Below are 144179 nucleotides of genomic sequence, written 5' to 3'. Positions count from 1 at the left end.
ACAACGGTGAGACTGCCATTCCCAAGCGTGAGGACAGTTTCTGGTAACAGCTTTGGTGTCTGCATTGATTACGGCGTAATTAGAAAATTAAATATTTCTATTTGGCTCCGTGGTAGTGGAGTGTTAATATCATTAACTCACCTTACGTAAGCAACGAGGGGCCACATTTACACATCTGTTTTACGCATCGGTGTGTCTACTGTGGAATTCTAGAATAGTAATTTTTGTCATGTTGCCTTTATTTGACTTACGGGTCATTCAATACTTATACAATCTGTATTAGTTGGGAAAAGTTCACAATTATGTAACGTGTCATTTACTTTTTAAGCAACCGTTTGGAATCCTTTTCGTTTTATGATTTTAAGAATTAACTTGTAATAGATAATATTTAAAATCCTTTTTTTTTTTTTTTTTTTTTTTTTTTTTTTTTTGCATTTTTATATTTGCAGAGTCTTGGAGCCACCGGCAGATACGAAACCCATAAAAGTAAGTGCTTTATTTTACATACATTTACCTTTTAAAACTCCATGCATTTGCCAGAAATGAAAAGGGAACAGATGAAGACAGTGAGCAGATGTTGAACTAATGATCGACTATCAAATGTCATATTGTTCACAAACCTGGCACACTTGAGGAAACTCAGCAATATGATTTAACTACAGTTGCCTATTGAGCTTGAATAAACTCCTAATTTACTTATTCATTCATTAAAGCAAGGCATTCCAGTTCTCTGTGTCTGTTTTAAACATATTCTGACTTCAAATCCAAGATATCAGAAGGTCTTGTTATCAAATAGTCTATATCCGTATATGTTGTTCTTCTTATCATTGCTATCAGTTGTGTTTCAGTAGTGCAATTTTTTTCTAATCAAAATGCAAAACAAGGCATGTTTCTAAGCTATTGGTTTTATCAATATGAATCCGTAGGGGTTTATTAAGGCATAGCAGCCAATATCCAAGAGTGTTATATGCGCTATTTTTAGAATATAATTGGCTTTTCTGGTCACCTGCTCAGATTGAGCTTCATGAAGGTTTGCTTTGTGACATGTCAACTTGACTGAACTATCTGCATAATTTACTGATTGATAGTGCATTCATTGATTTATTTGCAGTTTATTCATGAACAAAAACAATGCATTTGTTGACGAAAGCATCGACATTTATAGATCAGCAAACTGAAAGGCACCGTATTCTCAGCCTTTAATCCGTTTTGTTGCCGTGAAAGGGAATTATTCTAAATACAACATCTGGGTTCTGTGGCAATTGCCAGTGTGTAACAGCTCTACAGGTGTTTGTCATTCTTTTGATGCGTTTTATTTTTACAGTCAAGCATTGTATTCAGCTCAACACAATAATGCATTTTCTACAACCAGAAGAGCCTCTTATGAGGTTTTAAAACCCCTAACCTGTCAGTTTGTTTGGATAATAGTGTGTTTGCATGCACACGTCTAATAGCTGCAGAGGGAAACTGTTTTGAATGCTTCCCTCTTGGTGAGAAACCGTGCTGCCTGCAGTCTGAATCAGTGGAGCCCATGGTATCCATTAAGAAATATGGCACTAGTAGTGTTGCCATGGAGATCAATTCAATGGAAACCACGTTTAAGCCTCAGGAAGACATAATCAAGTCCTTTTGGCTTTCGTTCCAGAGATATGTGCTGCAACAATGTGGTGGTGATACACTGTATTGTTTTGCAATTTAATGATTCAGATTATTTCATCTTTGTTATAAGGTAACACTTTGGTACAGGGACCAATTCTCACTTTGACTTGTTGCTTATACGCATGCCTATTAATTGGAAGCTGTTAGCACTAATATAGCAAAAAAATAATAAATGAGCAGCAAATTATGAGTTTACTGAAACAAAAGTTAATGGTCTGTTGCTAGCAAGAATATGACCTTAAAATAAAGATGACTGATATCATTTTAGTTTGTTGTCTGATGCTGCTGTATTATATCTCGCACACATCAGGTTTGTAGCAGTGCAATCATGTGAAGTTTTGTCATTGAAGTGATACTCAACCATAAATGAAAATCTGTAATCATGTACTCATTCTCATGTCTTTCCAAACCCCTATCATTTTTTCTTCTTTAGATCATAAAAGTAAATATTTCTTTACATCAACATATTTTTTACAACTTTTTGAACTGTTTTGACTTGATTTGTTCCTATTTCTCTCCTCGTTTGGATGAGATGACTTTCTTAAGGAATATCATGATTAGAGGACTCTTACTAAGAACGAGATTCTTCTGGTCTACTCAGATTCACTGATCTATGCTAAGCTATGCCAAACGTGCTATAGACTGACCTCAAGATTAGCTGAATGGATTCAAAAATGGTAAAACTCAATTTTCTAACTCTGGGGGATTTGGTTAATGAGTCTATTTTCAAATAATGTGAGTCTTCCTTTAATGATACATTTGTTTTTTTGTTTTTTGTTTTTGGAAAAAAGCAGCTTTTCACATCACAAGATCTAAATTGATGGACTATAATTTTGTGAATTACTTGTTACTCAGTAATTTTATCAGCTGTTTGGACTCTCATGTTGACGGCACCCATTCACTGCAGAGCAGTAATATAATATTGCATTTCTCCAAATCTGTTCCGATGAATAATCAAACTCATTTACGTATTGGGTGGCCTGAAGGTGTGAATATTTTCAGCAAATTTTCATTTTCAATTGAGCTATTTCTTTTAGTTATTCACCAAAAATCCAGTTTGACGGATGTGGTCACCATTCAATTTCATTGTATAGAGGGGAACAGCATGAACTCCTTTTTGTGTTCCACAAAGAAAAGTAATACCGCTTTTGAAAGACATAAAAGCGACTTCAAGTGAAATACTGACAGGATTTAATACTAATACTAGAATGTTGTACAAATTACAAATTAAGACTTTATCTATAAAACACCAGATGGCTTCACAGACAAAAATTGAAAGTTTGAACGTCACAATCATCTATTTGCTTCCTGTGAACAATGATAACATCAGGACCAGTTGTCAGCTGCTTGATTTATGTTCGGTCGGTCGAGACAGTCTCTGGCTCACTATTCACTGATGGATGTACCCGCTCGTGACACTGGAGACTAAAGTGACGCTACCAGTCGAAACATTGTTTTTGATGTCTGAATTTTGAGCCAAAAAAGAAGAGTCCAGGTTGTTCTCAGGATGAGTTATACTCTCACCAACACAAATTGTTTTGAATTATAGTTTCGGTATATAGCCAAATTGAGGCTGACTCACACTAGCCTGGGACACAGAAATCCATGTTGCCCACACATAGAGGTAACACTCGAGTTTGTTAAGGAGGGTTACGTAAAGATCTCTTTAATGTTTATATAAGCTTTATACGACACTTGACTTTTATATGCTGAAGGATTGAATCACAGAGTCCTTAATCGTGTGCCAATAGTTTAGCTGAACAAATTTAGTCATTAAAACACAGTCACAGTATAATAAACTAAAGTATTATTACATTTTGTTGCCTGCAGTGGGCACCTTCAGATTGAAGTTAATTCACCCAAAATGAATATTCTGTCATCATTTACTCACCCTCAAGTAGTTCCAAACCTGTATGAATTTTTTTTGTTCTGCTGAACACAAAGGAAGATATTTAAAAATAAATTTGTAACCAGGTTGTTTTGGGACACCACTGACTTGCATAGTATTTTTTGTTTTTCATACTATGGAAGTCAATGGATGACCAAAACAGACAGGTTACAATCTTTCTTCAAAATATCTTCTTTTATGTCCGCCAGAAAAAAGAAACGCATACAGGTTTGGAACTACACAGAGATGAGTAAGAGATGACAGAACGCTCATTTTGGGTGAACTATTCCTTTAAGCTACGCAAACATCAACATTTTCATTTATAAAATCTTGCAGACAGTTGATAATTCACTCTCTAAGTTCTTGGAACATGATTTTGGCTCTAGTTTCCACTTCCCACTTTTTCTGTTTGTTGCAGTAGCTGTTTCAAGACTAATCGCCATCCTACATATGGTTTTCTCTTAGCCTGAGGAGTCGGCACATGATATCGTGGATTCGACTGCCAGTAAACAGTATTTTTAGTTTTTGAACAAAATGCTAATAGAAACCAAGCCTCCAAGCCCATACCCCCGATGAGATGTGCGTCTCAGAGCTGTTGTCGTGGCCTTTGTTTTGCCTGCCATGCAAATGGAACACTTAGCCTTGAGCTGCGTAGAAGGAACCGCGTACAAAAGCCTGCTGAGAAGAGAGCGCTTGCTCTTTCACGCCGTCGTGACTTGGTATACTGCCTTCTGATTGGCTATGCGCTCGCTCCTCTCATAGCCCCCACTTCTGCAGGTTTCTTGTCTTTCCATGAGTCAAGAAATATCTGGAAGCAGCTGCAATGCGAGACAACCGGATCAGGTTGGAGATGACATGAGTTTAGAAGTGGTTTTGTGATAGCTACAACTTCACATGAAGCTCCATGAGCAGTCATAAAGCCGTTTCATGCTTCAAGCAATAGGAACGAGGTAGAAAGGGTATCTTTTTTTATCTCTTTCCATTTGCATCACTGGTTCTACCTGTTTTCACACCTTCCTTTTGTGCTTTTAGTCATCTTACACCTGTGCTTATGTACGGTTACTTGCTGGCCTGGTTTCCTTATTGTTTCCTTGTAGTATCACTTTTAACTTCCTCTTGACGTTAGAAAGAAACTAAGCCCTTTTTAACGGAGCCACTACATACTGACAGAGTTATTTGTCTTGCTTTTGTATATTTGTTTCTATGTCCCTGTGCTGCCATACATGAGAAATCGAGTTTATAAAGCGTAATGTTGCACTAAGGTATTCCTGTAGGCCATGGGATGCATTGGCGCTGTGCAAAATAGCAGTAAACAATCAAGAAATCCTAATTAATTCATTTATTTACTTCTTATCAAAGATTGCTTCGGGCTGAGTGCTGCACAATGATGCTGCATTTTATTTATTTATTTTTTTCTAATACCCTTTCAAGGATTTCCACTGATAGGAACCGATGACACGGGTATCTCTCTGTACCATTAGTGTCAGTTTTCATTAAGCTTGTGTCCCCTGAATGCTCACATGCAAGACGATGAGAGCTTTGTTTTTAAGCTGCAGCTATGGAAACAGCTTTGTTCTGCCCTCATGGAAAATGTTCTTCTAAATTTTTGCCATTATATTTGAACTGTTTCGACGCAGCTCCCTCTTAAAGAGGCTTATGCATTCATTTAAGCATACATGCGTTGAGTATTTCATGTAAAATGGTTTTAGTCCTGAAAGCATATTTTGAGAAATAGTTTTAGTATATGAATAGATTTTTTTTTTTTATTATTCAAGCTTAGCTGTGTCTAAACTGCTGTTTTCTACAGTACAAGTGTACAGCATATTAGGTACTGTGTGTATGTATATAAAACTTGCATGTATAATATTTAAAAATACATTATATCATGTTATATTATGAAGAAATATACAATGAAAGCAATTTCTGTAGGATTTACAATTTCATGCATCATCTTTCTTTTACTAATTGCTAATACATTTCACAAATAATTCTTGAGAAATTGCAAGTAACACATTGAATTAAAAGTTTTTCATTACATTTTATTTTAACTGAATATTTTTAGATGAGTAAAAAAGTGCAGTAATAATTTTTTTACTCTACATGATACTGTTTAATTTGTTCTTATATAATCGTACCATTCGCAAAACAACAAGGCAAATAAGAAATTGTATTTGGCGAAGCTTTCTTAAAACTATAAAGTAATTATAGTTACATCAGTAAATTTGATTATTAATTTTGGTTATTCATTTGTTCTTCAGAACTTGTCATTCTATGTACAGTGAATACTGAACCAGTGAGCAATTTTGGACAACATTTAATTAATATTTAAAATAATTTCTAAGTGAGTATAAAATATTAACATAGGTTTTGTTTGCCAATTAACAAACCCTAAAAAAATGAGGAACCCAGTAAATTGCAGCGTCTGTGGCTACATGTCACATGTTTTATATTACATAAGGAACAATTGAAGCTGTCTTTCACGTTGGCATATATTCATTGGCTTTAATAAAGAACACATCCCTAAATCTTTTAGCTGAATGCTGTTGTCAAATTGCAGCCATTTCCATTCACCTTTTTGCACCACCTTATTGTTTTCTTCTCTGTATCTCCTCTTTTCTTTGAGGTGTCTTTCTGTTCTTAGAAGTCTTCGGTTGAATTAACACAGGATGGCATTTATGTGGTTGCGCTAGAGAAGGTGGGTGAGGGTGTAGTAGGAAAATGTGTCTTGTCTGTCACTTAGCTTGTCAGTCCATGTGGTCGTGTGAATCATCCCCTTTTCTTCCCTCAAACTTGTCTTTATCTCCAGCTGGAATGGTTGGGTAACTTCACCCCGGCTGCACAGAGGGGATTTGTCATCAGCGGATCTACAACTCTGTTGAAGGACTGCCATTAGCACTTCTGTGTTCAGTGACCATTTTGCATGAGAAACAAATGGCTTGAGCTATTCTCTGAGAAATTAAAGCATTCGCTAATATGCAAGTAGGTGGAGAGATAATAAGCCATATTAGTATAATATTCCTTTTTTCCCCCGGGGACCCATTTCACACCATGTCACGACTATAGACGGGGTAGAATTACAATGAATCTGAACACATCCTCCCACAGTACAACATGTTTTTTTGTTTGCTGTGTATGTGTGTGTTTTGTAGTCCAATTCAGATTTCATCTTTAAAAGCTAGCATTACTTCTAAAAAGTCTTCGAAATCTCCTCTGCTAGTTAATGGAACTGTAATTTTCCATTGGCCGTTGGAGACAATAAAAATCAGGGCATGCTTTTGTGCACTAGGGCACTAAACACACAGTCAAGCATTCCAGCTATTAAGTCAGTATTAATGGATTAAAAGCATTACATGCAGTGATTGAGCACTCATTCTCAATATTGCTTTAAAACCTAAGGGTCTTCACAAATACAAAGACACAAACAACCTTTTTTCCATAATGTTCTGATCATTATTATAACAACATCAACAACGAGGGGAAATTAGGACATGTTCTAGTTCGAATATGCCTCAATTAAGTTGGAGCATTATGCATTTTGCCCTCTGGCCACATTTTATATTGAGGAGTTCAACTAGCCACAATTGAGTTTTCAACAGATTGCTTTTGTGATTCATGTTTACTGGCTCTTTCCAAAACCCAGTGAACTGCTTTACTGCATACTGCCTACATAGGCAGCTGCCTCTATAAGGACACTCAAAAGTAACTCATTTGGGTAAAATGGGTAATAAGAAAAACAACATTTTATTATTCAAATTAGAAGTGTGTGGTATGTACTTTTTAGATAAAATGTAAATGTATGTGCAGTGTGTACACTTCGTAGAAAAGTGGCCTCTACACAACTACATAACTTCCTGAGGATTAATTTTACTTTTAATGCATTTCAGTCAGGCTTCAGGGTCCTGCATAGTACAGAAACGGCTCTTCTTAAATTGCTAAATGATATCTATCTATTGGTTGTTTCTGGCGATTCTGCGTTTGGCACTATTAATCACTCACTATTCTTCATTCTCAATCCTTTTCAGTTAATATCGCTTCACTTCACTTTTTCCACGGTGCATCTTGCTTGCAGGGTCCTCAAGGATGTATTTTAGTTCTAACCTTATTCCCTTTATATATGCTCCTTTATATGATATCCTGGAGAAACATGGGATATCGTTCCATTGTTACACTGGCGACACAATCAAAAAGGAAGTGCAAAGGCACTAGAAAACCCTAACAGCCTGCCTTTGAGATCTTACAAACTGGATGCCCTTACATTTTCTCCATTTGAATGAATCCAAGACAGAAATCATTCAATTTGGGGCAGCATTCAACGACGATTCTTAAAACACAATGAAATAAGTTGAACAGAATATGAGATTGTGTGTCAAAAATCTGGACATTAGATTTAACAATAAGCTTACAACTGACAAACAAGTTAACTTTGTGGTTCCGCTTTACTTTTTTTTTCATTTATGCCAAATTGCAAAAAATTCTTACATTTCTCAGATACTCAGAAAATCATCCACATGCTGGGATTCTCCCATTATTAATTATTAAATTATATTATATATAATTTAATAAATATTACATTATCTATACAAAGTATTATTCTTATAATTTATAAAATAGTAAAATAATTGCTAGAATATTTAAATTTAATTCAAAATTTTTTAATGATGGAGTATATCTATATATTTTAATAAAGAACACAGCCCTAAATCTGCTGTTTACCATTTACACATCTGTTCACTGTTTTCCATCACCATATTGTTCTCTTTTACTGACAATTAAGAGTAAAAGTGTATTTATAGTTGTGTGCATATATATATATATATATATATATATATATATATATATATATATATATATATATATATATATGTAAATGTTTATTTTGTATTATGTCTATAACTTTCTTTAAATAATATTTTTAAACATCAGGTCACCAGAGTGTGTTTGTCGTCGGAGGCTATGACCTATGGATTCCTATGTTTTCCAAGAATCCAAGATAAACTCTCAGTTGTGGCTGGTTGAGCTCCTTAGTATAAAATGCACCCAGAGGGGGGAAACATAATCTCAATAATTACACTGCCTACCTTTTTGGAACAGCCCTCCTGTGATGTCTTAAAATACAGTGTAGCTAGACAGCTCACTAGGGTTTGAAGCATGGGAGGCGAATCACCTGTGGATCCAGCTCAGGTCCACTCATGACAGTCAGGATGCCAGATTCTTGTTGTGTTGGGGATTAGATGCCTGTTTCTGCAGATAAGACAGAGAATGAGACAACTGGAGTGATTATGAGAAAAGAACAACAGGTTCTCCTCCACTCCCCCCCCCTCCATATCGCTTGCACAGCGTGCTCTGGGCATGCTCAGTGGAATCTCGCCTTAAACGCCTGTGTGCTTTTGTTGTCTGTGTCGCTCATCCTAGTGCCTGCAGAATGCCCCTCTCTCCCCCTCCCTCTCTTTTTCTCTCTTTTTCCCTCCCCCCCTCCATCTCCTCTCTTCTCTCCTCTCACCGCACATTAGCCAGCCAACACCGCGGCGAGATGCGTGTGAAGGGAGAGCTCCGTGAACACCTGGCACTCCGGGCGACTCCAGAGCAGGGGCGTCTGTTTTGACCCTTTCCCTCTTCCAGTGCCCTGAATCAAACACTGTCCCACATCTCACCGGACTTTCTCTCATCAGATCTGAGAGCAGGATCTCCCGACTGGCTCAGAGACTCAACCACAGGCAGAGCGATGCTGCGCTGATTAAGGATTGCAGACCCCTCTTTCTTCTTTCTGGCTCTCCGGGAAGCTCTCAGAGCTTGGACAGGTGAGTTGAGCATCTCTTTCGCTCTCGCCCATCCGCAGTCACTCACTTGAAGCGTACTTTTCCGACAGCATTATTCTTCCGTTAAGTGTTGCTAAAATTACCCATCACCCCCTGCTGTGTCCCACAGGTGCTACTCATTCATCCTGGCAGCTGCCTTTTCTTTTTTTGATTGGCTTAATTGGATTTAATGCATAACCTTAGAGCGCCGCTCCGATTCGACCTCTCACTTCGCTCGCTCGATTGCTCACTGGTGTCAGAGGCTTCACACAGGCACTGCAGAGTGCATTATTATTAGTGCTCTGAGTGGGTGTTTGCACACTCAAAACTGCCACACGAGGAAAGAAAAAAAACAGGACACTGCCTTAATGTCATGTCTCATAGGATTATAGACTGCTGGGATGAGAAATACCACATAGACCCCCTACAGTTCCAGAGCTTTTAAGGGAAATGTCAATTAAGGACAAATTTGATTTCATTGCAAGATTTGTATTTTTTATTGTTTTGGAATAAAAGTGTTGAAAGGGCAAATGAGGGCTTTCAGTTGTCATATTTAATTTTTGCTTTGTTCAGACAGTGTGCATTCACGCCAGATGTTTTGACAAATGGAGCAGATCTTGTCTTTTTTATATTAATTGTTTTGACACGTCATGGAGAGATTGATGTTTGATATAGAGATGCTATTCATCTTTGGTTACATAAACTGCAGACAACTTACAAGGCGATCAGAACAGTTTTCAAAATGTTCTTTATAAATGTATACATTTTTAGGATGCAGCAAAACATTTTTTAAATAGTATTCTCTCAAAAGCTGCTTAAATTCCCTGTCCGGGTTTACTGTTATTCTTAGCTCAGAATTATTTGATTTTCTGGAGGATTTCATTATAGTATAAGAGCATTGAGGAGATCCTTGACAACCAGACTATGTTGACCTGCAGTGAGAGTCACGGTCTGGCTGCCATTGTTAATAAAATTGTCTGCTATGGTTCGTTGAGTGATATCAATTTTGACGTTGACTAGTAATGCCATGAAATTAATCTGCCAAGTTTTTTTTTTTTTATTAAATTCTTTTTAAAGGAATGCTGTTTATGCCTATGAAATCTCTTATGCTTATTATAGTTTTATATATTAAAATTCAGTATGAAAATAACTAAAATAACTGTTTTTATATATTGTTATATACTGTTTTAATATATTCTAAAGTGTAATTTATTCATGTTAGGCAAAGCTGAACTAATATATTATTCAGAAAGAGTTGATTTGCTGCTTAAGAAACATTTATTATCTTAGTTTAAAGTAGCTGTGCTGCTTAATATTTTTGTAGAAAATCCCCAAAAAATCTTCAGGATTTAAAAAAAAAAATCTTGTAAAAAACGCTATAAATGTCTTCACTTTTAATACATTTAATGCATTATGGCTGAATAAATTTAATAACAATATTTTTGCATTTTTCTGCATTTTTAAATTAATTTAGGTCTTTTGTAACACTGTAATTGTCTTTACTTTTAATGAATTGAATGCATTATTGTTGAATAAAGGTATTTCTTACTTTAAAAATAATTTCAGACAATAGTGTGTGGATATCAAAAAGCTTTCTTTAGGTGTCACATATTTGCCTTTTCTTTTCAAATAAAATACCTGCGCATTAGTGTACAGTTCTTTTGCAGGTAGCTTTTTGCTTGCGCTTAAGCATTAATGACTATCCAGTGGCCATCTGTCAACAAGACACTGCTGACTCAGATATTAGTCATAAATAACATACCGGAACACATGCTGAAAATGTATTTCGAGTGCAGACCCCGATGTAACAGGCATCACACCTAAATGTGTTTTGTCTGTTCTCTTTCCCTTCTCGACTCCACAGGAACTTCTCCATTAGCATGACCCAACAGATGCAGAACCTGCAGCTGACGCAGAGTAAGAAGGGGGCGGGGCCCGCCTCCCCCAGCGCTGCTAAGCGTCTCTACCGAAACCTCTCTGAGAAGCTCAAGGGGAGCCACTCCTCCTTTGAAGATGCCTACTTTTTTGGCCGATCCGACCGTATCCGCAAAGTATCTGTGAGTAAAATAAACGGTTATCATTAATTCACAGTTTTTCTTGTAATAAAAAGCTGATATTAGTCGACATTTACATTTATATTCTGTAGAATCAGTTGATGTTAACATTCACTTGACCTTACACATGACATGTTTTAAGCTGGGATGACATTTCGGGTGCTCATGAGACCGCCAGCGCCTTTCCATGCTCTCAGAACTCCCTCAAATGTCACTGATTATATAGAGCTAGATCTAGCAATCATCTTGTTGACACAAGTGCCCGAATACAGCCTTCACCCTTGCTGCCAACGTATGCTTTCATACGTGGATTTAACTCACAATTAAAAAGGTGAAACTTAGATTAGATACATCAATTCGCATTTACATTTTTAAATAATTATTGCATTGGTTGATTGGGCTACTAGTACTTTCTGGTGCATTCCCTGGTTAGCGTGCATCTGTGATGGTAATTGTAAGGTTTTATAGGTCAAACCCATGAGTAATCATCCATGGGCAATCTGTGCTCTTTTTTTTATGTTGTTCGTGCTGATTGTTGATGACAATCTGTGAATGTGTTTTTTTTAAGTAATTGAGAGTATTTTCTCTGATCCTATGCAGCTTAGTTAACTTATCCAGTAACATCTATAAGGAAGCCATTAACAGCTTGACTTTTGCTGAGGATCATAAACATGTCTGTGCAGTTTACATTGGGTAAACAGATTGCATAAGACTGTTTACTTAACTAATGATGAACAGGGGAGAGTTTGAAATCTGTTTGAAAGCAGTCGATAATTAATCAATATAGAGTAGAATTTTATATATTTTCTATATATATTTTTACATGATTGTAATGATTAAAAAAATAAATATTTGCACTACTATTCCAGACTTCATTGTCATATTGGTGCCAGCATTATTTTGACTTGGTGCCTAAGAAAGATTTCTTATTATTATCAATATTATTATCAGTGATGCACTTCAGTGGAAATGAAAGTGTGATGTATTTGTTTTCATTCTTTGAGGAATAGAAAGTCTAAAAGAACAGCAATTAAAAAGTCTTACCTGTCATTTCTAATCAATTTAACGTGTCCTTGGTGAATAAAAGTAATTTATTTAATAATAAAATATTACTGATCACAAATTAGATTTAATATGTGACTGCGGACCACAAAACCTGTCATAAGCGTACATTTTTTAAAATTCAGATTACTACATGAATACATATGCTTGTTATTGATGTATTTTAATTAAGATAGAACAATATTTGAGATACAACTACTTAAAAATCTTTCATCTAAATATCGAGAAAATTGTCCAGATGAAGTCTTTAGCAATGCAGTTTGATATATTTACGGTAGGACATTTACAAAATGCCTTCACAGAACATGACCTTTACTTAATATCCTTATGATTTTTGACATGAACAAATCAATCATTTTGATCCATACAGTGTATTCTTGGCTATTGCTGTGAATATACCCTTGCGACTGATTTTGTGGTCCAAAGTCACATATATCATACAAATATAAAAATATGAACGTGCAACAGGTGAGAATTTTTTTGCCCATTCAGATTGCTAAGGAAATCTGCAGTGTAATATGCGTTAAAAGTGTCCGCTAAATGATACTCGTAGTATTATGAGTGCCGCTGCTCACCTTCAATTGTTTCTTCTCCTCACAGAACATTCAGAGCAGTGAGGCTCTGTTCGAGGCTGTTGAACAGCAGGACCTGGATGCCGTACAGATCCTGCTGTTCCAGTACACAGCTGATGAACTGGACCTCAACACCCCCAACAGTGAAGGCCTGACCCCTCTGGACATCTCCATCATGACCAACAACGTCCCCATAGCCAAACTGCTGCTCAAAGCAGGAGGAAAGGAGAGCCCTCACTGTGAGTATGCATATTTAACAGCGACAAGCTTTAAACAATCAATTCCCTCAGTGTGTTTAAAGGGTTTCTCGTGTCTAAAGTGTTTCCTTATTAAAGAGCCACTAAACCATCCTTGAAATTTACAATGTAATTTGACTGGAGTGAATCAATTAATTAATCTAGCTCTTTATGAAATCTTTATGATTTGGCATATGGTACTTTTCACCAAAATGCCATAGTATAGGGTTTTTTTTTCCTCAAGGTTTTCCTTTTTCCTTTTACATAGTTTATTGCTATATAAAATAGATTATATATGACAGTACTGTATACTAGTACTATTATAGAATAGTAGTGTATATATATATATATATATATATATATATATATATATATATATATAGACATGCACATATAGCATACACACACACACACACACACACACACACACACATATACATATATATATATATATATATATATATATATATATATATATATATATATATATATATATATATATGATCTACATTTATAAATGCTATAAAATTTAGTTCAGTTTATTAACATTAGAATATTTAATTTTCTCTCATAGTAATGCAAAACTAAAAACTTTTGCAGTAGCTATAATTTAATTGAGTTTTTTTTGGATGAAAGGTTACATTTTAAAAATGTGTTCGCGATGCTTAGGTTCTTATCACTTTTATCACCGATTACTTTTGTATGTTTGTTTTGTCTTGTGTTGTTTGTCTTCCTAAGCAATAGAAGTGATGTGGTTTCGCCATCAAAAGGTTTTTCTTGCGTCACACGCTCCTGTTTAGCTTTGGCAACCAAAAGCAGATGCTCTGTAATTGGACAAGCTGTTTAGAATGAAGCTGACGATAAACAGACGGAGCCGAAGTGAGTGTTTGGCACTTTGCTTTAGGGGCTCCTGTAATAATCGCCTCCAAGTAGGAATACCAGAATAAAGTTTTCCATGACAGCTGCCATAAGCACTCATAATTCTGCTTTAAACATGTAATGACATCTGTGGTGACCACTAATAAGTTAATGAATTACGTTCGTTATTTAATTATTTGGAAATAACATTGTGCAGTGTCACAGAATAAAACAAAGCATTTTGCATTTTACCAAACTATTTTTGTGACCACCTGAGTGGGCTCATCGGGTGTTAACGCATCAAGTGCAGATCTGTTAAAAATATCTGCACTCGTTGCCCTTGGATTAATCAATAGCATATTCAGGTCTTGAATCTTTGGCAACACTGGAACAGGTGTTTCTTACCTTGAAAGACGTGGAAAAAAAAAAAAGTCCTCCAGTCTCGAGCGCTCGGTGCAATCATGAAAAAGCCGAATGTTGTCTGAGACCAAACAGGGAGCACTGTACTGCAGCCGGAGCGGGGCCGGGGTGGGGTAGACAGCACACGGCATCCCTCAGAAAAATCTTAACAAGGTTTGTCGTTTAATGGTTTAACTTTTCCAATGATGCATGTAACGGGGGGCAATTATACTAAGTGATTTATTGTACCCAGGCTGCAGTTAAATTTCAAAACATTTCATCGTGGCACAATCCAATCCTTGTAAACAAACAGAAAATAAACATTGCCGTATTTTCCCCTCCTGGGCTTTCGGCATTATATTTATGTCAGGCCCGAAGTGCCAAATAAATCAATCAGCCAGACGCCTGACAGTTTGGAGGTCCGACCGAAGGCTGAAGTTAAAGCATGTTTATGGGCAGGACTGGGGCCCATAATACCTATATTTAGGGTCCCGACAATGCCAACTGTGTGTGACAGCGCAATATCGGCCGACTCGCCCATTAATTTATAGTTTGTACAATTAACCGCACGTAGTAGCCAGATGTCAATCTTCAGAGCGCAGGAAATTGCACCTCAGGACTGCTAATATGGCTGCCTTTTCCACTGCGCTGTGGACCCCCGTGTAAGACCTAGGCTAGGTTAGACCCTGTTTTTTTTCGAGTTGACAACACGCACTTTATCATCTCCCCCGGAGAGCTCTCGTCTCCCGGGGTTCGGGCTGGGCCAGTGAAAGAGGGTTTCTTCAGCCATGTATTTATTTGTTTATTTTGCTGTCATGGTCTATGACTAAGGCTCTGAAAGAAAATGCAGTAGTATTCACGGCCTATGAGGAGGACTGGTCAGGCGGTATTCATTTTACCATGACAAATCTATATGGCCAAACACAGTCCTGTGTGTTCCAGACGACCGTCGACTGCATTCATCCACACCTCTCCCCTTCACCCCACACGGCTGACTTCATCTGCCACTGTGCTGACACGAGTAGTGTGAGCTTGGAGAATTAATGGTAGTGTAATGCGCTTCCTGTCGTTTCAATCAGGACTTTTATTTTTGGTTTATGTGAGTTTGAGATGTATTCGATAAGTCTGATAATGTCTTTTTTCACTTGTTTTGACAAGTTGACGAATTTGCAAAAGCAAGGCAAAAACTATCATGCCCTGCCTAGACTGAAATCAAATTAGTGAAGAAACTGTTTTACTTAGACCTCAGATATTGCTTTTTGAAAATGGCAAATCGCATTGAAATTTTGAAGTAGAAGACTAAAATAGTATTCTCTAAAAATTCATTTTTACAGTGTACGTGTTAAAGATATTTGACTATATTATTTAATGTATTCAATATGTACATGATGTTTTTTTTAACTGCAGAAGGTTTCTGGAAGTAAAAATCCTGGTCATTATCTCCATAGAGAAATTGATTTTCAGCAGTAACACATAAACCCTTCAGGACAGAGGTACCGTGAGCTCAGAGGCTGTTAAATTATGATATATGCTTCTGTAGAAGCCACAAGTGTGAATTTAACTTAAAATAGCTGTGCTTTTGGTGAAGAACCACAAAGCTAGTTTATCTATTCTTCTTTGTATCTTGTCTGTGTTTGCTTTTCCTTTCTTTTAAATTCTGGTTGTTTTTCTATTGGTTGATTGGTTGTCTTGTTTTTGGTTACTGGTTTATGTTTACCTGTGTTGAATATTGTGTGTTTTCTAGGGTTACGTTGGCCTTCTTACTGAGTTTTTATGAGTGCATGTTCTGTGCAAACCATCTTCTGTTTATTTGGTTACGCTTTGTTTGATTTTTGTTGATTTACTTTTTTTTTTTAATGAGTTTAAAACTTAAAAGTCTTTGTTACACCACCCATATTACTAAAAAAGATAAACCAATTAAAAACCGCTGTTACTACATAAAAGCAAATAGCTGCTCCCTACTATCTCAAAATACATATATGTTTTGCAATAAAGTCAAAATATATTTTTTATATGACTTAAAGTCATTCATTACATATTGTACTGTAGTTTTTGTATTTCGTTTAGACAATCTCAATGCTTCATGGAATGAAGACTTAATTTCCTTATAAATTAAAGTATGTAATTGGTATCTGCTTTGAAATATTTTTTCTTCCAAACCAAGTTTATAATGTTGTATTCATCTCAGAGCTGGTTGGTTTGCTTCAAGGCCAATTAAACACTTTACTGAAAAAAATTTTTACTGCCCACAGCGGAAATGATTCGAAAAAAAATTCCAGTTCCAAGGCCACTGAAAAAATGGATGACCAGTGTTGTGCTCCAATGTACAAAACCTCAAATGTGTCATTCATTTTTGTTTTCGTAGCAGAGGTCACATAATACAGGTTTGAAGTAAGACATTGCGACTTTACACCTCACCTTAAGACTGAAATGCAAATATGCCGAAGCTACAAAAATCCTATTGATTAAAATCAATGAAAAGTCTCATTTCCAGACCTCTGTGTTGTGTTTCAGTTGTCAGTTTAGAGAGCAGAGATGCCCATCTCTCAACGCTGGTGCAGGAAGCCCAAAGGAGAGCCAGCGAGCTGTCCACCCAGGTGATGAGAGAAAGTCTCAGCCTGGAAACATCTGACAAGGAAAAACAGCTCAAAGCTTGGGAATGGAGATGCAAACTTTACAAGCGAATGCGCACGGGATTCGAGCATGCACGTAAGTCTGCTTCCGATGCCTAACCTTTCAGGGAGAAAGTTATTCATATGCTATGCTACAATACAATACAATACACATTAAACTAGCCTTATTTACTATCAGTCATTTATAATCTATCGGGATCTGTGCGGAAAGGTCATCTGGTCCTATATTGGCCCCACCTGTTTATTTTATCGGAGTGGGAAGACTCTGCAAACAAGCCACTGTGATGATTTTCCCCACAGATATTAATATCAGGTTGATTGGCCTGAAATGACTCTTGAGCTGTGAACACGCACAATAGTGTCCCTCTCACCCTCCTGTCATATTGATTACTCGTTATATCAGACGAGTTTCGTTGGCTTCTGTTTGTAAACAACCTCAAGTGAAGGCAGCCGTGATAAATCAGCAACTCTTTGCATAGACACTCTCAAGAATAAGATTGCCGAGAAATGCTCAGAGGTATCTGTGAAAAGGGTTTCAGGAAACACAAGGGCACCATTAGCTGGACTGTGTGCTTCAGGCTATAAGTATAAAATGATGGAACTGCATAAAACGTGCATGTACATATAAAGAGACATAAAAAGGACAGCATTCAGCCAAGCAAACTACAGCTGGATTTACTATTTGCATTTTTAAATGTGACCATGGAGCACACAACCAGTCATAAGGGTAATTTTTTTTTAACTTTTTTTTTTAGGTATTACATCATCTAAAAGCTGAATAATTTTGATTTATTAGGATAGGACAATATTTGACTTTTAAAGTAGTCTAAATGAGGTTCTTAACAATGCATATTACTAATCAAAAAATAAATTCTGATATGTTTACATTAGGATTACAAAATATCTTATTACCTTAATGAATTTTGGCATAAAAGAAAACGCAACATTTTTACCCATGCAATGTATTTTGGGCTTTTGCTACAAATATAACTGTGCTGCTTCTAAAACATTCATCATTTATTAATCTTTAAACTAGAAAAAAATTATTCAATGGCGTTAGAAATAAAGTGCATTAACTTTTTTTTTTTTTTTTTTTTTTTTTTTTTTACCTTTTAACATATTTAGATACCATTACTGGAAAACATCCCAAAAATACAAGCAGATGTTTCAAGTAAATATTAAACCAAAATAGAGCAAAGTTGCTCACATACAGATGAAATGTTTTTAAATGGTTATTACACTATTGTGAATAATGTAGCAATATATAAGCAATATATAACACGCAGTTTACACAGTCACTTCCAAAACAAGCATTTCAGTGAATTTGCATGTCCAACCTAAATCCGATGTGAAATCTGCATTTAAAAATTGTTTATTTAAAATGGATTTTTATTAGAATGAGTGGATTTCACCTCAAAAAGTTGACTGAGCCCTGGTAAATGTGACCGCACCTTCAGAAAATACATTTTGCAGTGTTTTCCACTGCTGTTGGATTCTCCTTAGGCATACAGCGGCTTCATTTAAACTGACAGCAGGTCAACAGAGAAGTAATAAACGGATATTACATTCCACCTGTGAAGGACAATAGGATGTCTATTTAAAGGTGTAAGCAATTTCAGACTTTATTTTTATTAATTGTGAAAATATATGGTTGGTCAAGCCACTTTTTTATTAAACACTTCATCCTCTCTTCCATTAGTCTGCCCCAAAAATATAATGTTGACAAATCGGGCTGGTTGAGATGTTCAGGCAGAGCAAAAAGTTTTGATGTTGGTATACTGTTAATACTTAAGGGAAATCAACCTGAAAATGGACGAATTATGTCTTTGCGTATTAAGTTGTTTGTAGTAATTGTATTATCATCAAAAGCACAATGCAAGCAAGCTATAACATGTATACTGTATGTGACCTTTGAACTGGCTCTTTCAGGACCACCGGAGGCTCCGTTAATGGTGCGTCTGAGTGTGACCGGCAGCACGTCTCTCACTGTTAGCTTTCAGGAACCTGCCAGCATGAATTCGGCCGTAGTGACCAAATACAAAGGTCAGTGCAGCCTTAATGCGCTTTGTCTGTATTACAAATGCATATACCAGACCTTTTTTTGTGTAGTTTTTACTTATTAAATTTTACCATGCAAAATACAGAAAAATATATCATTTTTACACCAACATATTAATTGAATTTAATTGAGAATTAAGTAACTTAATTAAATTGATTAATTACAGTATCATTGTTACAGTATTAGCATCTGTTTTTTAACGGATGAGGCATTTGTTCATATTGTTCATCATTTAATATTCTACATTACTTAACTAACAATTAGTTTGAAAGGGGTGGAATAGATATGTTTTTTTACTTTTATTATCAGTTACAAATATTTTCAACTGATGAAAAACAAGCAAACAAACCTTTTTACTTAAAGTCATATCTAGGCATCTGAATATTATGGAGATTTGCAGATGAGATCTTTTATTCATATTATTTGTCCACTCACTTATCACATAAGATAATGTAAATCATCTTTTGTAATATACTTATATAGATATTCAAGCTATGATGTTGTTTTAGCTGTAATTTGATGTTATACTGGTCCAGTTTCTTTCTGCTCTATTTAGTTTCTTCAGAGTACTCATTTATTGATGTTCTCAGCTTTTAACTCTATTTAATGTGCGATGACGTCTGTTGCAGTGGAATGGAGCTGTTTGAAGGACTTCTCTTTATTAGCCGGAGAGATGATCCTCGAGAATCTGCAGTCCCTGAAATGCACAATAGCAGGTCTTACCACGGTAAGATAGATTTACTGCACAGTCTTTGCTGTGAACCAGAGAAAGATGCTTCGAATCACATAGTCACGAACAGAGAGAAATCCTTTTTCAAAATGTAGTCTCTTGTTTACCGACACAAAGATTATTATTATGTTCATTCACTGTACAGAAAAAAACTTCTCTGAAGCTTTTTGCAAGGTAAAAAGTAAATAATAAATACATTTTAGTAAATAATGCCCGTAATTTTATCCTTTAAATGCATACTTCAGGTCTTTAGTAACCCTTGACTTCATTCGCTAGCCTCTCTCTTTTTCATTTTTGAACTTTTTAGTATTTCTCAATCTATTCATTATTATAAACAATATAACATGGAATAACAATTTAAAGTAAAATGTTTTCAGATTAATTTAGAAACATGAGGTTTATAGTAGTGTCTTTTTTTCTCAATAACGGTTACACATGGCCTCACGCAACTTTCGTCTGGCATAAAAAAAAAAAAAACATCAGGTTCCGTCTTTTGTGTTTTCTCACATGTAACAAACATTTTGATACGACAGATGAATAATATGAAAAAACACTTATGAAGAGTTCTGATACAGTGCGCAATGACCTTATATTTTCCGTGCACAATAATTAAATATCTGATAACTCCTTTATTCTTTAGGTGGCACTGTTTGATAGACGATGATTTGATGTTTCACTCATAATTACCACGGTCATTAAACTGGCTTGAATGATTTTACTAAAGAGCAATTAATGTATACAATGAAATATAAATTTTACTGTCATTTGATGGTGAATGTAGGGAATATGCTGCCAGCAATCAAAATAATTTTGAAGTCTTTGAAAATTATAGAGAATATGGTTGATATTGCGAATATGAGCCAGATACTGAACGTATTGGGAATGATGGCAGTGATGGAAAAATCATCTGCTCGAAATCGAATCTTCCAAGTTTCAAAATGTAACGAAATATGCTTTGTCATTCTTTTGTAAACATTATTAAAATATCAAGAGAGTTTTGCTATTGCAGCTAATCCATCCATGTTGAATATATAGGTCCGGGTTGCTAAAGACCCAAATATGTAAAAATGATTGACGAAACATTCATGCATGTAAGGGTTAAATGTAAATGGTAATAAATGAGGAACTACATTACTTTATTATTTATATAAACGTGTTTCTATTTATATAAAACATACATTATTTTAGATAAATATGTGTAATTATTTTAAAAAACTAAATACTAAAACTGTTAAATAAGAGCCTTGAAGTACAGTTGTGGATCATAGAATCTCATTTTGCATAGTTCTGCACTTTTCTGTGCCTTTTTATAGTGTATATAGTATAGTATCGTTGAGCAAGTCTGCAGTAAATTATTATGTGAACTGCACTGAAATGCTTGTTTGTTGTGTAGTAAGTGATTTCTGAGATATTTTTCTGTTTTTAACAGGGTAGACAATACTACGTTCAAGTCTCCGCCTACAATATGAAAGGCTGGGGTCCGGCACAACCCTCTCAACCTCCCTCTGCTGTTCCTCCAGTAAGTTCTGCAAAGCAGCCACAGTTTCCCAAGCCCCGCATCAAAGGATAATTTATAAAACGCACACTACAGCTCCAAACATCATAATTCTCGAACCTTTAAACATTGCGTCAGCATAGCTTTTTTCTTCTAATTCAAATGTCAGGTCTGTAAAAGGAGAAAAATTGTATTGATTGTAGCCAACATCCTTGGATGTAGGACCGCGCTATTATTTAACCATCACGACATCTACTCACCCAGCCGCATTTATACTCTCTGGATCTGGCCTTGAGGTTCATTTTTCAAATAAACGCTGCAAAGAAAAACCAACTGTCACAGGGTGACAAGTTTTGCGTCAGGAACCAAGAATTATAAAACTGCATGTATGCAATGCAAGCACGGAGAATTGTTGAAATGACTATTTATAATAAAATAGATTTGAAATGTAATTTAATTTGACATCTAGAACACGTCACAAAACTCAGTTCAGTGTAACATCTCTGTCTTTTAGACTGGAAGGACTGCGATGGGAGAGAGAGCCGGAGGAGAGGTCACATTGAGGCTATGGAGAGGCTTTTACAGCAGGTTCGAGCCACACACCAGCACTACTGCTGTGGAGGTACACACTCAGAGTCATTCGCATACACATACACAACCAACTCTAAGTGCAAGCACACTATCTGTACACAAAACTGGGATCAAGAAATTATGAGATGTAACAAGACAAATGCTGTTCAGACTTTCTATTTATCCAACAATCCGAATTAGAAAATATGGTTTCCATAAAAATATTTTTTTAACATTGATAAAACAAAAGGTTAGCAACAATTCAAGAACATACCAGAAAGCTTTCTGAAGGATCCTTCTGACTCTGAAGACTGGGGCAATGGTCACTCAAAATTCAGCTTTTCCATCACAGGAAGGAATTAAAAAATATATTAAAATAGAACACAGTTATTTAAACTGTAATAGTATTTCGCTATTTGTACTTTTTGTAAGCACAAGAGATTTTAAAAATAAAAAAAAACTATTGCCTTGGTGTGCATCAAACATATTTCAGTTTTATGAGCTTGGATTGATTAAACAATCGTACTGAGAATGGTCAGCATCCCCATTTGTCTTAAAGCACCATGCTTATGATTTCTGATGTCAAACTGGTCCACCTACCTTCCTTCAGAGCATAATAAATCGCCAAAGTAGCGTAGGTGTATGTAATCATGTTTTGAAAGTTTCTGTAATATCTCTGCTCTCCCATGAGCCTGAAAACCTATTACACTGTAAATGGTTCCAAATATTGGGAATCTCAACCACGCTGCATTGTCATCAGTGGAGCGGGGACAAATTTTAGACCAGATTAATTCTAAGAGATTAAGTGATTCTACACAGTCAGTCATGAACCAAACCTTCTCCATGGTACTTTTACCAAGTATATATATACTTGTATGTGTATATATATATATATGTGTGTGTGTGTGTGTGTGTGTGTGTAACAAAGTTAGACAGAGATTGCTTGATTTTGAATATATATGCATATGTATCTATCTAAAAGTAGACTGAATATCCTCTGAATCACAGCAGGAAGTTCCATTGTGAAATTCTCCAGATGACTTCATCCTCATCATCTCTGTTTTTTTGCTCAGCTGGTGCTCTTTTATTTGCTTTCTTTATTGTGTTCGGTCTTTCCCTCGTCTGTGTCTCATAATGCTCTCACTTTTCTCATCTCTCTCTACCCATCTCTCTCTACTTCCACCCATCTGCCCACTCACCAGAAATTCCTCCCTCCCATCATCCTCTCGTCTTCTAAGTCCGCACTTCTTCCACTAGATTAACTTTGTATTAAAGTGACGAAATGAAGCATGGTCGAAGTGTTTTGACTCAAGTACGGCCATCCAGAGCAGTATGAATACACTCTCACAGCATTCCTGCTGCCTGCCCTCCTACGCTCTTCACGCGAGTAGCCAGGCACGGGAGGGGGACGTGTAAATAAATAATGTTTTAATACATTTATCCATTTTAGATTTTAACATCTATGTGTCAAACATGTCATCCGTATAGTGCAGCACTGTAAATCACAGGCCTCAAGCACAGACACCTTTAAAACGAGGCAGGCTGGACGTAGCGTGAAGCGTAGACAGTCTGCTTTGGCCTCAAGCCCACTCTCTAACCCAGAGGCCGGCCGCCGAGGTATAGAAGAACGCTGTTCCTGGTGCTGACAGTACAGCGCTGCTCACAAACAGCAACTTCATTAGCCAGCTATGTAGCCGGCCGCAAGCAGGGGTGAGCAAAAACGGCATCACTCATCTGTTTAGAAGTCAACACTAATGATGTCAGAGCGATGGCTGCCAGCGTCGCAAATTAATTTTTTGAATTGATTCTATGAGAAAACACTGTATGGGAGTTTTTATCGATGTGGAAAGCTGGAAAACAGTAGAAAACTATGCAAAAATAACACATCTGTCTTTCTCTGTTTTGATTTAGAGAGAATAAAAAAATTACGTTTTCTGTTTCTGTAAAACATCATACCACATAAATTTATAAAAATAAAAATATAATGTATGATCAGACCATAATTTTTTTATAATAAATAAAAATAAATAAATATTTTTAATATATAAATATTTTTAAAACCCGCATAAATGCAACTTTTAAAAACTCTGTTGAATAATATTAATGGTAAATATGTGCAGAGTTTTTGTCTTGTGTAGTTCTGGTGTAGATAATAAAACTTGTTTGCATGGATTTATTGAATAGTAAAAAAAGTCTAAAAATACCAAAATAAATAAATAAATAATGTAATACATTTTTAGTTTTTCGTACCATACATACTGTCAAATATTTGTATTTTATTTAAAAAAAAAAATCTGATATAATGTAATGTGTTTTATAATTTTGTGTGTGTGTGTGTATACAGTACACACATGCACATACACACACACCACACACAGTATATAATCTTTGAAAAAGTCTTTGTCTTATTCAGGTTTGCTTCTACATATATACTGTTCATTCATATACATATATATACTTTATAATGTTCAGTGCTTTGATACAACCTGTGTTGTTAAAAGCGCTATATAAATAAAAATTATTGATTGATTGATTGATAGTGTACAATGTCACACGTTTTAAATGTAAGCTAGTATTGTGTGAAATGCAAAAATAACAGAATTAGCAAACTAGAATAAATATCTTAAGAATTTAATCTTGTTTTAATCTAAGAAATTTTGAGAAATTTACTGAAACAAGATAAAATAAATACTGATTATGAAATTTATTTGCAATATGTGTGCATTATATGTCACTATAATCCTGCATGTTGGCAGAGTCCAAGTATGTAGCCAAGTTATTTTTGGAGCGACAGTGTTCGAAAATAAATCTGCAAAAATTAATCAGCATCGGTACAATGACACCACTATAAAAACCGCTGTGAAAAAAATGCAGCTCGTTTAAGCAGAGGTTATCTTAATTTATGATGTGTATATGTGGAGTTGAGAGGTTGCTCTCAAGCCGAGGGGTGTGTGTGTTTGTGTGTGTGTGTCGTGCACACAGCTCCCAGTGTTCCTGCATGAGACACAGCAACACCCACACGCACAACGCGATCGCTCACACGCACACCTCCGCGCTCTCCGCCGCGGCTATGTAAGCGCTTTCAGTCAGCGAAGGCCTGGAAAGTCTGGCCACGATCGTTATGGATGATCTCGCTTGCTCTCGTATGTTGAAAAGGGTCCGTTGACCCCCGCTAAATTAGTTAGAAAATGAAGAATGCTACCAGAGCTCGTTCACTCACCTCATTTCATGGTTGCACTCACTGTGCGGTAGACAGATGGATTGCCAAGTCATTAATCAAAGGCGATCCGTTTTTTTTTTTTTTCCTTTTGCTTTCATAAATGAAAAGGCATTTCTTTATTTATTTAGTGTGACAGTTTGGCGGCACGGGAGGCCAATGCACTCATGTCTTATAATCTGCTTGTCAAAGCCAGTTAACCTTCTGAGGGAGAAATAAATACAAATTCTGCACTCAGCTTATCAACACGTGCAATGGCTCTATTTGTGCAGACTACTGCTGAACTTAAAAAAAAAACATTAAAAATGTTAAAACGGATTTAATGCGTTTCCAAAGTGGATAATTACGTTCTCACTTCTACTTGTTGTGATATAAAAATTGCAGTTGACATCCCAACCTTAAAATCTGGTTGCGATATTCCAGTGTATGTAATCAAACTTGACTTTTATTTTCAGTAGGGACCTAATTGTCTTGAGATTCCAGTAAGATTCGGTGTTGCGGTTTTGAAGTTACGTTATGCCGATATCTAGCCAAGCAGGAAACAATCACTGTGCGCATTTAATCACGTACTGTTAACAGTCGCCACTGTAGGGTCAAAGGGGCCAAGGGTTAATCTTCTTAAGGGACTTTTAAGACGCATTATTCCTTGAGGGGTTTGATAGTGGAAAATCTGCCTTCCTACCTCCCTTTCAAGCCCCTCCGGTGGAGACACGGAGACTAGGGTTAGCGTGATTGCTCTCACGGTGACTCGCTCGCTCTGACGGCCACTTTCACGCTGTAAACAGCTTCTCAGCCAAATGGATTGTTCCGTCTGCCCTGCTGTTTACACGGGGGGCAATTACGTGACGCTTAATTTCATGAAAACAGGGACGTCTGAAGATTGGCATCGCTGAAATGTGGGCTGATATGGCTGCGCTTGAAGCGGGAGATACGCAGCTGAAATGTTCCAGATAACCGGTTTGTCGGTGGCCTGACTCCCCCAAAACCCCTCTCTTACACCTGAGGCTCTTTCACTCTGTCTGTCTTCAAAGTTCCACACGTTTATTCCTTCATTCACCATGCTGTTTGGACCGTTTTGCTCTTTACAACGATGTTTTTGTGTCTTGAAGAGTGTTTTCAAGCAATTCAAATGTTAATCTCCAGAGGAGGACCAAAGCTACATGTTAATCCTTGGGTTCTCTGAACAACTAGTCAATCTTAAAGGGTTAGTTAACTCTAAAATGAAAGTTGTGTTATTAATTACTCACCATCATGTTGGCGAGCATGTTACAGGTTGGGAGTTATTCATGACAGAATTTTCATTTTGAGGTGAACTAACCCTTTAAGGAAACCAAAATTAATCCCAAGTATGATTAAGACCAACTAAAGTATGATTTTTCCACTCTAGGTCTCTCACACTATCTTCACTCTCCCACATGAGTTTATATATTTTATTGTTTTCAGCTCTTTGTTCATCTTGACTCCATTTCTTGCCTCTTTTTTTTCCCCCCAGACACATCAAAGTTGCAGAATCCAAGTCGTAAACAGTCAGTGTCCCGAAGCCTGAAACACCTTTTTCATTCCTCTACTAAATTTGTCAAGAGTCTCAAAAGGTGGTATGAGCCTATTACAAAAATAGATGGCACTTTCCACAGACAGATTAATTGGTTTCACATTAGTTTTATTAAAGCATTAGAAGCATATTATTGTATTGTTGTACATTTAGAAGTGCATGAAAGTAGTTTCAATGCATGTAATGTTTTTATCAGCCTTAAAATGGTAATTTGGCCTTTTCCACCTTTTTTTTTTTGATCTTTTCAACTGAATACAGCAATTAGAATCAAACAACAATCATGATTTTTAAAGAATCTTTCGAATTAATGGTTAAAGGCCAGATTTACTAACAGCTTGCACCAACTCAAACTGTCTTTTGGTGTTAAAATAGTACGGTTTAGTACGGATTTACTAAAGAATTAGCGCTGAAAAGGCGTGAGCACAGTTTTTTGCCCCTGTTCTTATTAAATATGCATTTGTAAGAGATTCCTTTTCAGAAGCAAAATTTATGGGAAATTTTATTACTCACGTTTGCGTTCATGAAATGATTGATATTTGCACCTTTATTTAACGGCATAAAAGCATGTTTTAAAGCAGGTGTTGCTATTGTGCTGCTATTGGTAGGTTGTATATTATGGAAATATTATGGAAAAGTGTTCTTAATGTGTGGCATGCAAATAAATCATGCACAGAATTTCCCCTCCCAGTGTTTTTTTAATGTAGTTGCACTCCTACTCTAATTTACACTTTTGAGTAAATCTGGCCTAAATAACTACATTTTGCCTCTATAATGCCTTTATTGATAATTGTCATTCATTTATAATTAATTGTGATTTTAAATTCTTAGTAAAAACTTTTGACTTTTGTCTATTATTTATTTATTATTTATTATTTATTGTATAATTATAATTTTTTTGTAATTGCTAGAAAATGTCAAACTTTTTAATAAACTTTTTCTAATGAATAGAAAATAAAACCATTACAACGTATTATTACAATTCACCATAATATTGCTTTATTTTACTGTTCACTTTTAAGTTTTGGTATTTCTGCTAATGAATATATGTAAAATATAAATGTAATATTTCCTTTTTTATATCAACTTTCAAAAACTCTATCACTAAATATTTGCTGAAGTACAACAAAAGAGCCCTTTTAGGAATCTCAGAGCCTGTTTTGTACTCTATTCTTGGAAAGTGCCAAGCCTTATAGAATTAACATTATAGCTGAATATGCTGAATTCACCTTTTTCTGAATAGGTTCTCTTGGCTGTTTTTTTTTTCAGGGGAGTTTATATAGCATCAGTATTTTACCATAAGGACAGTCTGCTAGTGACTAATGAGGATCAGATCCCCATAGTGGAGGTGGACGACTCATACAGCAGCTCCCTCATGCAGGACTTTCTGTGGTTCACCAAGGTATGCAAAAACATACAGTCAACCGCGACATTAAGCAGCGGAGAGGTCAGCGCGGAGATACTGCACTAAAGTAACATGCGTTTTGTTAACGCTGAACTGAAACATACATTTTCAATGTTTTCCTTACACATCTCTTTGACAAGCGTCAATATTTTTGTTGGTTTCTTCTAAATGCAGCCTGCGGTCAGCTTAGCGTCCTAAATATATTCTGTCAAAGTGAACAGTCACCACACTTTTGACGTTAGACCGCGCGTTTGTAATTAGCCCATCATTACAAGGCTAAAGTGGTGTGATGCAAGAAGCAGAGAGAGTCTTTGCAGAATATAGCTCTTTGTTTGATGGCCAAATACTTCTAGATTTTATGGTGAGATTGGAGGTAAAGTTATACTCACGGAACGAGTCTTGCAGCATTTTAAGCGCTCATGTCTGAATCCAAATGTTTATTTTACAACATGTCTCCTAATGTGCAACTAAAAAAATGAAAGTTCATCAAGGTAGATTTTGATGTTGGCTTGATAAACCTTGTGTCCGTGTTTAAATAGTTTGAAGGTTAAACAGTCACATAAACAGGCAGGCACAGATGGTTTCGCCTCCAAGAATAATGTGCTTTTCCATCTAAAGAACCTTATAGCAGGGATGTTGCCTCACTGAAGATAAAGCACTCTGGCATTCATGCTCGGACTTTGAATGATGTCGAGGAATTAGGTAAATAGCTTCCTCCAACTTCACAAGTGTGCTTGTGTGTTTATTTTGCAGCTGTCCTGTATGTGGGAAGACGTCCGGTGGCTGAGACAGAGCCTGGCAGTCTCCACCTCTTCCTCTTCTACTCTGCAGTCCAGACAGAAGATGCTGGCGGCAGACTAACTGCAGGTTTGCCAGCCCGCGATGAGCCTTGCTAACAATTTATCACTATAATGGGATTTGATCTCAGTACAAATTGAAATTGAGTGGGATAATCTCTTCTGTGGGATTCTGAGAGGAGTGTGTGCCTGTGTTTGCGTTTGAGCATATTTCATATTGCATAACAATTATTTCGGCCAGCATGCACTACTCAACTGGTTTTTAGTAAAATAATGCAACTGAATTAAAATAGTATTCATTTTTACTTCTGTCCAATACTTATACAATAAAATTCTTATCTATGTAATTATAATATTATAATATAATTTTATTTGTTTTATTTTTTTATTTTGAGATAATTACACAACATTAGTCCAGTCCAACATTCTAGAAATACTTTGCGATTTGTATTTCTTTTGTCATAAATAAAAATCCCAATGATATATTAAAGAAGGCCATATACTATATTATATATTATCGTTCCATGGTGGTGTTAATGTCACAGCTGAAATAAAATATGTAAACTGGGACCACAAAATCTGTGTACATTTTTTCAAAATTTTCAAGATTTAATAAATAAGCTTTCTGTTGATATATGGTTAGGATAGAACGATAGGTCGCAAAAAAAAAATCTAAATACTGTCAAAATTGCCTTTTAAAGTTGTCCAAATTAAGTTCTTAACAATGCATATTACTAAAAAAATTTAGTTTTTATATATTTATGTTCAAAAATTTACAAAATATCTTAATGAAACATGTTATTTACTTAATATCCTAATGATTTTTACCATAAAAGAAAAATCTAATTTTGACGTTTAACATCTAATTTTGACCCATACTACGTATTTTTGGCTATTGCTAAAAATATACCCTAGGGCCTTAAAGGCTGGTTTCGTGGTCCAGAGTTGCATATAAAAAAGATAACAATTGTTTTATAATGGATATTTGACAAGCAGTGGGTTAAAATATTTTCTATTTCTCCAAATAGAATCTTTTGGGCACTCACAATTTGGGCCGAGTCCACTATGAGCCCATTAAGGATCGTCATGGGAATGTGCTGCTTGTGACTGTGAGGGAGATGGATAGCCTCTATTCCTTTTTCAATGGGAAATGGATGCAGGTATCCAAATTGCAGAGTCAGAGAAAGTCTCTGTCCACTCCTGAGGAACCATATGCCCTGGACATCCTCCTCATAACCATACAGGTAATTATAGCTGTGTCCTGACTCAAATGTCAACTTTTGCACCATTAGTCTACAGACATTAATGATACCTCAAATAGTAAACCGTAAATTTTTATATTCAGAAAAAGAATGCAATTTAAACTGTCATTTTGATTGTAGGACATTCTGGCCTATCAGAGACGAAGTCAGCACCGGCTGTCCTCAGGGCTTTATCTTGGTTACTTGAAGCTCAGCAGCTCTGTGGACCAGATCAAAGTTCTGGTTCCTCAACGTATGCCCAACATGCTCTGCCACACCAAGATACGAGACAACTGGAATGTGTCAAGGTTAGCATTGTTCTGAATTCTGAATGTGTCTCACAATTTGGAATTATTTTTTTGAATTCTGAGAAAAGAAGTCAAACTTACTGTACCTTTTATTTTGTGGTGGAAAAAAGAACTGAACTGCGAGATGTACCTTTTTAGTTACCTTTTTTACCTAAACTTCCATAGCTAGTCCTACAAACTTGAAGAAAACTGACCTGGGATGTTTAAATGAAAATGCTAATAATGTAAAAAGTAATACAACAAAGAGAATTTGTTGGGCCTGCTTTAGGCAAAATGTAATATTCTGAATATATAAAACTAATTAAACAAGCACACGAGTGAGAATGTGTTCTCCGCATACTTTTTTCCTCGAATCGTCCTGCATTTTTCAGTTCACAAAGCAGTTCTCAGAAGCCCTTTTTTCATGTCGAAACCTATTGAAGAAAAAAGACCCTGGCAATAAAAGCAATGGACAAAAAGACAATTAAAGCTTGTATTCAAAGCCTGTAATAAAAGCACAGGATTATATCTGTGTTTCTGTAATTTTTTAAATTAATAAATATATCACTTTTAACAAAGCATCCGCAAAGGCATGACTCTTCAGGTAAACTTTCATGCAATCTAATGAATATTATTGATATGGACGTTCAGTTTTAAACCTTTTATAATGCAGAAGCAAATTAATATTTCTTACTGGTGAAGCGAATACGAGCTTTCCAGAGTGAGTGTACCTGAGCAGATTGAAATATGCCTGAACTCTGTGTCGGGCTCCCCCTCACCACAGGCTTACATAGTTTCTTGACACCACCATTTTTTACAGTCAAAACAAAACTGCTATTTGTTTTTGTTCGGTAAAGGAGCTATTTATTTATTTTCATCTCGGGTCATGGTGTTGACCTTGGTAGGTAGCTAGAGACAGGAGAGTATTATCCTGCAGCTCTGTGTGGTAGTAAAACTAAATTTACTACGGGGCCGGACTGTGGAAGTCAGTGGGAGGTTCACACAGGATGATGCCCACTCACGGCTCGAGGAAAACCTCTGGAGCAAAGAAATTCTCTTTTTTTTTTCCACCAACCTACCCCCTAGACTCTAGCCTTGAGGGTGTCCTTGAGCCTAAGACCAAATTACTATATTTTGCCCTGTCATCTTAACCACATACTGTGAGCTGATTCTTTTCATCCTATTAGTTTTTATGAAATTTATAGTTAAATTAACTTTAAATCATTTTACCTCACTGTAAAAATCTGGTTTTCTCTATAATTTGCCAACATGATTTATGAATATTTTTACTAATTCTCTCTGCAATAATTTACAAATACTTAAGGGTTGTCACTTTTAAACTAGTACTTTTCTTAGTGCAGCATGTTCTTATTAAAAGGAAAAGTTTTTGAGTGGTTGGTCACAAGCGTCACACCAGACCTTACTCTCAAAATCAGACCTAACATGCCATTCCACTTGCCTTTGGAAACCACTCTGTCTCGAGGGCTCTTCTGGAAAGAGTAATATAGAGCTGTGTGTATGTTGACTAAACGCTGTCTCTTCCCACCCAGGGATGAGTGGGAATGGCTTCAGTCACTGTCTGGCCCTGTGGAGGTGGGAAACAGCAGATCAGGCTACAGACTGCCTCCTCTTCTCTGAGCTCCAGACGGCCATTAAGGGTCTGCTGCACCAGATCAATCTACCTCTCCACCAGGTACTGCAAGTCTGGTAACTTGGTGCAAAGTGCCACATTCATCAAAAGTATATATATATATATATATATATATATATATATATATATATATATATATATATATATATATATATATAAAAATTACAAGTTATTTGAAAAGAGAGATTTAAGTTTAAAGCTTAAAAATAGTAGCGAGAATTGTTTGAGGTGTATATGGATGGATAGGTAAATGGAAGGATGGATGGATAGGCAAGGACATATGGATTGACAAAGGGGATGGATGGATGGATACCTAAACAGATTGATGGATGGATGGATAGATAGACAAACACATAGATAGAGGAGATGGATGAACGATAAACAGAATGATGGATAGATGGGTAGGCAGATGATAGGCACATTTTGACTGATAGAGGAGATGGATGGTTGGATAGATGTATAAACGGATGGATGGATGTATAGGCAAATGACAGACAAAGACAGATGTAAAGATAGAGGGGATGGATGAATGGATGGTTAGAAAAAGGGGACAGGTGAATGGATGGATAGATAAATGGATGGATGGATGAAATTCACAATATTCTAATCTGTCATTGAAGTAAAACAATTGAAAGTGGGGGGAAAATCTCATTATGAAATAAATGCTTTCTCTAGTTCATATTGGCTACAATGATTGCCACCTAATTATTACAACGTCCTTTCTCAAGATAAAAACTCTGAGTTTTACACCTAATAAGAGACCTTCAGAATACCAGCCCCATGTGCTTCTTCTCTTTAGTTCACTCATTTTCAGCTCAGAGGACTGAGAGAGCCATGGCAAAAGCTTCATTTTGTGCTCAGTGATCAATTTTTCTGTTGATTTTGATGTTTGTTTTGGATTATTGTCCCAATGGAAGATCCAAACACTGCCCATTATAAGATTTCTAACAGAGTCAGTTACTTATGGATTTTTTTATCTGTTGGTATAGAATCCATGATGTGTCTAAACATAAAAAGGTCCAGCATAAATATTGGTCCACAACATCAGAAATACAGCAGTATATTTCAATGCATACATGGGGTACTTATTATCCCTGTGTTCTTAAGTATTTACTGCTAAAAAGCTCATTTTTGTAGTTTTATCTGACTAGAAGCCAGTGCCATTTGAAGTTCCAGTCGTGTCTAATAACTGAATATGCTGGAGTTTGTTTTGGATGAGCGAGAAAAATTTTCTTGAAAGCCTCCCAAACAATATGTGGTGATGTAGGTGTAGTTTGACAATTTTTTAAGGTTTTCTGACCCCAGAATTAGGATAACTATTTTCTGTAATTCTCCAGTTGTGATCCTTGGTGAGTCTTTAATCAATCAAATTCTCCTTCTCACCGCGCAGTAGAACGATATATCCTTTTCCAGGCAGGGATTTTCATAACATGTTATGTTAATTGGACCCTCTTTATTATTGCCCTGAATACGAATGTGTATCATTGTGGATCAAATTTGGATTTACATTGCTTTAGCTTTTGTTTTACTTCCACTTTCTATTTTGTAAAGTTTCAACAGTTTTGTTCTGCACTTCAGAACTCTATATTGTTTGGTTTTACTCTTTGTGATGCATGATTAAAGAATTTTGGCCTTCTGGTTTGGATAAAAACATTTATTTCATCATGAGAATTTCTTCCCATTTTCAGTTGTTTTACTTCAATGATTGGTTAGATTTTTATGATTTTTTTTTTTTTTTACAAAATATCAAAAGGATAAACTACGCAGATTTATTTTCACAGATACCATTCCTCATATTAGGCACCACATCAGAGTGCCGATATTAGTGGAAGTCACTATAGAGGGGATGGATGGATCCATAAACAGATTGATGGATGGATTGGTGAATGAATGAATGGATAGGAAGATGGATAGACAAAGACCTATGAATAGATAGATGGGATGGATGGATGGATAATAAGATGGATGGCAGATAGGTAGACAAAGACAAATGGTTAGATAAAGGGGATAAATGAGTGGATGTTAGATGGAGTGGACAGAAGAATGGATGGATAGATGGGTAGATAGATAGGTTGTGCTATACTATACTATAGATACTTCAGTTAAATTGTTTTTACCATAGTTTTGTAAGAGTCTGAGACCAAGTCTGTTTTAGGAATTTATGCTCGCTACTTAGTTACGGCATAACATTGTTACCCTTCGACCCCCGTGGGTTAAAGTCCGTGTGTGTGTCTCTGTGTGTCCCGCACAGGCCAAGCACTTCCGTCTCTACACACACGAGGTGCTGGAGCTGGGTCACAATGTGTCCTTTCTTCTGCTGCTGCCCGCCTCAGACGACGTTTGCTCTGCCCCGGGACAGACCAACCCCTACACACCACACTCGGGGTTCCTCAACCTCCCTCTTCAAATGTTTGAGCTCGGTACACTGGCTTCTGTTTCAACCCCTACAATATTAGCTCAGTTGGCCTTATAAAAATCCACAGATTCCTCCCCCCTCTGCCCCCAGTCACACTCCCTTAGGACCTCTAGTAAATCAAGCAGACACACACACATGCAGACACCAGCGGGGGCGGCGGTGCGCACCACAGCTAGCCAAACAGCCACCCACCCCCCTCGCTGGGCCCAGACTGTGTAAAATAAGGAAAGGTTAAACAAGTAATCAATATTGTAATTCAATAAAATGTGTTTTAAAGAACGGCAGATCATTTTCATTCAAATAGCAAGGTTTGTTTTCAGTGCGCTTGTATGCTTAGCAGCGGTGCCAGTTAGAACACTTAGTAGCTTATTCAGCTGCTGTTGTGGGGAGAGTTTCAAACAACTTTTTAAACATTACACTGTGAGGTAGTTTCAACCCAAACACCATACACTTGTAAACCACCCACAGATTTCCATTACAAAAACGTCTTTTAAAAAGATTTGTCAGTGTTTTTTCGGACGTTAATGATAACCTTTGTAGGGTCTCGATTTTAATGCGCACGCCACCCAGTGAAGTCAATTTGAAAAATGCAATAACATCTGACTAGTGTTGTTCATTACTAAGTGTGGCATTATGTATTTTGTCTCCCGTGTGCAGTTCACTTCTGCTCATATAAGGAGAAATTCATCAGCCTTTACTGCCGGCTGTCCTCAGTGCTGGACCTGGACGCTCTAATTACCCAGCAGGCTTTTAGAGAGGCCATCACTGACTCAGAGGTGTCCACAGCCAAACAGAGACACCAGCACATATTGGACTACATTCAGGTATGATCTATGAAGGGTATACATGTGCTTGTAATTTTTTCCTTCTCCCTTGTTCCTAATTATATGATAAACAAAAAAGATTTCTCTTTTTGAATTGCATTTTACATACTGCATAATATAATACAGTATTTCATTGAAAACTGATGGCTCAGAACTTTTTTTCTCATAGATATAATATACAATAAGAATTTGTCACCATATGCAAACGCTTTTGCTGTAGCAATATCTTTATGGGTGATTGTTCAAGCTAAATATCTGATCTGAATACCTGTTCTTAAATAGATGCTTCATAAGATTTGTGTTATTTTCTGTTTAGTACGGTTTGTTGTACGTCTTGGAACTATGTTAGTTTAGGGAGCATTTGCGAATGAATATCCTTTTTGATCGGAGCTGTCAGTGTGAGCCCACTTTGCACATCCATCTCAAAAAATCCATTTCCTCCCAATTTAAGTAATTTGTTGCACTGCAGGCATTTTGCATCTTCGTCCTTAGCCAAGGGTAGCTGTGTTTTTGGTCTACAATAGGGAATTTTCACTAAATAATATGCTTTTGCATTTTCGGCGGTCACTGAAAACTACTGATTAATCACCATGAAATTAATCTTAAGTTTATGTTGACCAAGACACCATTTATTTGTCGAAACATATGATAAAACAGCATTATTTTGTAATCGGTAATACTTTATATTCATTTATTTAACTAGTTGCTCATTAGCATGCATGTTACTAGAATATTAGCTATTTATTAGTAGTAATTAAACACATATTAAAGCCTTACTCTAAATGACCTTATTCTACATCCCAATACTGAAAATTCTTATTATCAAATTCGAAAGCAGTTGTGCTGCTCAGTGTTTTTTGTATGAACTGATAAACTTTCAGTCTTACGTCAATGCAATGACTTCATAGGTCAAGAACATACGAGTAACTTAACATATAGCAACAAACAGGTGTTTAGGCTAGCGGTATGGTGTTTTTTTTATTGCTATTTGGTATATGAAAATTGTTTGTACACTATCTGAAATGATGCTTTACTGCTTCATTCCCTTTTATTAGCCACATTCGTGTTGTTTCAATTACAACTTTTAGCAATACGTCATTAATATGTAAGTCCTGAGGATCACATGTTTATTCCCAGCCGCTTGGGAGTGTTGGAAACATCAAACTACAAAAACAATTTAAACTAATAATCCAATTAGGATAGTTTATTGATGTCATAAAGCATAACTACTAGACGTATAAACTGTAAAACAAGTTGTTTTTCTTGTGTCGAAATTTCAATAACAGCTCAGCAGACTCTCTCACAATTCGACTTGAAAGAGAGGCGTGTGTTAAGTGTGCCGGTCTGAAATAATCCCTCTCCGCCACCCCGGTCTGGGCGATTACTGAGATTGACCACAAAACCACAAGAGTGTTTGTGTGATGTCAGGTCCAAGAGGCGCTGGAAAAAGCAGCACACTGACCACAGATTACACAGCGCCTAAGAGCGACGAGGGGAAAAAATAATACCGATCAATGAGTGTGACTGCATAAATGTGTGTGTGCGGGGCTGAGCAATGTGGCATCAATTAGCATGAAAACCTTAATGTTCCAGGAGGCGGCGAACCAGAAAGAGCCACGTCTGTCAGAGTGGCAAGGTGGTGGAAAGAGCTTTGCGCTCCGCTCTCGTGCGAGAGGGCAGGTTTATATCGCTGTGAGGTCTTCGCAAAGATCTGACGGCTGACCGCAAAATGCGTGTTTCAGATGCATGTGGTGAGATTGAGACGGAGCTACCACGACACTCAAATGCAACTTTTTGGCTTTAAGTTGGCAGATTTACAAGTTTGCTGCTGGATAATACGAGTGAAATAAGCTACCAGAGTGATATCCAATATATATAGTTAGTTCAGGGTCCAGATTTTTAAAGCAGTGAACCAAAAGGATACCAAAGTTGTGTATGATACAGGCATATGTACAAAAATGTCCTTAAATCGAACACTAAAATTGTTCACTGCAGGCTGAGAAGGAACTTTCAGAAATGTCTCTTGAATTAGTTTTCACTGACAGCCAATAACTCTCTACACAAAACAAATTATGCTTGACACAAACCAATTATTATTCTCTTTGGAACTGAACCTTATTTTAAATAGAAGTCATGATTTTTCTGCTTCGTGTTGTTTTTTATAGCTTCAGAATAAAGCAGCCCATCTCTCTCTGTGTTGCATTGGTCTAATATTTGAACATTTTTTCCAAACATTTTGCTTCAAAATTCTGGTTAGTTTGGTTTCACAGCCTTTGATGCATATAAAAACAAGAAGCCTTTTCTCATCCCTGTTAATGGCCTGGCCTATTCATTTTGCTCTCCTAAATATACATGATTATATGGTCAGCTGCATTTTATTATTACCGTTTAACATTATTTCTCCATGCAGTCCATGGCCCTGTTGAAATGGCTGGCAAGCAGCCTGTCCATGGTAGATTTTTATTATCATTTTATTTTATATTTTATATTTTGCATTTGCATTTGTATTTTGTACTGTAGAGTTTGACTGCACTACCTTTGACGCAAATAAAAGGGAAAACATTTTCTCATCCCTTTAATAACGGTCAGGAATATTCATTCTGCTATCCTAAATATGCACAATTATACGGTCAGTTACATTTTATTATTTCCATTTAACATGATTTTTCCCTGCTGTCCACGACCCTATCAGAACAGACCCGTGATTCATTTTTGGGGTGAGAGCCGCTATATTGGAGCACTGGGTATGATATAAGCCACCCTGCCTATTTATTCTTATTTTCCCCTAATTTGTTGCAATATTTCCCAGCCAGCAGCATCGGCCAAACATTTATTAGTTGAAGTAGTCTATTTCGCAACTTAAAAAAAACTCACATTATTGCCCTTGTCATACTGGAGTCCCCTCTTTGTCGTTAGAAGCCCAGCATATTTTCCAAAGGAGTCATCCTGTGGTGTCAAAGCTCATTCCCATAAGCTGGATCTCACATGGCATTTGCTAGAAAAAGCTCAAATTGCAGAGTGTGTGTTTTTTTTTTTTTTTTTCGTCTACCCCGCTTCATTTTTGTATAGCCTTTTTTCCTTTCGATTCGAAATAAGCTCCTTATAAATACAATTGCTATAGTACGGCCCGAGGATGGAAAATATGAAAGCGGTAGTTGTGAAGATTCACTGCATGGAGGTTAACAGCTCTGATTGAAAACACATTTTACCTCTCATTTCGCTTCTGCACACTAAATAGGAGCAATATGTACAATTCGGCTCTGACGTGCCGCGATTGGCGAACAGAGGAAGATGACACAAAATAAATTATGATATTAGTCACGGTCATGCCCCTTCAGACTTCACAGCAAGTTTGCCGTGGCCTCCTTTTGAAGCTTTTGTGCGATGCGCTTTAATGGTTTGAAAAGCTTTGTGATGTTTGTGGGGAAAACGCTAGCGAGGTTTGCGCGGGGGAAATACCGCATTTCTCACACTGAAAGCTTCTTGCGATTTGCATTTTTATCGAATCAACATTTAAACAGCACCCTTTAGTTTTCAAGCTAACCTTATTTTCGCCGCCGAAATGAAATAACAGCGCGTGTTGTTGTTTTTTTTTTTTTCCTTTGTGTGTCTGAAGCAATTGGACGAGATGTGGCGAGACGTCCGCTGGATCACCAATGCCCTGCAGTACGCCCGTTATAAACAGCCTCTCGGTTGGGTGCCAATCACCTGGCTAGTAGATGTCAGCGTGGAGCCTCCTGTCCAGAAGAATGACTCCACGTCCTCTAACACAGACTACGTGCCCACTCCCTCGCCCTCTCCAGAAATGAGGAGACGAAAGCCAACAATCGGTAAACGCTGTTTTTCGATAGCTGCTGTTCGTCCACGCGTAAAAATATGTGTTGTGCTTGCTGCGTGTCTGTGTTGCGTATAAATATGTAGTGGGAAGGTGGCATTTGTTGGCAGCACAAAAGAAGGTTTCTGCTGGAAATAAATCGGTGTATCGACTTAATTATAATTTGACACACTTATTCTTATGATAAAACATTCTGTATTGAAGCTTTGAGGTGCCATGTGTTTTGCAGAGCGTCACAGGATGTTAGCTGGCACAAAAGGAGGAAGGGTTATCTAAAATTATGGCAATAAGAAAGCAAAAGGCGACAGTTTTCAAGAAACAGATGAAAATGACAGATTAAGCACACTTCTGTAAATTTTGGCTTCTTAAGATTTCCTTCTTTTTCACTAAGGATTGGCAAATTCACAGACATCGGTTGTCATTGCTGTGTCTGTTCTAGTAAGCACTGGGTCTTGATTTGATAGATCTGCATTTGACTTAGATGTTGCATAAATCTTGAAGTGGCAAATTTCTTATTTTACCTTTTAAAACGAATTGTTGATGATTTAATAATACCCAGACTGGCCAGTGTCTTCCTAAGTGCATTTTTTAAAAATAAAACCATGCATGTTTTGATCAAATACGCCTTTACATTTGTTTTTAATGTATTAAGAAAATGAAAAAACATTAATTAAAAACAGATTTTATTAAGTCCACTTAAATATTATTACTTATGTGGTTCACTGTGTGCAATAAATTGCATATTGCCTGTCTGCTGGGTGTTTTTACTTTTATTTTCAGTCTTTTATATTCCACATTTCTCAGGATTTATAATTATTCCATTATGTGTATGTGTATTCACATTAAAATACAGAATAAATGTTTTTGTTAAAATTTCAGAAAGAACCTTTACTATAAAACTATTTTATATAAACTTTTAATAAATGTATAATTACATTATTTAAAGCTTAGTATGTGCAAAGTCACAGTAAATTGATCTATATTATAAATATGCATTACCATTCAGAAGTTTGGGTTGGTAAGTATTTATTTATTTGATTCAGTTTTTTTAAATAAATTAATATGATTATTTAACAAAGATGTGTTAAACTAATGTGAAAATGTAGCTTTGCAATCAGCGGAATAAATTTTACATTATAAAATATATCGAAATAGATAAAAACTGTATTTTAAATTGAAATAAAATTTCACAATATTACTATTTTTTTACTGTATTTTTAATCAAATAAATGCAGTCTTGACTCATTCTAACCGTCAGTTCTCATTGGCTATTACACCCGTAATTTTGCACATTGTTCATCCAATTAGAATTTAGGGGCAGAACTGTCCTTTTATAACGTTTCATTATTTCATTATTGAAACGGATAAGCAATGTTATGCTTATTAATTCCAGTGGACTTCTTATAACGTTCCATATATCTTTCAGAGTCCCAACCAGGTTCAGATGAAGAGGGCTGTTCGGAGGTCTTTCTCCCAACAGACAGTGACTACGACTCCAGCGACGCTCTGAGCCCTCGTGACCTGGACTTAGTTTACTCCTCAGCCCAGGATCTCTCCCATCAGGCCGTGCACGTCCTCAGCGGTAGCGCTCCTGACGTTCTCCAGATGCACGATCTCAAATACAGCGCGTGCTCCAAATCCATTCTGGAAACCGAATCGTGCACCAAGGACATGGAGGACCTGTCGCTGTCCTCTTACTCTGTGAAGACCACAGACAAGCCGTCCCGCTGCAAGTTCCTGGCCGATCCACCAACGAAACGTAAGCTGCTGTCCAAAAGCCATCCCCAGAGGAGTTACTTTGGCGGGCCGCACCGCTGGCTGCGTGTGCAGAGCGAGAGTCACACTCCCTCGCTCTCCGAAGGCATCTACACCCGACAGAGCGACATCGACCTGCCGCTGGAGACGCCACTCTCCCTACCGCACTCGCCCACTACCTCCTACAGTTTGGATGAGTACAGACCGCCCTACAGGGAGTCTAAGCCCAACGTTCGCAGGATCTTTGTGGAGTCGTGCAGCAAGACGTCACCCTGCAGAGATGCCCCGCACTGGGAGGAGGAGGAGACGGGATTGAGAGGAGCTACGGCTAGAGAGGCTGGATTGGGATACGGCACTACAGCAGAAGCTCAGGATGTGGATTCGGACGAGCAAACGAACGAACAAGTGTCAGAGATCCTCAGCAGCACTCTTTAGGATGGTGTGAGCGTTCCATCATGCTGACGTGTGGTTTATCATCGCTTGAATGGCCTCTAAGCTCCAGAACTACCTTTTCCTCTCCGAACGCACACTTTACAGCTCACGGTTGTAATGAGTGAACACTTAGCCTAATCAATTCTTGCATCCTCGCTGCAGAGGATGAAGTTGCTGGTCAACTCTGCGGGACTCATAAATCATGGCTCTGACTGTTACAATGTTAAATATCAATGCAACGTGAAACAAAGCACTGCTTTTCCTCAGAACTTGAAATTGCCTCAGCCAATAGAGCCCAACAGTGAGCGCCCATTTTTTCAGCTGCCTTTGTTCTGAATGTATTTTTCCCATTTATTATCACCATAGGGGTTTCGTAAATGTCGTCAGACTGAAAGACTTTAAAGACATGAACAAAACCCAAACCAGCTCTATATTTGATCTATTTGTCTATTTATCTATTTTATCTAAATGCACAACCTTGTAACATTTTTTTTTTAATATTTGTATTATTCATACACACACACACACACACACACACACACATATATATATATATATATATATATATATATATATATATATATATATATATATATCTCACGGGTGTAACGATTCACCTATCATGTATCGTAGGATTCATGGTCATTTTCCATTTCCTTGTTAGTGGAGACTTGAATGAACAGAGCACCTGCATGTCATTATTTAGTCGTTTTGAATGCACTTTTCAAAGGGAGCGATGTCATTTCCTCATTATCTTCAGCTGGGATGTTCCCATGACAATGAACGCAGTACTATGCGCATCAGCAGATGTCGCTGTTTTGAGGTCATAAATGTCTTTTAATTGTTGTTGCCATAACCGTTACAAATAAAATATAAATATATGCTAATATATGGAAACTAATATGTATAAAAAACATGATCACTAACAAGGGGATTAGGATGATCACTTTGATGATTTAGAAGATGACCATGAATCGTACAATACGCAAATCGTTACACCCCTTTTATATATATATATATATATATATATATATATATATATATATATATATATATATATTATATATATATATATAAATAGATTTATTTTAATCATTGAATAAATCATGATAAATCACATCCAAATTAAAAGTTTCCTTCACATAATATGTGTGTGTGCTTTTCATAATTATTATTATGTATAGCTATAAATACACATGCAGTATATATTTTTAAAATATTTTTTATTTTAATTAATATAATGTATTTATATTAATATAATTTAGATTATATATAAATATGTTCAATAAATAAGCATAAAAAAATTCTTAAATATATACATACATATGTGTGTATTTTCATATACATAATAAATACAAATAGTACGCTCACATTTGTTATTTAAATACAAATTTTTATGCTGAATGTGCGTTAATGTGTGTGTGTGTGTATAATATATTTTTAAAAATCTATCTCTGGTTAGTCTTGAGTTTTGAAAGATTTAATGGTTATTAGTTAAAAAAAAAATCAAGCTCTCTGGAGAAAATAAATGGGATTTTTACATCTGGAAACATGCTGTTGGGCTCTGTTGTAGTGTTTTTAGGTGAAGAGTGGATATTTAGGTGATTTGAGGGTCGGTTGAAATTCAGTTTATGTGTTTACTTGCTATGAAAGATCGATGTATCTGCTAATTTCACTGCCCATTTAGTATTGTTTGCTCTTACTATTGATGTATGAAGTGGCATCATCCACTTTACGCTACATCTGTTTCTAATAGATTGCGTTTCAGTGTTCAGAAACTCTGGATGAATGAAAAATGGTCCCATTACTACAGACTCTGTTACCAAACACGAGCCCTTTTCAAATGAAAAAGCTGGTAAGTAGTTCTAAGGAAAGAGTGCGTGACATTTGTTCCACAGAATGTGTTTCATTGAAAAATACCTTGAGTTTTGCAATGTTTACCATATGATGGTGGTTTGTGGCGTGTGATTGTTCACATTCGAAGATTTGCTGTAATTTGTTTGTTTTTGTTCCTATTTATGCTGGGTAACCCACTGTTATGAAATGGCAATGAAAACCACTTATGTTTTACAGGTTGAAGGAATGATTAAAAACTGCACTTTTGATATATACAGTATATTTGCATCCCACAACTTTTACTGTAATAAGAGTTAGACCTCGTTTGACCAGAGGAAGGAATTTTATTTGCTTGTACCGCAAATTTGTGCCACTTATATAAATATACATTTGAATGATTTGGAAGTGGATTATTCGTCTCGCATAATTATTATCATCACAGCACTCGTTTTGTCAATAAAGCCATAGATATTTGAAATGAAATGCAAGTTATGGTCTAAGGGCATAACCAAAAAGGTAGTATGTTTAGTTAACGCATTATTAATTCTGTAAAACTATACCACATTCATTTTTGCAATGATTATTACGTAACAGATTCATTGTGAATATAGTATATATTTATTCACATTATCCATGTGTATGCCCTAAAATTAAGTGAAATATTTTTTTCTCCCGATTGAAAAGGGCAGCTTTCGCGAGCAACCTTGTGAATGTGTCTGTTGCAATGTTTCAACAATTTATTAATGTTTGTAGTGTTTTTTATGAAAAAAAGAAAGAAAAATGGTATTTGCACAAAATGTTGGATTTCCAAATATATATATATGTGTGTGTGTGTGTGTGTGTGTGTGTATATATATATATATATATATATATATATATATATATATATATATATATATATATATATATATATGCACACATGCAACTGGATTTCTCCTGTGAAGGATTATAAAAAAAAATGAATTCATCTTCCGGTTAATGTACAGAGATGTCAGCTGGTGCTCCAGATCCTGTGGGTAAATGCACTGTTCTGACACACCGGTGTGCTCAGTATGCATTCAACACAAGCCCACAAACATGAGGCATTATTTATCATATTTCATCTTACCTGTATTCCAGTTAAATAATTGAACTCTCTGCAACTGGCGTTCCAGTTAGAGTATTATTGTTAAATTATATGGTATATTTGTCTTGATACCTTTATACTGTGCACAATGCAAGCCAAAACAATTAAGAAGCATCATATCTGTATATTTTTGCATTATGCATTTATTGATCCAAATAATATATTTCAGTATTGTATTTTTGATGGTTGGTCCCATGTCATAGTTTCTGATGTAATTTGTTTGCTTTTTGTGATGCATCTTGAATATGACGTTGTGACAGATGTATTTAAGTCATAAAAAATAAACATTCCAGTGTAAATATTTTAGATGTTATTTGTTTCTTTCATTTCAGACCGATTCAAGTCATTTTAATTGTTTGTGTGTGTGTTGACTTAAACATTTAAGGCTGATTTTTGAGTTTTCGTATAAAATCTCTACAAAAATAAGTTGCATGAAGCTGTTTGCCTTAAAATTTTAAGTTGGCTTTTTTTTCAGTGTGTGTGTAATAATACTGAAATAATGCAAATATAAAATCTGTATTCATACAATGTAAGATTAATGTTATCCAACAACATGCTTATATATATATAGAATGTTGTTGGATAATGTTAATCTTACATTATTTCTGATACGTGTTTAAAAACTGATATTAAACTTATGAAAGTATAATTATGAAATGTTAATTCTTCAAAGGTTGCCTACAGAGTTAAAAAAATAAAATAAAATTACAGTAAAACAAAGCTAAAATATTTTTCTAAACATTGAAAAAAAATAATAATTATTATAGTTTTCATTTTTTATACATTTATATGAAGCTTGGTGTACAGTGTAACCATTTTAAACAGGTCAATACACTAAATTATTTAATGTGGATATTATTTTATTTTATTTTAATATATTCACAATTTTATTTGTGCGTATTTAATATTTTGTTTAATATTTTGTAGAAATTGACAGGAAGCTCGGTTTACAATGTTAACAATTTAAACAAACAGATCCGAACAGAGACTTTTTGTGTTTTTGTGTGTATGTTTGTATTTAAACCTGAACTGACCGCATGTTAGAAACCGTAACTTTCAAATAGAGCGTTCAAATTGCTCCCTTGTTAGATCATCAAAGGTCTTCACAGGGAACTAAACAAAAACAAATGACATTTTTATCTAGCTGGGTCATGAAAGAATCGGGAATATTTTGACCTCGAGCTGGGAGGCCTTCTGATCTGTCATTAAGATTAAGTGAACTTCAGAGTCGGATCAGACATTGATGGTCATGGAGGCGCGACTGGCCTTTGCCCAGATATTCCGCGAAAATCAAAGGACAAATATACCTCCAGATGATTTGAAACACGTGGATCTGGCCGTCAGTTCAGGGGAAGAAAATGAAAATGTATGTGTATGTTGGAAGCGAACTCAAACCGTGGCGAATATTGCTATCGAGGAGATGATCTGATGATTAGGTCTGGAATGACGCAATGTCCTAAAATTGATAGGAGTCTGTTTGAATATGGCCTCTATGTGTCCAAACGCACACTTCCATGGAAACCACTCTAACACAGTTAAACAGTCATTCGTACAAATTACAAGACAGAACGAAGGAGTGCAACAGTTCACAGGTTAAGACACTTATTATGAGTGACATTTAATACTAAGACAGTATGGCGTCTGTTCATCACAGATGCATCAATCAGTTTTATTTTCACATGGAGGACTCTGGAAAACAGCGTAGCTCTTTATTTGGCTCTCAGAAATGTCTTTGTTCGCCCCGGTCCTGCGTTCTGTAATTCTAGCCGGAGGATAGGCCATTTTCAAGGGCCACGGATTCCTTCGTCACTACAGTCGGTTGGCAAGCTTATCTCAAAAACATAATTTCAGCCCACTTCCTTTCTTTTAAATAAGAAGTCGCATTCTACTGGCGCCGGACACTCGCTGACACAGGAGCAATCCAGAAAATTGCTCTAAGGTCAATTTAAAGACTAAAGAGGAGCAGAGGAATATCATAGGATGTCTGAATGCCACCTCGTCATCGCGAGAAAAGCCAAAGAAGCCATTTCATGGGAACAGTGGCACCCGTTGATTTTAGAGTAAGATGATATCAATTGGGAATGATTTAAACAGAACAACTTGAATTGCTTGAAAGCACATCATCGTTAATGAAAATATTTTTGAACTGAAAGCCATTTTTGTTTTGTTTTTGGTGAGCCTTATACATCCTTTTAATCTCTTATTAGTATTTATTTTAAACGATGAAGGGGCGAAGCAGTTTGTTTTAAATTATTACTGATATTTTACACAAATTTGCTGGCGTGTGATGTGACCATTACACTTTTAGAAAAGGCTGCGTTCATTCAGGCCTAATGTTATAACCTTGTCGATATTTGACTCAATAAGAAAAAAAGTTACTGTATTTCTTTAAAAACATGTCCGTAAACTCTCTCTCTAACCTAACAGAAGACTGCGTCCGAGATGAAGCCAGTGCATCAATTTCAGGTAGGTTCAGAATCCTGTACATGAAACTGTCGACATATATTGTCACGTCTTTGGATCATTTGTTGTTGTTTCCGGTCTCTGTACCATGTGCTCTGTGTTCCCTACCTTTCTTCGTGTTAATTGTGTCATTGCCTTCACCTGTGTCTAGTTAATTTGGTGATTTCCTTGTGTATTTAAGTCCTGTGTGTTTGCATTCAGTTTGTCCGATCACGCGAGGTTCATACGTGTGGTTTATGTTCTGCCAGCCTGTTTGTATATTATTATTTTGTCCGTTTGAAGAGGATTAAAACTATTTAAAGTTTATTTATTCTAGTCGAGTGCTCCTTCACGCTAAACCACACCGTGACATATATAGGCTAATGTGTTTTTTTATCTGAAAAATGTCACCCCTAACAACAACGCAACTGACTTAATATTCCAGTTTCCGTAACGTGGTATATGGTGTAATTATTGCTTCACTGATTAACACTGTTAAAATACACAATGTTTATACAAAATAAACTATTTACATTATTACAAATGCCTGCAAAGGGCTGTTAATTGTTACACTTACAGGACGATCAAATATTGACCAAACATTTCATTCAAATATCCAGTTTGGTCACCTTTTTCTGAGAGAAATGCTACAGCATTTTACATTTCATTTCTTCAACAAAAACGTGGACATCACAACCCATACCAAAATTAACCATGGTTTAATTGAAGTAAAAAAAATCTGCTTTTAATTTGTGTAGCTAGTTTCTGAATGCTTGAGACCATAAAATAAATCACACTGTTAATAACATTACAGCCAGGTTGGTAGTTGTCTAGAGCTACAACTGTATTTTTATAAATGATACAATTTATTTAGTTACTAATATATTTTTTCTTAAAGTTCTATTTTAACCTCCATAGCAATTTATATATATATATATATATATATATATATATATATATATATATATATATATATATATATATATATATATATATATATATATATATTTTTTTTTTTTTGAGGATGAGGGCACAATGACACTATTATGTTTAGGCACCCATTAGGGCACTTAAAAAAATTAGGGGGTAAAAAAATTATAGATTATAAGACATAGCCTAGTTTGTTGCAAGTAGCCTACTACATGCTTGTTCTTCTACGTTTTACATTAGAACAATTATGAACAAATGTGTCCAATTTATGTTTCAGCCAAGTTTACACAGATCCTAAAGAGCCGTTTCTGGTCCTCGCCGCTGTCATTGATCTTTTGACATGTCGCTCGTGCGCGCAAGCATCCGGCAGAGGGCGACCGACTGTAGGCATCCCTCCAAACGGACCCCCTCTACCCCACCCACCCCCATACCCCACTCCAGGTCCATCCCACCCCTCCTCCCTAAATAGAAGGAGGTGTCGTGGAGCTCTCTGGCAACAGACCCACAATTGAGAATGGGTCTTTGGGTTCTATCGCGACCCGCGAGGATAAATCAGACGAGCCAGGTGATTCTCAGTTCGGCGCCCGTCACCAGAAACCATGCGGATCCTCAGACACCAGGACTCCGGATTCAGACGCGAGGAGCCCGCGAGCTCAAAAAGGAGACCGGGTCCGGCTGAAAACGCCTGATGCTGTCATGAGCCCTTCTGCTGATGGGAACCTGTGCGTAAAAGCGGAACGAGACGCGCGGAATGACCACAAAGTAAACACTGACACAGCGTTCTTGGATCCCCGATCGCATTTACGCGCGAAGTGACACCGAGGACAGTGCAGTTTGAATTGAACGAACACTTTCTGAGGAGAACGCTCGTGGGTAGACACCGCGCGCGCTGGAGACTGCGCTCTCACGGCTCGCCAAAAACTCAAGCGAACACTCAAGCGCGAGGATTAATCAGCCGAAAAGATGGATAACGTGCCGTATTTTCTGGCTACATACGTGCTCATTTTCTCCCTCGGATTCAGGATAGAAGAAGGGATGTGCCAACATTACTACCTCCTCCGTCCCATTCCCAGTGACACTCTGCCTATAGTGGAACTCAAGGAGGACCCGGATCCCATACTGGACCCTAAGGAGCGGGATCTGAACGAGACCGAACTCCGAGCCATGCTAGGCAGTCAATTCGACCAGAACTTCATGTCCATCAGCCCACCAGAGGACAAATACGCAGGACAGGACGACCTGAACGAGTCTGAACTCTTCAAGCGTCCCACCGGCACCATGCCCAAAGAAATCAAAGCCATGGAGTTTGAGATCCAGCATGGGAAAAAACACAAGCCCAGTAAGAAACTCAGAAGGAGGCTTCAGCTGTGGCTGTGGTCCTACGCCTTCTGCCCGGTGGTGCACACATGGCAGGACCTGGGGAACAGATTCTGGCCCCGCTATGTGAAGGTGGGCAGCTGCTACAATAAAAGGTCTTGTTCGGTTCCAGAAGGGATGGTTTGCAAACCAGCCAAATCCAGCCATTTTACGGTTTTGCGATGGAGGTGCCTGCAGAGAAAGGGTGGGCTCAAATGTGCCTGGATACTAGTTCAGTACCCCATTATATCAGAGTGCAAATGCTCCTGCCCGAACTGAAATAAGCTCCAGGCTCATTCTCACATGCACTGTCCAGTGTAGGAATGTATATTTGATGTATATGTTGTGCCATTCTAGGTTACACTTTACATTGGTGTTCATGTTACTGTGTAATTTCATACAGAAGTACTGACGAGTGATGCTGACAAAACTTTGTGTACTTAACATGTGATTCTTTTGTGGAGCTGCTTGGTATTATAGTCATTATAGTAAATAATTATAGTAATATGTCTAACATGGACACTGTAATGTAAAGTGGTGCCTGATTCATTTATATAAAAAAGAAAAAAAGGTCAGTATTTGCCTATAATATCCAGTGTCTACTGTAACTTTGGTTGTAATGTAACTTTATACATATTTATGTCAAAGAACATTTCGCATTCAAAGTGCGTTTATTGAAGGAATTCCAAGCTTTTTCCATTATTCGGAAAAAAAATACTTTATCTTTATACACCTCAGACGGGAGATTATAGATTACAGTCTCGGTGTGCTGTAAATATAAGGGGAATGGAAAATAACTGCTCATGTAAATTAAAAGAAACTATTTATTCTTTATGTCCATGTAGTCGAAATGCATTTAAAATAAAACCACTAAAAATGGCATGAACTGTTTTTTTTTTGCTTATTTCACACACGCAATCCGCTTAACATGCGCTGCATGCAGCAAAAGCCGCCAGCTGCTATTTATAAAGCCCTCCGCGCTGATGTGACGCTAATTGAGGTGATATTATTTTAATTTGACTTATGAAGTCAAGTCTGGATCGTAATGGACAATTGGTGATTCGTATTCCTCGGAGGGAGTGGATCAGTTACTTTGTTTTTTTTCCTCCGAGACGCCATTCCGTCCTCAGACAGTCTGAAGGGTCTTTGTAAAAGGATTAAAAGTTAAAGACCTTCATTTTCAGATTCTTTCATTTAATCTGTGTGGCGCCTGAAACACATGCTGGATGGATGATCACATGTAAAAACATTCTCTGCTCTGTCTGCTGCCTAAAGTCTGCTGGCATGAACAGAACAACTTGACCTCGCAAAGGAATGAAGATACTGAAGTTCCGCTCTGTATCGATTAGGTTTAAGCTCCTTTTTTTCGACGAACGTCGTGCGCGAATGGCTTTTTTTTGTTTCGCTATATTCAGGCATTTATCCATCCCGCTGCAGCATTTCAAAGAGTCAAAAAGCAAAACCGGTCAGCGTATTAACAGTTAATACATAGTTTTAAAACCAAAATGAAACTTTCCCTCGTGGCAAAAAGCGAATCCTGCTTTTGTTGCGTAGATTTTGACTTAATCCACCAGTACATTGTCCAGCATCACTTGGTTTTGCACACTAAGGAGGGTTTACGTAAAGGAACATTACGTCTTTATATTACTTTTTCAGCTATAGCTGCAGAATAAAAACGCTGCCTGTTCCTCCAGTTTTCCAATAAGCTAAGATTATGGACCTGTCACCCACTCTACTTAACAAGAAATGCTGTGTGCCAGTGTCTTTCTTTCTTTCTCTCTCTCCATGAGGCGTATTTTCACACTGTGATAACTGGGCAGCACCATGCGTGATTTTCAACGCCGCTTAATGTACCTCAATCGACGACCCTCAAACCCAAACACCCATAGATGCTCTGAATGATCCCGTTTCATCGCTCTAAGGGCATCGCATCCCGGGAGACATAACTGGAAACTTCATCTCGCATAGTAACATGCCACCCAAGTTCTGGAGTCCATCCAGTATCACTAACAATCAGGTGTGAGGAACAGTTGCCCTTTACACACTGCACCCATCCCGTGATGAAAGCCGGTCTGGCCACCCAGGCGCTCTCTAACCATGACAGAGCGGAAAAACCACCAGTCATTAAACGTTCAGATTGTTTTTTTGCACAGACACTCCCTTAAAGAGAAAAGCTTCTCATTGGTCTGAACCTCATGAGTGTTTCCTGGCGACTGCACTGAATAGTTGGAGGATGGAGGAAACCCAAACCGAAGGAACATGGGGACGTGAGTAGGTTTGTGGGCAATACCAATGGGCTGGAAACTCCTTACTAAAAAAGAGCTCCAATATCATTCACAAATATATTTACATAATCATTTAATGGTTCAGGGTTTAAAGTTCATACAATGTCCATCCTTAAAGGTTACTGGTGTGCAGTGTTTTGGCTCATGAGTATGAGCGGCAGTCATCATGGGAAAAAAGGTTTGAATAAAAGAATGTATAATATATTAAAGAATAAAAACACTTATAATATTATATATATATATATATATATATATATATATATATATATATATATATATATATATATATATATATATATATATATATATATATGCTAAATGTGAAATTTTAGATGGCTTAAAGTTAATTAATTGGAGATATATATATATATATAAAACATATACATCCACTTTTCACTTTGTATGTAAAATATGGTATATGAATTTTCAGTATTAGTCCCAGGCCTTTGGATACTACTATATAATAATATAATATATAATATATAATATATACATATTTGACCCTGGACCACAGTCATAAGTCATAAGTGTCAACAGATCAAAACTGAAAAAGGACTATATTATAGGACTATATTATTAGTATCTAAATACTAAGAAAATCCCCTTTAAAGTTGTCCAAATGAAGCTCTTAGCAATGCATATTATTAATAAATTTTTTTATGAATTTAGGAAATGTACTAAATATCTTCATGGAATTTTATATGTATATGTATATATATATATATATATATATATATATATATATATATATATATATATATATATATATATATAATTTTTATCCATACAATGTATTTTTTAAATATTGTTACAAATATACTCCAGCTTAAAACCGCTTTGTGGTAAAGGGTCACATATACGTTTTTGTTTTTGTAGCCTATGCTGCGAGGTTCCATTAGCTTTTTGTTTGTTTTTGCTGTTCTACTTTTAAAGCTGGACCAAATGAGCCTCCAAAAAACAGAATCAGCCTCCAACTGTGAAAGCATATCTGTAGAACTGACAAATGATGTTGTTTTCAACATTGGCAGTGAAATGTGTCACTTTACAGCCTTGACTTGTCAACGTTTCTCATATTTTATGAGAGTGTGACATTCAAAAACAACATGTGGTAAAACTCTTTATTATAGCTTACATTTACAGTTATGCGAATGATGTCAGGAAGAGACATGTATCAAAATAAGCCTCAGGCTGATGTCTGTCACTACTCCGCTTCAAGAAAATTTACTTCATTTTATGCTTTTTCTCTCTCTCTTAAAATCTCAATAGCATTACATTCTTTCTGTGTGTGCCTTAGACTTCGTTAAAATGCTGTTGTTAGGCACCTTTGAAAATGCCCAGGTGTTATCAGGTTATCTGAGTGTGCTCTTGAGGATGATATCGCGCGAAAAAGGTCAAGCGTGATCTCAGGTTCGTACCAGCGATCATAGCGATGGGGTCATGGGTATGATTGCATGTCAGAAGATCAGAGCTATATTTGCAGGCGTGCAGGCACAAACCGACTTTGAAGTCTAGGAGAGTCTGTCCCAGATTTGATTAAAGAACATCTCCATATTAATGAAAGAGGAACATCAATGCATCTGGACCAAAAATGGATCCGAACCCAAAAAAGACCAAAATGCATGCAATATTATTATTTTTCTTTTACATTTAATAAAATAACAGATTTGTATCGTTTTTATGATGGTTTTTATTATGCTTTGCAACCTAATTCTGGTTTCTCGCTGAAGAAGAAAAAGAAAACAACAATTTGAATCTGAAAGCAAATCTTGAGCACTTTACTTCAAGGTTGACAGATAGAAATGCCTAAAACCCCTTCAGCCTTCAATTTGAGCTCAAGTTCTCATCATTTATTCCTCCAAAAACACTACACAAACATGAGGGATGGCAAATACTTGACTCAACCGAGGTTTAATCAAACCACCAAGCTTCATCTCCCTTTTGTTCCTCCTTGCTTTTTTCCCCTTAAGAAATTGGCAGCGGAGCCTATAATTTTCCCCAATCGCCAGGCCAATGTGGGCTCTGTGCCATCGTTCCACCCTTCGCTGTCTATATTGTAAAGAACGGACTCGTTCCCGTAGCACAGGAAGGATCTCTTCTTCTGTATTCTACAACGCTTGAACAAACATTTTAATCCTTTACTGAAAGACAAATCTCTGTATGCGCAGTTGCCACCCGTATGCTTCGTTCTCGATATTTTCAAGTCCAGATCGGGTTCCTCTGTTTGAAATTTCACAGCGCTGTCGTCATGCTCGCTGCTGCAATAGATATTTACAGGAGATTAGATGAATGTATGGAGGTTTCATTTGTAATGAGGTGGAACAGATCACCTTCGGTCCGTGTGGAAACCGTTATTTTGTTTGCGTTCAAGCTAATTAACATCATGGAAGCTCATCAAGAGCTCAACAGCTGAGCCGCCAGAAATCTGTGGCAAACTGAACCAGCAAGGCCCAAAATCTCGGCCTTTCGCCGTCCAGATCAATTACTCATATAATTTAGGAGTTGGACTGAGAGGTGTTTTGGATGGCGGCACTGACACGGGCCAAAGCAGGAACTATTTGCCCTGCATTGATTCTCTCACGCAAAAAGCAGGAACCATCACGTATCGGCCTGTGGCTGTTTGAAGGAGGTTGGACCGGTGTTGAAAGTATTGGCAAAGCTGATCCATAATAAATGCACCCAGCAGACTGTGGCGCCACTCGCGCGTGTGCCTCCGCATACAGCGTTGCTTTTGTGTGTGTTGGGTGAGTTTAAGGGAGACAGCATGTGAGCGCATGTTTTTGTGTCCGTATATGTAATGGAATCAAAATTTGTAATTCCTCTTGAACGATAGCCTCCACTATTTATTTCCAAATGCACGCTCAGGACTGAAAGGTTATGGATCGCAGCCTTTCTTAACATGAAAAAGCGCGTAACAGAAGATGTGAACAGTCGTAAAAGAACACTGGCGTTAAATGTCTCGGCTGCGTTTTCCAAAGTAAACGAGTGGTGTTTTTGATGGATTGAGGCGGAAGGAGAATCGCTAATCCAATTTTCTAAATTAATTCATCTTTGATTCTTTTTCTACTGTTTCACTGCCAAACAAAACAAACACGTAGCTATGTTTAATCTAATTGTTTTAGGATCCGTCGGTCTAAACTATCATGTCTGACTCAGGGCTGACTCTTATTTAATGAATGTGCTGACTTCATCCACTAATACGTGAATGTATTTGTACAATATTATTATAAGCATGAAGAATTAGTAGGTATATTAAAACAAGACGTGCAGAGGAACTTGTTCATGGCTTTCATGTCACATTTCAACCACGATTTAGGTAACCAAACCTCTTTTAGCATCCCTTTAGTCGCTTAAGTCGTCATAATTTATTGTTAAATGATCAGTGCCATCGTACCTTGAGGCATGTGGACGTTTCCAGCATCCTTCTCTGTACTGTGCGTACGCCATGCACGATGCGCCCCTAGTGGTCCGCATAAGGACAAGAATTAACTAAATAAATCCAAAGACAGGTCGGACCCTTTACATTGTCATTGTGTTTTTTGTATCTAGCAAATATATCATGACTTTATAAAACGTAGAAATGAGAGGCAACTCACATCCACAAATTATTAAAATAATTCATTATTACATTTATATCACTATATTTTAATATATTGAAGAAAAATACAACTCCACGTAAACAACAAAACATGTAGCCCTGTCTCAAGAAACTGCGTACGCCAAATAAAAAACACACCGAGCTCTATGTTTTTCGTATCTATACCTCAAGTTTTTATTTGGCAAAATTATCTTCAAACTGTTGCAACGCGATATAGCCTACGTTAAACCGGAAGAAAGAAGACATTTGTCACCAAAAACGCCTTTATGCGAGAAGGCTGCTTGCATTGCATATGCAGTTTCCCGAAAAGGCACGAAATCCAGCTCGCCGACAGAAAAAAAACAAACCAATATGAAGCAGTGGCCCAAAATATAAATTTGACATGGGAAGTCGTTCTTAGGAACAGTGATTGCTCTAAACTGTGTCTGATAGTTCTCCTTTATGATCACGGTCTGAAGGTCCTGATTAGAACTCTTCATGCTTATTAGCTTCATGTCCAATTCCCTAAAAGTTACTCATTGTACATTAAGTCTGGCTTCTTTTATGGTGCTCAAGCTTATGGTCATTGGGCATAGGGCCAGTTGCCCTTTTAGTTAATCGGTTCTTTAGATATTCACAGTCAGAAAGGTTTGGCCTCATTTAGCACATGACTCACTGTACAACCAGATTTTGATTAAACCTTTGTGTAGAAGGACGTCGTTTGCTTTTACATTGCAAAAGCATCTTGCGTATTAGTGCCACGTTGTGCACCTCACCGCTGCACAAATACATAAAACTAAACCATATATGACACAGACGAATGGCGCTTTTGTCTTTCGCCGCTTTGTGAAAACGATTCTGAAGCATCTATCCATCAAAGCACGAATGACAGATTTATGGCTTTACTGTTGAGACCATTTCCCTCTTTACATAGATATTACCTCCTAAATCTTGCAGCTACATTAGAGTTATTCAACCTGGCAGGCATGAAAGCATGAGGCAAGCACTGAAGGAGAGACCTGCACCCACATGCTGGCACGAGGAGAAGATATCATGGATTAACGCCTTGTTTCAGCTCAAAGGAATGCCTCATCAGAACCGCTTGGGCGGGGAGCCGCGGGACTGCAGGAGCGAGCGAGTGAGGATATGGAGGTGTTGAGTCAGTGTTTCCATGGTGGCGTTGGAGAAGAAAGCATGGCGCGCTTTCCGTGCAGTGACACCTCATTGACAGGTATGTCGGAGAGGTGTGCTGGTGTCCGAGCCAGGCGGCCGTATCACAGAGCTTGTCAGAAATCTGTCGCCGCTAACCCCTAAGAGGTCTCACCAGCGCATGCGCGACACGGTTCTTGTACGCCCCCTCGAGACAAGGCCGCGGGAAGACATGGCGTTTGACCAAGACCACCAGTGCATCTTGGCCGGTCATTGTGAAATAGCTTAAATGGTTTCTAACCTCATTCACTGAGAGTTTTATTGGACAGGCCGCAATAAAAAAAGGCTCTATATTTGAATTTCGATTTATATCGACTGTTTAAATTAACATAAGACGACTGTTTCGTATATTCTGACCGTTGAGAGGAATAAAGACGGCGCCAAAAAGCAATACACCATGAACCTGAAATAGCACTGGAAAAATAGTCCACATGATCCTCTTGATACTCCGTTCTGCATTCCCTTCAGCTCAGCACGTTTGTTAAGCCTCTGATGTAAACATGCTTGTTTCCCGGCTCAACTGTTCTTTTGGAGCGCCGAGCGTCAGAGACATGAGCGTAGTCGGAGGGAAGGAGAAAATCCACTCAGAAGAATGTGGCTGTTTGACATGTGCTCTCACAGCCAATAATGGATGAGAGCAGAGAATATTAGAGCGTCCCGGTTAGGAGCTGACATGTTGTGATAGAATAAAAGTGCGATGTGGGTCTTCAGAGGGAAATTCCCAAGTGTTTACACTATGACCGGCCAAAACGACAGTCTCAAGAGGAAGCGCAGCAGTTAACACTTGTCTCTTATCTTTCCTTACTGACAGATCCAAAACTGAATGAATTTAATTAATTTAATTAGTAATACGCGGTCTGTAGTGACAAAAGGGAGCGTTACATAATCACTATAAGCCCAGTTGAAAAGCATTTGTGGCAGAATAAGTACTACAAAATTATGATTAATTTCTTTAAAAATGCAGTAAATTATTTAAAGATGAGATGCTTACAATGGAAGCTATTGGGCCAAATTCGAGCGACAGTTACGTTTATTATGTCGACTAAATTTTCATGTCAACTTTAAAATAACTACAGTAAAGGTTAGTGTTTATTTGTGATTTTTCTTTACTAAAATAGTAAAAATATTCTATAATATTTAGTGAACTAAATATAGTTAACTAAATCTAAAACGATAAATCATAAAATAAAAATGTAATGAAATGAATTTCCTAGTTGCAAAAGGCAAATATAGAAAAACAATTAATTAGTAAATAAAATAATAATTAATAAATCTAAATAGACTATATAGACAAAACACAATTTCTAAAATTGTAACTATAGTTAATAAATTATACAAGCACCAAAAAGAACACATGCACAATGTATGCACTTTTTGAAATATATTAAATTTGTACTGATTTTAAATTTGGCCCCATACACTTTTTTGAAAGAAAAGGAGGGAAAAGTCAAATTATTGCGGTTCTCAACATTCTGCCACAAGTATTGTCAAATATTGAGCTGATCTTGTTTAATACGCTCCGCTGAGAGGCATCTCAGTCGATTGCAGTGTGCTAAATTTTTGCATTCAAGACTATGTTGTTTTAAAAGTGGCCAGCATCCAACAGCATAAAGGATGATCTCTGCAGACAGAAGAAGAGTGTGTGTCCTGCAACAGTAGTAGAGCAATAGACAGAGACAGAGAGACAGAGAAATGTTATTGCACTGAAGATGGATGGGAGTCTGGTGCGCGTGCCAGGGGAGACTCCACATTTCCAGACTGGCTCTGCTCTGGCGGGTGACTGGAGTGTGTGTACGTGCGTGTGTAGTGTGAATGTGTTTGAGGGGGCTACACTGCAGCACACTGTTCAAACTGTTTATGCATACCAGCCTGCTCTGAGTGCCTCTTTGTCATGAGCTGTTTACTTAAACTTATTTTGGGAAAATTCCACATGACTGACGGGATTTCACCATAAATCATGGAATCTGCAGCTTTTGTGTAATGATAACTTCTGTCAGTCATTTAGTCCTCATAAGCTCTTTTTTCTGCTTTATGTTTTTCCACAGAACTGACTGGTATCGTGCAGACTATTGTGTGTGGTTTCCATTGAATGTGTGCGTGCGTTCAAGGGATTGAAGAAATGCAAAGCTCAAGAATTGAGCAAATAATACGTGCATATGTGTACATGCATATTACAGTCGCAATTGTTTTGAATTTGAAATTGCTCCCTATTTCCACTAGATGGCATCAGTATATACTGCATAAAAATATACTGCGTATTAATCAGCATAAAGCAGTGGAGAGTCTAAGACAACCAGTCAAAATTTCTCTGTTTTGCAATTTGCTATAAAACAACATTCTTATTAAGTATTTACAATTTAAAACTATTTTTAAAATGACAAACAAAATTTTCAGCATTTTTACAATTTTTTTAGCATAATTAAAAATCATTTAATTAGCATAATAATATGAATGAAGGGTTAGTTAAAAATGTACATTGAATATGAATTTCTAAATATCCTCTTCTTTTACTGCCACCTTTACTTGAGACGATTTTATGTGGATATTTTTATACAATTTTTTTGTAATTACTTTTAAATTATATTTTTTAAATATTTTTATGTATTTGTCCATCCATCTGCCCATACATACATCTAAATATTCCTAAATTCCTAAAACCACCGAATTAAAAATGCAAAAACAAGTGAATGTCCTACTTTAGAATGAGGTTTGTATGAAGTCAGGTTTTATCTGGTCCTCATCATTTGTGACTTTCAGCTCTGTGCTGGAGAATGTAATACATCAGATTATTTTAGAGAGGTACTGTGCTTAAATAAAACAAAACAATAATGGAACTTCATGTCATACCTCACTTTCCGTCTTTTATACATATTGTTGGATGTAACAACCATAAACACAATCAGAACAAATCCAGCCACAGCATCAAGACCAACAAACACGTTATCAACAATTGACTTGGGAACATCTACAAGAAAAAAAGTTGATTGACAACCTTTAACTTTGTGTAATAATTTGTGATAAGAGGATTTTAGTGCTGGTTCATCATGTCTTATTGGTTCATGGGGTCATGTGTGAAGGACAGGGTAGAGGTTTTTATCCATTTGCTGACCGTGTGAAACAATCTGATGGTAGTATTTGTTTGAATGGTGTAATTACATAAAGATTTATGAAGATCCTTTATCAAAATACCAGATCTGATGGCTATCATGATAAGGTGTCTTTAACTGTAAAGATTGTTAAGAGCAAAGCAGAGATAGAGTGTGACTTTATATAGCAGTATAATATAGCATTATATAGCAGATTATTGCTTAAGGATATTTTTAATTTATGGAAACTTTTAAGAATATTTTTAGAGTACGAGATCATTTTTAGCTTTTAAAATAACCAAAATAATTATTATCTTGGATCTCTAAGGTACTAATTTGTACATATGCAAATATATATTCAATATATAAATATTTTAATTTGGTAATATTTTTTTATTTAGATTCACCTCCAGAATCACATGACTGTCCACCAGATATCAGCATGTGTCGGGTGTTATCCAGTGACCCGTCGTTGATTTCTGGCTTTATCCAGTAAGTGGGTACATTAGAGAGTAAACATTAACAGTCTCAAATGGTCCAACCAACAAGTTTCTGTGGAAGTCTGGTCCCACTGCTCTGAAGAAAGGCTTCATGACATCATTGTTGGCAGCCGCAGTTGCCCTTGTAGGTTTGGAATATGTAGAACTGGAAGAGCATTTAGAAATAAATGAAATGATCACATATTGAATAATGCTCCTCCCACTGAAGTCATGTCCTGGGTCTGCAAAGAGAATGATGGGTAGGATGTTTGGAGTAATGCAGTCGAGCAGGCATGTCTTCTTTCTTGTAAACATGAAGGTTTGGATGCCTCCTTTCAAGGCTTCATAAACCTTGTCAAGCAAGAGCAGCCCAGAAGGTCCATAGTCCACCATGTGAATTTCAGATCTTTTAAAGAGAATCCAGGATGCTTGTGAGTATTATTTCATGGTTAGCTGTGATGATAATATTCAGATGTTCACTGAGTCCGTGTTTCTCAGCAGTTTCTCGTGATGTAGCCTACAGTTCACCAAAACCCATTATAATAAATGTCATATTTAGCTTCCTTTGCCCTTCAGTGAAGTAGAAAATTGCTGTAGTCTTTTTCTTCCTTACCAGATAACAGGGTGAAGTGTGTAGGACTAGTGATAGTCAGGAAAGGTGGAGTACATGGCGTTGTGCCTGCTCTTCCTCTCATTCAGCCTTGTCCAGGCTTGCGTTCATTAGGCATCGAGTCCACTGAACTATGTCGCCGATTAGTAGTAAAGCCAGCCACCGCTGTGCAGTGTCTTCGACCGGAAAGAAAGAGCCCGCAGGAATATAAGCAGCAAAACATCGCTGCAATATTTATTGCGTACTAATTACTACTGTTGATATAATATCTTAAGCTTTTTTCTAATAAAGTTTGATGGTTGTTTCTACAAAGTTCTTGGCCGATCCTTTGTCGTTTTTTTTGTTATCATTTTCGGCACACTGCTCACATTTTTGATGTTTATGAGTAAAGATCAAAGCATGTTGGTTTTGCCTTATCGCGAAGTCAGAAGTTATGGTAACAAAAATAATAGCGTTTTCGAACAGCATTTATGATTTGCAGTTTCACCGTTATAAATGAAATGCTGTTTTCATCGTTATTGTGTAGCGTAAAGATATAATCAATCAGTTAATTTATTATTTATTTACATTGTGAGTATTGAAATGTAGCAAAAAGCACTGATTTTGGTCATCAAACAGTGGGTGTGGCCGAGACTGTGCCATAAATGTGAACAGCTTGTGGTCTGTTGCCTCGAGAGCGTTGACAATTTTTTTCACCAACTTGGGATCATACCACCAAGCCGAACAAAATTGGGATTACTTCCGCCGGTCTTTCGGCATGAAGCACTTAGTTACCATGCCAATTATAAATGGTCGTTGCCGACAAAAGGTAATTATTTGCAAATCACAATATTTGGCGCATTACTTCGGTTTGATTTGAATGCTGCACATTTAAAATACCAAAGGTTTGTGGTCTGTGCGCTTATTCGGTAATGCATTTGAGCGGCAGATTCATTTCTATTCTAAGTGACGATGTTTCCACCAGAAGTTCAGACACAAGAGCCAGGAGCACTTAAAATATATTGCCTCATAGCATCATGGTGGTTCGTTGCGCAGTTAGTGTCAGGCTTGATCGCCACCTACGGTGTTTTCTTCGTTTGAGGTTTTCATAGTACTGCTCGGTCAATGATGCATGAGCAGATTGTCGCTTCAGTATTATTAAACAGATCAAGATAAAAAGAGAATACAGGAGTTCTCCCATAATTAGTAAGAACAAATATTGGGACAGTTTAGTATTAGTACATATTACTATAATAATATCACACACACACACACATTATTATCGTCGAATGTTTCATCAACTTTGCATTATTGATAATGACAATTTATTTCATGATCTTGACTCCTGTTTTTTAGAATCGAAAATGATGAACACAGCGGCTCATTCATGATACACATTCATGAATCTAAACATATTTCATTTCATAATACTTCTCCCTGACAAGAGACTTACCTGCTTCCATTGGAGATGTGATTCACCATCTTACATGATATAAAGCGTTCAACACACAGCAAACTTTCTTTAAAGTTGGCAATATTCAGCAAAGCTCGCCTTTAACCTTGGCAAAATCAGTTGTTCATCTAGAACAGCCAGTTGGAATGCTCATCTTCCTTATCACTTCGCCATTCTTCATTGAGAAAAAGATAAAATGCATCAGATTTCAAACAGACAAAACTGCATCAGTCTTATTATGCTTGTGTCGCTGCAGTGTTTTATCTTTTACACAGTATAGAGGGTTAAATTCATTAAACAGCCAGCAACAGCAGTAAGATCGGTGAACACGCCTGAAGACTGAGTCATGAATACTAGGTGTGAGAGAGAGAGAGACAGTATATATATAGCAGAGAGTAGAGAGAGAGAGAAGAGAGAGAGACAGAACAGCATAGTGAATGAAATTAGTTGATTGATTTATTGACTGAATGTTATGTATTTGTTGTTCAAGAGTGGCACTGTATTTGTTAACCAAAGTTTATTATCGTGCAGCACATCTATTGCTTCCTATAATACAGGCCAAATGACAAAATGGTTAGTTGACATTTTGTCCCATTTAGCCTGCAATACAAAAACAACAGATGCATGCACATTAATAAACTTTGAGTTAGCTTGGATTAGATATACAGTGCCACTTTGACAATAAAATTACACAACATTCAGGTCAATAACCAATCAAACTAATTTCATTCATCATACTCTTGTTCTGCCTCTCTCTCTCTCTCTCTCTCTCTCTGTCTCTCTCTCTCACACACACAGGTGTTCATGACTCGAGTCTTCAGAACGTGTTCACCGGGTCTTGCTGCTGTTGCTGCTGGATTTTTAGCGCTGTGTTTGTGGTTCTTACATCCTACTACGGATATAAAAGTGATGCAAAATTATTACAAGGCACGCACAGAGCTACAATAAGACTTGTTACAGTTTTTTATTCACTTTGTGAAAATCTGATGCATTTTTTTATCTTTACTCCAACAGAGCAAAAAGATGGTGGAGATGATAAGTGAGATGAAAGCCGACTTCCAAGCAAACATCGTCTAAGATGAACAACTGATTTTTACTTAAAAGGTTAAAGACATATTTTGAACTGCTGAATGTCTATAACTTTTAAGAAAGTTTGTATTGTTTAGACCTTAACATCATATAAAAAGGTAGGATCATTATTTATACTAATAGATATCTTTATCTCCAATGGAAGAGCGTAAGATAAGTTCTTGTCTTATGATGTGAGAGTGCATCATAAATGCACAGAAATGAAATGTGTTTTAGATTCATGAATGTGTATCATATGAATAAGGCCATATTAGCATCAGCGCTCAGTTCTAAAAAACAGGCTGGAGATCATGAAATGAAATTATCATTAATAATAATGCAAGTTGATGGAAAGCATTCATTTGTGTGTGTGTGTGTGTGTGTGTGTGTGTGTGTGTATGTGTAATAGCACTAAATATACAGGATTGTACAAGATCTGTCCAATATTTTTGTTTCTTATATAATTATGGGAGACTCTGTACTTTCTTTTATCTTGATCTGAACAATAATGCAAGCCATGTGAAATATACTCATGCATCATTGATGAGCAAATTATAGAGAAGTGTGAAAAGCCTCAAACAGAAGAAAACACTATGGAGTGGCCCAGTCAAAGCCCTGACCTTAACTATGATTGAAATGCTTCACAATGACCTCAAAAGACCAATTCACACTGCTAGATTTATAAAGAACAATATAGTACAAAATTGTCCCTGGCTCTGTGTCTGAACCACACCAGAGCATCGTACAAATTAGATTAGGAAATGAATCTACCACTCAAATGCATTACCATAGTCATAACACAGATATCTCATACAAATTAACAATTTTAAATGTGCATCATTTCAAAATCACAAATCAAGAATGCATAATATTGTGTGGTTGCAAACAATGAAATACTCTTTTGTCAGCAATCTACTCATTTATAAGTTAACAGAAAGCAAGGAATAGACTTCATGCCAAAAAGACCAGCAGGAGTGTCCAAGTTTTGTGTTCAGCTGGTGAAGATGATTCAAGTTGGTTAAGAAAAAAATTTGTCAACATCTCAAGGGCCAACAAGGGCCACAGAACTGTTCACACTTATGTAAGTTTTTGCAAAGAAACAGTCTCTGGCACACCTTTAGCAACTGTTTGATTGATAAAATCCAAATGCTTTTTGCCACTTCAGTCGCACAAGTGTAAATAAATAACTCATTAGCAAATGTGACCTCAAATGACTGGTTAGACACTTATCTTTACCTTCTACACAATACAGCCTGATAGAAAACAACGTTTTCATTTTATAAGCAGTGAGCTGTAAATCATAGAAATGCTGTTCAGAAAAGAGTTGTATAATTGTTTTGTTACCATAACTTCTGATAAGCCACTTGATAAGATACTCAAAAGATAGTGCATAAGCTTGCAATTAACCTCATAAACATCAAAATGTGAACTTAAAGAAAGTGATGGCAAAAAAAAACAGACAAAAGGATCAGCCAAAAGAGGTACAAGACTGTGAAACAACCATCAGAGCAGCGCAGAGAAAAGCAAGATAGTTATATCAACAGTAGTAGTGGAATACCTGTCATGTTAGCCAGGTTTTGCTGCTTATATTCCCTGCGACTCTTTCTGCTCCAGTCAGAGATTACAAAATAACTGGCAAAAACAAGCTACTACTAACTGCTTTGATGGGTTCAGGTGGATCACGAATGTAGATGTGACACCCCAAACCTGGACAAAATGAATGAGGAAGGAGTCAAGGCAGCATATGTCACTCCACCTTCCTGACTATCACTAGTCCTACACTTCACCTGTTATCTGGTAAGGAAGAAAGACTAGCAATTTTCTACTTCCTGAAGGGCAAAGGAAGCTAACATGACATTTACGATAATGGGTTTGGTGAACTGTAGGCTACATACGAGAAACTGCTGAGAAACACGGACTAGTGAATGATCTGAATATTATCATCACAGCTAACCATGAAATAATACTCACCGGACATCTCTGGATTCTTCTTTAAAGATCTGAAATTCCACATGGTGGACTATGGACCTTCTGGCTGCTCTTGCTTGGACAAGGTTTATGAAGCCTTGAAAGGAGGGCATCCAAACCTTCATGCTTACAAGAAAGAAGACATGCCTGCCGACTTAATACTCCAAAACATCCTACCCATCATTCTCTTTGCAGACCTAGGACATGACTTCAGTGGGAGGAGCATTATTCAATATGTGATCATTTCATTTGTTCTAAAATGCTCTTCCAGTTCTACATATTCAAACTCATAAGTAACACTGCCATGACAATGATGTCATGAAGCCTTCTTCAGGCAGGACCAGACTCTACAGAAACTTGTTGGCTGGACCATCGAGACTGTTAATGCTTACTCTCTAATGCCACTCTATTGGGGATAAAGCCAGAAATCAACGACGGTCACTGGATAACACCCCACACATGCTGATATCTGTGGACAGTCATGTGATTCTGGGAGGAATCTAAATAAAAAATATGACCAAATTAAAATATTTATATATTGAATATACATTTGCATATGCACAAATTTTTAGTACCTAGAGATCCAAGATAATAATTATTTCTGGTTATTTTAAAAGCTAAAAATGATCTCGCATTTCCAAAAAATATTCTTAAAAGTTTCCATAAATTAAAAATATCCCTTACAATAATCTGCTATATAATGCTATATTATACTGCTATATAAAGTCATACTTCATCTCTGCTTTGCGCTTTTGCAATAATCTTTACAGTTAAAGACACTCTTATCATGATAGCCATCAGATCTGGTATTTTGATAAAGGATTCTCTATAAATCTTATGACTATACCCATTCAAACAAATACTACCATCAGATTGCTCTGGCCACGGTCAGCAAATGGATAAAAACCCTACCCTGTCTCACCACATGACCCCATGAACTAATAAGACATGATGAACCAGCACTCAAAATCTCTCTTATCACAAATTATTACACAAAGTTAGCTACACAATCAACTTTTTCTTGCAGATGTTCCTGTCAATTGTTGATAAATGTGTTTGTTGGTCTTGATGCTATGGCTGGATTTGTTCTGATTGTGTTTATGGTTACATCCAACAATATGTATAAAAGACGGAAAGTGAGGTATGACATGCGAAGTCTCCATTATTGGCTTTGTTTTAATGGCTACGCACTTCAAAATAATCTGATGTATTACATTCTCCAACAGAGCGAAAAGTCACAAATGATGAGGACCAGATAAACCTGGACTTCATGCAAACCTCATTCCAAAGTGGGACATCACTCTGTTTTTGCATTTTTTAATTCGGTGATTAGAGAATTTGTGAAGGCTTTAGATGTATGTATGGGCAGATGGATGGACAAATACATAAAAATATTTAAAAAAATATAATTTAAAAAGTAATTACAAAATTGTATAAAAATATCCACATAAAATCGTCTCAAGTAAAGGTGGCAGCAAAAGAAGAGTGATATTTAGAAATTCATATTCAATGTACATTTTTTAACTAACCTTCATTCATATTGTTATGTTAATTAAATGATTTTTTAATTATGCTAAAAAAATTGTAAAAATGCTGAAAATTTGTTTGTCATTTTAAAAATAGTTTTAAATTGTAAATACTTAATAAGAACGTTGTTTTATGGCAAAATTGCAAAACAGAGAAATTTTGACTGGTTGTCTTAGACTTCCACCGCTTTATGCTGATTAATACGCAGTATATTTATGGTATATACTGATGCTATCTAGTGGAAATAGGAGCAATTTCAAATTCAAAACAATTATGACTGTATGCATGTACATATGCATTGCATTATTTGCTCAATTTTTGAGCTTTGCATTTCTTCCAACTCTTGAACGCACGCACATATTCAATGGAAACCACACACAATAGTCTGCACGATACCAGTCAGTTCTGTGGAAACATAAAGCAGAAAAAAAGAGCTTATGAGGACTAAATGACTGACAGAAGCATTATTACACAAAGCTGCAGATTCCATGATTTATGGTGAAAATCCTGTCCAGTCATGTGGAATTTTCTCAAAATAAGTTTAAGCAAAATGCTCATGACAAAGAGGCACTCAGAGCAGGCTGGCATACAAACAGCTTGAAACAGTGTGCTGCAGTGTGTAGCCCCTCCAAACACATTCACACATACACACGCACGCATAATACACTCAGTCACCCGCCAGAGTTAAGAGCTAGTCTGGAAATGTGAGCCTGGCACGCGCACCAGACTCCCATCCATCTTCCAGTGCACAATACTCTCTGTCTCTCTGTCTCTGCCCATTTGCCTCTACTACTGCCGTATGACACACTTTCTTCTGTCTGCAGAGATCATCCTTATGCTGTTGGATGCTGGGCCACTTTTAAAGCAACATAGTCTTGAATGCAAAAATTTAGCACACTGCACCGACGAGATGCCTCAGCGACTTTATTAAACAAGATCAGCCTGAATATTTGACAATACTTGCAGAATGTTGAAGACCGCAATAATTTGACTTTTCCCTCCTTTTCAATCAAAGTGTATGGGCCAAATTCTAAAATCAGTACAAATTTAATATATTTTCAAAAGTGCATACATTGCATGTGTTCTTGGTGCTTGTATAATTTATTAACTATAGTTACAATTTTAGAAATTGTGTTTGGTCTATATAGCTATTTAGATTTATTAATTATTATTTTGTTACTAATTAATTGTTTTCATGTTGCTTTTGGTAACTAGCGAAATTCATTTGACACATTTTTTATTTTATGATTTATCGCTTTAGATTTAGTTAACTATATTTAGTTCACTAAATATTATAGAATATTTAATACTATTTTAGTAAAGGTAATCACAAATCGCTTACTAACCTTTACTGTAGTTATTTGCAAAGTTGACATGAAAAATTTAGTCGATATAATAACGAATTGCTCGCCGAATTGGCCCAATAGCTTCCATTGTGGGCATCTCATCTTTAAATAATACTGCATTTTTGTAAGAAATAATCAATTTTGTGGTACTTATTCTGCCACAAATGCTTTCAACTGGGCTTATGTGATTATGTAACGCCCTTGTCACTACAGACACGCATTACATCAAATTCAATTAAATTCATTCAGTTTTGGATCTGTCAGTAAGGAAAGATAAGAGACAAGTGTTAACTGCTGCGCTTCCTCTTGAGACTGTCGTTTTGCCGGTCATAGTAAACACTTGGGAATTTCCCAAAGACCCACATCGCAGACTTCTTTTATTCTATCACAAATATGTCAGCTCCTAACCGACGCCTAACATTCTCGTTTCATCCATTAGCTGTGAGAGCACATGTCAAACAGCCACATTCTCTGAGGATTTTCCTTCCTCCGACTACGCTCATGTCTGCGACGCCTGGCGCCAAAAAGAACGGTTGAGCTGAAACAAGCATGTTTACATCAGAGGCTTAACAAACGTGCTGGAGCCAAAGGGAATGCAGAACTGAGTATCAAGAGGATCATGGACTATTTCCAGTGCGTTTCAGGTTCATGGTGGTTGCTTTTTGAGCCCGCTTATTCCTCTCAACGTCAGAATACATACCAAACAGTCGTCTTATGTTAATTTAAACAGTCGAGCAATCGTAAATTCAAATATAGAGCCTTTTTTATTAAGTGCGGCTCACCAATAAAACTTGCGAATGAGGTTAGAAACCATTTAAGCTATTTCCACAAATGACCGCCAAGATGCACTGGGTGGTCTTGGTCAAACGCTGGCGTCTCTCCCGCCGCCTTGTCTCGAGGGGGCGACAAGAACCGTAGTCGCCGCACGCTGGTGAGACTCTTAGGTTAGCTACTACAGATTTCTGACAAGCTCTGTGGCACGGTCGCTCGACACCAGCACACCTCTCCGACATACCCATGTCAATGAGGTGTCACTGCACGAAAGCGCCATGCTTTCTCCAACGCCACCATGGAAACACTGACTAACACCTATATCCTCACCGCTCCTGCAGTCCCGCTGCCCGCCTAAGCGGTTCTGATGAGGCATCTTTGAGCTGAAACAAGGCGCTAATCCATGATATCTTCTCCTCGTACAGCATGTGGGTGCAAGGGTCTCCTTCAGTGCTTGCCTCATGCTTTCATGCCTGCCAGGTTGAATAACTCTAATGTAGCGCTGCAAGATTTAGGAGGTAATGATCTATGTAAAGAGGAAATGGTCTCAATAGCAAAGCTTACAATCCACACTGTGTTTGATGGATAAGATGCTTCAGAATCGCTTTCACAAAAAGCGTCGAAGACAAGTCGCTATCTGCCTGTGTCACAGGCGGTTTAGGCTTATGCATTTGTATGAAAGGTGAGGTGCACAACGCACTAATAATGCAAGATGCTTTTTGCAATGTAAAAGCAAACGACGCCCTTCTACACAAAGGTTTAATCAGTAATCTGGTTGTACAGTGAGTCATGTGCTAAATGAGGCCAAACTCTTTCTTGACTCGTAGAATATCTAAAGAACCGACAACTAAAAGGGCAGACCATTCTATGCCCAATGACCACTTCATGAGCACCATAAATTAGCCAGACTCTAATGCACAATGAGTAACTCAGGGAACGGACATAGTTACTACATGAAGAGTTCTTAATCAGACCTTCAGACCGTGATCATAAAGGAGAAACTATCAGACACAGTTTAGAGCAACTACTGTTCCTAAGAACGCACTTCCCATGTGTCAAATTTATATTTTGGGCTACTGCTTCCATATATTGGTTTGTTTTTTTTCTGTCGGCCAGCTGATTTCGTGTTTTTCGGGAAACTGGACATGCAATGCAAGCAGCCTTCAAAGGGCGCTGGTGACAAATGTCTTTCTTCCCGGTTTAACGAGCTATATCGCGCTGCAACAGTTTGAAGATAATTTTGCCAAATAAAACTTGAGGTATAGATACGAAACATAGAGCTCGTGTGTTTTTTATTCATGACGCAGCTCTCTTGAGACAGGGCTACATGTTTTATTGTTTATGGAGTTGTATTTTCTTCAATATATTAAAAATATAGTGATATAAATGTAATAATGAATTATTTTAATAATTTGTGGATGTGGAGTTGCCTTCATTTCTATTGTTTTATAAAGTCATGATATTTTATAGATACAAAAACACAATGACAATGTAGCGAATCCGGGACCTGTCTTTGATTTATTTAGTTAATTCTTGTTCCATGCGGACTAATTAGGGGCGCATCGTGCATGGTGCAATGCACAGTACAGAGAAGGATGCTGGAAACGTCCATATGCCTAAGGTACAGATGGCACTGACTATTTAACAATAAATATGACGATCTAAGTGACTAAAGGGATGCTAAAAGAGGTTTGGTTACCTAAATCGTGGGTTGAAATGTGACATGAAAGCCACAGAACAAGTTCCTCTGCACGCCTTGTTTTAATATACCTACTAATTCTTCCATGCTTATAATAATATTGTACAAATACATTCACGCATTAGTGGATGGTCAGCACATTCATTAAATAAGAGTCAGCCCTGAGTCAGACATGATAGTTTAGACCGACGGATCCTAAAACAATTAGATTAAACATAGCTACGTGTTTGTTTTGTTTGGCAGTGAAACAGTAGGAAAAGAATCAAAGATGAATTAATTTAGAAAATTGATTACGATTCTCTTCCGCCAATCCATCAAAACACCACTCGTTTACTTTGGAAAACGCAGGCGGTGACATTTAACGCCAGTGTTCTTAATGACTGTTCACTTTCTGTTACGCCGCTTTCATGTTAAGAAAGGCTGGCATCCATAACCTTTCAGTCCTGGAGCATGCATTTGAAATAAATAGTGGAGGCTATCGCTCAAGAGGAATTACAAAATTTTGATTCCATTACATATACAGACACAAAACATGCGCCACATGTTGTTCGCAAACTCACCCAACACACACACACAAAAGCAACGTCAGAAAAGGAGGCACACGCGAAAGCGGCGCCACAGCTGCTGGGCATTTATTATGATCACTTACATACTTTCAACACCGGTCCAACCTCCTTCAAACAGCCACAGGCCGACACGTGATGGTTCCTGCTTTTTGCGTAGAGAATCAATGCAGGGCAATTAGTTCGCTGGCTCGTGTCAGTGCCGCTTATCCAAAACACCTCTCAGTCCAACTCCTAAATTATATGAGAGTAATTGACCTGACGGCGGCACGAGATTTTGGGCCTTGTTATTCAGTTTGCCACAGATTTCTCTGGCGGCCAGCTGTTGAGCTCTTTGATGAGCTTCCATGATGTTAATTAGCTTGAACGTTAAACAAAATACGGTTTCCACACGGACCGAAGGTGATCTGTTCCACTCATTACAAATGAAACCTCCATACATTCATCTAATCTCTGTAAATATCTATTGCAGCAGCCGAAAGCATGTATCACAGCGCTGTGAATTTAAACAGAGAACCTGATCTGGACTTCTGAAAATATCAGAGAACGAAGCATACGGGTGGCAACTGCGTGACACAGAGATTTGTCTTTCAGCAAAGGATTAAAATGTTTGTTCAAGCGCTGTGAATACAGAAGAGATCCCCTGTGCTACGAACGCAGTCCGCTCTTTACAATATGGGACAGCGAAGGGTGGAACGATGGCACAGAGCCCACATTGGCTCAAGGGGATTTGGGGGAAAATTATAGGCTCCGCTGCCAATTTCTTAAGGGAAAAAAAGCAAGGAGGAACAAAGGGGAGATGAAGCTTGCGGTTTGATTAAACCTCGGTTGAGCTGGCATTTGCCATCCCCGCGTTTGTGTAGTGTTTGGAGGGGAATAAAATGATGAGAACTTGAGCTAAATTGAAGGCTGGAAGGGTTTAGGCATTTCATCTGTCAACCTTGGAAGTAAAGTGTCCCAAGATTTGCTTTCAGATTCAAATTGTTGTTTTTTCTTTCAGCGAGAAACCAGAATTAGGTTGCAAAGCATAATAAAAACCATCATAAAACGATACAAATCTGTTATTTTATTAAATGTAAAGAAAATAATAATATTGCATGCATTGGTTCTTTGGTTCGATCCATTTTTGTCCAGATGCATTGATGTCTTCTTTCATTAATATGGAGATGTTCTCTTAATCAAATCTGGGACAGACTCTCCTGTGACTCAACACTTGTGCCTGCACGCCTGCAACATAGCTCTGATCTTCTCTGACATGCAATCATACCCATGACTTCACTGCTATGATCGCTGGCACGCAACCTGAGATCACGCTGACCTTTTTCACAAGGATATCATCCTCAAGAGCACACTCCAGATAACTGATAACACCTGGGCATTTTCAAAATAAACAACAACAGCATTTTAACGAAGTCTAAGGTACAATAAGTGAAAGAATGTAATGCTATTGAGATTTTAAGAGAGAGAAAAAGAACGAAAATGAAGTAAATTTTCTTGAAGCGGAGTAGTGATACACTGCCTGAGTTTATTTTGATACATTGCCCTCCTGACATCATTCCGTGATAACTGTAAATGTTATAATAAAGAGTTTTACCACAGGTTGTTTTTGAATGTCAGCACTCTCTACAAAATATGGTAAAACGTTGATTAAGTCAAGGCTGTAAAGTGACACATTTCACTGCCAATGTTGAAAACAACAACATCATTTGTCGGTTCTACAGATATGCTTTCTACAGTTGGAGGCTGATTCTGTTTTTTGGAGGCTCATCATCCAGCTTTATGCTAGAACAGCAAAAACAAACAAAAGCTAATGGAACCTCGCAGCATAGGCTACAAAACAAAAACGTATATGTGACCTCACTACAAAGGGTTTTGTAAGTAGCTGAGTATATTTGTAACAATATTTAAAATACATTGTATGGATAAAATATATATATATATATATATATATATATATATATATATATATATATATATATATATATATATATATATATATATAAAAATTCCATGAAGATATTTAGTACATTTCCTAAATTCATAAAAAAATTTATTAATAATATGCATTATTAAGAGCTTCATTTGGACAACTTAAAGGGATTTTCTTATATTTAGATACTTCAATAATATAGTCCCATAATATAGTCCTTTTCAGTTTTGATCTGTTGACACTTATGACTTATGACTGTGGTCCAGGGTCAAATATGTATATATTATATATTATATATTATATTATATAGTGGTATCCAAAGGCTCATGATTTACTGAAAATTCATATACTATATTTTACATACAAAGTGAAAAGTGGATGATATGTTTTTATATATATATATCTCCAATTAATTAACTTTAAGCCATCTAAAATATTTAGTATATATATATATATATATATATATATATATATATATATATATATATATATATATATATATATATATATATATATATATATAATATTATATGTTTTTATTCTTTAATATATTATACATTCTTTTTATTCAAACCTTTTTTCCATGATGACTGCTGCCATACTCAGCCAAAACACTGCACACCAGTAACCTTTAAGATGGATATTGTATGAACTTTAAACCCTGGAACCATTAAATGAGATTGTTATGTAAACATATTTGTGAACATATTGGAGCTCTTTTTAGTAAGGAGTTTCAGCCCATTGCATGCCCACAAACCTACTCACGTCCCCATGTCTTTTCCTGGTTTCTGGGTTTCCTCCATCCTCCAACTATTTTAGTGCAGTCGCCAGGAAACACCTTCCATGAGGTTCAGACCAATGAGGCTTTTCTTTAAGGGGAGTGTCTGTGCAAAAACAATCTGAACGCTTAATGACTGGTGGTTTTTCCATCTGTCATGGTTAGAGAGAGCGCCTGGGTGGCCAGACCGCTTTCATCACGGATGGGTGCAGTGTGTAAAGGGCAACTGTTCCTCACACCTGATTGTTAGTGATACTGGATGGACTCAGAACTTGGGGTGGCATGTTACTATGCGAGATGAAGCTTCAGTTATGTCTCCGGATGCGATGCCTTAGAGTGATGAAACGATCATTCAGGAGCATCTAAGGGTGTTTGGGTTTGAGGGTCAGCTCGATTGAGGTACATTAAGTCGGGCGTTGAAAATCACGCATGGTGCTGCCCCAGTTATCACAGTGAAAAATACGCCTCATGGAGAGAGAGAAGAAAGAAAGACACTGGCACACAGCATTTCTTACATAGAGGAGTGACAGGTCCATAATCTTAGCTTATTGGAAAACTGGAGTGAAACAGGCAGTAAGCTTTATTCTGCAGCTATAGCTGAAAAGTAACATAAAGACGTAATGTTCCTTTAATGTAAACCCTCCTTAGTGTGCAAAACCATGATGCTGGACAATGTACTGGTGATTGTCGTAAATTCATGCAACAAAAGCAGGACTGCTTTTTGCCATGAGGGAAAGTTTCATTTTGGTTTTAAAGTCATGTATTAACTGTTACTGACCGGTTTTGCTTTTTGACTCTTTGAAATGCTGCATGGATGGATAAATGCCTTGAATATAGCGGAACAAAAAGGCTATCTCACAATGACGTCATTAAAAAAAGGAGCTTAAACCTAATCGATACAGAGCGGAACTTCCAGTATCTTCATTCCTTTGCGAGGTCAAGTTGTTCTGTTCATGCCAGCAGACTTTAGGCAGCAGACAGAGCAGAGAATGTTTTACATGTGATCATCCATCCAGCATGTGTTTGGTAAGCCACACAGATTAAATGAAAGAATCTGAAAAATGAAGGTCTTTAACTTTAACTTTTACAAAGACCTTCAGACTGTCTGGAGGACGGAATGAAGGCCTCTGGAGGAAAAACAAAGTAACTGATCCACTCCTCCGAGGAATACGCTCTAATCACCAATTGTCCATTACGATCCAGACTTGACTTCATAAGTCAAATTAAAATAATATCACCTCAATTAGCGTCACATCAGCGCGGAGGGCTTTATAAATAGCAGCTGGCGGCTTTTGCTGCATGCAGCGCATGTTGCTTGGATTATGGTGTAGTACAAAAAAAACAGTTCATGCCATTTAGTGGTTTTATTTTAAATGCATTTCGACTACATGGACATAAAGAACAAATAGTTTCTACTTCATGAGCAGTTATTTTCCATTCCTTATATTTACAGCACAATTTGAGACTGTAATCTATAATTCTGCCTGAGGTGTATAAAGATAAAGTATTTTTTTCCGAATAATGGAAAAGCTGAATTCTTCAATAAACGCATTTTTGAATGCGAAATGTTCTTTGACATAAATATGTATAAAGTTGCATTACAACCAAAGTTACAGTAGACACTGGATATTATAGGCAAATACTGACCTTTTCTTTTATATAAATGAATCAGGCACCACTTTACATTACAGTCCATGTTGTACATATTACTATAATTATTTACTATAATGACTATAATACCAAGCAGTTCACTAAAAGAATCACATGTTAAGTAATACACAAAGTTTTGTCAGCATCACTGCCAGTACTTCTGTATGAAATTACACAGTAACATGAACACCAATGTAAAGTGTAACCTAGAATGGCACAACATATACATCAAATATACATTCCTACACTGACAGTGCATGTGAGAATGAGCCTGAGCTTATTCTCAGTTCGTGAGCATTTGCACCTCTGATATAATGGGGTAATTGAACTAGTATCCAGGCACATTTGAGCCCACCTTCTCTCTGCAGGCACTCCATCGCAAACCGTAAAATGGCTGGATTTGGCTGGTCGCAAACCATCCTTCTGAACCTAACAAGACCTTTATTGCAGCAGCCGCCCACCTTCGCTACAGCGGGCCAGAATCTGTTCCCAGGTCCCGCCATGTGTGCACCACCGGCAGAAGGCGAGGGACCACAGCCACAAGCTGAAGCCTTCTGAGTTTCTTACTGGCTTGGTGTTTTTCCCCATGCTGGACCAAACCTGGGCGGCTTTGATTTCTTTGGGCAAGGGTGCCGGTGGGACGCTTAAAGAGTTCAGACTCGTTCAGGCCGTCCTGTCCCGTATTTGTCCTCTGGTGGGCTGATGGACATGAACGGTCGAATTGACTGCCCAGCATGGCTCGGAGTTCGGCCCTGCTCAGATCCCGCTTCCTAGGGTCCAGCAGGGATCCGGGTTCTCCTGAGTTCCACTATGGGCAGAGGTCACTGGGAATGGGACGGAGGAGGCAGGGGCTGCTGGCACATCCTTCTTCATCCTGAATCCGAGGGAGAAAATGAGCACGTATGTAGCCAGAAAATACGGCACGTTATCCATCTTCGGCCGACAATCCTCGCGCCTGGAGCGTTCGCTTCGAGCCTTGGCGAGCCGCAGAGCGCCAGTTCCAGCGCGCGGTGCCCACCACGTATGCTCTCCTCAGAAAGTGTTCGTTCAATTCAAACTGCACTGTCCTCGGTGTCACTTCTGCGCGTAAATGCGATCGGGGATCCAAGAACGCTGTGTCAGTGTTTACTTTGTGGTCATTCCGTGCGTCTCGTTCCGCTTTTACGCACAGGTTCCCATCATGAAGGCTCATGACAGTATCAGGCGGCTTTCAGCCGGACCTGGTTCTTGAGCTCGCGGGCTCTCGCGTCTGGTCCGAGTCCTGGGTGTCTGAGGATCCGCATGGTTTCTCAGGTGACGGGCGCCGAACTGATAATCACCTGGCTTCCGTCTGATTTATCTCGTGTCGCGATAGAACCCAAAGACCCATTCTCAATTGTGGGTCTGTTGCCAGAGGCCCACGACACCCTCCTTCTATTTAGGAGGGAGGTGATGGACCTGAGGCATAAAGTGGGTGTAGAGGGGTCTTGCTGGGAGGGATTTACAGTCGGTCGTTCTCTCGTTATATGATATGCGCACGAGCGACATCAAAGATCAATGACAGCGAGGACCAGAAACGGCTCTTTAGGATCTGTGTAAACTTGGCTGAAACATAAAGTGGACACATTTGTTCATAATTGTTCTAATGCAAAACAGTAGAAGAACAAGCATGTAGTAGAGCTACTTGCAACAAACTAGGCTATGTCTCTTATAATCTATAATTTTTTTTACCTAATTTTTTTAGGAGTAGCCTAATGGTGCACCTAAACATAATAGTGTCATTGTACCCTCATCCTCAAAAAAAAAAAAAAAAAAAAAAAAAAAAAAAATATATATATATATATATATATATATATATATATCTACCTATATATATATATATATATAGATATTGCTATAAATTACTATAAAATAGAACTTTAAGAAAAAATATAGTAACTAAATAAATTGTATCATTTATAAGAGAAAATACAGTTGTAGCTCCCTAGACAACTACCAACCTGGCTGTAATCTTATTAACGAGTGTATGATTTATTTTATAGTCTCAAGCATTCAGAAACTAGCTACACAAATTAAAAGCAGATTTTTTTACTTCAATTAAACCACTAGTTAATTTTGGTATGGGGTTATGATGTCACGTTTTTGTTTGAAGAAATGAAATGTGGAAATGCTGTAGCATTCTCTCGTAAAAAAGGTAATGAAACTGGATATTTGAATGAAATGTTTGGTCAATATTTGATATCGTCCTGTAAGTGTAATAATTAACTGACCTTTGCAGGCATTTGTAATAATGTAAATAGTTTGTTTGTATAAACATTGTATTTTAACAGTGTTAATCAGTGAAACAGTAATTACACCATATACCACGTTCTGAAACTGGAATATTAAGTCAGTTGCGTTGTTGTAGGGGTGACATTTTCAGATAAAAAAACACATTAGCCTATATATGTCACGGTGTGGTTTAGCGTGAAGGGCACTTTCGACTAGAATAAATAAACTTTACAAATAGTTTTAATCCTCTTCAAGCGGACAAAATAATAATATACAAACAGGCTGGCGGAACATAACCACTTCGTATGAAGACCTACGGCGATCGGACAAACTGAATGGAAACACACACTGGACTCCAAATACTGGGGAAATCACCAAATTAACTGGGCACTGCAGGTGAAAAATAATGACTAGTGCTTAACGAGAAAGGTAGAGAACACAGAGCACATGGATGCGGGACCGAAACAACAACAAATGATCAAAGGCAGCTGACAATATATATTGCCGACAGTTTCATGTAGGCGGATTCTGAACCTACCTGAAATTGATGCGCCGGCTTCATCTAGGGCGCGATCTTCTGTTGATTAGAGAGAGGAGTTTACGGACATGTTTTTAAAAAATGAAATACAGTAACTTTTTTTCTTATTGGAGTCAAATATGAACATAAGGTTGCATAACATTGAGGCTAGATAAGGCAGGCCTTTACTAAAGTGTAATGGTCACATCACATACCAACCAAATTTAGTGTGCAAAAATATTAGTAATAAATTTAAGAACAAACTGCGCTTGCAACACCTTCATACGTTTAAATAAATACTAATAAGAGATTAAAAAGGATGTATAAGGCTCACCAAAAAACAAAACAAAAATGGCTTTCAGTTCAAAAATATTTTCATTACTGATGATGTGCTTTCAAGCAATTCAAATTTATTCTGTTAAATCATTCCCCAATTGATATCATCTTACTCTAAAATCAGCGGGTGCCACTGTTCCCCTGAAGTAGCTTTTTGGCTTTTCGCGATGGCAGAAAGTGGCATTCAGACTATCTCTATGATATTCCTCTCTGCTCCTCTTTAGATGCTTTAAATTGACCTTAGAGCAATTTTCTGGATTGCTCCTGTGTCAGCGAAGTGTCCAGCGCCAGTACACGAATCGACTTCTTATTTAAAAGAAAGGGGAAGTGGAGCTAGAGTATGTTTTTTGAGATAAGCTTGCCAACCGGCTGTAGTAATGAAGAATCCGTGGCCCTTGAGGCGCTCATCTCCGGCCTACAGATTACAGAGCATGGGACCAGAAGGCGAACAAAGACATTTCACAAAGAGGCCAAATAAAGAAAGCCGCTGTTTCCCAGAGTCCTCCATGCGAAAAAATAAAACTGATTGAGTGCATCTGCATGGTGAACAGGCATATCATGCTAGTCCCAGTATTAAATATACTCCATAGCCAAATTATCTTAACCTGCTGAACTGTTGCACTCATTGAAGTTCTGTCTTGTAATTTATCTGAATGACTGTTTAACTGTGTTGAAGGTAGTTTCCATGGAAGTGTGATTTGGACACATAGAGCCATAATTCAAACAGAACTCCTATCCCAATTTTAGCGTGGCTGAGGACATTGCGTCATTTCAGACCTAATCATCAGATCATCTCACCGATAGCAATATCTACGCGGTTGAGTTAGCTGCCAACATACACATACATTTTCATTTTCTTCCCCTGAACTGGCCCGGATCACGTGTTTCAAAATCATCTGGAGGTATATTTGTCCGCTGATTTTACAAATGAATATCTGGAAGCCAAGGCCAGTCAGCGCCCTCATGACCATCAATGTCTGATCCGAATCTGAGTTCACCTCTAATCTGCCAACCAGATCAGAAGGCCTCCCAGCTAAAGTCAAAATTTTCACGATTGCTTTCATGGACCAGCTAGAATAAAATGTCATTTGTTTTTATTTAGTTCCCTGTGAAACCTTTGTTGATGATCTGCTGAGGGAACAATTTGAGGCGCTCCTATTTAGAAATTCTGGTTTCTGCTGTCTCAAGGTCAGTTCAGGTTCAAATACAAACATACACACACAAAAACACAAAAAGTCTCTGTTGGATCTATTTTGTTTTAAAATTATTTAACAGCCCACGTAAACCGGAGCTTCCTGTCAATTTCTACAAATATTTCAAACAAAATATTAAATAAAGCACAAATAAGAATTACCCAGATATTAATTAGAGATAAAATAAAATAATATCCACATTAAATAATTTCAGTGTATTGACTGCCTGTTTAAAATGGACTACACTGTGCACTAAACTTCATATAAAATGCATATAAAAATGAAAACTATAATAATTTTTTTTCAATGTTCCCAAAGAAAAATCTTTTTGCTTTGTTTACTGTAATTTTTTTAACTCTGTAGGCAACTTATTTGGAAGAATTTCATAATTATACTTTCATAAGTTTAATATCAGTTTTTCTAACTTTTTTATCAGAAATAATGCAGAATTAACATTATCCAACAACTTATTCTATATATATATAAGCATATTTATTTGGATGCGAGTAATCTGCCATTAACTAATAGAATGAAGTTTATGATACACATTATTTCATTATTATTACATACACAGAAAAAAAAAGCCAGCTTAAATTTTAAGACCAAACAGCTTCCAGTAACTTATTTTTGTAGAAATTTTATACGAAAACTCAAAAGATTAGCCTTAAATGTTTAAGTCCTTTTACACTAAGACAATTCAAATAAACTTAGAATCGATCTTAAATAGAAAGAAACCAAATAACATCTAAAATATTTACACTGGAATCTTTATATTTTTATGACTTAAATACATCTGTCTCTGCAATGTATTCAAGATGCATCACAAAAAGCAAACAAATTACATATAAGAAACTATGACATGGGACCAACCATAAAAAATACAATACTGAAATATATTATTTGGATAAACCATTATAATGCAAAAATATGCAGATATAATGGTGTACTGGTGTTTTGGCTTGCATTTGTGCACAGTATAAGGTATCCAAGACAAATATACACATATAGTTTATAGTAATATGCTGCTGAACTGACCAGTTGCAGAAGTTCAATTATTTAACTGGAATACAGAGTAAGATGAAATATGATAAATAATGCGCACACTCATGTTTGTGGGCTTGTCATTAGATGTATACTGAGACACACGGTGTGTAATCAAGGGTGACAAATTCACAGTTTTCTGAGATCTGGAGCACCAGCTGACATCTCTGTACATTAACGGAGGAAGATTGATTATTTTATAATCCCAACACAGGAGAAATCCAGTGCACTTCATGTGACATATATATATATATATATTATATATACCTATATACTCTACCTATACACACACACACACACATATATACTATATTTGGAAATCCAACATTTTTGTGCAAATACCATTTTCTTTCTCTTTTTCATAAAAAACACTACAAACATTAATAAATTATTTGAAACATTACAACTTGACACATCCTACAAGGTTGCTGTAGCTGCCTTTTTTGTCGGGGAGAAAAAATATTTCACTTAATTTTAGAGGCATACACATGGATAATGTGAATAAATATATACTATATTCACAATGAATCTATTCACGTAATAATCTATTTGCATAAAAATAGATGTAGTATAGTTTTACAGAATTAATAATCGTTAACTAAACATACTACCTTTTTAGTTATGCCCTTAGACCATAACTTGCATTTCATTTCAAATATCTATGGCTTTATTGACAAAGCAGTTACTGTGATGATAATAATTATCACGAAGACAAATAATCCCACTTCCAAATCAATTCAAATGTATATTTATATAAATGGCACAAATTTGCAGTACAAGCAAATAAGATTCCTTCCTCTGAGTCAAGCGAGGTCTAACTCTGTACAGTAAAAGTTGTAGGATGCAAATATACTATGTATATATCAAAAGTGCAGTTTTAATCATTTCCTTCAACCTGTAAAACATAAGTGGTTTTTCATTGCCCATTTCATAACAGTGAATTTACCCCAGCATAATAGGAACAAAACAAACAATTACAGCAAATCTTTGAATGTGAACAATCACACGCACTTACAAACCACCATCATATAGTAAACATTTGCAAAACTCAAGGTATTTTCAATGAAACACATTCTACCATCAAGAACAAATGTCACGCACTCTTTCCTTAGAACTACTTACCAGCTTTTTCATTTTGAAAAGAGGCTCGTGTTTAGTAACAAGTCTGTAGTAATAGGACCATTTTCATTCATCCAGAAGTTTCTGAACACTTACTGAAACGCAATCTATTAGAAACAGATGTAGCGTAAAGTGGATGATGCCACTTCATACATCAATAGTAAGAGCAAACAATACTAAATGGGCAGTGAAATTAGCAGATACATCCGATCTTTCATAGCAAGTAAACACATAAACTGAATTTCAACCGACCCTCAAATCACCCCCTAAATATCCACTCTTCACCTAAAAACACTACAACAGGGCCAACAGCATGTTTCCAGATGTAAAAATCCCATTTATTTTCTCCAGAGAGCTTGATTTTTTTAACTAATAACCATTTAAATCTTTCAAAACTCAAGACTAACCAGAGATAGATTTTTTAAAAAATATATACACACACACATTAACAGTGCACATTCAGCATAAAAATTTATATTTAAATAACAAATGTGAGAGGCGTACTATTTGTATTTATTATGTATATGAAAAAATACACACATATGTATGTATATATTTAAGAATTTTTTTATGCTTATTTATTGAACATATTATATATAATCTAAATTATATTAATATAAATACATTATATTAATTAAAATAAAAAATATTTAAAATATATACTGCATGTGTATTTATAGCTATACATAATAATAATTATAAAGCACACACACACATATTATGTGAAGGAAACTTTTAATTTGGATGTGATTTATCATGATTTATTCAATGATTAAATAAATCTATTTATATATATATATATATATATATATATATATATATATATATAAAAGGGGTGTAACGATTTGCGTATTATGCGATTCATGGTCATCTTCTAAATCATCAAGTAGTCATCTATCCTAATCCCTTGTTTAGTGATCATGTTTTTATACATATATTAGTTTCCATATATTAGCATATATTTATATTTTATTTATATAGCAGTTATGGCAGCAACAATTAAAGACATTTATGACCTCAAAACAGCGACATCTGCTGATGCGCATAGTACTGCGTTCATTGTCATGGAACATCCCAGCTGAAGATAATGAGGAAATGACGCCGCTCCCTTTGAAAAGTGCATTCAAAACGACTAAATAATGACATGCAGGTGCTCTGTTCATTTCAAGTCTCCACTAACAAGGAAATGGAAAATGACCATGAATCCTCACGATACATGATAGGTGAATCGTTACACCATTGAGATATATATATATATATATATATATATATATATATATATATATATATATGTCTGTGTGTGTGTGTGTGTAATATGTGTGTGTATGAATACAAATATTAAAAAAAAAATGTTACAAGGTTGTGCATTTTAGATAAAATAGATAAAATGACAAATAGATCAAATATAGAGCTGGTTTGGGTTTTGTTCATGTCTTCAAAAGTCTTTCAGTCTGACGACATTCCCAGAAACCCCTATGGTGATAATAAATGGGAAAAATACATTCAGAACACAAGGCAGCTGAAAAAATGGGCGCTCACTGTTGGGCTCTATTGGCTGAGGCAATTTCAAGTTCTGAGAAAAGCAGTGCTTTGTTTCACGTTGCATTGATATTTAACATTGTAACAGTCAGAGCCATGATTTATGAGTCCATAGAGAGTTGACCAGCAACTTCATCCTCTGCAGCGAGGATGCAAGAATTGATTAGGCTAAGTGTTCCTCATTACAACCCGTGAGCTGTAAAGTGTGCGTTCGGAGAGGAAAAGGTAGTTCTGGAGCTTAGAGGCCATTCAAGCGATGATAAACCACTGCGTCAGCATGATGGGCGCTCACACCATCCTAAGAGTGCTGCTGAGGATCTCTGACACTTGTTCGTTCGTTTGCTCGTCCGAATCCACATCCTGAGCTTCTGCTGTAGTGCCGTATCCCAATCCAGCCTCTCTAGCCGTAGCTCCTCTCAATCCCGTCTCCTCCTCCTCCCAGTGCGGGGCATCTCTGCAGGGGTGGCGTCTTGCTGCACGACTCCACAAAGATCCTGCGAACGTTGGGCTTAGACTTCCTGTAGGGCGGTCTGTACTCATCCAAACTGTAGGAGGTAGTGGGCGAGTGCGGTAGGGAGAGTGGCGTCTCCAGCGGCAGGTCGATGTCGCTCTGTCGGGTGTAGATGCCTTCGGAGAGCGAGGGAGTGTGACTCTCGCTCTGCACACGCAGCCAGCGGTGCGGCCCGCCAAAGTAACTCCTCTGGGGATGGCTTTTTGGACAGCAGCAGCTTTACACGTTTCGTTGGTGGATCGGCCAGGAACTTGCAGCGGGACGGCTTGTCTGTGGTCTTCACAGAGTAAGAGGACAGCGACAGGTCCTCCATGTCCTTGGTGCACGATTCGGTTTTCCAGAATGGATTTGGAGCACGCGCTGTATTTGAGATCGTGCATCTGGAGAACGTCAGGGCGCTACCGCTGAGGACGTGCGCGGCCTGATGGGAGAGATCCTGGGCTGAGGAGTAAACTAAGTCCAGGTCACGAGGGCTCAGAGCGTCGCTGGAGTCGTAGTCACTGTCTGTTGGGAGAAAGACCTCCGAACAGCCCTCTTCATCTGAACCTGGTTGGGACTCTGAAGATATAGGGAAGCGTTATAAGAAGTCCACAAATTAATAAGCATAACATTGCTTATCCGTTTCAATAATGAAATAATGAAACGTTATAAAAAGGACAGTTCTGCCCTAAATTCTAATTGGATGAACAATGTAAAATTACAGATTGTAATAGCCAATGAGAACTGACGGTTAGAATGAGTCAAGACTGCATTTATTTGATTAAAAATACAGTAAAAAATAGTAATATTGTGAAATTTTATTTCAATTTAAAATACAGTTTTTATCTATTTCTGATATATTTTATAATGTAAAATTTATTCGCTGATTGCAAAGCTACATTTTCACATTAGTTTAACGCATCTTTGTTAAATAATCATATTAATTTATTTAAAAAAACTGAATCAAATAAATAAATACTTACCAACCCAAACTTCTGAATGGTAATGCATATTTATAATATAGATCAATTTACTGTGACTTTGCACATACTAAGCTTTAAATAATGTAATTATACATTTATTAAAAGTTTATATAAAATAGTTTTATAGTAAAGGTTCTTTCTGAAATTTTAACAAAAACATTTATTCTGTATTTTAATGTGAATACACATACACATAATGGAATAATTATAAATCCTGAGAAATGTGGAATATAAAAGACTGAAAATAAAAGTAAAAACACCCAGCAGACAGGCAATATGCAATTTATTGCACACAGTGAACCATACATAAGTAATAATATTTAAGTGGACTTAATAAAATCTGTTTTTAATTAATGTTTTTTCATTTTCTTAATACATTAAAAACAAATGTAAAGGCGTATTTGATCAAAACATGCATGGTTTTATTTTTAAAAAATGCACTTAGGAAGACACTGGCCAGTCTGGGTATTATTAAATCATCAACAATTCGTTTTAAAAGGTAAAATAAGAAATTTGCCACTTCAAGATTTATGCAACATCTAAGTCAAATGCAGATCTATCAAATCAAGACCCAGTGCTTACTAGAACAGACACAGCAATGACAACCGTGTCTGTGAATTTGCCAATCCTTAGTGAAAAGAAGGAAATCTTAAGAAGCCAAAATTTACAGAAGTGTGCTTAATCTGTCATTTCATCTGTTTCTTGAAAACTGTCGCCTTTTGCTTTCTTATTGCCATAATTTTAGATAACCCTTCCTCCTTTTGTGCCAGCTAACATCCTGTGACGCTCTGCAAAACACATGGCACCTCAAAGCTTCAATACAGAATGTTTTATCATAAGAATAAGTGTGTCAAATTATAATTAAGTCGATACACCGATTTATTTCCAGCAGAAACCTTCTTTGTGCTGCCAACAAATGCCACCTTCCCACTACATATTATACGCAACACAGACACGCAGCAAGCACAACACATATTTTTACGCGTGGACGAACAGCAGCTATCGAAAAACAGCGTTTACCGATTGTTGGCTTTCGTCTCCTCATTTCTGGAGAGGGCGAGGGAGTGGGCACGTAGTCTGTGTTAGAGGACGTGGAGTCATTCTTCTGGACAGGAGGCTCCACGCTGACATCTACTAGCCAGGTGATTGGCACCCAACCGAGAGGCTGCTGTTTATAACGGGGCGTACTGCAGGGCATTGGTGATCCAGCGGACGTCTCGCCACATCTCGTCCAATTGCTTCCAGACACACAAAGGAAAAAAAAAAAAAAACAACAACGCGCTGTTATTTCATTTTCGGCGTGCGAAAATAAGGTTAGCTTGAAAACTAAAGGGTGCTGTTTAAATGTTGATTCGATAAAAATGCAAATCGCAAAGAAGCTTTCAGTGTGAGAAATGCAGTATTTCCCAGCGCAAACCTCGCTAGCGTTTTCCCCACAAACATCACGCAAAGCTTTTCAAACCATTAAAGCGCATCGCACAAAAGCTTCAAAAGGAGGCCACGGCAAACTTGCTGTGAAGTCTGAAGGGCATGACCGTGACTAATATCATAATTTATTTTGTGTCATCTTCCTCTGTTCGCCAATCGCGGCACGTCAGAGCCGAATTGTACATATTGCTCCTATTTAGTGTGCAGAAGCGAAATGAGAGGTAAAATGTGTTTTCAATCAGAGCTGTTAACCTCCATGCAGTGAATCTTCACAACTACCGCTTTCATATTTTCCATCCTCGGGCCGTACTATAGCAATTGTATTTATAAGGAGCTTATTTCGAATCGAAAGGAAAAGGCTGTACAAAAATGAAGCGGGGTAGGCAAAAAAAAAAAAAACACACACTCTGCAATTTGAGCTTTTTCTAGCAAATGCCATGTGAGATCCAGCTTATGGGAATGAGCTTTGACACCACAGGATGACTCCTTTGGAAAATATGCTGGGCTTCTAACGACAAAGAGGGACTCCAGTATGACAAAGGGCAATAATGTGAGTTTTTTTTTTAAGTTGCTTGAAATAGACTACTTCAACTAATAAATGTTTGGCCGATGCTGCTGGCTGGGAAATATTGCAACAAATTAGGGGAAAATAAGAATAAATAGGCAGGGTGGCTTATATCATACCCAGTGCTCCAATATAGCGGCTCTCACCCCAAAAATGAATCAATGGTCTGTTCTGATAGGGCCGTGGACAGCAGAAAAATCATGTTAAATGGAAATAATAAAATGTAACTGACCGTATAATTGTGCATATTTAGGATAGCAGAATGAATATTCCTGACCGTTATTAAAGGGATGAGAAAATGTTTTCCCTTTTATTTGCGTCAAAGGTAGTGCAGTCAAACTCTACAGTACAAAATACAAATGCAAATGCAAAATATAAAATATAAAATAAAATGATAATAAAAATCTACCATGGACAGGCTGCTTGCCAGCCATTTTCAACAGGAGCCATGGACTGCATGGAGAAATAATGTTAAACAGTAATAATAAAATGCAGCTGACCATATAATCATGTATATTTAGGAGAGCAAAATGAATAGGCCAGGCCATTAACAGGGATGAGAAAAGGCTTCTTGTTTTTATATGCATCAAAGGCTGTGAAACCAAACTAACCAGAATTTTGAAGCAAAATGTTTGGAAAAAATGTTCAAATATTAGACCAATGCAACACAGAGAGAGATGGGCTGCTTTATTCTGAAGCTATAAAAAAACAACACGAAGCAGAAAAATCATGACTTCTATTTAAAATAAGGTTCAGTTCCAAAGAGAATAATAATTGGTTTGTGTCAAGCATAATTTGTTTTGTGTAGAGAGTTATTGGCTGTCAGTGAAAACTAATTCAAGAGACATTTCTGAAAGTTCCTTCTCAGCCTGCAGTGAACAATTTTAGTGTTCGATTTAAGGACATTTTTGTACATATGCCTGTATCATACACAACTTTGGTATCCTTTTGGTTCACTGCTTTAAAAATCTGGACCCTGAACTAACTATATATATTGGATATCACTCTGGTAGCTTATTTCACTCGTATTATCCAGCAGCAAACTTGTAAATCTGCCAACTTAAAGCCAAAAGTTGCATTTGAGTGTCGTGGTAGCTCCGTCTCAATCTCACCACATGCATCTGAAACACGCATTTTGCGGTCAGCCGTCAGATCTTTTTGCGAAGACCTCACAGCGATATAAACCTGCCCTCTCGCCTACGAGAGCGGGCGCAAAGCTCTTTCCACCACCTTGCCACTCTGACAGACGTGGCTCTTTCTGGTTCGCCGCCTCCTGGAACATTAAGGTTTTCACGCTAATTGATGCCACATTGCTCAGCCCGCACACACACATTTATGCAGTCACACTCATTGATCGGTATTATTTTTTCCCCTCGTCGCTCTTAGGCGCTGTGTAATCTGTGGTCAGTGTGCTGCTTTTTTCCAGCGCCTCTTGGACCTGACATCACACAAACACTCTTGTGGTTTTGTGGTCAATCTCAGTAATCGCCCAGACCGGGGTGGCGGAGAGGGATTATTTCAGACCGGCACACTTAACACACGCCTCTCTTTCAAGTCGAATTGTGAGAGAGTCTGCTGAGCTGTTATTGAAATTTCGACACAAGAAAAACAACTTGTTTTACAGTTTATACGTCTAGTAGTTATGCTTTATGACATCAATAAACTATCCTAATTGGATTATTAGTTTAAATTGTTTTTGTAGTTTGATGTTTCCAACACTCCCAAGCGGCTGGGAATAAACATGTGATCCTCAGGACTTACATATTAATGGCGTATTGCTAAAAGTTGTAATTGAAACAACACAAATGTGGCTAATAAAGGAATGAAGCAGTAAAGCATCATTTCAGATAGTGTACAAACAATTTTCATATACCAAATAGCAATAAAAAAAACACCATACCGCTAGCCTAAACACCTGTTTGTTGCTATATGTTAAGTTACTCGTATGTTCTTGACCTATGAAGTCATTGCATTGACGTAAGACTGAAAGTTTATCAGTTCATACAAAAAACACTGAGCAGCACAACTGCTTTCGAATTTGATAATAAGAATTTTCAGTATTGGGATGTAGAATAAGGTCATTTAGAGTAAGGCTTTAATATGTGTTTAATTACTACTAATAAATAGCTAATATTCTAGTAACATGCATGCTAATGAGCAACTAGTTAAATAAATGAATATAAAGTATTACCGATTACAAAATAATGCTGTTTTATCATATGTTTCGACAAATAAATGGTGTCTTGGTCAACATAAACTTAAGATTAATTTCATGGTGATTAATCAGTAGTTTTCAGTGACCAGCCGAAAATGCAAAAGCATATTATTTAGTGAAAATTCCCTATTGTAGACCAAAACACAGCTACCCTTAGCTAAGGACGAAGATGCAAAATGCCTGCAGTGCAACAAATTACTTAAATTGGGAGGAAATGGATTTTTGAGATGGATGTGCAAAGTGGGCTCACACTGACAGCTCCGATCAAAAGGATATTCATTCGCAAATGCTCCTAAACTAACATAGTTCCAAGGCATTACAACAAACCGTACTAAACAGAAAAATAACACAAATCTTATGAAGCATCTATTTAAGAACAGGTATTCAGATCAGATATTTAGCTTGAACAATCACCCATAAAGATATTGCTACAGCAAAAGCGTTTGCATATGGTGACAAATTCTTATTGTATATTATATCTATGAGAAAAAAGTTTCTGAGCCATCAGTTTTCAATGAAATACTGTATTATATTATGCAGTATGTAAAATGCAATTCAAAAAGAGAAATCTTTTTTGTTTATCATATAATTAGGAACAAGGGAGAAGGAAAAAATTACAAGCACATGTATACCCTTCATAGATCATACCTGAATGTAGTCCAATATGTGCTGGTGTCTCTGTTTGGCTGTGGACACCTCTGAGTCAGTGATGGCTCTCTAAAAGCCTGCTGGGTAATTAGAGCGTCCAGGTCCAGCACTGAGGACAGCCGGCAGTAAAGGCTGATGAATTTCTCCTTATATGAGCAGAAGTGAACTGCACACGGGAGACAAAATACATAATGCCACACTTAGTAATGAACAACACTAGTCAGATGTTATTGCATTTTTCAAATTGACTTCACTGGGTGGCGTGCGCATTAAAATCGAGACCCTACAAAGGTTATCATTAACGTCCGAAAAAACACTGACAAATCTTTTTAAAAGACGTTTTTGTAATGGAAATCTGTGGGTGGTTTACAAGTGTATGGTGTTTGGGTTGAAACTACCTCACAGTGTAATGTTTAAAAAGTTGTTTGAAACTCTCCCCACAACAGCAGCTGAATAAGCTACTAAGTGTTCTAACTGGCACCGCTGCTAAGCATACAAGCGCACTGAAAACAAACCTTGCTATTTGAATGAAAATGATCTGCCGTTCTTTAAAACACATTTTATTGAATTACAATATTGATTACTTGTTTAACCTTTCCTTATTTTACACAGTCTGGGCCCAGCGAGGGGTGGGTGGCTGTTTGGCTAGCTGTGGTGCATCTACCGCCACCCCGCTGGTGTCTGCATGTGTGTGTGTCTGCTTGATTTACTAGAGGTCCTAAGGGAGTGTGACTGGGGGCAGAGGGGGGAGGAATCTGTGGATTTTTATAAGGCCAACTGAGCTAATATTGTAGGGGTTGAAACAGAAGCCAGTGTACCGAGCTCAAACATTTGAAGAGGAGGTTGAGGAACCCCGAGTGTGGTGTGTAGGGGTTGGTCTGTCCCGGGGCAGAGCAAGCGTCGTCTGAGGCAGGCAGCAGCAGAAGAAAGGACACATTGTGACCCAGCTCCAGCACCTCGTGTGTGTAGAGACGGAAGTGCTTGGCCTGTGCGGGACACACAGAGACACACACACGGACTTTAACCCACGGGGGTCGAAGGGTAACAATGTTATGCCGTAACTAAGTAGCGAGCATAAATTCCTAAAACAGACTTGGTCTCAGACTCTTACAAAACTATGGTAAAAACAATTTAACTGAAGTATCTATAGTATAGTATAGCACAACCTATCTATCTACCCATCTATCCATCCATTCTTCTGTCCACTCCATCTAACATCCACTCATTTATCCCCTTTATCTAACCATTTGTCTTTGTCTACCTATCTGCCATCCATCTTATTATCCATCCATCCATCCCATCTATCTATTCATAGGTCTTTGTCTATCCATCTTCCTATCCATTCATTCATTCACCAATCCATCCATCAATCTGTTTATGGATCCATCCATCCTCTATAGTGACTTCCACTAATATCGGCACTCTGATGTGGTGCCTAATATGAGGAATGGTATCTGTGAAAATAAATCTGCGTAGTTTATCCTTTTGATATTTTGTAAAAAAAAAAAAATCATAAAAATCTAACCAATCATTGAAGTAAAACAACTGAAAATGGGAAGAAATTCTCATGATGAAATAAATGTTTTTATCCAAACCAGAAGGCCAAAATTCTTTAATCATGCATCACAAAGAGTAAAACCAAACAATATAGAGTTCTGAAAGTGCAGAACAAAACTGTTGAAACTTTACAAAATAGAAAGTGGAAGTAAAACAAAAGCTAAAGCAATGTAAATCCAAATTTGATCCACAATGATACACATTCGTATTCAGGGCAATAATAAAGAGGGTCCAATTAACATAACATGTTATGAAAATCCCTGCCTGGAAAAAGGATATATCGTTCTACTCTTGCGGTGAGAAGGAGAATTTGATTGATTAAAGACTCACCAAGGATCACAACTGGAGAATTACAGAAAATAGTTATCCTAATTCTGGGGTCAGAAAACCTTAAAAAATTGTCAAACTACACCTACATCACCACATATTGTTTGGGAGGCTTTCAAGAAAAGGCGCTCATCCAAAAACAAACTCCAGCATATTCAGTTATTAGACACGACTGGAACTTCAAATGGCACTGGCTTCTAGTCAGATAAAACTACAAAAATGAGCTTTTTAGCAGTAAATACTTAAGAACACAGGGATAATAAGTACCCCATGTATGCATTGAAATATACTGCTGTATTTCTGATGTTGTGGACCAATATTTATGCTGGACCTTTTTATGTTTAGACACATCATGGATTCTATACCAACAGATAAAAAAATCCATAAGTAACTGACTCTGTTAGAAATCTTATAATGGGCAGTGTTTGGATCTTCCATTGGGACAATAATCCAAAACAAACATCAAAATCAACAGAAAAATTGATCACTGAGCACAAAATGAAGCTTTTGCCATGGCTCTCTCAGTCCTCTGAGCTGAAAATGAGTGAACTAAAGAGAAGAAGCACATGGGGCTGGTATTCTGAAGGTCTCTTATTAGGTGTAAAACTCAGAGTTTTTATCTTGAGAAAGGACGTTGTAATAATTAGGTGGCAATCATTGTAGCCAATATGAACTAGAGAAAGCATTTATTTCATAATGAGATTTTCCCCCCACTTTCAATTGTTTTACTTCAATGACAGATTAGAATATTGTGAATTTCATCCATCCATCCATTTATCTATCCATCCATTCACCTGTCCCCTTTTTCTAACCATCCATTCATCCATCCCCTCTATCTTTACATCTGTCTTTGTCTGTCATTTGCCTATACATCCATCCATCCGTTTATACATCTATCCAACCATCCATCTCCTCTATCAGTCAAAATGTGCCTATCATCTGCCTACCCATCTATCCATCATTCTGTTTATCGTTCATCCATCTCCTCTATCTATGTGTTTGTCTATCTATCCATCCATCCATCAATCTGTTTAGGTATCCATCCATCCATCCCCTTTGTCAATCCATATGTCCTTGCCTATCCATCCATCCTTCCATTTACCTATCCATCCATATACACCTCAAACAATTCTCGCTACTATTTTTAAGCTTTAAACTTAAATCTCTCTTTTCAAATAACTTGTAATTTTCTATATATATATATATATATATATATATATATATATATACTTTTTGATGAATGTGGCACTTTGCACCAAGTTACCAGACTTGCAGTACCTGGTGGAGAGGTAGATTGATCTGGTGCAGCAGACCCTTAATGGCCGTCTGGAGCTCAGAGAAGAGGAGGCAGTCTGTAGCCTGATCTGCTGTTTCCACCTCCACAGGGCCAGACAGTGACTGAAGCCATTCCCACTCATCCCTGGGTGGGAAGAGACAGCGTTTAGTCAACATACACACAGCTCTATATTACTCTTTCCAGAAGAGCCCTCGAGACAGAGTGGTTTCCAAAGGCAAGTGGAATGGCATGTTAGGTCTGATTTTGAGAGTAAGGTCTGGTGTGACGCTTGTGACCAACCACTCAAAAACTTTTCCTTTTAATAAGAACATGCTGCACTAAGAAAAGTACTAGTTTAAAAGTGACAACCCTTAAGTATTTGTAAATTATTGCAGAGAGAATTAGTAAAAATATTCATAAATCATGTTGGCAAATTATAGAGAAAACCAGATTTTTACAGTGAGGTAAAATGATTTAAAGTTAATTTAACTATAAATTTCATAAAAAACTAATAGGATGAAAAGAATCAGCTCACAGTATGTGGTTAAGATGACAGGGCAAAATATAGTAATTTGGTCTTAGGCTCAAGGACACCCTCAAGGCTAGAGTCTAGGGGGTAGGTTGGTGGAAAAAAAAAGAGAATTTCTTTGCTCCAGGGTTTCCTCGAGCCGTGAGTGGGCATCATCCTGTGTGAACCTCCCACTGACTTCCACAGTCCGGCCCCGTAGTAAATTTAGTTTTACTACCACACAGAGCTGCAGGATAATACTCTCCCTGTCTCTAGCTACCTACCAAGGTCAACACCATGACCCGAGATGAAAATAAATAAATAGCTCCTTTACCGAACAAAAACAAATAGCAGTTTTGTTTTGACTGTAAAAATGGTGGTGTCAAGAAACTATGTAAGCCTGTGGTGAGGGGAGCCCCGACACAGAGTTCAGGCATATTTCAATCTGCTCAGGTACACTCACTCTGGAAAGCTCGTATTAAGCTTCACCAGTAAGAAATATTAATTTGCTTCTGCATTATAAAAGGTTTAAAACTGAACGTCCATATCAATAATATTCATTAGATTGCATGAAAGTTTACCTGAAGAGTCATGCCTTTGCGGATGCTTTGTTAAAAGTGATATATTTATTAATTTAAAAAATTACAGAAACACAGATATAATCCTGTGCTTTTATTACAGGCTTTGAATACAAGCTTTAATTGTCTTTTTGTCCATTGCTTTTATTGCCAGGGTCTTTTTCTTCAATAGGTTTCGACATGAAAAAGGGCTTCTGAGAACTGCTTTGTGAACTGAAAAATGCAGGACGATTCGAGGAAAAAGTATCTGGAGAACACATTCTCACTCGTGTGCTTGTTTAATTAGTTTTATATATTCAGAATATTACATTTTGCCTAAAGCAGGCCCAACAAATTCTCTTTGTTGTATTACTTTTTTACATTATTAGCATTTTCATTTAAACATCCCAGGTCAGTTTTCTTCAAGTTTGTAGGACTAGCTATGGAAGTTTAGGTAAAAAGGTAACTAAAAGGTACATCTCGCAGTTCAGTTCTTTTTCCACCACAAAATAAAAGGTACAGTAAGTTTGACTTCTTTTCTCAGAATTCAAAAAAATAATTCCAAATTGTGAGACACATTCAGAATTCAGAACAATGCTAACCTTGACACATTCCAGTTGTCTCGTATCTTGGTGTGGCAGAGCATGTTGGGCATACGTTGAGGAACCAGAACTTTGATCTGGTCCACAGAGCTGCTGAGCTTCAAGTAACCAAGATAAAGCCCTGAGGACAGCGGTGCTGACTTCGTCTCTGATAGGCCAGAATGTCCTACAATCAAAATGACAGTTTAAATTGCATTCTTTTTCTGAATATAAAAATTTACGGTTTACTATTTGAGGTATCATTAATGTCTGTAGACTAATGGTGCAAAAGTTGACATTTGAGTCAGGACACAGCTATAATTACCTGTATGGTTATGAGGAGGATGTCCAGGGCATATGGTTCCTCAGGAGTGGACAGAGACTTTCTCTGACTCTGCAATTTGGATACCTGCATCCATTTCCCATTGAAAAGGAATAGAGGCTATCCATCTCCCTCACAGTCACAAGCAGCACATTCCCATGACGATCCTTAATGGGCTCATAGTGGACTCGGCCCAAATTGTGAGTGCCTAAAAGATTCTATTTGGAGAAATAGAAAATATTTTAACCCACTGCTTGTCAAATATCCATTATAAAACAATTGTTATCTTTTTATATGCAACTCTGGACCACACGAAACCAGCCTTTAAGGCCCTAGGGTATATTTTTAGCAATAGCCAAAAATACGTAGTATGGGTCAAAATTAGATGTTAAAACGTCAAAATTAGATTTTTCTTTTATGGTAAAAATCATTAGGATATTAAGTAAATAACATGTTTCATTAAGATATTTTGTAAATTTTTGAACATAAATATATAAAAACTAAATTTTTAGTAATATGCATTGTTAAGAACTTAATTTGGACAACTTTAAAAGGCAATTTTGACAGTATTTAGATTTTTTTTTTGCGACCTATCGTTCTATCCTAACCATATATCAACAGAAAGCTTATTTATTAAATCTTGAAAATTTTGAAAAAATGTACACAGATTTTGTGGTCCCAGTTTACATATTTTATTTCAGCTGTGACATTAACACCACCATGGAACGATAATATATAATATAGTATATGGCCTTCTTTAATATATCATTGGGATTTTTATTTATGACAAAAGAAATACAAATCGCAAAGTATTTCTAGAATGTTGGACTGGACTAATGTTGTGTAATTATCTCAAAATAAAAAAATAAAACAAATAAAATTATATTATAATATTATAATTACATAGATAAGAATTTTATTGTATAAGTATTGGACAGAAGTAAAAATGAATACTATTTTAATTCAGTTGCATTATTTTACTAAAAACCAGTTGAGTAGTGCATGCTGGCCGAAATAATTGTTATGCAATATGAAATATGCTCAAACGCAAACACAGGCACACACTCCTCTCAGAATCCCACAGAAGAGATTATCCCACTCAATTTCAATTTGTACTGAGATCAAATCCCATTATAGTGATAAATTGTTAGCAAGGCTCATCGCGGGCTGGCAAACCTGCAGTTGGCCCGCGGCCGCCAGCATCTTCTGTCTGGACTGCAGAGTAGAAGAGGAAGAGGTGGAGACTGCCAGGCTCTGTCTCAGCCACCGGACGTCTTCCCACATACAGGACAGCTGCAAAATAAACACACAAGCACACTTGTGAAGTTGGAGGAAGCTATTTACCTAATTCCTCGACATCATTCAAAGTCCGAGCATGAATGCCAGAGTGCTTTATCTTCAGTGAGGCAACATCCCTGCTATAAGGTTCTTTAGATGGAAAAGCACATTATTCTTGGAGGCGAAACCATCTGTGCCTGCCTGTTTATGTGACTGTTTAACCTTCAAACTATTTAAACACGGACACAAGGTTTATCAAGCCAACATCAAAATCTACCTTGATGAACTTTCATTTTTTTAGTTGCACATTAGGAGACATGTTGTAAAATAAACATTTGGATTCAGACATGAGCGCTTAAAATGCTGCAAGACTCGTTCCGTGAGTATAACTTTACCTCCAATCTCACCATAAAATCTAGAAGTATTTGGCCATCAAACAAAGAGCTATATTCTGCAAAGACTCTCTCTGCTTCTTGCATCACACCACTTTAGCCTTGTAATGATGGGCTAATTACAACGCCTTGTGATCTAACGTCAAAAGTGTGGTGACTGTTCACTTTGACAGAATATATTTAGGACGCTAAGCTGACCGCAGGCTGCATTTAGAAGAAACCAACAAAAATATTGGCGCTTGTCAAAGAGATGTATAAGGAAAACATTGAAAATGTATGTTTCAGTTCAGCGTTAACAAAACGCATGTTACTTTAGTGCAGTATCTCCGCGCTGACCTCTCCGCTGCTTAATGTCGCGGTTGACTGTATGTTTTTGCATACCTTGGTGAACCACAGAAAGTCCTGCATGAGGGAGCTGCTGTATGAGTCGTCCACCTCCACTATGGGGATCTGATCCTCATTAGTCACTAGCAGACTGTCCTTATGGTAAAATACTGATGCTATATAAACTCCCCTGAAAAAAAAACAGCCAAGAGAACCTATTCAGAAAAGGTGAATTCAGCATATTCAGCTATAATGTTAATTCTATAAGGCTTGGCACTTTCCAAGAATAGAGTACAAAACAGGCTCTGAGATTCCTAAAAAGGGCTCTTTTGTTGTACTTCAGCAAATATTTAGTGATAGAGTTTTTGAAAGTTGATATAAAATAAGGAAATATTACATTTATATTTTACATATATTCATTAGCAGAAATACCAAAACTTAAAAGTGAACAGTAAAATAAAGCAATATTATGGTGAATTGTAATAATACGTTGTAATGGTTTTATTTTCTATTCATTAGAAAAAGTTTATTAAAAAGTTTGACATTTTCTAGCAATTAAAAAAATTATAATTATACAATAAATAATAAATAATAAATAAATAATAGACAAAAGTCAAAAGTTTTTACTAAGAATTTAAAATCACAATTAATTATAAATGAATGACAATTATCAATAAAGGCATTATAGAGGCAAAATGTAGTTATTTAGGCCAGATTTACTCAAAAGTGTAAATTAGAGTAGGAGTGCAACTACATAAAAAAACACTGGGAGGGAAATTCTGTGCATGATTTATTTGCATGCCACACATTAAGAACACTTTTCCATAATATTTCCATAATATACAACCTACCAATAGCAGCACAATAGCAACACCTGCTTTAAAACATGCTTTTTATGCCGTTAAATAAAGGTGCAAATATCAATCATTTCATGAACGCAAACGTGAGTAATAAAATTTCCCATAAATTTTGCTTCTGAAAAGGAATCTCTTACAAATGCATATTTAATAAGAACAGGGGCAAAAAACTGTGCTCACGCCTTTTCAGCGCTAATTCTTTAGTAAATCCGTACTAAACCGTACTATTTTAACACCAAAAGACAGTTTGAGTTGGTGCAAGCTGTTAGTAAATCTGGCCTTTAACCATTAATTCGAAAGATTCTTTAAAAATCATGATTGTTGTTTGATTCTAATTGCTGTATTCAGTTGAAAAGATCAAAAAAAGGTGGAAAAGGCCAAATTACCATTTTAAGGCTGATAAAAAACATTACATGCATTCGAAACTACTTTCATGCACTTCTAAATGTACAACAATACAATAATATGCTTCTAATGCTTTAATAAAACTAATGTGAAATCAATTAATCTGTCTGTGGAAAGTGCCATCTATTTTTGTAATAGGCTCATACCACCTTTTGAGACTCTTGACAAATTTAGTAGAGGAATGAAAAAAAGGTGTTTCAGGCTTCGGGACACTGACTGTTTACGACTTGGATTCTGCAACTTTGATGTGTCTGGGGGGAAAAAAAAGAGGCAAGAAATGGAGTCAAGATGAACAAAGAGCTGAAAACAATAAAATATATAAACTCATGTGGGAGAGTGAAGATAGTGTGAGAGACCTAGAGTGGAAAAATCATACTTTAGTTGGTCTTAATCATACTTGGGATTAATTTTGGTTTCCTTAAAGGGTTAGTTCACCTCAAAATGAAAATTCTGTCATGAATAACTCCCAACCTGTAACATGCTCGCCAACATGATGGTGAGTAATTAATAACACAACTTTCATTTTAGAGTTAACTAACCCTTTAAGATTGACTAGTTGTTCAGAGAACCCAAGGATTAACATGTAGCTTTGGTCCTCCTCTGGAGATTAACATTTCGGAATTGCTTGAAAACACTCTTCAAGACACAAAAACATCGTTGTAAAGAGCAAAACGGTCCAAACAGCATGGTGAATGAAGGAATAAACGTGTGGAACTTTGAAGACAGACAGAGTGAAAGAGCCTCAGGGGTGTAAGAGAGGGGTTTTGGGGGGAGTCAGGCCACCGACAAACCGGTTATCTGGAACATTTCAGCTGCGTATCTCCCGCTTCAAGCGCAGCCATATCAGCCCACATTTCAGCGATGCCAATCTTCAGACGTCCCTGTTTTCATGAAATTAAGCGTCACGTAATTGCCCCGTGTAAACAGCAGGGCAGACGGAACAATCCATTTGGCTGAGAAGCTGTTTACAGCGTGAAAGTGGCCGTCAGGCGAGCGAGTCACCGTGAGAGCAATCACGCTAACCCTAGTCTCCGTGTCTCCACCGGAGGGGCTTGAAAGGGAGGTAGGAAGGCAGATTTTCCACTATCAAACCCCTCAAGGAATAATGCGTCTTAAAAGTCCCTTAAGAAGATTAACCCTTGGCCCTTTGACCCTACAGTGGCGACTGTTAACAGTACGTGATTAAATGCGCACAGTGATTGTTTCCTGCTTGGCTAGATATCGGCATAACGTAACTTCAAAACCGCAACACCGAATCTTACTGGAATCTCAAGACAATTAGGTCCCTACTGAAAATAAAAGTCAAGTTTGATTACATACACTGGAATATCGCAACCAGATTTTAAGGTTGGGATGTCAACTGCAATTTTATATCACAACAAGTAGAAGTGAGAACGTAATTATCCACTTTGGAAACGCATTAAATCCGTTTTAACATTTTTAATGTTTTTTTTTTAAGTTCAGCAGTAGTCTGCACAAATAGAGCCATTGCACGTGTTGATAAGCTGAGTGCAGAATTTGTATTTATTTCTCCCTCAGAAGGTTAACTGGCTTTGACAAGCAGATTATAAGACATGAGTGCATTGGCCTCCCGTGCCGCCAAACTGTCACACTAAATAAATAAAGAAATGCCTTTTCATTTATGAAAGCAAAGCAAAAAAAAAAAAAAAAACGGATCGCCTTTGATTAATGACTTGGCAATCCATCTGTCTACCGCACAGTGAGTGCAACCATGAAATGAGGTGAGTGAACGAGCTCTGGTAGCATTCTTCATTTTCTAACTAATTTAGCGGGGGTCAACGGACCCTTTTCAACATACGAGAGCAAGCGAGATCATCCATAACGATCGTGGCCAGACTTTCCAGGCCTTCGCTGACTGAAAGCGCTTACATAGCCGCGGCGGCGGAGCGCGCGGAGGTGTGCGTGTGAGCGATCGCGTTGTGCGTGTGGGTGTTGCTGTGTCTCATGCAGGAACACTGGGAGCTGTGTGCACGACACACACACACAAACACACACACCCCTCGGCTTGAGAGCAACCTCTCAACTCCACATATACACATCATAAATTAAGATAACCTCTGCTTAAACGAGCTGCATTTTTTTCACAGCGGTTTTTATAGTGGTGTCATTGTACCGATGCTGATTAATTTTTGCAGATTTATTTTCGAACACTGTCGCTCCAAAAATAACTTGGCTACATACTTGGACTCTGCCAACATGCAGGATTATAGTGACATATAATGCACACATATTGCAAATAAATTTCATAATCAGTATTTATTTTATCTTGTTTCCAGTAAATTTCTCAAAATTTCTTAGATTAAAACAAGATTAAATTCTTAAGATATTTATTCTAGTTTGCTAATTCTGTTATTTTTTGCATTTCACACAATACTAGCTTACATTTAAAACGTGACATTGTACACTATCAATCAATCAATCAATCAATCATTTTTATTTATATAGCGCTTTTAACAACACAGGTTGTATCAAAGCACTGAACATTATAAAGTATATATGTATATGTATGAACAGTATATATGTAGAAGCAAACCTGAATAAGACAAAGACTTTTTCAAAGATTATATACTGTGTGTGGGTGTGTGTATGTATGTGCATGTGTGTACTGTATACACACACACACACACACACACACAATTATAAAACACATTACATTATATCAGATTTATTTTTTTTTAAATAAAATACAAATATTTGACAGTATGTATGGTACGAAAAACTAAAAATGTATTACATTATTTATTTATTTATTTTTAGTATTTTTAGACTTTTTTTTACTATTCAATAAATATTCCATGCAAACAAGTTTTATTATCTACACCGTAAACTACACAAGACAAAAACTCTGCACATATTTACCATTAATATTATTCAACAGAGTTTTTTAAAAGTTGCATTTATGCGGGTTTTAAAAATATTTATATATTAAAAATATTTATTTATTTTTATTTATTATAAAAAAATTATGGTCTGATCATACATTATATTTTTATTTTTATAAATTTATGTGGTATGATGTTTTACAGAAACAGAAAACGTAATTTTTTTTATTCTCTCTAAATCAAAACAGAGAAAGACAGATGTGTTATTTTTGCATAGTTTTCTACTGTTTTCCAGCTTTCCACATCGATAAAAACTCCCATACAGTGTTTTTCTCATAGAATCAATTCAAAAAAATTAATTTGCGACGCTGGCAGCCATCGCTCTGACATCATTAGTGTTGACTTCTAAACAGATGAGTGATGCCGTTTTTTTGCTCACCCCCCCCCTGCTTGCGGCCGGCTACATAGCTGGCTAATGAAGTTGCTGTTTGTGAGCAGCGCTGTACTGTCAGCACCAGGAACAGCGTTCTTCTATACCTCGGCGGCCGGCCTCTGGGTTAGAGAGTGGGCTTGAGGCCAAAGCAGACTGTCTACGCTTCACGCTACGTCCAGCCTGCCTCGTTTTAAAGGTGTCTGTGCTTGAGGCCTGTGATTTACAGTGCTGCACTATACGGATGACATGTTTGACACATAGATGTTAAAATCTAAAATGGATAAATGTATTAAAACATTATTTATTTACACGTCCCCCTCCCGTGCCTGGCTACTCGCGTGAAGAGCGTAGGAGGGCAGGCAGCAGGAATGCTGTGAGAGTGTATTCATACTGCTCTGGATGGCCGTACTTGAGTCAAAACACTTCGACCATGCTTCATTTCGTCACTTTAATACAAAGTTAATCTAGTGGAAGAAGTGCGGACTTAGAAGACGAGAGGATGATGGGAGGGAGGAATTTCTGGTGAGTGGGCAGATGGGTGGAAGCGAGAGAGAGATGGGTAGAGAGAGATGAGAAAAGTGAGAGCATTATGAGACACAGACGAGGGAAAGACCGAACACAATAAAGAAAGCAAATAAAAGAGCACCAGCTGAGCAAAAAAACAGAGATGATGAGGATGAAGTCATCTGGAGAATTTCACAATGGAACTTCCTGCTGTGATTCAGAGGATATTCAGTCTACTTTTAGATAGATACATATGCATATATATTCAAAATCAAGCAATCTCTGTCTAACTTTGTTTACACACACACACACACACATATATATATATATACACATACAAGTATATATATACTTGGTAAAAGTACCATGGAGAAGGTTTGGTTCATGACTGACTGTGTAGAATCACTTAATCTCTTAGAATTAATCTGGTCTAAAATTTGTCCCGCTCCACTGATGACAATGCAGCGTGGTTGAGATTCCCAATATTTGGAACCATTTACAGTGTAATAGGTTTTCAGGCTCATGGGAGAGCAGAGATATTACAGAAACTTTCAAAACATGATTACATACACCTACGCTACTTTGGCGATTTATTATGCTCTGAAGGAAGGTAGGTGGACCAGTTTGACATCAGAAATCATAAGCATGGTGCTTTAAGACAAATGGGGATGCTGACCATTCTCAGTACGATTGTTTAATCAATCCAAGCTCATAAAACTGAAATATGTTTGATGCACACCAAGGCAATAGTTTTTTTTTATTTTTAAAATCTCTTGTGCTTACAAAAAGTACAAATAGCGAAATACTATTACAGTTTAAATAACTGTGTTCTATTTTAATATATTTTTTAATTCCTTCCTGTGATGGAAAAGCTGAATTTTGAGTGACCATTGCCCCAGTCTTCAGAGTCAGAAGGATCCTTCAGAAAGCTTTCTGGTATGTTCTTGAATTGTTGCTAACCTTTTTGTTTTATCAATGTTAAAAAAATATTTTTATGGAAACCATATTTTCTAATTCGGATTGTTGGATAAATAGAAAGTCTGAACAGCATTTGTCTTGTTACATCTCATAATTTCTTGATCCCAGTTTTGTGTACAGATAGTGTGCTTGCACTTAGAGTTGGTTGTGTATGTATGCGAATGACTCTGAGTGTGTACCTCCACAGCAGTAGTGCTGGTGTGTGGCTCGAACCTGCTGTAAAAGCCTCTCCATAGCCTCAATGTGACCTCTCCTCCGGCTCTCTCTCCCATCGCAGTCCTTCCAGTCTAAAAGACAGAGATGTTACACTGAACTGAGTTTTGTGACGTGTTCTAGATGTCAAATTAAATTACATTTCAAATCTATTTTATTATAAATAGTCATTTCAACAATTCTCCGTGCTTGCATTGCATACATGCAGTTTTATAATTCTTGGTTCCTGACGCAAAACTTGTCACCCTGTGACAGTTGGTTTTTCTTTGCAGCGTTTATTTGAAAAATGAACCTCAAGGCCAGATCCAGAGAGTATAAATGCGGCTGGGTGAGTAGATGTCGTGATGGTTAAATAATAGCGCGGTCCTACATCCAAGGATGTTGGCTACAATCAATACAATTTTCTCTCCTTTTTACAGACCTGACATTTGAATTAGAAGGAAAAAAAGCTATGCTGACGCAATGCTTAAAGGTTCGAGAATTATGATGTTTGGAGCTGTAGTGTGCGTTTTTATAAATTATCCTTTGATGCGGGGCTTGGGAAACTGTGGCTGCTTTGCAGAACTTACTGGAGGGAACAGCAGAGGGAGGTTGAGAGGGTTGTGCCGGACCCCAGCCTTTCATATTGTAGGCGGAGACTTGAACGTAGTATTGTCTACCCTGTTAAAAACAGAAAAATATCTCAGAAATCACTTACTACACAACAAACAAGCATTTCAGTGCAGTTCACATAATAATTTACTGCAGACTTGCTCAACGATACTATACTATATACACTATAAAAAGGCACAGAAAAGTGCAGAACTATGCAAAATGAGATTCTATGATCCACAACTGTACTTCAAGGCTCTTATTTAACAGTTTTAGTATTTAGTTTTTTAAAATAATTACACATATTTATCTAAAATAATGTATGTTTTATATAAATAGAAACACGTTTATATAAATAATAAAGTAATGTAGTTCCTCATTTATTACCATTTACATTTAACCCTTACATGCATGAATGTTTCGTCAATCATTTTTACATATTTGGGTCTTTAGCAACCCGGACCTATATATTCAACATGGATGGATTAGCTGCAATAGCAAAACTCTCTTGATATTTTAATAATGTTTACAAAAGAATGACAAAGCATATTTCGTTACATTTTGAAACTTGGAAGATTCGATTTCGAGCAGATGATTTTTCCATCACTGCCATCATTCCCAATACGTTCAGTATCTGGCTCATATTCGCAATATCAACCATATTCTCTATAATTTTCAAAGACTTCAAAATTATTTTGATTGCTGGCAGCATATTCCCTACATTCACCATCAAATGACAGTAAAATTTATATTTCATTGTATACATTAATTGCTCTTTAGTAAAATCATTCAAGCCAGTTTAATGACCGTGGTAATTATGAGTGAAACATCAAATCATCGTCTATCAAACAGTGCCACCTAAAGAATAAAGGAGTTATCAGATATTTAATTATTGTGCACGGAAAATATAAGGTCATTGCGCACTGTATCAGAACTCTTCATAAGTGTTTTTTCATATTATTCATCTGTCGTATCAAAATGTTTGTTACATGTGAGAAAACACAAAAGACGGAACCTGATGCAGTTTTTTTTTTATGCCAGACGAAAGTTGCGTAGGCCATGTGTAACCGTTATTGAGAAAAAAAGACACTACTATAAACCTCATGTTTCTAAATTAATCTGAAAACATTTTACTTTAAATTGTTATTCCATGTTATATTGTTTATAATAATGAATAGATTGAGAAATACTAAAAAAGTTCAAAAAATGAAAAAGAGAGAGGCTAGCGAATGAAGTCAAGGGTTACTAAAGACCTGAAGTATGCATTTAAAGGATAAAATTACGGGCATTATTTACTAAAATGTATTTATTATTTACTTTTTACCTTGCAAAAAGCTTCAGAGAAGTTTTTTTTTCTGTACAGTGAATGAACGCATAATAATCTTTGTGTCGGTAAACAAGAGACTACATTTTGAAAAAGGATTTCTCTCTGTTCGTGACTATGTGATTCGAAGCATCTTTCTCTGGTTCACAGCAAAGACTGTGCAGTAAATCTATCTTACCGTGGTAAGACCTGCTATTGTGCATTTCAGGGACTGCAGATTCTCGAGGATCATCTCTCCGGCTAATAAAGAGAAGTCCTTCAAACAGCTCCATTCCACTGCAACAGACGTCATCGCACATTAAATAGAGTTAAAAGCTGAGAACATCAATAAATGAGTACTCTGAAGAAACTAAATAGAGCAGAAAGAAACTGGACCAGTATAACATCAAATTACAGCTAAAACAACATCATAGCTTGAATATCTATATAAGTATATTACAAAAGATGATTTACATTATCTTATGTGATAAGTGAGTGGACAAATAATATGAATAAAAGATCTCATCTGCAAATCTCCATAATATTCAGATGCCTAGATATGACTTTAAGTAAAAAGGTTTGTTTGCTTGTTTTTCATCAGTTGAAAATATTTGTAACTGATAATAAAAGTAAAAAAAACATATCTATTCCACCCTTTCAAACTAATTGTTAGTTAAGTAATGTAGAATATTAAATGATGAACAATATGAACAAATGCCTCATCCGTTAAAAACAGATGCTAATACTGTAACAATGATACTGTAATTAATCAATTTAATTAAGTTACTTAATTCTCAATTAAATTCAATTAATATGTTGGTGTAAAAATGATATATTTTTCTGTATTTTGCATGGTAAAATTTAATAAGTAAAACTACACAAAAAAGGTCTGGTATATGCATTTGTAATACAGACAAAGCGCATTAAGGCTGCACTGACCTTTGTATTTGGTCACTACGGCCGAATTCATGCTGGCAGGTTCCTGAAAGCTAACAGTGAGAGACGTGCTGCCGGTCACACTCAGACGCACCATTAACGGAGCCTCCGGTGGTCCTGAAAGAGCCAGTTCAAAGGTCACATACAGTATACATGTTATACCTGTAGCATAGCATGCATATAGCTTGCTTGCATTGTGCTTTTGATGATAATACAATTACTACAAACAACTTAATACGCAAAGACATAATTCGTCCATTTTCAGGTTGATTTCCCTTAAGTATTAACAGTATACCAACATCAAAACTTTTGCTCTGCCTGAACATCTCAACCAGCCCGACTTGTCAACATTATATTTTGGGGCAGACTAATGGAAGAGAGGATGAAGTGTTTAATAAAAAGTGGCTTGACCAACCATATATTTTCACAATTAATAAAAATAAAGTCTGAAATTGCTTACACCTTTAAATAGACATCCTATTGTCCTTCACAGGTGGAATGTAATATCCGTTTATTACTTCTCTGTTGACCTGCTGTCAGTTTAAATGAAGCCGCTGTATGCCTAAGGAGAATCCAACGGCAGTGGAAAACACTGCAAAATGTATTTTCTGAAGGTGCGGTCACATTTACCAGCGCTCAGTCAACTTTTTGAGGTGAAATCCACTCATTCTAATAAAAATCCATTTTAAATAAACAATTTTTAAATGCAGATTTCACATTGGATTTAGGTTGGACATGCAAATTCACTGAAATGCTTGTTTTGGAAGTGACTGTGTAAACTGCGTGTTATATATTGCTTATATATTGCTACATTATTCACAATAGTGTAATAACCATTTAAAAACATTTCATCTGTATGTGAGCAACTTTGCTCTATTTTGGTTTAATATTTACTTGAAACATCTGCTTGTATTTTTGGGATGTTTTCCAGTAATGGTATCTAAATATGTTAAAAGGTAAAAAAAAAAAAAAAAAAAAAAAAAGTTAATGCACTTTATTTCTAACGCCATTGAATAATTTTTTCTAGTTTAAAGATTAATAAATGATGAATGTTTTAGAAGCAGCACAGTTATATTTGTAGCAAAAGCCCAAAATACATTGCATGGGTAAAAATGTTGCGTTTTCTTTTATGCCAAAATTCATTAAGGTAATAAGATATTTTGTAATCCTAATGTAAACATATCAGAATTTATTTTTTGATTAGTAATATGCATTGTTAAGAACCTCATTTAGACTACTTTAAAAGTCAAATATTGTCCTATCCTAATAAATCAAAATTATTCAGCTTTTAGATGATGTAATACCTAAAAAAAAAAGTTAAAAAAAAATTACCCTTATGACTGGTTGTGTGCTCCATGGTCACATTTAAAAATGCAAATAGTAAATCCAGCTGTAGTTTGCTTGGCTGAATGCTGTCCTTTTTATGTCTCTTTATATGTACATGCACGTTTTATGCAGTTCCATCATTTTATACTTATAGCCTGAAGCACACAGTCCAGCTAATGGTGCCCTTGTGTTTCCTGAAACCCTTTTCACAGATACCTCTGAGCATTTCTCGGCAATCTTATTCTTGAGAGTGTCTGCGGCAAAGAGTTGCTGATTTATCACGGCTGCCTTCACTTGAGGTTGTTTACAAACAGAAGCCAACGAAACTCGTCTGATATAACGAGTAATCAATATGACAGGAGGGTGAGAGGGACACTATTGTGCGTGTTCACAGCTCAAGAGTCATTTCAGGCCAATCAACCTGATATTAATATCTGTGGGGAAAATCATCACAGTGGCTTGTTTGCAGAGTCTTCCCACTCCGATAAAATAAACAGGTGGGGCCAATATAGGACCAGATGACCTTTCCGCACAGATCCCGATAGATTATAAATGACTGATAGTAAATAAGGCTAGTTTAATGTGTATTGTATTGTATTGTAGCATAGCATATGAATAACTTTCTCCCTGAAAGGTTAGGCATCGGAAGCAGACTTACGTGCATGCTCGAATCCCGTGCGCATTCGCTTGTAAAGTTTGCATCTCCATTCCCAAGCTTTGAGCTGTTTTTCCTTGTCAGATGTTTCCAGGCTGAGACTTTCTCTCATCACCTGGGTGGACAGCTCGCTGGCTCTCCTTTGGGCTTCCTGCACCAGCGTTGAGAGATGGGCATCTCTGCTCTCTAAACTGACAACTGAAACACAACACAGAGGTCTGGAAATGAGACTTTTCATTGATTTTAATCAATAGGATTTTTGTAGCCGGCATATTTGCATTTCAGTCTTAAGGTGAGGTGTAAAGTCGCAATGTCTTACTTCAAACCTGTATTATGTGACCTCTGCTACGAAAACAAAAATGAATGACACATTTGAGGTTTTGTACATTGGAGCACAACACTGGTCATCCATTTTTTCAGTGGCCTTGGAACTGGAATTTTTTTCGAATCATTTCCGCTGTGGGCAGTAAAATATTTTTTTCAGTAAAGTGTTTAATTGGCCTTGAAGCAAACCAACCAGCTCTGAGATGAATACAACATTATAAACTTGGTTTGGAAGAAAAAATATTTCAAAGCAGATACCAATTACATACTTTAATTTATAAGGAAATTAAGTCTTCATTCCATGAAGCATATAAAAATATAAAAAATATATTTTGACTTTATTATAAAAAACATATATGTATTTTGAGATAGTAGGAGCAGCTATTTGCTTTTATGTAGTAACAGCGGTTTTTAATTGGTTTATCTTTTTTAGTAATATGGGTGGTGTAACAAAGACTTTTAAGTTTTAAACTCATTAAAAAAAAAAAGTAAATCAACAAAAATCAAACAAAGCGTAACCAAATAAACAGAAGATGGTTTGCACAGAACATGCACTCATAAAAACTCAGTAAGAAGGCCAACGTAACCTAGAAAAAACACACAATATTCAACACAGGTAAACATAAACCAGTAACCAAAAAACAAGACAACCAATCAACCAATAGAAAAACAACCAGAATTTAAAAAGAAAGGAAAAGCAAACACAGACAAGATACAAAGAAGAATAGATAAACTAGCTTTGTGGTTCTTCACCAAAAGCACAGCTATTTTAAGTTAAATTCACACTTGTGGCTTCTACAGAAGCATATATCATAATTTAACAGCCTCTGAGCTCACGGTACCTCTGTCCTGAAGAAGGGTTTATGTGTTACTGCTGAAAATCAATTTCTCTATGGAGATAATGACCAGGATTTTTACTTCCAGAAACCTTCTGCAGTTAAAAAAACATCATGTACATATTGAATACATTAAATAATATAGTCAAATATCTTAACACGTACACTGTAAAAATGAATTTTTAGAGAATACTATTTTAGTCTTCTACTTCAAAATTTCAATGCGATTTGCCATTTCAAAAAGCAATATCTGAGGTCTAAGTAAAACAGTTTCTTCACTAATTTGATTTCAGTCTAGGCAGGGCATGATAGTTTTTGCCTTGCTTTTGCAAATTCGTCAACTTGTCAAAACAAGTGAAAAAGACATTATCAGACTTTTTGAATACATCTCAAACTCACATAAACCAAAAATAAAAGTCCTGATTGAAAGCGACAGGAAGCGCATTACACTACCATTAATTCTCCAAGCTCACACTACTCGTGTCAGCACAGTGGCAGATGAAGTCAGCCGTGTGGGGTGAAGGAGAGAGTGTGGATGAATGCAGTCGACGGTCGTCTGGAACACACAGGACTGTGTTTGGCCATATAGATTTGTCATGGTAAAATGAATACCGCCTGACCAGTCCTCCTCATAGGCCGTGAATACTACTGCATTTTCTTTCAGAGCCTTAGTCATAAACCATGACAGCAAAATAAACAAATAAATACATGGCTGAAGAAACCCTCTTTCACTGGCCCAGCCCGAACCCCGGAGGCGAGAGCTCTCGGGGAGATGATAAAGTGCGTGTTGTCAACTCGAAAAAAACAGGGTCTAACCTAGCCTAGGTCTTACACGGGGTCCACAGCGCAGTGGAAAAGGCAGCCATATTAGCAGTCCTGAGGTGCAATTTCCTGCGCTCTGAAGATTGACATCTGGCTACTACGTGCGGTTAATTGTACAAACTATAAATTAATGGGCGAGTCGGCCGATATTGCGCTGTCACACACAGTTGGCATTGTCGGGACCTAAATATAGGTATTATGGGCCCCAGTCCTGCCCATAAACATGCTTTAACTTCAGCCTTGGTCGGACCTCCAAACTGTCAGGCGTCTGGCTGATTGATTTACCAGCGCCGGGCCTGACATAAATATAATGCGAAAGCCCAGGAGGGAAAATACGGCAATGTTTATTTTCTGTTTGTTTACAAGGATTGGATTGTGCCACGATGAAATGTTTTGAAATTTAACTGCAGCCTGGGTACAATAAATCACTTAGTATAATTGCCCCCCGTTACATGCATCATTGGAAAAGTTAAACCATTAAGCGACAAACCTTGTTAAGATTTTTCTGAGGGATGCCGTGTGCTGTCTACCCCACCCCGGCCCCGCTCCGGCTGCAGTACAGTGCTCCCTGTTTGGTCTCAGACAACATTCGGCTTTTTCATGATTGCACCGAGCGCTCGAGACTGGAGGACTTTTTTTTTTTTCCACGTCTTTCAAGGTAAGAAACACCTGTTCCAGTGTTGCCAAAGATTCAAGACCTGAATATGCTATTGATTAATCCAAGGGCAACGAGTGCAGATATTTTTAACAGATCTGCACTTGATGCATTAAAACCCGATGAGCCCACTCAGGTGGTCACAAAAATAGTTTGGTAAAATGCAAAATGCTTTGTTTTATTCTGTGACACTGCACAATGTTATTTCCAAATAATTAAATAACGAACGTAATTCATTAACTTATTAGTGGTCACCACAGATGTCATTACATGTTTAAAGCAGAATTATGAGTGCTTATGGCAGCTGTCATGGAAAACTTTATTCTGGTATTCCTACTTGGAGGTGATTATTACAGGAGCCCCTAAAGCAAAGTGCCAAACACTCACTTCGGCTCCGTCTGTTTATCGTCAGCTTCATTCTAAACAGCTTGTCCAATTACAGAGCATCTGCTTTTGGTCGCCAAAGCTAAACAGGAGCGTGTGGACTTAAGAAAAACCTTTTGATGGCGAAACCACATCACTTCTATTGCTTAGGAAGACAAACAACACAAGACAAAACAAACATACAAAAGTAATCTGTGATAAAAGTGATAAGAACCTAAGCATCGCGAACACATTTTTAAAATGTAACCTTTCATCCAAAAAAAACAATTAAATTATAGCTACTGCAAAAGTTTTTAGTTTTTGCATTACTATGAGAGAAAATTAAATATTCTAATGTTAATAAACTGAACTAAATTTTATAGCATTTATAAATGTAGATCAATATATATATATATATATATATATATATATATATATATATATATGTGTGTGTGTGTGTGTGTGTGTGTGTGTGTGTGTGCATGTCTATGTCTATATGTGCTATATATATATATATATATATACACTACTATTCTATAATAGTACTAGTATACGGTACTGTCATATATAATCTATTTTATATAGCAATATACTATGTAAAAGAAAAAAGAAAACCTTGAGAAAAACTCCCCTATACTATGGCATTTCTGTGAAAAGTACCATATGCCAAATCATAAAGATTTCATAAAGAGCTAGATTAATTAATTGATTCACTCCAGTCAAATTACATTGTAAATTTCAAGGATGGTTTAGTGGCTCTTTAATAAGGAAACACTTTAGACACGAGAAACCCTTTAAACACACTGAGGAATTGATTGTTTTAAAGCTTGTCGCTGTTAAATATGCATACTCACAGTGAGGGCTCTCCTTTCCTCCTGCTTTGAGCAGCAGTTTGGCTATGGGGACGTTGTTGGTCATGATGGAGATGTCCAGAGGGTCAGGCCTTCACTGTTGGGGGTGTTGAGGTCCAGTTCATCAGCTGTGTACTGGAACAGCAGGATCTGTACGGCATCCAGGTCCTGCTGTTCAACAGCCTCGAACAGAGCCTCACTGCTCTGAATGTTCTGTGAGGAGAAGAAACAACTGAAGGTGAGCAGCGGCACTCATAATACTATGAGTATCATTTAGCAGACACTTTTAACGCATATTACACTGCAGATTTCCTTAGCAATCTGAATGGCCAAAAAATTCTCACCTGTTGCACGTTCATATTTTTATATTTGTATAATATATGTGACTTTGGACCACAAAATCAGTCGCAAGGGTATATTCAGAGCAATAGCCAAGAATACACTGTATGGATCAAAATGATTGATTCGTTCATGTCAAAAATCATTAGGATATTAAGTAAAGGTGTCACGTTCTCTGGACTCTTTGTTTATGTTTTTGTCTCATGCCATGTGCTCCCTGTGCCCCGCCTTCCCTCTGTGTTAATTATATTATTGTCATCAGCTGTGTCTCGTCAATTACCTCGTGTATTTAAGTCCTGTCTTTTCAGTTCTGTTTGTCCGAGCGTCAAGGTCCCTACCTGATGTTGATACCTGTGTTTATCCTGCCTGTCTGTTCTACCTGCCTGACTTTTTGTATCTTTATTTTACCATTTTGGAGATTAAACCCATTTAAGTTTATTTATGTCTCGTGAGCTTCGTCCCGTGAAAGCGCAACCGTGACAGAACGCTCGGAACTACAAAAAGTAAATAGCGGCGTATTTTCCCCCTTATTTTTTGTTTTTTTTTTGCCATGTTTGCCCAGTTTAAAGACCCAAACTTCCTCATCCGCCTGCTGGAGCAGGGGATTGCTCTCTCGAGGACTACACCGAACTATTCCTCGAACTGGCCACGCGACTCCGCTACCCGGACTGCTCTCTGCTCAGAAATCTATTTCCGCGGACTTAACACCTCCAGCCAAGCGCAGCTGTCCGGGAGCGGTCCTCGAGAGAGCCTCGCCGCATACGTCGAGTGGGTGCTGGTGTCCTGCAAATCAACCATGATGGTTGCGCCTGAGGACAACGACACCAGCCAGCCCCACTCCAGATCCAGAGCCTAGCCCATCCCTTCACCGCATGGTGAGCCCCAGCCTGAGCCCACCGCTGACACGGGGCGAGTCAAGCGCAACCACGGACCCATCGCCAGAGAGAAGCGACAGAGTCGCGTGGGCGTAACAGGACCCGAGCCGTATACGTCAGACCAGGTGCGCGAGCCAGCAACGGAGTTCACCGCGATGGAGTCAGTCGTCTGCAGGGAGAGCGCGGAGTGGAGCTCCGCCCACTGCACATCGGCTGAGGATGAGCTGATCATCCACCTGGGGCTGCTGGATCTGCAAAGGGAGCTGGATGATGTGGACTTGGACTTGGACTTAGACTGGGCACCTCCCCTGTATCCTGAGTTCCTGTTCCCGTTTAGCTATCCCGTTAGCCGCTGGTTCCGCCCAGCCGCCCCCGTTAGCCCGCTGGTTCCGCCCAGCCGTCCCGTTAGCCCGCTGGTTCCGCCCAGCCGTCCCGTTAGCCCGCTGGTTCCGCCCAGCCGTCCCGTTAGCCCGCTGGTTCCGCCCAGCCGTCCCGTTAGCCCGCTGGTTCTGCCCAGCCGTCCCGTTAGCCGCTGGTTCTGCCCAGCCGCCCCGTTAGCCGCTGGTTCCGCCCAGCCGTCCCGTTAACCCGCTGGTTCGCGTGCGCTCTGTCCCGTTCAGTGCCCGGCGCCCACGCGCGCCTGTCCGTTCCAGTGCCCGGCGCCACGTGCGCTCTGTCCCGTTCAGTGCCCGCGCCACGTGCGCGCTCTGTCCGTTCAGTGCCCGCGCCACGCGCGCGCTCTGTCCCGTTCCAGTGCCCGCGCCCGCGTGCGCGCTCTGTCCCGTTCAGTGCCCGCGCCCGCGTGCTTCTGTCCCGTTCAGTGCCCGCGCCACGTGCGCTCTGTCCCGTTCCAGTGCCCGCGCCGCGTGCGCTCTGTCCACGTTCAGTGCCCGCGCCACGTCGCGCTCCGTCCCGTTCCTGTGCCCGCGCCCGTGCGCTCCGTCCCGTTCCTGTGCCCGCGCCCGTGCGCTTCCTCCAGTGCCGCCTCAAGTTTTCCCACCCTCCCACCCATGCCACACCACGTCGATGGATCCCAGCAGCCCCTGCGCTCATCCTCAGCAAACCATCTGGAGCTCGCCACGGGTCTGCCGGTCTCCCATCGCCATCGAGGTTGAAGGATCCTCGCCTCACCGTCCTGCCTCCGAGACCCAGACTCCTCCTCGGCTCGTGACCCGTCGGCTCCCCCTGGGCTCTAGCTCCCTCCTCTACACCGTGGTCCGTCAGTCCACCAGCTCCACCAGGCTCCATCGTCCCTCCGGCTCCGCCTTGGTCTGTAAATCGACCATCCGTCGCCTCGGGATTCCTCTCCTCCCGGCCGCCTCGTCACTCCATCCCACCGGCTCTGTCAGGCTCCTCCTTCCCTCCAGCTTCACCTCAGTCCTCAGTCGCTCTGGCTCCGCCGCGTCCTTCCCGTCCCCCGTCTCGTGTCAGTCGCCGAAGCCTGCGGCGTCGCCTTGGACCTCCAGCGCCTCGACGTCACCCTGGCTCTTCGGCTCTCCGTCTCCACCTCAGTCTCCTCCACCATCTGCTCCGCCGCCGTCGGTCGGCCCCATGGAGTCGATGGCTGCTCCTCCTCCATGGCTCCTCCCTCCGTCGGCTCCACCTTGGACCACCATAGCTGGGCTCTGGATCTCCTCCTGCTCCGGACTCCTCCTGTCTCCTTCCTGGCTCCTCCCTCCGTCGGCTCCACCTTGGACCACCATAGCTGGGCTCTGGATCTCCTCCTGCTCCGGACTCCTCCTGTCTCCTTCCTGGCTCCTTCCCCCATCTACACCTCCTTGGACCCTTCTGCCTTCTGCCTGCCCCATCCGGGCGATCCGTCCTCCACCAGAACCTCCTCCCAAGACCCGGTATCCCCAAATCCTAGTCATTTTGGTTTTTGTTTGTTTTTGTTTGTTACCCTTTAGGTGCGAGGACGCACCTTCCGGGAGGGGGGGGTAATGTCACGTGCTCTGGTCTCATGCCATGTGCTCCCTGTGCCCCGCCTTCCCTCTGTGTTAATTATATTATTGTCATCAGCTGTGTCTCGTCAATTACCTCGTGTATTTAAGTCCTGTCTTTTCAGTTCTGTTTGTCCGAGCGTCAAGGTCCCTACCTGATGTTGATACCTGTGTTTATCCTGCCTGTCTGTTCTACCTGCCTGACTTTTTGTATCTTTATTTTACCATTTTGGAGATTAAACCCATTTAAGTTTATTTATGTCTCGTGAGCTTCGTCCCGTGAAAGCGTAACCGTGACAAAAGGTCATGTTCTGTGAAGGCATTTTGTAAATTTCCTACCGTAAATATATCAAACTGCATTGCTAAAGACTTCATCTGGACAATTTTCTCGATATTTAGATGAAAGATTTTTAAGTAGTTAATCTTAATTAAAATACATCAATAACAAGCATATGTATTCATGTAGTAATCTGAATTTTAAAAAATGTACGCTTATGACAGGTTTTGTGGTCCGCAGTCCCATATTAAATCTAATTCGTGATCAGTAATAATAAGAGTAATAATATTTTATTATTAAATACATTTATACTTTTATTCACCAAGGACACGTTAAATTGATTAGAAATGACAGGTAAGACTTTTTAATTGCTGTTCTTTTAGACTTTCTATTCCTCAAAGAATGAAAACAAATACATCACACTTTCATTTCCACTGAAGTGCATCACTGATAATAATATTGATAATAATAAGAAATCTTTCTTAGGCACCAAGTCAAAATAATGCTGGCACCAATATGACAATGAAGTCTGGAATAGTAGTGCAAATATTTATTTTTTTAATCATTACAATCATGTAAAAATATATATAGAAAATATATAAAATTCTACTCTATATTGATTAATTATCGACTGCTTTCAAACAGATTTCAAACTCTCCCCTGTTCATCATTAGTTAAGTAAACAGTCTTATGCAATCTGTTTACCCAATGTAAACTGCACAGACATGTTTATGATCCTCAGCAAAAGTCAAGCTGTTAATGGCTTCCTTATAGATGTTACTGGATAAGTTAACTAAGCTGCATAGGATCAGAGAAAATACTCTCAATTACTTAAAAAAACACATTCACAGATTGTCATCAACAATCAGCACTGAACAACATAAAAAAGAGCACAGATTGCCCATGGATGATTACTCATGGGTTTGACCTATAAAACCTTACAATTACCATCACAGATGCACGCTAACCAGGGAATGCACCAGAAAGTACTAGTAGCCCAATCAACCAATGCAATAATTATTTTAAAATGTAAATGCGAATTAATGTATCCAATCTAAGTTTCACCTTTTTAATTGTGAGTTAAATCCACGTATGAAAGCATACGTTGGCAGCAAGGTGTGAAGGCTGTATTCGGGCACTTGTGTCAACAAGATGATTGCTAGATCTAGCTCTATATAATCAGTGACATTTGAGGAGTTCTGAGAGCATGGAAAGGCGCTGGCGGTCTCATGAGCACCGAAATGTCATCCCAGCTTAAAACATGTCATGTGTAAGGTCAAGTGAATGTTAACATCAACTGATTCTACAGAATATAAATGTAAATGTCGACTAATATCAGCTTTTATTACAAGAAAAACTGTGAATTAATGATAACCGTTTATTTTACTCACAGATACTTTGCGGATACGGTCGGATCGGCCAAAAAGTAGGCATCTTCAAAGGAGGAGTGGCTCCCTTGAGCTTTCAGAGAGGTTTCGGTAGAGGCGCTTAGCAGCGCTGGGGAGGCGGGCCCGCCCCTTCTTACTCTCTGCGTCAGCTGCAGGTTCTGCATCTGTTGGGTCATGCTAATGGAGAAGTTCCTGTGGAGTCGAGAAGGGAAAGAGAACAGACAAAACACATTTAGGTGTGATGCCTGTTACATCGGGGTCTGCACTCGAAATACATTTTCAGCATGTGTTCCGGTATGTTATTTATGACTAATATCTGAGTCAGCAGTGTCTTGTTGACAGATGGCCACTGGATAGTCATTAATGCTTAAGCGCAAGCAAAAAGCTACCTGCAAAAGAACTGTACACTAATGCGCAGGTATTTTATTTGAAAAGAAAAGGCAAATATGTGACACCTAAAGAAAGCTTTTTGATATCCACACACTATTGTCTGAAATTATTTTTTTAAGTAATAAATACCTTTATTCAACAGTAATGCATTCAATTCATTAAAAGTAAAGACAATTAAAGTGTTACAAAAGACCTAAATTAATTTAAAAATGCATAAAAATGCAAAAATATTGTTATTAAATTTATTCAGCCATAATGCATTAAATGTATTAAAAGTGAAGACATTTATAGCGTTTTTTACAAGATTTTTTTTTTTTAAATCCTGAAAAAATTGATTAGATTTTCTACAAAAATATTAAGCTACTTTAAACTAAGATAATAAATGTTTCTTAAGCAGCAAATCAACTCTTTCTGAATAATATGTTAGTTCAGCTTTGCCCTCACATGAATAAATTACACTTTAGGATATATTAAAACAGTATATAACAATATATAAAAACTGTTATTTTAGTTATTTTCTTACTGAATTTTAATATATAAAACTATAATAAGCATAAGAGATTTCATAGGCATAAACAGCATTCCTTTAAAAAGAATTTAATAAAAAAAAAAACTTGGCAGATTAATTTCATGGCATTACTAGTCAACGTCAAAATTGATATCACTCAACGAACCATAGCAGACAATTTTATTAACAATGGCAGCCAGACCGTGACTCTCACTGCAGGTCAACATAGTCTGGTTGTCAAGGATCTCCTCAATGCTCTTATACTATAATGAAATCCTCCAGAAAATCAAATAATTCTGAGCTAAGAATAACAGTAAACCCGGACAGGGAATTTAAGCAGCTTTTGAGAGAATACTATTTAAAAAATGTTTTGCTGCATCCTAAAAATGTATACATTTATAAAGAACATTTTGAAAACTGTTCTGATCGCCTTGTAAGTTGTCTGCAGTTTATGTAACCAAAGATGAATAGCATCTCTATATCAAACATCAATCTCTCCATGACGTGTCAAAACAATTAATATAAAAAAGACAAGATCTGCTCCATTTGTCAAAACATCTGGCGTGAATGCACACTGTCTGAACAAAGCAAAAATTAAATATGACAACTGAAAGCCCTCATTTGCCCTTTCAACACTTTTATTCCAAAACAATAAAAAATACAAATCTTGCAATGAAATCAAATTTGTCCTTAATTGACATTTCCCTTAAAAGCTCTGGAACTGTAGGGGGTCTATGTGGTATTTCTCATCCCAGCAGTCTATAATCCTATGAGACATGACATTAAGGCAGTGTCCTGTTTTTTTTCTTTCCTCGTGTGGCAGTTTTGAGTGTGCAAACACCCACTCAGAGCACTAATAATAATGCACTCTGCAGTGCCTGTGTGAAGCCTCTGACACCAGTGAGCAATCGAGCGAGCGAAGTGAGAGGTCGAATCGGAGCGGCGCTCTAAGGTTATGCATTAAATCCAATTAAGCCAATCAAAAAAAGAAAAGGCAGCTGCCAGGATGAATGAGTAGCACCTGTGGGACACAGCAGGGGGTGATGGGTAATTTTAGCAACACTTAACGGAAGAATAATGCTGTCGGAAAAGTACGCTTCAAGTGAGTGACTGCGGATGGGCGAGAGCGAAAGAGATGCTCAACTCACCTGTCCAAGCTCTGAGAGCTTCCCGGAGAGCCAGAAAGAAGAAAGAGGGGTCTGCAATCCTTAATCAGCGCAGCATCGCTCTGCCTGTGGTTGAGTCTCTGAGCCAGTCGGGAGATCCTGCTCTCAGATCTGATGAGAGAAAGTCCGGTGAGATGTGGGACAGTGTTTGATTCAGGGCACTGGAAGAGGGAAAGGGTCAAAACAGACGCCCCTGCTCTGGAGTCGCCCGGAGTGCCAGGTGTTCACCGGAGCTCTCCTCTTCACACGCATCTCGCCGCGGTGTTGGCTGGCTAATGTGCGGTGAGAGGAGAGAAGAGAGGAGATGGAGGGGGGGAGGGAAAAAGAGAAAAGAGAGGGAGGGGAGAGAGGGGCATTCTGCAGGCACAGGATGAGCGACACAGACAACAAAAGCACACAGGCGTTTAAGGCGAGATTCCACTGAGCATGCCCAGAGCACGCTGTGCAAGCGATATGGAGGGGGTGGAGGAGAACCTGTTGTTCTTTTCTCATAATCACTCCAGTTGTCTCATTCTCTGTCTTATCTGCAGAAACAGGCATCTAATCCCCAACACAACAAGAATCTGGCATCCTGACTGTCATGAGTGGACCTGAGCTGGATCCACAGGTGATTCGCCTCCCATGCTTCAAACCCTAGTGAGCTGTCTAGCTACACTGTATTTTAAGACATCACAGGAGGGCTGTTCCAAAAAGGTAGGCAGTGTAATTATTGAGATTATGTTTCCCCCTCTGGGTGCATTTTTATACTAAGGAGCTCAACCAGCCACAACTGAGAGTTTATCTTGGATTCTTGGAAAACATAGGAATCCATAGGTCATAGCCTCCGACGACAAACACACTCTGGTGACCTGATGTTTAAAAATATTATTTAAAGAAAGTTATAGACATAATACAAAATAAACATTTATATATATATATATATATATATATATATATATATATATATATATATATATATATATATATATATATATTCATATATATATATATATATATATATATATATATATATATATATATATATATATATGCATGCACAACTATAAATACACTTTTACTCTTAATTGTCAGTAAAAGAGAACAATATGGTGATGGAAAACAGTGAACAGATGTGTAAATGGTAAACAGCAGATTTAGGGCTGTGTTCTTTATTAAAATATATAGATATACTCCATCATTAAAAAATTTTGAATTAAATTTAAATATTCTAGCAATTATTTTACTATTTTATAAATTATAAGAATAATACTTTGTATAGATAATGTAATATTTATTAAATTATATATAATATAATTTAATAATTAATAATGGGAGAATCCCAGCATGTGGATGATTTTCTGAGTATCTGAGAAATGTAAGAATTTTTTGCAATTTGGCATAAATGAAAAAAAAAGTAAGGCGGAACCACAAAGTTAACTTGTTTGTCAGTTGTAAGCTTATTGTTAAATCTAATGTCCAGATTTTTGACACACAATCTCATATTCTGTTCAACTTATTTCATTGTGTTTTAAGAATCGTCGTTGAATGCTGCCCCAAATTGAATGATTTCTGTCTTGGATTCATTCAAATGGAGAAAATGTAAGGGCATCCAGTTTGTAAGATCTCAAAGGCAGGCTGTTAGGGTTTTCTAGTGCCTTTGCACTTCCTTTTTTGATTGTGTCGCCAGTGTAACAATGGAACGATATCCCATGTTTCTCCAGGATATCATATAAAGGGAGCATATATAAAGGGAATAAGGTTAGAACTAAAATACATCCTTGAGGGACCCCGCAAGCAAGATGCACCGTGGAAAAAGTGAAGTGAAGCGATATTAACTGAAAAGGATTGAGAATGAAGAATAGTGAGTGATTAATAGTGCCAAACGCAGAATCGCCAGAAACAACCAATAGATAGATATCATTTAGCAATTTAAGAAGAGCCGTTTCTGTACTATGCAGGACCCTGAAGCCTGACTGAAATGCATTAAAAGTAAAATTAATCCTCAGGAAGTTATGTAGTTGTGTAGAGGCCACTTTTTCTACGAAGTGTACACACTGCACATACATTTACATTTTATCTAAAAAGTACATACCACACACTTCTAATTTGAATAATAAAATGTTGTTTTTCTTATTACCCATTTTACCCAAATGAGTTACTTTTGAGTGTCCTTATAGAGGCAGCTGCCTATGTAGGCAGTATGCAGTAAAGCAGTTCACTGGGTTTTGGAAAAGAGCCAGTAAACATGAATCACAAAAGCAATCTGTTGAAAACTCAATTGTGGCTAGTTGAACTCCTCAATATAAAATGTGGCCAGAGGGCAAAATGCATAATGCTCCAACTTAATTGAGGCATATTCGAACTAGAACATGTCCTAATTTCCCCTCGTTGTTGATGTTGTTATAATAATGATCAGAACATTATGGAAAAAAGGTTGTTTGTGTCTTTGTATTTGTGAAGACCCTTAGGTTTTAAAGCAATATTGAGAATGAGTGCTCAATCACTGCATGTAATGCTTTTAATCCATTAATACTGACTTAATAGCTGGAATGCTTGACTGTGTGTTTAGTGCCCTAGTGCACAAAAGCATGCCCTGATTTTTATTGTCTCCAACGGCCAATGGAAAATTACAGTTCCATTAACTAGCAGAGGAGATTTCGAAGACTTTTTAGAAGTAATGCTAGCTTTTAAAGATGAAATCTGAATTGGACTACAAAACACACACATACACAGCAAACAAAAAAACATGTTGTACTGTGGGAGGATGTGTTCAGATTCATTGTAATTCTACCCCGTCTATAGTCGTGACATGGTGTGAAATGGGTCCCCGGGGAAAAAGGAATATTATACTAATATGGCTTATTATCTCTCCACCTACTTGCATATTAGCGAATGCTTTAATTTCTCAGAGAATAGCTCAAGCCATTTGTTTCTCATGCAAAATGGTCACTGAACACAGAAGTGCTAATGGCAGTCCTTCAACAGAGTTGTAGATCCGCTGATGACAAATCCCCTCTGTGCAGCCGGGGTGAAGTTACCCAACCATTCCAGCTGGAGATAAAGACAAGTTTGAGGGAAGAAAAGGGGATGATTCACACGACCACATGGACTGACAAGCTAAGTGACAGACAAGACACATTTTCCTACTACACCTCACCCACCTTCTCTAGCGCAACCACATAAATGCCATCCTGTGTTAATTCAACCGAAGACTTCTAAGAACAGAAAGACACCTCAAAGAAAAGAGGAGATACAGAGAAGAAAACAATAAGGTGGTGCAAAAAGGTGAATGGAAATGGCTGCAATTTGACAACAGCATTCAGCTAAAAGATTTAGGGATGTGTTCTTTATTAAAGCCAATGAATATATGCCAACGTGAAAGACAGCTTCAATTGTTCCTTATGTAATATAAAACATGTGACATGTAGCCACAGACGCTGCAATTTACTGGGTTCCTCATTTTTTTAGGGTTTGTTAATTGGCAAACAAAACCTATGTTAATATTTTATACTCACTTAGAAATTATTTTAAATATTAATTAAATGTTGTCCAAAATTGCTCACTGGTTCAGTATTCACTGTACATAGAATGACAAGTTCTGAAGAACAAATGAATAACCAAAATTAATAATCAAATTTACTGATGTAACTATAATTACTTTATAGTTTTAAGAAAGCTTCGCCAAATACAATTTCTTATTTGCCTTGTTGTTTTGCGAATGGTACGATTATATAACAAATTAAACAGTATCATGTAGAGTAAAAAAATTATTACTGCACTTTTTTACTCATCTAAAAATATTCAGTTAAAATAAAATGTAATGAAAAACTTTTAATTCAATGTGTTACTTGCAATTTCTCAAGAATTATTTGTGAAATGTATTAGCAATTAGTAAAAGAAAGATGATGCATGAAATTGTAAATCCTACAGAAATTGCTTTCATTGTATATTTCTTCATAATATAACATGATATAATGTATTTTTAAATATTATACATGCGAGTTTTATATACATACACACAGTACCTAATATGCTGTACACTTGTACTGTAGAAAACAGCAGTTTAGACACAGCTAAGCTTGAATAATAAAAAAAAAAATCTATTCATATACTAAAACTATTTCTCAAAATATGCTTTCAGGACTAAAACCATTTTACATGAAATACTCAACGCATGTATGCTTAAATGAATGCATAAGCCTCTTTAAGAGGAGCTGCGTCAGAAACAGTTCAAATATAATGGCAAAAATTTAGAAGAACATTTTCCATGAGGGCAGAACAAAGCTGTTTCCATAGCTGCAGCTTAAAAACAAAGCTCTCATCGTCTTGCATGTGAGCATTCAGGGGACACAAGCTTAATGAAAACTGACACTAATGGTACAGAGAGATACCCGTGTCATCGGTTCCTATCAGTGGAAATCCTTGAAAGGGTATTAGAAAAAATAAATAAATAAAATGCAGCATCATTGTGCAGCACTCAGCCCGAAGCAATCTTTGATAAGAAGTAAATAAATGAATTAATTAGGATTTCTTGATTGTTTACTGCTATTTTGCACAGCGCCAATGCATCCCATGGCCTACAGGAATACCTTAGTGCAACATTACGCTTTATAAACTCGATTTCTCATGTATGGCAGCACAGGGACATAGAAACAAATATACAAAAGCAAGACAAATAACTCTGTCAGTATGTAGTGGCTCCGTTAAAAAGGGCTTAGTTTCTTTCTAACGTCAAGAGGAAGTTAAAAGTGATACTACAAGGAAACAATAAGGAAACCAGGCCAGCAAGTAACCGTACATAAGCACAGGTGTAAGATGACTAAAAGCACAAAAGGAAGGTGTGAAAACAGGTAGAACCAGTGATGCAAATGGAAAGAGATAAAAAAAGATACCCTTTCTACCTCGTTCCTATTGCTTGAAGCATGAAACGGCTTTATGACTGCTCATGGAGCTTCATGTGAAGTTGTAGCTATCACAAAACCACTTCTAAACTCATGTCATCTCCAACCTGATCCGGTTGTCTCGCATTGCAGCTGCTTCCAGATATTTCTTGACTCATGGAAAGACAAGAAACCTGCAGAAGTGGGGGCTATGAGAGGAGCGAGCGCATAGCCAATCAGAAGGCAGTATACCAAGTCACGACGGCGTGAAAGAGCAAGCGCTCTCTTCTCAGCAGGCTTTTGTACGCGGTTCCTTCTACGCAGCTCAAGGCTAAGTGTTCCATTTGCATGGCAGGCAAAACAAAGGCCACGACAACAGCTCTGAGACGCACATCTCATCGGGGGTATGGGCTTGGAGGCTTGGTTTCTATTAGCATTTTGTTCAAAAACTAAAAATACTGTTTACTGGCAGTCGAATCCACGATATCATGTGCCGACTCCTCAGGCTAAGAGAAAACCATATGTAGGATGGCGATTAGTCTTGAAACAGCTACTGCAACAAACAGAAAAAGTGGGAAGTGGAAACTAGAGCCAAAATCATGTTCCAAGAACTTAGAGAGTGAATTATCAACTGTCTGCAAGATTTTATAAATGAAAATGTTGATGTTTGCGTAGCTTAAAGGAATAGTTCACCCAAAAATGAACGTTCTGTCATCTCTTACTCATCCTTGTGTAGTTCCAAACCTGTATGCGTTTCTTTTTTCTGGCGGACATAAAAGAAGATATTTTGAAGAAAGATTGTAACCTGTCTGTTTTGGTCATCCATTGACTTCCATAGTATGAAAAACAAAAAATACTATGCAAGTCAGTGGTGTCCCAAAACAACCTGGTTACAAATTTATTTTTAAATATCTTCCTTTGTGTTCAGCAGAACAAAAAAAATTCATACAGGTTTGGAACTACTTGAGGGTGAGTAAATGATGACAGAATATTCATTTTTGGGTGAATTAACTTCAATCTGAAGGTGCCCACTGCAGGCAACAAAATGTAATAATACTTTAGTTTATTATACTGTGACTGTGTTTTAATGACTAAATTTGTTCAGCTAAACTATTGGCACACGATTAAGGACTCTGTGATTCAATCCTTCAGCATATAAAAGTCAAGTGTCGTATAAAGCTTATATAAACATTAAAGAGATCTTTACGTAACCCTCCTTAACAAACTCGAGTGTTACCTCTATGTGTGGGCAACATGGATTTCTGTGTCCCAGGCTAGTGTGAGTCAGCCTCAATTTGGCTATATACCGAAACTATAATTCAAAACAATTTGTGTTGGTGAGAGTATAACTCATCCTGAGAACAACCTGGACTCTTCTTTTTTTGGCTCAAAATTCAGACATCAAAAACAATGTTTCGACTGGTAGCATCACTGTAGTCTCCAGTGTCACGAGCGGGGTACATCCATCAGTGAATAGTGAGCCAGAGACTGTCTCGACCGACCGAACATAAATCAAGCAGCTGACAACTGGTCCTGATGTTATCATTGTTCACAGGAAGCAAATAGATGATTGTGACGTTCAAACTTTCAATTTTTGTCTGTGAAGCCATCTGGTGTTTTATAGATAAAGTCTTAATTTGTAATTTGTACAACATTCTAGTATTAGTATTAAATCCTGTCAGTATTTCACTTGAAGTCGCTTTTATGTCTTTCAAAAGCGGTATTACTTTTCTTTGTGGAACACAAAAAGGAGTTCATGCTGTTCCCCTCTATACAATGAAATTGAATGGTGACCACATCCGTCAAACTGGATTTTTGGTGAATAACTAAAAGAAATAGCTCAATTGAAAATGAAAATTTGCTGAAAATATTCACACCTTCAGGCCACCCAATACGTAAATGAGTTTGATTATTCATCGGAACAGATTTGGAGAAATGCAATATTATATTACTGCTCTGCAGTGAATGGGTGCCGTCAACATGAGAGTCCAAACAGCTGATAAAATTACTGAGTAACAAGTAATTCACAAAATTATAGTCCATCAATTTAGATCTTGTGATGTGAAAAGCTGCTTTTTTCCAAAAACAAAAAACAAAAAAACAAATGTATCATTAAAGGAACACTCCACATTATTTGAAAATAGACTCATTAACCAAATCCCCCAGAGTTAGAAAATTGAGTTTTACCATTTTTGAATCCATTCAGCTAATCTTGAGGTCAGTCTATAGCACGTTTGGCATAGCTTAGCATAGATCAGTGAATCTGAGTAGACCAGAAGAATCTCGTTCTTAGTAAGAGTCCTCTAATCATGATATTCCTTAAGAAAGTCATCTCATCCAAACGAGGAGAGAAATAGGAACAAATCAAGTCAAAACAGTTCAAAAAGTTGTAAAAAAATATGTTGATGTAAAGAAATATTTACTTTTATGATCTAAAGAAGAAAAAATGATAGGGGTTTGGAAAGACATGAGAATGAGTACATGATTACAGATTTTCATTTATGGTTGAGTATCACTTCAATGACAAAACTTCACATGATTGCACTGCTACAAACCTGATGTGTGCGAGATATAATACAGCAGCATCAGACAACAAACTAAAATGATATCAGTCATCTTTATTTTAAGGTCATATTCTTGCTAGCAACAGACCATTAACTTTTGTTTCAGTAAACTCATAATTTGCTGCTCATTTATTATTTTTTTGCTATATTAGTGCTAACAGCTTCCAATTAATAGGCATGCGTATAAGCAACAAGTCAAAGTGAGAATTGGTCCCTGTACCAAAGTGTTACCTTATAACAAAGTTGAAATAATCTGAATCATTAAATTGCAAAACAATACAGTGTATCACCACCACATTGTTGCAGCACATATCTCTGGAACGAAAGCCAAAAGGACTTGATTATGTCTTCCTGAGGCTTAAACGTGGTTTCCATTGAATTGATCTCCATGGCAACACTACTAGTGCCATATTTCTTAATGGATACCATGGGCTCCACTGATTCAGACTGCAGGCAGCACGGTTTCTCACCAAGAGGGAAGCATTCAAAACAGTTTCCCTCTGCAGCTATTAGACGTGTGCATGCAAACACACTATTATCCAAACAAACTGACAGGTTAGGGTTTTAAAACCTCATAAGAGGCTCTTCTGGTTGTAGAAAATGCATTATTGTGTTGAGCTGAATACAACGCTTGACTGTAAAAAATAAACGCATCAAAAGAATGACAAACACCTGTAGAGCTGTTACACACTGGCAATTGCCACAGAACCCAGATGTTGTATTTAGAATAATTCCCTTTCACGGCAACAAAACGGATTAAAGGCTGAGAATACGGTGCCTTTCAGTTTGCTGATCTATAAATGTCGATGCTTTCGTCAACAAATGCATTGTTTTTGTTCATGAATAAACTGCAAATAAATCAATGAATGCACTATCAATCAGTAAATTATGCAGATAGTTCAGTCAAGTTGACATGTCACAAAGCAAACCTTCATGAAGCTCAATCTGAGCAGGTGACCAGAAAAGCCAATTATATTCTAAAAATAGCGCATATAACACTCTTGGATATTGGCTGCTATGCCTTAATAAACCCCCTACGGATTCATATTGATAAAACCAATAGCTTAGAAACATGCCTTGTTTTGCATTTTGATTAGAAAAAAAATTGCACTACGAAACACAACTGATAGCAATGATAAGAAGAACAACATATACGGATATAGACTATTTGATAACAAGACCTTCTGATATCTTGGATTTGAAGTCAGAATATGTTTAAAACAGACACAGAGAACTGGAATGCCTTGCTTTAATGAATGAATAAGTAAATTAGGAGTTTATTCGAAGCTCAATAGGCAACTGTAGTTAAATCATATTGCTGAGTTTCCTCAAGTGTGCCAGGTTTGTGAACAATATGACATTTGATAGTCGATCATTAGTTCAACATCTGCTCACTGTCTTCATCTGTTCCCTTTTCATTTCTGGCAAATGCGTGGAGTTTTAAAAGGTAAATGTATGTAAAATAAAGCACTTACTTTTTATGGGTTTCGTATCTGCCGGTGGCTCCAAGACTCTGCAAATATAAAAATGCAAAAAAAAAAAAAAAAAAAAAAAAAAAAAAAAAAAAGGATTTTAAATATTATCTATTACAAGTTAATTCTTAAAATCATAAAACGAAAAAGATTCCAAGCGGTTGCTTAAAAAGTAAATGACACGTTACATAATTGTGAACTTTTCCCAACTAATACAGATTGTATAAGTATTGAATGACCCGTAAGTCAAATAAAGGCAACATGACAAAAATTACTATTCTAGAATTCCACAGTAGACACACCGATGCGTAAAACAGATGTGTAAATGTGGCCCTCGTTAACTTACGTAAGGTGAGTTAATGATATTAACACTCCACTACCACGGAGCCAAATAGAAATATTTAATTTTCTAATTACGCCGTAATCAATGCAGACACCAAAGCTGTTACCAGAAACTGTCCTCACGCTTGGGAATGGCAGTCTCACCGTTGTCATAGCAACTTTCGAGAACATGTTTTGAAAATTACCTTTCCTGTAGATGTGCATATCCTTTCATCTGACATCTAACGCCATGTACAAGTGCTGACAACTGTCCACATCGATCAGCTACCAATGCATTAAACTCACACAAAGCAAAATATATCAGCAGTATTATTATGGGTGAAGCGTGCAAAAAACAGATTTGTACAATGACTGACCTTTTACAGCGTACGGTACTTTATGTTCTTGTACATACACACAGAAGTGATGAATAAAAGCCACACAAAATGCATTTGGTCCACTACTATTATTGATAGCACTGTATTACGTTTGAAGAAACGTAAAAAAGCTAAACCTTAAAAGTGTCGTATAAAAGTGACTAATATTTTAATTTGAAGAGTTTTTTATAGTTAGCAAATACACTCCTAAAATAACGGTTTCAAAGTGGGGTTTTACAGTCATGCCATGGAAGATCCATTTAAGAGACACTTTTTCTTAACGTACACCAAAAAGATATATATTTTATATTTTATCTAAAGAACCCTACGTATCTGTTGTGCAATGGAAAGGTTCTTCGAACGTTGGAACTTTCAATGCCAATAAAGAACCTTTTCAATATATAATAACTAACTAAAAATAACTAAAATACTGGTTGTTCATTGAAACTTTAAGCTAAATGGTGCTGAATACTGAGAAATGGTGTCAAAATAAAATTTTAAATAAGTACTCTCAGGGGAAGTTGCTTCCTTGTTTCAAAAGTCCAGTCACACACCACTCATACATTGGTATCCTCTGCTTTAACTGAATCATTATTTCAAGGAACTCTTGAGAAGTTAATTCAAAGTTAATTCTCGTGAAAGGATTCCTTAATTAGCTTTAATACAAAACGGAAACAGGAACGCGAGGCAATCAGCCTTTAAATAACCAAACCAAAAAAAATGAGCAATTAAGAAATAATTATCTGTAGACCTGCAGTGGCTCTGCAAAGCAATATCTTGTGTGCTTGTGCCACTGGATGCAGAAAATATTCTCTAAATCAATAAAGCACCAAAATAACAATCGCAACATATCACACTGACACACACAAAAAAAAAAAAACACTTCCTACACTGTCCAGACGGTTGTTCCGGCTCAGTCATGAACCTCGTTCTCCTGAACAAAGTAAGGAAAAACATATTGTCAAACACTGAAAGAACACATCTTACAGTATGTGATGTGACTCATGTAACGGAGATGTTCAAAACAAGCCGAATCAATTTCTATTGAGGATGACACATTTGCCACAGTGTGTGGTACATAATGTTCTATTCCAAATCCAGCAGCGTCTGTGACTGAAGTCATGCTTCCTAACAAAGCTCATAGAGTGAAGAGTCGTGAATATATGCAAGAGAGACTGAGTCCCCCATGAACGTTGCTTATCTGCTCGCATAGCGTCTTGATGAGATCAGCTGGAGATGAATGACAATGATCATTAAGAGAGTAATTGGTTGAAATAAACTGATATCCAATCTTCCAATATTTCCATAAACTACTCTTTCTGGCAGGTTCACAGATACTGTAAATGCTGAATATCTGATACAAGGTGTAAACACAAAATCACACTTAAAACCTAACACTTAAAATATAAATAAAACAATACTAAATCATATCATATATTAAAAAAATGATATAATAATGATGTAAAAAACTAATTAAAACATAGTAAAAAATTATCCTAATAATAAACATTATCAAAATAATCCTAATCCAAAATATTAATAAAAACTATAATAGCATCTTCTATATCTGATATTACAGTAAAACTGACAAAATCAGAACGTGAGATATAAAGTCACAAATCTAAGAATTACAATAAATAATCGTACAATTGTAAATGCGAAATGTAAAATCGCAAATGCAAAATATCAAGTCACAATTATGCTGGCACACATTTCCAAACAAATGTGCAATTACAGAAACTGAAGTCTGTTGAATTGCCATAACAGGAATGTAGTCATACTCAGCAAGGCCGTGTTTTTGACTTTAACAACCAGATCAAACAAAATCCAGCAGAAATGAGAGAGCAATCTTGAACCGTGTGGAAATGTGAACACAGCAAAATGTCTGAGAGCAGCAAATGCCAGCCGACCAGCACTTTGAGCTTAGCGGCTTTGAGATTTCTAATCGAGAGAATTGCTATTGACAGCTTGTTGATTTTGGTGAAATGTCACACTCAGGAAGCTCTATCGGGAACACGACACAGGGCTGCTTTTGTCTGCGCCTGTTTTTTAATGTCAGTGGACCTTCTGGGCTAATACAACAGTTCAGGCGACAGCTGTCAATCTGTGGGAGTAAAAGGAGCCTGGAAGGACTGTAATTGGTTTAAAACACGAACAGAGACCAAGACAATGCGCTGTGATTCAAAGCAGACACTGAAGGAACACTGCTCTACTAAAAGTTTGTTCATCCTATGACTCCGGCAGGTCTGAAGATTGAACATAGCCTTAAATCAAACAGCACAAGCCACAGAGTTCATTCATTCATATAATGCTTAAAGTGAGGCATCAAGCTATAAAGCAGGTGTCTGAAAGCTCATACTAAAACTGACACCTCCACACAGCAGAAAAAAACGGGTCGCAGCTGTGCATACGGTGCACAGATAAATGCTGCGAGCAAACACTCTAACATCAGAACCTAACACACTGGCAGACAGGAAACGGAAGCATTCACCATCCCAAAATATCTGCTTGGATGGACAGACATCTGGTCTTGTGAGCTTACAAGTGAAGACTTACAGATAAATGGTTTTTACCATTTCCCTTCATAAACATGTCAAATAAAAACCACAGCAATTCTCCCTTTCACAATACCGAATCCTGCTTCTGCCACAGCAGCATGCACTAAATCTGTCTTCTCTGCTGCATCACCGTTGATTTCTCACGAACATTAAGAATGTGTTAACCAGTGATGGGGCAGCTGATCTTAAACTCTACTTCGGATGGTTCTAGACTCCACGTCTTGCATTAAAATTGTTTAAAGCACAGCTAGCCGTGCATTATCCTGCTTATACCATGGTCACTTGCCAGAGTTTTTTTGGTTTTTTAGTCAAAATATCCTAACTGCAGTTTGATTGCGATTAACGGGGAAGCGCAAGAAAAAAAAAAGTGATTTTTTAAAAATTTTTAAAAACTAAGTTATCTCTTTTTGCTAAATGAACTCTTCCATTAATGATCTTTGTAGTGCAATATTTGACTGAAGGGTAACAAATGAGATATATATATATATATATATATATATATATATATATATATATATATATATATATATATATATATATATATATATATACATACATACACATTCACCGTTGTGATTATAAAACTCATATATAAAACTTATATATATATATTGCTACGTAAGCAAAAGTAAGCCACTCTAAGCCAGTTACACCCTAGTGTTATTCTCTATTATTGAGCCAGTCAAAGCTATTTGTCCCCAAACAAATCAAAACAAATCATATTCAAGAGCAAATGCAATGCTGTCAGGCAGAATCGTTTGTGTTCCAGCATTCCTCATTTGCAAGTCTATTTGTATAAGAACATCCACTTACTTGAATAAATGTAAACGTTGTTTATCATAACACATTTCTAAAAAAATTACTCAATACAGATCAAGGAACCTGCACGGTGTTTGGAAGAACGCTAATTGGACAAATTAGTTAGCGTGAGCGCAGCTATAATTGCAGCCCATGAGGAAGCCGGAGGTGTGTGACCTCAAATTACTGTAATCAATAATTCACTTTGACTATTTACGGCCCAGTCAAGATGCATAGCGGACGGCAGGGCATTTAAATGCTAATTGCTTAGCAGCCTGAGGATCATTATGGATGCCTGGTTTATCTAATCTGCCCTCTGAACTCCGCAAAGAGTCTTCTGCTTCTTGACCCTGCTCATACCAGCGATCGTACTCGACTGAAACCGAAGTCTGTTTTCAGCTCTGAATGAAGCGAACAGCTTGAACTGAACTCAAATAACCTCTTTCTGTAGATTAGACTAAGCAAGCTCCGAGCTGACAGCCAAGACAGTCAAGGGCTTCTACAACTTCTCACTTCACTGTGCTAATTTGAACAAGGCCTTTATTTTTCTATTTGTCAGTAGAGTAAACTGTAGCATGGTTGTTAAACCTCTCCCAGGCCCAATTAGGGGAGCAATGCTAGCATTCATAGCCCAGATCTCGCTTCTGGTCTGGGAGGAAGAGGGGGCTGTGGTGATGCCCCTGGCAGCCCGGTCCTGGCAGCTCCCAGCCCTTGTGGCAGCAATATTAAGTGACTGCTGAAATTCATGGCCTGCGCAACCATTTTATATGTCTAGGTGACAACCGGCTTTCATATGGCGCAGGCGTTCAGCAACACATTAGCAAATTGTGCCGTTTCATTATTCATTAGGGTGCTGTCGTGCGGGAACGCACCGGCCTGGTGTGAAAAACACGAGCGTTCCCTTTAGGACGATTACCGGCAGTTCTTTGGTTATCAGCTTGAAGAGCCAATAACTGAAGCATATTTTGCAACAAACTGTTATGCAAGTGTGAAAGTGATGATATATGGCAGAAAACGATAATTAACTTAATGTACTTTATGTTCTATTGGTGACACGTCCTGCAGTGTTACATTTTAAAATCAATCCAGCACAGCATTATTTTATAATGTAATATCATAGATGCAGATTTAGAGATTATGATCATTGAGAGACTACTGGGAGTGTTTGTACTTTTTAATTCAATGCACAATGAAATAGTGATGAATGCAAAAGTGAATGAATGAATACATCAACATCACTGACACATTATGTATCAAGACCCCAAAAGCAAACACAGAATGTGCAAACAAATGTTTTTATTTTACATCAACTTCCTTTTAAAGTAGCTCAAATATTCTAACCATAAAAGTCTTTCATTAGTCTAAAACTCATACTGAAAATCAATCATTACAAATAACAGTTTAAGGTAACACTTTAGAATAAATAACTCTTGTTAACTAGTAACTGCGACTTTTCCCTTAATAAATTGTTAATTTTCTAGTATATATAGTAGTATAGTAGTATAGTATAGTAATATAGTAGATAGTAAGGTAGTTGTTAAGTATTGGGGTTTAGGTGTATGGGACAAGGTAATGTAGAATAAAAAAATTAATACATGCTTAATTAGCACCAATAAACACTGTACCTTTGATCTATACTTTATGGTAACTGATGGATTACATTAATAATTCATAGAAAAGATTGAAATTTTGTGCATAAAATTCTCCTCTCATAACTTAGTAAGATGCTCTGGCATTTTCTTTTCCGTCTTAATGTGCTGCTAAATTGATTCCACCCACACAAACAAGACATTCATAAACATCTGAAATCAGAGATTCAAACTAGGCTGCTGCACATTGTTATCCAAACTATTACGACGTCTGGGTGCAACACGGCTTTGAAAATTGTTCTAGAACGTCTTCTACCCACGCTCATCACCTTGGGCTAGACAGCGGCTCCGGCATGGCAGAGAGAGGCAAGCTTGCCCCTTATGGTCTCTTAATGAAGTTAACTTTCCTTTAAGGCCACACTTAAACCTGTAGAAAGCAAGTCTGTCGAACTAGACCACCGCACCCGTCCAAATGAAAAGAAAATAGCCCTCCCCGTTAGACAGCAGGCAAGTTCTCTTTTGGCGGCGCTTGACTAAGTGGACTCTGTAATGAGTCTGGCCGCCTGATTAGAGTGATAGACACGAAGGAATCCGGCAATGCTGCAGAGAGACGCCACAGCGAGGAGGAGGAGGGGAGGGGAGACAGGACAGAACGTCTGAGAGAAGTCTGAGGTAAACATCCCAGAAAAGTCCTAGCAGGAATGTAGACCTTATGCTGGATTGCAGGAACTAGGGGCACAAGAAGGAGGGGTTGGAAAGTGGTGAGTTAGCGCACAATACGTTAACCTCGAAGACATTGTAGACATTGAAGAAATCATGAAGAAATTTTTTGCTGGAGATTCTCCACACAATCTATAAATTACAGCTGTTGAAGTTTTCTCAGAACAGGCTTAGCTATTATCAATCAGCACTGATTAGAATCCATCACGCAATCATTTGTAGATGGCTGTGGAGATGCTATTCTAGAAGAAATAAAGGCTCAAGTGGTTGTTCTGTAACAATTACAGAAGGTCAATTTTTTCAAAAGACGTTCTTTTGTCCAAAGATTTTCAGTAAAATACCCAGTGATGCCCAAAGCAGCAATACACGAGATGAATCAATTCCTGGGAGCCAGTTTTTGGGAAGATCGGTTTTTAAAGCTGCTGGATCTTCAATCACATCACATTGTATGCTTCGAGCACCTTGAGCTAAAAAACTCGACACTCAGACCAGCACTAATCAAGCACCATGGTAACACGTTTAACCAAGTGCAATAAATTGCTGCATCGGTCTGTAGCATCCAAAATATCTAAAAATATTTTGCCCTGAGGTTCAAAGAGACAGCACACAGGAAATATTGGAGTCACAATATTATGGAAAAACGAATTACAAATATTCTAAAACATTACTACGTCAATTAAGAAATATGCAAATTGGTCACACTGATAGTAAGTTTTAGAAATAAGAGCTTTATAGATGAAGCTAATCTTGAGTTCATGCGTTTCTACTGCATGGGATTTTAGACTGAAACATACAAATAATATGAGTATTGTGGCTAAAAGTTACACGAATTAGTGTTATAGTTGTATAATTATTTTTCTTACCGTTTCCATACAGATCACCACTTATGCATCAATTCAGACTTTCCTACGTCAGAATACCAAGCCTTGCACAATAACACAGGCATCAGAACAAATCCTCTAGCCCTCTGAATTTCATGGCCATCAGTGCTGGAGGGTGATTGACACAACCTGGCAACATAATTACACAAAGTGTGCTGCAGACGGCCTTCCAGACTGTGCTTTTTAGGTACATTTTGATTTTAAAGGCTTTACTATTCACCATAACAAAGGAGCTCTCCACTGACATTTTCCATGCAGTCATGCCTGAGCTGGGAGCAGGGAAAAATTCTGGAATATCTGTGTAACTGTGTTTTCTCCTGCCATGGGGCTATAAAGTTTGACAACTCATCCAGAAGCATTCTGGGAATGAAAAAACGGAACTTGGGTTGTGGACTGGACATACGCTTTTTTTCTCTTTTTTTTGTGTCCACATCACTTCTCAGAAATCCTTCTCTTTGAAAAATGGCCCAAGGACTCAAACGCACCGCTTTATCATGCCTCACTTTTATTCGACAAGGTGTAAAAAAACACCTGGGTGACAAGAAATTCTGTCTGTGGTGTAAAAACAGAACAAACACAAACTCTAGTCTCTCATATTTTTGGTCAGAGAACAATTTCAGTGGAACAATTGTTAGGAAATTATAGGAGAGTTAGGAATGTATGAATAATAAAAGATTTTTTGCTAGACTAGTAGGAAATCATCTCCAGCTGGACTGTAAATTCTCAGTCAATCTTTATAACGTATGCAGATTATCAATGGGCCTTGAGCCCTATTATTTTGTTAGCCTGTCTGGAGGGAATGAAACAAAAAAGTAAGTGCTGTCATTCTTTACTCACCCTCATCTCGTTCCAAACCCACAAAGACAAAAGGAGATTTTTTTTGTTATATCTTTACACAACTATTGCCATACAGTTTCTTTTAAAATCAGAGAAGGCCCCTTAAAGTATCATAAATGTAGGTTTGGGAGCATATGATGGATGGGTGAAATATTCCTTTAATGCTCTAACGGGACATATGCAAACCTCTGTGCATGTTTTGCTTTCAGATATACATGGTTTCATTTTTACTAAAACATACATGCATCGTGCAGACATGCATAAAGTTTTTAGGCGATGTTTACTGTCTAACCAACAGGAAAACTCAGGGATAAACATTTTGATCGAAAGTAATTAGTATAGTCCGTCTCATATGGTGGATGTTTGTCACCGCATTAATGAGTAATTTTGGAATCATCTCAAAAGAGATTTGCATCTATAAATATGCACAAAAAAAAAGATCTGGTGCTGGAATTTGACATTTTCAATGCTTTTTCTGAGACTTGTGGCTGTGGTTGTCATGAGTGATGAAATGAGACATGCACTGTATTTATTCCAGTTAAATAAAATAAAATCCACTGACGTATGATTCACTCTTGGTTTATTGAAACAAAAACGTATGACAGGATAGATTACATCCTCAAACCTTTTGTATTTTACTATTTTATATTTAGGACTGTATATATTTGTGAGCTTGAACCGTGCATATTTCAGACAATTTTTCTTTTACCGGAGAAAGCAATATTATGGTTAGACGACTTGCATTTTAGCTGTAAACAATGGATCGAAGATACAAATGTCTTTATGATCGCATAATCCATTATGTTTTCTTTTACAAGACGTTAATTGATAGACTGGAGTGGTGCATTATTTGTAGATGATTGTTTTATCAACTGTTTGCACGCATTCAGCGAAGAGGATCCATTGGTGAGCAAGTGACGTGATGCTAAAATTCTCTAAACTTGTTTCAATGAAGAAACAAACTCATCTGCATAAGTGAATTTTTCGAAAACTTTCATTTTTAGGTGAACTATTTCCTTTAATGTGCGCCCAGACAAAATCTTAACCATTGTGATTATCAAACTCGAGCCTATAGAGACCCTTTGCAAAAACAATCCTGAAACAAATTACACAGATTGGAGTGCACACAGATGATATCAGTGGTAGGCCTATATTATTTTGCCAGCACTTGTTTAATGACATCTCCTGAGATCTAAATGAACTCGTTAAGGAAGAGACTAACCGCACACAAAAAAATAAATCACAATCAATGTTCTTTTCAAGAACAGAACAATTACTGGATGTCTGTTTTACAACTCACAAACAAGCAGAAAAAAATCTCAGCATATTACACAATTCAAAGATTCTTTAAGTTACATCAGCACAATTGTGCCTTGCATGCAACACTTTAAAAAAGATAGGTAATCTGACATTGAAAGACACGAAGAATCCAACTTCATTCATTCATCGCTATGGAAACGATGGTGACTGTAGCAGAAAGAAACCTGAACTGATGGGTGCAGCGTCTGTGTGTGTGTCATGTGTCCAACTGAACCGTATCAAGTTCCCTCATGGTCCCTGATGACAGATTCCTGCGGTGCTCTGGCTAGCGCAGCTAGACATTATTCTCACATTATGAGCTCGCATCTACTCATACCATCTGCTTTGATGCTTTCACAGCATTTCCACGCACCATATTGATATTTAACATTGTTGATGTGCAATAGGATCTGATACCACGCAATATTATAGACAGTGATTATTTAAGTGCATTACAAGCTGCATGTTTTCCTTCCAAGATAAGCTCACAAATTTTTGCATCATTTGTGTTTATACTAAATAGAACAGTATTAGGATGTAATCAACTATAAGTAGCGTCACAACAAACATGCATTTTTACTGCCGCAATTACAGCTGTGTGTAAGGTTTCCAGTGACAAGCAACTTTTGCCAAGGTGTAGGGACGTTTTGCACAAAAACACAGCCTCACTGGTTTTAATATTTCATTACAATTAGCCATCTCGGCCTTTTTGCACCATGTGCATGCTCAAGCACGCCCCTATAGCTTTTAAAGTAACATTAAGTTAGATTCATTTTAGTGAAATATTTGTGTATATAATTAAGTTGAAAATATATATTAAAATACATATAATATTAATGTATGTTAAATAGTTTTAAGATTTTAAAATGATACAAATACAAATATTTAAAAGTAAAATAATACATGAATAACATAATAAATAAAAAGATCAAAAACAAACAAATTAAAATTATGAAAATAAAAAATATTCGCCTTTACAAGCCTACATCTTTATAATGAAAATATTTCATTAAATCCTTGATTATTGCTTTCACCTTTATTATATGAATTATGATGCTTCTAGTTTTATTAAATACATTTATTTATTTAGGGTGAGGGTTTTCCATTTTTAATAAGTCTTACTACCCCAGAGGGACCTTGTTTCTGATAGACGCCTCGTGATTAAAACGATTTTTTTCATTTTGTAATTGAGTACGTTGTCAGTGAACAACTCCCACTTGTGTTGAAGCATGTGTTCTATCCTTTTCTTCACATCTACAAAACATTAATGAGTTTTAAACAATGTAAAGCTTGATGCAATTCCCCCATAATCTATAACCATCCAGTCTGAGAAGCCAGAAATGCTCAGATCTCATTTTTATTCATGGCCATGGTCATCGGAGGCCGGCACACAAGAGCCGTCACAAATGCTTCTTTATCTATACCCTCTTAACATATACATAAACAAACATATAACAGCTTTCACAGAACTGCACAGAAGTGGCTTCTTTACTATAGTAAATGTATGCGGATGGAATTCATGTTCTGCAAAAGTCCCTAATGTAAGGTTACAAGGCAGTGTGTCCTCAAAGCACTGACTCACTGGTGTAGGATGACAGATGAGTGTTCGCTGAATAGAAAGCCATGATCAAACTCCAGGATGAATTCTGGGCAAGCGTACCTCTTTTTTGAACGGTTACACAACTGAACGTCTACGAAGAACCTCACGGCAAAAGCACAGCAGCTGTGAAACTGTCAAAACACTGTATGCGCTACATCAATATCCGCCTACAAAGGTGGATGTGCTAAGAGGTGTCCTTAAACGCAAGAATATGTGCGAGTAAATAAACAAGACATTGCAAGAAACGAGCAACTGAAGGGCACATTTATAACCAGGACCAGTATGTAATTTCCTATAGCTGAGCTCTATTTGACAGCGATATGAAGCATCTCTACCACTCACATTAATGTTCCTGAGTTTCTTCTTGCCTCTCTCTATGCGGCTGAGGAGTCTGTGGTGTTCTCTTGGCGTTTGCTGGAGAAGGCGGTCATCGACGGATATGGTCTTTCTAAGAGGCACTCTATCGCTCCAAGGCTCTGGGACACGACTCTCCGAATCCACACTCCGAGGGAAGCGCTTGACTTCCGACAGTGACGACGTCTCCCCTCGGTCATGGTCACGCAGGACTGACCCTGAAAGAGAGAAACAGACACCTCGGGTGATAACTGACACCCGGAGAGCAAGAAGACACCGGAGAATGAGGATAGGACCAAAACCTCGCCTCACAAGAACACATATTTTTTAAAATAAAGGATTCATACACTTGGAACAACATATTTAGGCCTAAATTTAGGATGCATGTATTAGAATTGCATATCAACTATCCATCTGTTTGGTTTTAACTCAAATTAACTAATACATTTAATGTGAAATGCATCAAAGACGTGTCAATGATGAAAAAGGGTTTAGACAAATAAAAAAAAATGCAATTTTGCTTTTGAGCCAAAAATAAATGGCACACATTTTATACTGAATTTACCCACAAATCTGTCATTCAGTGTAACAATCTTTTCTGCCATATTTCCAACAAAATCAATTTATGACACTTTTAAGATTAATTACTTAAATTCTGAAATGTGAGATAAAAAGCTGAAATTAATTTTTTAATGTTTTTATTACTTCGGTACTTCCTTACATGCATAAATGAATCAGTTTAAATGTTTGTAATAGTGCTAACCAACTAAATACAAAATAATGAAGTTTACATGTTTATCATCAAATTACATTTTTTTTATCTCATACATTTCAACTATTTTAACTGTTTAATTTACGCATAAATGACAAATACTCGAGAGATTAAAGTTTAGTTTACGCTAAAACTGTGTAATCCAAACGAATATAAATTCAACATGCCTTTCAGATACATAAATGAACATTTCTTGAGTACGGCAGAACTGAGAAAGTATTTTTTCTATAAATGAGAAATCACTTAAATAAGGAAAAAAAAAACTGAATAGAATGTTTTAAATAGCCCATCCTCTCAGTTCCTCCTGATTCTCATTTAAACTGCTCTGATTAAACATCTTCCCACTGTTTCTCTGGTGAGTCATGTCTGTAACAATTTCACCATAATGAACATGGTGTAAAAAAAATAAAATAAAATAAATTACCGACTATTGCACCACATAAAAGTCAGTTGAACGGCTAAAAAGATTCACTTTCACCTCAAGTAACATTAAAAGTAAATTATCTTGAAGATCTAATAGAGCAGTTCTTGTAAACTGGAGGTTTATAAGATAAACACACACGTGCACCGTATGTTTCTAGGTTTGTATGCGGGGTGTTTGGTTTCTCTGTACTATCAGCTGGTGAGCAGCGCTTCTTGCTCTTTATCAACTGAGCAACACATAGCACGGTTTCGTCTCCTCCACTTACAATTAAAACTGCATGAAGACCTTTTATTGTCTTCCCCTCTGAGACTGTTGTGAAGCGAACATCCTCTGAAGTAGACGTCAAATAAACATTTATGAATTCGCTTTTATAGCTACAACCCTCTATGTGTTGCGTCTGTGATGAATTTTAAAGGTGTCCTGACAAAATCTCATACATTTTGATAACTAAATTCAAATATATGACGCCGGTTTCTGAAAACAATCAACAAATCACCATAAATGTGGTGAACAGAGATAGTAACCAAGGTACATTATTTCAGCAGCACTTAAAGACAGAGATACTGATTGTAAAGTAACTCCCTAAGGAAAGCAACAAACACTGTAACAGTATAGTAATGGTAAGTAACAGTAAGACTTTGATTTATGGGTGTTTTTCAATGACACACGCTTTTATGTCCCAGGGGTTGATTTGCATTATAGCATTTTTAATTATAATTCTTATTGTTATATAAATGTAAACATTTTACCATGCCAATATCATTTTTAGGTTTTAGGACAAATTTGCCGTAAGAGTTTGATCCACTTTACACGTTGACTAGTTTATTTATGTGTAAGTATGTAAGTAGTTATACATAAGTAGTATGTATACAGTATATAAGTAGTTGGCGTATCAATGTGTCCTATTGCATGACAGTAAAAATTTTAACAAAAATAAACAAATAATGTCAAGGAGACGCTGTGTGTTTCTGTGAGAAAGCGTTTGGATTTTTATAGTAGATGCAGTTAAAATCATTAAGATTACTTAATGATTGTTATGTTTCTGGTGCATGCTTCGGCCAATTACAATGTACTGGCTCAGCCGGCCAATCAGAGCAGACTGTGCTTGTCGGAAGGATGGTCTTTGTAGAAAACGATGCGTTTGATAGAGGTGGAGCATAGAGGAGCTACAACAAATGTACAGTATTTGAATTATAATGTTTTTGAACATTAAAGTGTGTCAACATATTCTGTTACACTAAATAATAATCTTTGAAATAGCATCATATGACCTCTTTAAATTTAAACTGCCAAGAACAATTGAACTAACCACAGCAGAAAATAATCACAGCCCAATTGCTTCCATGTTCCATTGACAAATCCACAAAAATAATCCAATGAAAACCTCAGCATATTATGCCATTCAACGACTCCCATTAGTTACCCAGGTGTCAATCCAAGCGCTACAGCCTTACATTATGTAATCTCACTTGTCGAACACACAGACTAACTTTGTTAGTTAGCGTTGCTATGGAGACGATGGTGACTGTAGCAGAAAGAAACCTGAACTGATGGGTGCAGAGTCTGTGTTTGTGTCATGTGTCCAACTGAACCATATCAAGTTCCTTCACTGGTCCCTGATGACAGATTCCTGCGGTGCTCTGGCTAGCGCAGCTAGACATTATTTTCACATTATGAGCTCGCATCTACTCATACCATCTGCTTTGATGCTTCCACAGCATTTCCACGCACCATATTGATATCAGACACGCAAACGACATTATTAAAACAATACATTATATTGCCAACCTGATCCCGTTTGTTGCATTTATACCCACACATCTGTTATTATGTGAATCTTTATACAGATCTTTGTACCGGTGAGTCACTAACACAGTTTGAGGTTTATAAGATTTTATCCCAGCAGTCTGATGTCAACAAAGACTCAGAAACAAGCAGGTCTGTGTTATGTGAAGCAGTTATATCACATCACCTGCGGTGACACTATTTGAAAAACCTCCTACAGCTTGAGTAAGCGCACTTACAAATCAAATGAGACTGCAAAGCATTTTTTTTCTTTACAAAATGACCCCACTTTAAAGTCAAATAAGCGATCAAAACCCAAATTATGGGATTGATCCAATTTGTCCAATTACCCATTTTGTCTGGAAACCACCCATGGATGGACACAAGGATGTCAGCGCGTTGATGAAGCGCTGCGGCTGTCTTTCAAGCGCGGTCGAGAGTAAAGCATTTTGATAAGTGTAATTTAACACCGAGTTCAACTAAATTAAAGACGTGAGAAGAATCTTAAGACCTTTAAACAAACCACAGCTGGTGCTAATGATCCCAGTTTCCATGGCAACCGTTTGGGTTCCATCTTCGTCATCCTCAAAAGCAAAGGGTAAAAGGTGCTGGCTCTAGGGTCACTGGTCTATTCAGTCATCGGGAAAGCCAGACTTCTTGCCAAAAGACACACAGACTGTCATCGAGGGCCACTGGAGGAGGGCAACATATCTTTATTAACCATTCTAGGAAAGTTTTGCAACATATTTACTGATAACATGTAGGGGGTAGGGAGATATAACCAAGATCATGATTTACTGGGACTTTACATGCAACTATACAGAATTAAGCACATTTTAAATAATTATTAAATAGCTAAATAATAGTTGCTTGCCCTCTTTTTGCAATTATAATTTTTTTATTAATATTATTATTATTATTATTTTGTAATTGACTAGTAAATTTACTAGCAATAAAAGATTTACTAGTAATTTCTATACGTAATTTTACAAAACATTTACAAAAAAACATTTAAAATTATATTTTATTTATTATTTAATATTGTATTATCGATTAATTATTATCATTAAAAACAAGCATTTTTAATTTTATTTACATTTATTGTTATTAATTGTTTTATTCTTGTTTTCAAGTAAGCGTTTACAGATTAATATTAAAAAATGTAAAAAAAAAAGTTATGTTAATAAGTTTATTATTTCTTCTTTTTAAATGTAACAATGCATCAACAGCCTAACACAATAACATCTGCTTAACTAATGGCGTGTTTGGTGGTTGAATTATCTTTATGACTGACCAATGATAGATAACCAGCGTGTGGTCATTACTTTTTCATTCTGTACTGTGATATACAGCAGGGGCCTCAGAAATGACACACTTCAGCTTCAACATTTGTGGTCTAAAATGCATAAAACATATTTGATGTATTATCAATTAGCAAAAGTAACCACACACCACAAAAAAAAAAAAAAAGTCAATATTTATCATTGGCACCTGTGAAAATTATTTGACATTAAGCACAAAGTGGCTGCAATTTCATTCAATGCTGAAACACGTCTGTGTGGTTAATCACCAGCTACAGTGTGAATGACAACTGACATTTTAATGGGAAAAAAGAAAAAGGCTTTGGTACAAAATGGCAGAGCATCTACTGCCCTATAGCACGTCTTGCTCAGAAATGATAGAATTTACATTTAAGTGAGCTGAGGATTGAAAAGCACAAAAAACCTCTTTGCTTTTCAATCATCCCTTCAAGAGAACCAACAGGGTTCTGTTCATTTCTGTGCCCAAACTCAAATGCAATAGTGACCTCTACTGGATGACTGGGGCATAAAAGGTCACCGAGCTATATTTTATTTAATCGAAAATACAATTAAATAAGTCATATTATGAAATATGAATATAATATTTTGGGTGACAAAAGTTAAAATGCAACGTATTCCTGTGATGGCAAAGCTGAGCGTTCAGCAAATTATTTGAATATTATTCTATCTGATGCTCAAGAACTAAACATTTCTTAATGATTATCGAAGTTGAAAAAATTTGCGTTGCTTGATATTTTTTTCTGGATACTTTGAGGAATAGAAAGTTCAAAAAACATTTATAACATGTTAAAACAGAAGTAATAATTTCTTTAATAAATTAATTAAATAACTGAATTTCATGTTAATCAAAAAATGTCACTGAACGCAAACTTTTGAACAATAGTGGACATGAACTTGCAGAAACGGTTCAATTTAGTTTTTAATGCAATTTATTTTACGCCAAATGTGAATTTCATATGTAATTGGATAAAAAGAAATAATCTATACAACATACATGGAACATACAGGAACATTTTCCATACTGAAACCTTAATAACAACAAAAAAGGAACTAAAAAGAACTTTATGAATGGACAGCGAATGACTTAACTGCTTTCACCCAGTCAACCCTTTCAGCTATAATTTCCGGCTTGTGCCATTTAGCGATTCCTGTACACAGGGGTTATCTAACACTGATTGTATCATTTAGTACATTAAGGCTGAATCTCACGTCCCCAGGTAAAAACAGAGAACCCAGCAGCTGAAAACAATCCTCCGCAGCACTCATTCTATTACACACGACGGTGTCATTAAGGGAAGATAACACCCAGCACCTATTGGAGCTCTTTGGATAAAATATT

General features: G+C 37.2%; 2 protein-coding genes, 1 long non-coding RNA gene and 2 pseudogenes across 4 annotated transcripts in view; 2 read left to right on the top strand and 3 right to left on the bottom strand.

Moving 5' to 3' along the window:
* Nucleotides 1-42497, top strand: part of LOC122355843 (ankyrin repeat and fibronectin type-III domain-containing protein 1-like) — a 61845-nt gene extending 19348 nt beyond the window's left edge. The window contains 19 exon segments of the mRNA XM_043254414.1: nt 9217-9345; nt 11207-11399; nt 13059-13269; nt 17038-17232; nt 19086-19199; nt 19845-19942; nt 21375-21468; nt 21955-22062; nt 26720-26819; nt 28046-28178; nt 28935-29048; nt 30007-30222; nt 30361-30527; nt 32057-32102; nt 32104-32199; nt 34409-34577; nt 35231-35397; nt 39014-39227; nt 40659-42497. Of these exon segments, the coding sequence (XP_043110349.1) occupies nt 11223-11399; nt 13059-13269; nt 17038-17232; nt 19086-19199; nt 19845-19942; nt 21375-21468; nt 21955-22062; nt 26720-26819; nt 28046-28178; nt 28935-29048; nt 30007-30222; nt 30361-30527; nt 32057-32102; nt 32104-32199; nt 34409-34577; nt 35231-35397; nt 39014-39227; nt 40659-41422 (3183 nt within the window). The 5' untranslated portion in view covers nt 9217-9345; nt 11207-11222 and the 3' untranslated portion in view covers nt 41423-42497.
* LOC122355844 lies at nt 3845-9337 on the bottom strand. Of its 2 annotated transcripts, none has more exons than XR_006252251.1 (3): nt 9199-9337; nt 8626-8788; nt 3845-6419 (listed from the first exon to the last, which is right to left on the bottom strand). It is a non-coding gene; the product is annotated as an uncharacterized LOC122355844 (long non-coding RNA). The 2 variants fall into 2 exon arrangements; XR_006252252.1 differs by having other exon boundaries at nt 3845-6381.
* Nucleotides 42498-48250: 5753 nt separating the features above from the next.
* On the top strand, nt 48251-49991 carry LOC122355190 (noggin-3). Its single transcript, XM_043253240.1, has one exon. The coding sequence runs from the start codon at nt 48717-48719 to the stop codon at nt 49386-49388; it is 672 nt and encodes a 223-aa protein (XP_043109175.1). The 5' UTR covers nt 48251-48716; the 3' UTR covers nt 49389-49991.
* Nucleotides 49992-75367: 25376 nt separating this feature from the next.
* Nucleotides 75368-76017, bottom strand: LOC122355342 (annotated as a pseudogene).
* Nucleotides 76018-83479: 7462 nt separating this feature from the next.
* Nucleotides 83480-139142, bottom strand: LOC122355341 (annotated as a pseudogene).
* Between the last annotated feature and the right edge of the window lie 5037 nt (nt 139143-144179).

This window comes from Puntigrus tetrazona, chromosome 12, assembly GCF_018831695.1.
Source record: "Puntigrus tetrazona isolate hp1 chromosome 12, ASM1883169v1, whole genome shotgun sequence".
Taxonomy (NCBI): domain Eukaryota; kingdom Metazoa; phylum Chordata; class Actinopteri; order Cypriniformes; family Cyprinidae; genus Puntigrus; species Puntigrus tetrazona.
Note: the sequence above shows the minus strand (reverse complement) of the source record. Positions and strands in the feature narration are given on the sequence as shown.

Coding starts and splice junctions, on each gene's coding strand:
- LOC122355190 (XM_043253240.1), top strand. CDS start 48,717: ATGGATAACGTGCCGTATTTTCTGGCTACATACGTGCTCATTTTCTCC.